At 44.0% G+C, this 108,374-nt stretch overlaps 1 protein-coding gene and 1 long non-coding RNA gene across 3 annotated transcripts; one reads left to right on the top strand and one right to left on the bottom strand.

Annotated features, from left to right (window-relative positions):
* Positions 1 to 8,559: 8,559 nt before the first annotated feature.
* LOC149856674 (uncharacterized) lies at positions 8,560 to 25,471 on the bottom strand. Of its 2 annotated transcripts, none has more exons than XR_016444440.1 (3): positions 25,339 to 25,471; positions 19,527 to 24,715; positions 8,560 to 11,493 (listed from the first exon to the last, which is right to left on the bottom strand). It is a non-coding gene; the product is annotated as an uncharacterized LOC149856674 (long non-coding RNA). The 2 variants fall into 2 exon arrangements; XR_016444439.1 differs by having other exon boundaries at positions 19,527 to 25,028; positions 25,339 to 25,426.
* A 16-nt stretch (positions 25,472 to 25,487) lies between these two features.
* On the top strand, positions 25,488 to 77,969 carry B4GALT5 (beta-1,4-galactosyltransferase 5). The gene is made up of 9 exons (XM_090064668.1): positions 25,488 to 25,746; positions 59,166 to 59,300; positions 65,442 to 65,555; positions 66,909 to 67,033; positions 68,106 to 68,222; positions 69,279 to 69,466; positions 69,759 to 69,881; positions 70,740 to 70,841; positions 74,760 to 77,969. Exons 1-9 carry the CDS (start codon positions 25,620 to 25,622, stop codon positions 74,905 to 74,907), a joined length of 1,179 nt encoding a protein of 392 aa, XP_089920794.1. The 5' UTR covers positions 25,488 to 25,619; the 3' UTR covers positions 74,908 to 77,969.
* The last annotated feature ends 30,405 nt before the right edge of the window (positions 77,970 to 108,374 follow it).

The raw sequence follows: 108,374 nt of genomic DNA, 5'->3' as shown, positions 1-108,374 counted from the left end.
CAGCTCGTTTGGGGGAGCGTGGGGACAGGGAAGGGTGGTTCCCGCCACTGTGTGCACACCTGGGAAAGGATGTGCCCCCCGAATCTCTGCACAGGGCAAGGATGGGCTGCTGCTGCAGGCTCTGCCCCGGGCACCAAACTTCATTGCTACGGCACTGAATGAATATGTTTAAATGATGAGAGAGTGGGTACTCTGATAACAGAGTATAAGTGTATAAGTAAGATCATCACTTAAATACCCTTTTCAGCCCTCAGAGGAATCTGAAGACTTGACACTTTCTGGAAGAAGCTTTTCAAGAAAAAAGCTGAATTAGCAAACAAAGATACTGGGCTTGTAAATTTGGGAGGCCATTTAGAAGGTTTAAATGCAGCCTAGTAATTAAAATCATGTCCTTAATTTTATATTGATTATATAAATGGCAATAATGTGCTAGTTTTGTTTTTACATACTCGTTTTATCTGTGTATGTTGAGTGTTACTCTAATATGCACCAAGATTTAATGAAGATTTGTGTGCAATTAAATCTATGTTAAACTTTGGAAGGAGCTGCCTTTTCTCATAGAAGGGTCATATTTGTAGCATGTGAGACTTTCTCATGCTGCTCGGTTATATGCCCTCAAGACTCCCTGTGCACTCAGCTGTAGTGTGACTATGTAGTGACCTACTTAGATATTTTTACTACTCTTACTACAGGGCACTTGTTTTTCCTTTAGCTAACTTCCTTTTGTCTGCAACATGCTAACTTCCATCTGCTTGATTTCTCTTCCTCTGATTCATTTTTGAAGCACAGCTTCAAGCACAGGACTCTGAGTCAGAAATGAATGTGTGTTGAGCAATTTCAACTCCCAGAGATTTCAGTGGAGGCTGAAGCTGCCTCCTTACAGGGTTGGGAACTGTGGGGTATGGCACACTGAGGACTCCAATAAAAATTGGTGGATGCTACAAGTGCCCAGCACTTCACAGAAGCAGACTCTTATTCTCTTTGTGCTTCACCTTCCATACACTTTAGAACAGGGATTACAAACAGCACCTCATCCACACAGAGACTGCAGGGCTTAATTGACCATTATTTAATAGAGCTCATCAAAAACCAGGTCACTTTTTTTTTTTTGAAAACAGTGTTTGCATTCAGATTTGAAATACTTTGAGTTGTGACACTTACACAGAGCTTGAATAACTTACATTTAATATTGCAAAATATTAAATGTTCTGGTGGAGGCAGGCTGGCTGCTGTGTCGTGGGTAAAGTTAGCTGTTTACTGTAGGTGAATTTTCCATGCTTCCTCCTTCAGCTTCTACAAAGTGAAAGTGTTCTTCCTGGTTGTTTGCATGTGGGAGTTTCTCTGAGACATGCTGCCTTGCACTAGTATAATTTACAAGTGCAAAGCTTCTTGCCCCAAGTGCTTTTTTGTCCCTTGTCTGAGTTCTTGGAGCAGTGGGTATGCCTAGGTAGATGCTGGCATGGTCCTTGGGGTCCTGGGCAGCTGATACAGCACAGAGCAGCTTGGTGTATTATCCTTTGTGCCTTACCAATATATCTTAAAGCTGCCTTTGCCATTATAGAACTGTGCTGTGCCTGGCACAGAGGCCAGCCTCAAAGCCCTAGCCTAGCTAGTCTGTAGCTTTAGCTGTAGTTTCTTTTTTGAGACTGTTTCTTTGTTTAGAGTTATCACATCTCCCACTGGCAGGGTCAGGAGACTTCACATTTGTTTTGCTCTGTTGGCCTTGTGAAAGAGATGAGCCTTTTAATATGGAGGGCGTTAATGTGTATAAAAGGCACCATTGATAACATGAGAGTTTTTAACAGAAACTGATCTTCTTCTGATTCCAGCTGCTGGGCTGAGCTGGGGCAGAATGGGAGAGCACTGATGGGAGGCAGGAGACCACAATGAAGTGTAGTGGGTCATAATTTAAGAAGGGCAGTGAAGACTTCAGAGCGAGCAAGCCAGGAGATTGGCTTGGGCCAGAGATCAGGCAGTGGAGGCACATGTGAACAAGGCACAGAGCCAACCTTCCAGCCTCAGAACAGGTGAGATGTAAAAGCAGCTGAGAAGGGACACAAGCAGGATGACCGGATAATGGTATAGCCTACAAGGGTGAAGAAGTAGCAGCAGGAACCCTAGATGGAGGTGTAGGCAGGCAGCACAGCATGGGATCAAGGGGAAAGGCTCTTGGAAGTGTAGAAGGAACAAGCCTTTGGGTGACTCTGTTTAGGACCTGGGGAGCCATAGCTAGAGATTACTTTTGGGGCAGATCTTCAGCTCTTGCACAATGTCACAGTTTCAATTAAATCAAAGTTCAGACTTCAGATTTTTAGTCTGCTAGCAGATTACTCAGAGTGATTGTAGCAGTAAAACTCAGGCAGCCTAGACTGAAACCATGAGAGTATGAACCACAAAACTGTTCCTCTGTGGCTGTGGAGCAATCTTCATATTCCCTGTCTGACTCATGTGAAGAAAATACAACCTTGCTTGATATTGTGACCTGGTGAAATCACTGAAGGAAAGTGAAGACCAAATTTACTGTCAGTGACTGGGGGAGTTGCTGAACCAAACACCAGGTTGGCACATTGTGCAGACGGTGTCTTCGTGCACTGAGAGCAATGTCACGGCACAAAATGATCAGTGTGGCAAAACACTTTCTGCAGACTTTTCATTTGTGGTTTTCCGATGCACATCTAATGAGCATCTGTTGTTAAACGTCTGTGTTGAATGTTTCTTTTAATAGAACCCAGGAATGTCATAATTGTTAAAAGCTCATCTGAAAACAATGCGTCTGTAGGTAACATTGTACTTAGCCTTCACTCTTGGATGATACTGGGGAGCCTAAATACATACTTATGGGGGATGTTAAGAGTGGACAGGCATGAGTAACTGACCCTATATAACCTTTCTCTTGAAGGTTGGAATCAATCAACCACAGAGAACAGGGTGCCTAGCAGACAAGGAAGCCTTGTCCAGTAGTTAGGAGAGTCATTGATTTGAGACAATTTGGGTTGAAATTACCGCTCTGGCACCAATGTTGTTTGTGACCTTAAGCAAGTCACTTAGCTACTTTTTGCCTCAGTTCCTCCTCTGTGTAGTGGAGATGATAACACCACACTCTCTCACAGGGCATTAAATAGATAAATGCATTAAAGAGTGTGGCCATCAGAGATTATATATGCATCTTATACTTACCACCACGTATCTAACTTGCATTTGATTCTAGATATTAAATACACTTGAGTGCTGTCCCTCACTAGGGTATTCTGGGTTCGCAGTGAGGGGAAAAAAGATACAAATGACAAGTGATTTTTCCTTGAGTGAAGATGTTGTTCAGCATCTCCCAAGCCAGTGTCTGATCTTGAGACAGCTGCTGAGTACCTGCACAATGGGTAGCAAGCCCACTTCACAGGCAGCAATCAACCCAGGCTCTAAAACTACCAGGCAACATTACAAACCAAATAGACTTAATGTGCCCACATCCCTTGCATGTGTATCAGCAAAGGATCCTTTACAACTGACATCCAGTATATGCATGAGGAGGTTAAAACAGCAATGCTCCAGCACCAGTCCTTCTGTAGGCTTGTCCATCAGAAGTGCTCGGCTCCTGTCAGGATCAGGCTCACAGCTGCTCCTTCAAATGCTATCAGGCTATTACCAGAGACTGGGGATGCCTGGGAGCTACAGAGCCCTGAAAACAACTTCTTTTCTAGAAGATCATCTCCTCCCACTCCTTTATTTTTTTTTTCTGTGCTTTAGTGTGAGAATGAGAAAGCAAGGACTCCTTGTCCTGGAAGTAGTGATGAATGACCTTTGTGGGACATGTATTTATTACACAGAGGAAAGTTAAGCATGTTGCTAAGAAGGTAGGGAAAGAGACAGCCATGTAATTTACTTGCTTTATTGCTTTTGGGCAGATGGGGAGGATTCTCTTAGGCTGGCTGATGAAATGCTGAAAATTGTTTTAAACCCATCACTCTATAGGATTGTTTTTATATCTGCTTAATGTGTTTTAGTCTTTAAAAATATATTGGTGGGTTCCAGGCACGAGCTATATCAGCAGAGAACATCTCTTCAGGCCTCTTTAGTATTAGCTGTGTAGAAATTGTTGCATACCCTGGAGTCTGATGGCTTATTTGCTTTTCATTTTGTATGTTGCTTATTTTAAAGTGACACATCCTGAGTTTATCTAGGTGGAGACAGTTGGGGATGTAAATAAATTGCACCTCCACAGCTGTGGGCAGCATGTGGCATGATCCACCACCAGAGTACACCCAGTTGTTATCAGTCATAAAATAATAGGCAATGGTAATGCCAGCACAACAGGAATTCAGAGGAAACGGGGATGAGGCTGCATAGAGAGATGCTGTCATTTTACACCCCTCCTGTAGGTTTCAGCAGAACGGACAAGCACAAGGAGCCCTGGAAGGGGGTCTTGTTCCCTAGTCAGGGTTAAGGCTCTTTAATTAAATGGGAGACAGTGAAGGGTATGATCTATTGGGTGGTGACTTTTGAAATACTTTATAGTCTGTCATCACCAGCTTTTCCCCGTCTTTGGGTGAAAGATCCTATTCACTCTGGAAAGAGTTTCATGGGCTTGTTTCTGCTGTATACTAATGGTGTTTCATAATCATAACAATCCATTTACTTGTTTTGTTTTATTTCCTAGGAGGCCACAATTGCTAACCACTAGGCAGACATGGAACAACAAATAGTCCCTGCCCTATAGAGCTTACAGTCTACATGTGTGGTGTCAAACAAATGACCCACGGACCAGACCCAGCTTGTGGAGCTGTATGATCAGGTCTGTGTGTCACTGGACCGACCCTGCACGCTGGCCCCAGCCCCATGGGGCCAGATAAGTTTGGCACTCAGAGTCTACATGGATGGGATACAGTGAGTGAATTAAATGGACAAATGGGGGAATCAGGAGGGAGAGCCAACAATACGGTGAAAAGCAGCTAGCAGAATTGTACTGTCCTCATGTTTGCCTTCACACTAAGTTGTACAGGCTGAGGCCTTAGTCTGAATATATTTTACTTTTTGCACAGCACTGTACATTGCAGCATTCTCAGTGTGCTCCTTAATAGGAACACCTGGTAGGTGTGTTGCCAGTAGGTGAAGGGAAGTGATTATTCCCCTATATTCAGTACTGGTGAGGCTACATCCAGGGTACTGTGTTCAGTTTTGCCCACTCCCCACTACAGAAAGGATGTGGAAAAATTGGAGAGAGTCCAGCAGAGGGTAACAAAAATGATGATGGGGCTGAGGAACATGACTTATGAGGAAAGACTGAGGGAACTGGGTTTATTTAGTCTAAAGAGTGGACTGAGAGGGGACTTAATAGTAGCCTTCAACTACCTGAAGGATGGTTGCAAAGAATACAGAGTTGGACTGTTCTCAGTGGTGACACATGACAGAACAAGGAGCAACGGTCTCAACTTGCAGCAAGGGAAGCTTAGATTAGATATTAGGAAGAATTTTTTCACTAGGAGGATAGTAAAGCACTGAAACAGGTTACTCAGAGAGGTGGTAGAAGCTCTATCCTGGGAGGTTTTCAAAACCCAGTTAGACAAATCTTTGGCTGGGTGATCTAGTTGGGTATGGTCTTGCTTTGAGCAGGGGGTTGGATTATGCCTTATTTTGAGGCATCTGATTTCTCTCTGGGACTTGGGACATCTGCTGGCATTTTATTGCCTGAATATTCCCCCAGTAGTGAGATCTCTGCACGTTGACTTATATGGAGAGCACTTACAATGCCATCTTCCTTAACCTTGCAGACTCTTTCCTGGATTTTTGACCATGTGAGACAACTAGCTGGATTCAGTATTTGATGTAGATTGGAATCTAGCTATTGCGTTCAATGCCCTAGAGTCAGACTGCAGGCAATGAAGTGAAATCCAGAGAGCAGTCAAAGCCAAGACTATCTGCTTTCATCTTCATCTGCAGAGCTGTTCACTGTATGCTCCTATAATGGGTATCATTACACTAGCTAAATCCTCTCCAACTGAGTGTATTTAAATCATGCATGCTTATTTTCTTTTCCAGTAACTAAGATACTTATATTTATTGACACTAGAACACTCTAGCACATAGCCCAAAGCCATAGGGAAAGTCTGTCAACCTACTTTCCCCGCATGTAGCTAAGACGATCTCCTTTTGTTTTGTTTATTTTAATGTATTTGATGTCAAAGTCCTTTTGCAGCAGAAGTAATGAGGTCTAATGACACCTGGTGACTCGTGATCTGTTATTAGCTGTATTATAGGCATATCGAAAGGCCCCAACTAAGATGGGGCCTGCCTATGCTTGTCACTAGTGGGAGAACATCTGCTCTGAAATGTGTAGAATACAAATAGACCAGATAAAATGTGGGAGGGGAAGCAGAGGCAGAACGATTTGACCAGCATCATACGGTGAGTACATGGACTGCCAGGGAATAGAAGCCAAGTGGCTCCTGGGCCCATGCCCCATTCCTTGCCTCAGTGGCAGCTCTAGGGCGTAAGAAACCCCATGTTCCAGCCCATGCCTCAACTACTCTAGCACATTCTCCTGCACGGCTCCTTTTTCCATAGAGCAATTTTTTAAAAATTGGCATGTCTCTGAAGCTTTCACCAGAAGAATGTCCTGCTCTTTAGGCTATCTCTGTAATTCATCATTAGGACAGCATTTGTTCTGTAGAAAAAACACCACTGCCATTAACATATACTACACAAACCACTTCTAGTACATAAGTAACAGGCCCTGTTTTATGCCTACCAGAGATAGCACTTCCTAAAACCATGTGGCCTTTCTCACCCTAACTAAAGCCCTGGGAAGTGGTTCTTGCTCTCTGGGGCAGATCGGGAAAGAAATGCAGATTTAAGGAGTCACTGACAGCCAGAGTGATAAAGGTTTAATTCTAGTGAGCAGTGATCTAATGAAGTAAATAAATAGGATGAAGAAAAATGGACTAGAGTCTGTATAGATAATCATTGCAAAGATGAGAACTAGCGCAGAGGAGAGAATTTTGTGTAGTGGAAAGAAGATGTATAGCAGCAGTGCAGTAGAGAGCTATTTGCTTCCTAGGCCGAACAAGGTGGATGCCATTGGATTCTCTTTGGAGGGAAGGCTGAGCTCCACTATCCTCATTTGTTTTCATCTCTGTTGCCTAAATAATTATTCTTTCTAGCCGAATTACGTTTTTTGCCTTGTGGGTTCAAATCTTTATTGATACTCATGTTTATGCCTTTCCGGGTCCACTGAGCTTTGCCAACAGCTAATCATGGTAACATTGCTGCTTTCTTATGCTTACAAGGACTGTATCCTCTTAAGATTAGTGCTTTTTCCCTGGAGCTCAGGGAAGGAAGCATTTTACCAGTTGAGAATATCCTGAGACTGCCTCAGCTTTTACTCAATCCTTTCTGTGACTAACTGCTGTTGAAGTCAAGGACAGTCTGCCTCATTAACAACTCAAAGCCTGATTCTTGTAGATGCTTGTGATACTTTCCATAGTGGCGCAGTTCCACTGACATCAATGGAGTTACTTCTGCTTTACACTTAGATGAGGTCAGACTCAGGCCTTTGACTTAATATCCTGAGTGGTACCAACAAGTGCCATGTGATCTTGAATAACCGCAAAGGATAACAATAACTGCTTCCTGGAAGCTGAAGCCAAGCAAATTCAATTGAGAAATCAAGCCTGACTCTTTTTTAACAGCTGAACATTGGCACAAACTAGTAAAGGAAGTGGCAATTTCTGTTGACCTCAATGTTATCAGATTCCTGACACTCAGGAATGTAGGTGTTAGCCCAAATAAATTCTCTCTTGCTCAGGCACAAGTTATGAGGCTCAGCACCGAAGAAATGGGTGATATACGGAAGGCCAGGCTAGATAATTTAACGGTGCCTACTGGCTTTAAATTTTATGATGCTATCAGTAGTCTCTTCCTAACATGCTGCTGCATACTGGTTCAGTAATGATGATTCACAGGGAATAGCACCACCCACTGAATCACCAGCCCAGAGCCTGTAACAGCAAAGTGCATGGAGTTAATAATTCTTATGTAACAATAATTTGTTCTTTCAGCGGTTGAATGTAGCTCAGGAATGCACTAGGAGAGGTGCCCTGTTACTACATCTTGCTTTGCAGTGTGCAGTTTTTTCAGATGAACTAATATTCTCTTACACTACATAATCTGTGCTAACTGTCATTTACAAGAATTTTTGAAGCTTACAAGTATTTTTCCAGCTGTATGTTAGGAAGTTACCACTGATAGAACATTTCAGGCCAGTTGTGGCCGCTAAATCATTTCTTCTGTGCTGAGCCCAGTAACTTGTGCTTGAGTAAGAGAATTTATTTGGGCTAAGGTCTAACTTCCTGAATGTTGGGAATCTGACAACGTTGAGGTCAGGAGAAATTGCCAATTCCTGTAGTAGTTTGTGCCAATGTTCATCTGTTAAAGAAAATCAGGCCTGATTTCTCAACTGAATTTGCCTGGCTTTGGCTTCCAGGCAGCAGTTCTTGTTATCCTTTGTGGTTATTCAAGGTCACATGGCACTTGTTGGTACCAGTCAGGATATTATGCTATGATGTCTTGGCCAAATTTCAACTCAGGTCCTCATTATCTGCTTCCCTAAAATGCCCAGGAACTTTTTATTAGCAAATGATACTCTACGTTTCCTCTCTGTTCTGGTGTTTTGTGCTGGGCATTGTTCTGAGCAGCTGGGTGTTGTCCCAAGAGGTAATCAAATACAATGGTGACAAGAACAATGTAAAAAGGTAGATGAATGCATGGATACACTGATTATCCTCACTACTGACTTCCTTGGAAGTTGAGAGTACTCCATGTTTCACAGGAGGTGTTCAATGCCCAGCCTTGTAAGGTGTAGAAGAGGTAATTCTTTTTCAGTAACAAATCAGTTCTAAAGTGCCCTGACACTGAAAAGTGTTATATCAATGAAAGATCACCATCACCCTGAATTAGGTCATGCAGAAGTTCATATTTTTAAGATTTTTGTCTCTGTCAGTACTTCATGCTTCAAAGAATAAGGTTTCAAGCTTTTGTACAGCTTGCTGAGGATATTTTTTGCATGGGGGAGGGCAAGTGTGGGTGTGTGAATATAAATAGACTGTGCTGCATTAGCTGGTGCTATATAAACACACAGGGTACACAAGGAGACACACTGGCCTAAAAGTTCCATTAAAGGAAAAGGAGTTTCCTTGTGTGGATCAAAGATGATGTTACAGAGCACTGGTCTTGTACTAATAGTAAATATAAGGAGTACATTCAGCAGTAAGCATCAAGAAAGTTAAGAGATTTCTGTAATCAACAGCACTGAGGAAGTTAGGGTCTGTATAGCAGTATATTTAAAATATTTTAATAAACTGGTGTGCGCATGTATATGGATATGGAACTGATTTGCTCTGTGTCGGCTTGCTCCGTGAACTGCTTGTAAGGTTTCTCTTTAACCCAGGTAGTAGAGGCCAAAGGTTTTGGAACAGTACTTTTCTGTTACCATAAAATTCTGAACAGCCATACTATAGAGCAGCATTTCCCAAACTTGTGGGTTTACACTCCACCGCAGGAAAGTCGGTCTCTCTGGTGTCCCCTGTACTGCAGTTGCTGCTGTCATTTCTTTAGCCACTAATTCTCTTGCGCTCCATTAATTCAGCCATGGCCATTTCCTTTGTCGCTGGTTGCTATTGAATGCTGTTGGTGGAGAAAATTGCTGGTAGGGAAATTGGCAGCAATTTCTGGTAAGGGAAGTGGTGGTGCCTGATGTAGGGATGAATGAGCAAATGGGCAGTGAGGGAAGTGGCAGTAGCTGAAGTACAGGGGCATGTAAATGGCTGAAATAGGTGAATGCCAGTTACCATTGTGATTCATGTGTACCCCACCAGCAACCCCCAGGCCCAGAACCCCAGGGGTTTCACCCCACAGGCTGGGAAACACTGGTAGTGAGCACAGTGTATAATCCTAGGGAGTATTGGAGTTGTTACAGTATCACACTGAGTATTCAGAGTATTACTGTTGTATTTGTTTCATATAATCCTACATCCAAACTGACCGGATTTGGGTTTTAGCTCTGTTCCAAGCTGGGGAATTCCTCGGTTTTAATTTTTCAGCTGGATACAGTAAAGCTAACTAATCTAGTGGAACAATCTTAGTCTGCTTGAGCCCAGAGTCTTGGAGGGACACATGCATTTAATGTTCTAGAAAATGAATGCAAATAGCTTTTTGAAAACCATCACCATCCGTGTTAGGAGCAATTAACTTCCCTTGTAGTGACACTTCCTTGCAAAAAAATATTATACAATACATCGCCAAAACCTGAGCATGGCCAAATAAATCATTAGCGGGAACTACTCTGGGCTGTGAACTGTTGTTCTCCAGATGAGGTATAAATCATCTGGACTAGAAGCAGCAGCTGCTGCTGTATTCAGAGCACAGCAAAGACCTTTCTGGGTTGACTTCACCTTTGCTGCTCTCAGTAATGTGTGCTCTTGCAGAAACTGTGGAATCAGGTATTTTTAGAACAAGAAGAATCCCACAGTTAGTCTGAACAATAGGGAGCAAAGGAGAAAATAACTAAGATTCCCTTAGTATTAAATAAATATGGAAGGGAGGTAAAATAATCTCTTTGGAAAAATAAATGCTTATAGTGCAAATGATGGTAAATGCTGGGAACAAGGAGCTGAACATCTATGGGAGAGAACCTGAAATGACCCATAGATTGGCAGTAGTCTGCCCTTCAGGGTTAAACACTTTCTTAAATCCTGATTTCAGGTAACACATGTGCTTATAGCTTACTAAAATCAGTGGGTCTTAAGCATGCGTTTTAAGGCCTTTGTTGAATTGAGGCTTTTAATGAGGGAGCACAGGCTCTTGAGTAAGGTGGTAGTGATTTTAGTGAGAGAATATAAAGGACCCCATTGTCCTCTCTATGCATGTTATCACTGGGTACACTTCCACTGCTTTCAGAGGAGCGGTTGCAGCACATATAAACATATCTAAGCTACTTCACATACCAATATCATGAGCTGTACCAGGCCATCTAGGACTGTGGGTCTGTACTAGGGCACCTACTCTGCTCTGAAGTTGCCTTTTCACAGCTTTTCTGCTATTGGTACCTCAGTGAGCTAGCTTAGAGTTAGCTTGAGTATATGTACCCATTGTGCAAGCACACCTCTGACTGTAGCACACGTGTTTCCACTGTCATGTTCCTCCTGTTGGCCATACCAGAACTGAGCTACCATCCAGAGAGTGAGATGGAAGAGGTTGCCAGACATGGGAGACTTACTGGAAGAGACAGAATGCAAGTAAGCCAAATCCAGATCAAAACTACCACAGCCAAATCTGTAAAGTAAATGGTTTCCTAAGCCTGATTCTCTGCTACATTATGCGTGTCTTCTATTGGTGTATCCCTTTTGATTTCAAAGGACTACCAACACCACATCACCAGATACAAACCAAAACCCATCTGATCTGATCACAGATTGAGTCCATCTCTGTTTTTCTGGACCATGGCATCTGGAAAAAAAAATACAAGGTTCTGCTGATACACAATAAATCTTTCTCTTTGTATTAAAGAGAAGTCCATCCAGACATTCAGAAATAGCTGCCCAATATGCTCTTGAATGTCCTTTTGTTGGGTACTATTAATAAACTATATATGTTTAATTGAAAAGGATGTACAGAAAGCTAACAATGTGGTCCCTCCACAAGATGTATTCAGGGCCAAGCAATGTCACACACAAAATAGGAATGTGTTTGTGTGTCAGATTTGTGCACCCAGATGAACAACTACCTGCACCACTAGGGCTTCAAATTTAGACATGAACATTAATCCATATGATACATGTACAGTTGTATAGGGTACAAATCGGAAAATCCTGACTCTCAGATTTGGATGAACTGCTCACTAGACATAATTAACTTGGTAGATTTAGATCTTTTTTTTCACTTTTTGTTAATTGTCTACAAATCATGAACTTTTGTGTATTTATTTGCTATTAAAGAATTTTAAGAACCGTGTTTGAGATCTTTGGATTTTTGCTAACAATTCATAGTGACTCTTTGGAATTTATTGTTTGACCCAGATGGTCTGCTAAGCCACACGATACTGTTTCTTCTTCCTGACCAGATAAGATGAGCATTTTGGAGATAATACTCTTGTTCAATGCAGCTATTTATATTAACACAATACATACTTCTCCCCAAACTTTTATAAGGGCATTACACAATCCGGCAGAGTTGCAGGCTCTGGCTAGATTTCTGTGAAATCTAGATTTAGTGAGCATATTCCCAAGCACATTTGCCAACTGTTCTTGAGCCCTGGTTTCATGTAACCCATAACCTTCTGTGTTAATATGGTTAATGCTGCAATCAACAGTTCATCAGATACAGTCAAGTTATTTATTTCCTGGATTCTTGTGCCAGGGCCTAGAACTTGTAGTTAATCAGGAACAATTTTCTGCTAAAAATCTGGCATGAAGTTGCAATGGAACTGATACCCGTATATTTGGAAGCATCTAAAGTTTTGATGGCAGACGCATTTAATTTTTTGAATACTCTTACATACCCAAGGTGTTAACTGATAGGATGAATTTGGACTCCCTTTTTTTCTTCTATTTCATTTAAATCCAAACAGAAGCAAGAAAGCACTGCTGTGCTTTAAGATTTGTTACCATTTCTGTAATAGAAACTTCATAATTCAGGGTTTGTTTCTGAACTTTTAAGACTTAAACCAAGATTTAAAATGCAGTCTATGGGGATAAAAATCTGTGTTTTGTTTCCGAGTCATAAGAGAACAAAAAATAATTAGCGTATAACATTTACTGATTTCTGGCACTGTTTTTTGCCCCTATCAAAAACAACCTTGGCAGTCAGATTTGGTGGAATGCAATAGTTTATGGTGTAGGTAAGTCCACTGGGTTTATTTAAGAAAAAAGCAAATTAAGTATAGCTAAATATCTTCTGTGTTCTATGTGTGGATCTCTGGTGGAAGATGGGTGTGCAGGCTGACGACACTGAGGCTTTCAGGATCCACGTTTCAAGAACTAAGAATTTTGCACTGTAGTCTCTTGAAGGCAATAGTGAAGCAGAGATGCAAATAATCAGCTGTGTTTAACTAGCAGACTGAGCACAGGTGTTTGTTTGTGCCTATCCTTGAATTTGACATTTGAATTCTGACATTTGCACCCAGAGTTTATGGACAAACACAGATGCATTTGAAGCAAAACTGAGCCCCTCTTCTTTCCATTGAAGAAAATGCCCATGCTCCAGTTGACTTCAGTAGGTGCAGAGTCAAACCCTCTGTGCCCATGGGTGACTGCATTAACTCACAAATTATGATTTAAAGCAGCCACTAGATGTGTCATTAGTTGAGGGCATTTCTAGGAAGTACCTCTTTTGTGCCTAACACTGGACTGAATGTTCTGTCCCACTGTTTCATTTCCATGTCTTTCTGAAGCTGTTTAGCCTATGCCATCATTATAGTTGGTTCCAGATGTGAATTACACACCAGGTAGTTTATATTTGGAATGAATTTTGTTCAGTTGCTGAATTTGCTCTTCAGTTACGTTACTCCCTTCAGAACCTGCCTTTCTTTTCCCTTTTTGCTTATCCTCTGACATGCTCTTATTCTTACCCCCTGCCACGCTGCTTTTATAAGAACTGGGGACATCTTGGCTTCTACATGTGCTAGTTTTTTCCAGTGACTTGGTACAGTTAGGTAGCTAACAAAGGCCCAAGTTCAGCACTAGCCTTAATTAGCCTTTTATCAGTCCAGTGTAAAGTTTGTTTATATGACTTTATGAGCCCTATATCATGTTAGTCGGTAGTTAGTCAATTCTTGCTCGGTTTTATTGCGTCAATATAATCATAAAAGAGCAAGAAATAACGAAATGAGTTGCAGGAAGAAAGTCTACCCAGGGAACTGCTGACTACACTAGATCATAATGTCAGGACCCAGAACTCTTGGTCAAGGATCACAACATGTAACCCCAGAGGAGGTGAACAGTGGTGGCTTTCTGTTACCTTTGTGCTCTTCCTGACCTGGGACAGCTGTACACACACAGGCTTCTCTAACCTGTTCCAGCTGACAGTAACCCCAGAGGCAGAAGTACCTAAAATTCTTCCAGTTTGCAATTCTACTTACAGAAAAATCATATTGTATACCCCGATACAATGTAGCGCTTTGTGCTCACAGTTAATAGATGTCTGGGACTTTCAGCATTTTGGCTCTTCCCTATCTGCTCCACGGTTACCATACAGTGAATGCATCTATATGTGTGTTTTACTCAGTAGACTAATTAGTTCCATAGTAAAGTTTCACCATAAACATGTGTACCAGTATTAGGGCACAGTAAACTAATTAACTCTGTCATAAGGTAGTACTGTCAGGGACAGTACTATTTTATGGCAGGGTCATTTACTGTGATGAAACGGGTGGGGGCCAGACTCCTGCCTGCTGTCTAGCCACATGGCTCCGCAGGGTCAGCACACTCATGCCCCAGCATAGGTGGAGGGAGAAAATATAATTTGTGGGGGCTGAGCACATGTAGACTTGTGCGTGCATGTGTACATCCCCTCCAGTAAGTAAGTCTGTTGTGGGGAAGGGGCATGAGGGTGCAGATCAAGGCCCCCATGGTGAGGAAGGGAATGGGGCAGAGGCTAAGGTGAATGGGGTCCTGGGATCAGGGAGGGTTGTGGGATGCTCAGAGCCCAGGCAGCTCATCCAAGGGTGTGGGGAGGGCTCCCGCCAACACGCACACCCTGGCACAGGCCCAGGGGGCATATGCCCCCTGGATCTATGTGCGGGGCAGGGGTGGGCTGCTGCTGCAGACTGGGTTCTGTGTCCCATGCACGGGAAGCACATGGCATTGCACCATTCCTGGGACAGTGGCAGTGGGGCACAGAGCCCAGCTGGCAGTGACGGCCCACCTCTGCCCTGTGCACACAGGCCCCAGGGCCCGATTCACCCCAGTCCCTCCCCCACTCCCTCCCTTACCACGGGGGGCCTCAATCTGCCCAGAGTCTGTGCCTGGGCTGCCCTGTGGCCCTACCCACTGCCACCACTGCCCCACATTTGGGGAGACTAAGCTCCATTAGCCCCAGCCTTCTGCTGCCTATGTGCCCCAGCCAGCCCCTCTGCCACCTGACACCACCACCCAGAGCCTGGTGCTGACCCCTGTACACTCTGGAAGCCTAGCTCTGCCCTGCCTTGGCTCGAATTGTTGCTATCCCAGGCATATGTAGATGCTGCGACCAGGAGTAGTTTACTCTGGCTCAGCTTTGGAGTTTATTGCTTCACCTTAAGTTCATGTGTAGATGCACCCAGTGAGAATTAAAATGAGGCAGCTTCTGTCTAAATGAAACAGGGCTTGGTTTTCCTGGATTACCTTTCACAGTTACTGGAGGGAAACTATAGACACAGAGACACTTACTGTGAAGCGGCCAAGTGGGCGCACACAGTGATTGCAGATTGAGAGGCATTAGGGGTCCATGGGTCAGGCAGCTCCACTTGTAATTGCTGTGAGACGTTGAGGTTGTGACCTCTAGTCTGGGGACCTCTGCCTAAAGGCTGATATGGTGGGTGTAGAGGAACAGAGAAGGCTTGCCAGGATGCTTTTTCTGTACACTTCCAACTGGTTCATTCTGTGTCTGTACAGTACTGGGAGGTGGAGTGTGGTCTGTGACTGGAGCTCATAGACACTACCACCTTCTTTCTCCGTGTAGAACGTGCTGTGCAGGCTCTGCACTATTGGGGGATCCACATATGCTGTGGGGATGTCTCTGCTGGCCAAGAGCCACTTTGTGCAAATGCAGTGATGCGAAGTGCCCACCGCTCTGCCAAGGATCTGAAGCAGGGGTGATTTAAAAAATTGTAATAGAAATGTTGTGGCTGTAAAATATCATTGAAAGCTTTTTAGTACAGACATTTCTCTGTTGTTTTTGTTTTGTTCAAGTGCTGTCACACTCAGCTAAGGGCTTGAAAAAAATATGCTGTGAAAGAGCCTAGGTTTAAAAGTGGACGTGTTCAGCATAAGCAAACCAAACTGTCTGAGCTGAGTGAAAGCAGCAGTTAGGGGCCAAGAGAAGGACCTAACGTTATAAATATATTTTAAAATAAACTGTATTTAATGCATTTCCAGTTATTTATTTGATTTTAAAATATTTTAAGGGTCTCAACTGAGGGCTAATAGAGATCACTCTCCTTTGTGGCCTCTTCCTACTCTTGACACTGTATGTTTCCTGCAGTAACTCAAAAGATCAGTTACCTGAATCAAGAATATTAGGACAGTATTAAGGAGACAAAATGAACTCATCTTAATGCAATACATGCTATGGCTTGGTTATAACTGTTATCCCAGAGGTAATAACACTAAGTTTAAGACTGGTTGGATATGGGAAAGTGATGGGCAGCAAATATTTTAAGAGACTGACACAAGCATTTTCCCTATGTATCAGAAGGCTATGACCTCACAGAGGAGACGAGAGAGATATAAGTAGCTTAGTTATTTGTCTTTGTAATTAAACATATTTAAAATAATCATAACCCAGGAAGGAAGAAACAAATTTATTAAATCCCTTGCTGGAAATGGTTATACTTTACTCCTGCCAAGTATGTTGAATGTATTAATAGACTAAATCAGAATTCAACTGTGGAGGTGGAGTGGGTTGAAGGTGAAAGGCTTATTGAAATAAAACAGTTTCTATATCAAATCAGACTAGTGACCTATTTAGTCTAGTCACCAGTCCCTGTTACTAACCAACACCAAATACTTTGAAGGAAAGCATTAGGATCCCTTTCAGGGACTGCTAATTAAATTCGTTTTTCACAGAGCACCCTCTTGGTTTCGTATTATGAGGGAAAATAGGATTACTTAATTTACCATGTCAGTACAATTCATTATTTTGTATGTTCCTATTGTGTCCCCTCTGAATTCATGTTCTATCTAAAATAAACAATGCTATTCTTTCCATCTCTCCATATAGATATCACTCCTATAGTTTCTAGTAATTTGCATTGCCTATCTCTGGATCATTTTTATTTTTGCTCTTTAGATAGGGTGAATAGATTAAGTTGTACTACTAGTTTATATAACTGACATCTTAAGATTTGCATGATTATTTTCCATCCCCTCCTTTATACATCCCAACATTTTGTTTGCTTGTTTAGACTGCCACTGCTCAGTGAGCAGAGGTTTTCATTAAGCTAATCACATTTCCATCCTGGTGTGAAATCCTGAAGCTTTTGAAGTCACAGGAGTTTTGCAGTGACTTCAGTACAGCCAAAACTTCAGCCCAGTCTTTTCTCTATGATATTAGTTTAGAATCCTATCCAACAGTGCCTCTGAATAGTCCAAATTATTTCTTCCTGTATGTGTTCAGATGCCTGAATCGGCACTGAGTTTCATCTACTCCTGTGCCATTCTTCACGTCAGTTAGACCTCTCTGAAGTTTGTCGCAATCTTTTCTGTACTGCACTAACCTAAGTTACTTTCTGTTACCTGTAGATTTTACCACTTTATTGTTCGGCTCCTTTCACAGGTCATTAATATATTAAATAAAAATGGTCCTAGTACAGAACCCCATAATGGACCTTAACATTTTGATGGGTTAAAAATTGACCTTTTATTCCTTATCCTGTTGTCTAACTTTTAGCCAATACACCTGGTAATGCTTTAGCTCCCAGTCCATGACTAGGTTGCTACTTTAGTAGCTTCTAGCAAGGACTTTGTCAAAAGTGTTTTGCGAATCCAGATGCATTATAACCACTGGGCTTCCTTTCTTTACTGTCTAGGAGGAGCTGAAGTTTTCTTCCCTGGGAAGTTTTTGAAAGTACTTGCTGTCTGGTACAATCTAGCGTGTTCCATAAAGAAGAGATTTAGCTCCTCTGAAGCATTTTTATGAGCCCTAGAGTAAGTTGTCTTTGGTAGGAATATGTTAGCAGCATTCAGAGATGGGTTGATTCCAGCAAGAGCAGAGAATTTTCCTTGCTCATTTGAAAAAGGCAATGACACTTAACAATTTGGCCTGTTGTTCTGCCTGGTGCTCTCAAAATTCTCTAAAAGTTCATAACTGTCTAAAACACTTTTGGTCAGTGTTTTCTTTTTGAGAGAAATGGATTAATTCATAAAAACTACCTCTCAGGCACTGCTCTGGACATGCCTGGGCAATTAGGGTCAATGATCAGTCAGTGAGAGCTTCTACTGATGTCAATCTTGACCTTTCCAAGACTTGTGCTTGCTTTTGCACATCTGACTAATCTCATTAACTGCACTGGGACAACATAGTCTTAAAGTGAGGCATGTGTACAAGAGTTGGCAGGATCAGGGCCTTAATAGTCTTATTAGAAAGTTTAGCGGGTAGAGTAAGTTAAGAACTAGTCTGAACCAGTCTTTTCTGGGAACCGTGTCTTTCCATTCTGATACTCTTGCAGATGAATTACTCAGCATTAATAAACACTCTTCTGCTTCCAGATTTTTGTTATCCAGTTCAGTGTGTGTATTTTTAAAACCTGCAAAGTTAGATTTGTATCGGCATTGATTTTTTCAAAGATCCTGCACAGCTCTCTGTGCATGTGTGCTACGTGACATGCTTTGTCCATGTAAGTCATAGGCATTGCTATTATACTCATATCTATATGGTCCCATGCACACATCTAGATGGTCCAGCCTTCCTCCCATGGAAACAAATTATAACACACCCAACACTAAGTGGAATAGTTTGCATTAAACCCATGTATTTAGGAAGACACTAAAACATAATAGCTCTCTGGTCAGGGCTGCTGCCACCATTGGATTGCTTGATACTTCCCTGGCTGCAGGTGAAGGGTACACAGTCGAACAAGGCTATTAAGGAAGGATGCTGTTTATTTTGACAAGGGCAGACATATCTGTTTCTGCAGGCAGTGATCCAGACGAAGATGGCAGTGGGCTCCCTGCAGATACTGAGAGCTTAGCCTACCAGCATAAGCTGTCCCTACCCAGTAGATGTAATACTGCTGAACTGACCTGGAATATAGTCAGGTGTGAAATAAGAGACAAGAACAGCAGCTCAGGATGAGCATAAAAGTAGTGAAACAAAGGGCCCTCCTCTCTGTACCCAGCAGCCCCAGCCTCTCCTTATATATGTTCCAGTGTTCACCTGTTTTATCACAGGCTGAGCTAGCAGATCTTTTCAGCTAGCAGCTGACAGTTCTCCCAGGTCTGCTGAATGGCAAGAAATGTCCTTCGATGCAGAGATCAAGATGGGGGAATCACAGTGCAGAGGAATTATGTGGAAGCAGCAGCAGAGCATAGGGAGAAGCAGCAGGGCCACTAGGAGGATGTCTGGCTCACTGGCCATTAACATTCTGGTCTGCTCTGCCGCATTTCTGTGAAAACCCCTCTTCTCCCTCCCTCCTCCTTGCTCCCTCCACAGCTCTTCCTGGTCCCTCCCCCCTGCACTTGCTCTTCACCTTTCTTTCTCTCATTTTCCTGTCACCTGATTTCTGCCTTCCCCTTTTTATCCCTTAGGAGATGATATAAAGGAAACAGATTTAGGGCACTTTGTACCTGCCAATGTGCTGCTTCCCCTCTCCACAGCATTCTGCCTCCCCCGCCTTCCGCTCCTCAGGGCATTCCCAGCTTGCTGCTACCGGTGGTATTTAACAGGTACCCTCATAGCTGCCTTGCAGCACTGCTTCTTTTGTATGCAGGGCTAACAACAGAGGAATGGAGAGGAAATGAAGGAACAGCAGCACTGCAGGTAGGCCTGTATCTTCCAAAAAGTCCTAGCAGCCCTGAGTCATACATATTGAGTGAGAGCAGAAGGCCCCATAGCAACAATCAATGAACATTTTGCAGTTATATTGTGGCTTTTATTTGAGGATCTCAGAGAGAGGGTGAGGAGCATTGCTGTCAGCTTGCAGATCAGTCTGAGATTCCTGGTGATTATCTTCAGTACGGATATTTCCAGACTAACTAATTATAATAATTACACTTGTTTATTATTGGTATTGTTGTACCCCCTAAGGACCTCCACTGAGATCAGGGGACTTTCATGCTGCATACTGCATAAATATGGAGTAAAGGCTTGTATATACTTAGAAGTTTTGGCATGCTAATGACAGAACAATAATTAAAGCAGCAAGTCCCTCCTTCCCAACCAGCTCAGTCTAGACAAGGGATGTGACTACTCTATACCATCTCCCAGTTCTTTCAGTGAGGGATGCTCCTGGGCACATCCTGCTCGTGTATGTCAAGCCTGGAAATGCAGCAGCAAAGCAGCTACTCTCAAGCTCATTGGGCTCCAGAGATCACAAGAGTAGTCACAGGGAAATGCCCCCAGACTGGCTTCACTGCTCTGTACTTGGATTTGGCTCATGTGAACAGGAGCAGCTGGGTGCAGCATGCTCAAAAGACTCCTTGGGAATCCCAAGGACAAGATGTTGACATACCCTAGGAGTATACTGTCAGTACAGCAAAGTCAGTACAGTGTACTGACAAAACACCAGCCACGCTGTGCTTTCTACTAGAATAGTAGAATCAGCCCCCAGGAGCAAAACAAGCTGTACAACTAAAAGCATGATTTTGCATTCATCTGCATCAAGGGCTGCTGCTAGTACAGCAGTGTTGGTCAGGGGATCACACTGATCCACAGTCCTACCTGACATAGGGAGAAACCTGTAGTATAAGCATAGCACAAGCTATACTAGTAAAGGGTATCTTTATACTGCATCTACACTACGGTGTAGTTCTATAGGGGAAAAAACTGCACAACAAAAATAGTGATGTTGATAGAACTGTTTAAGTTGAGACAAGCTCTAACAGAGAGGTTCTGCCTCAAAATGCTCACCATCTAATCTGACATGGATTGGGGAAGGGATGCAATGCATGAACAGGGTGATCCTTGTGGTTACAAGCATCATGTTAGAGCCATGAGGCCTGTGTGGGAAGAAGTTGGTTTCTTTCCATACTAATTTTCTGGATGGAGTTTTGCTGAGAGATAATAGCTACCTAGGTAGACAAAGGAGGGAAGGGGGCATGGAGAGCAGAGGATAAGCAAAAAGATAGAAGAAGGGGAGTTGCAAGAGCAGGTTGAATGAGATGACTGGAAGGGTGGGACAGGAGGTACCTGGATCAAATAGCTTATAAGCAGCAAGAGTAACAACTCTAATAAGTAGCTCAGCTCTGGTGATATCATCAGGGTCCAAAAGCCCTCATGGCAACTACCTGTTTCTGCTCTTGCTGACTGTTTCTGCCAATTTCTCTCTTAATTAAACACATGCAGAGTCTAAAGTATAGTTTACAATAACGTATCATCTCTGATTATTTCCAGGCTGTTCTAGACCAAATAAAAAGGAAGAAAGCTGTCCCAATTTTGTAACCTGGCAGTGGCACAAGATACACCTGTTTGGCTGAGGGTTGCTCTGTTCTGTTTTAGAAGCTACACAGCAGGATAACTTGGAAATGTTTGACTAACTTAGAGTTTGTACAGTCCTCTCCTCATCTTGGCTGTGGTGAATTAATAAATACCTTGCTGTTGCAACATTAAGGGCTTCTTCTGTAAGTCAGGGTGGGATTTGGGCTTCAGGGTTTAATTTCTTTAAATTAATTTAGCTCTTGATTGATCACCCTGGAGACTTGAAGGGCCCTATTTATCCTCAGAACAAGCATAGCCTGGCAGCCATAGTGCCAGCGTCTTTAAACTGACTCCCTCTGTGTCCTGACCTTGCCTTGAAGACTCCACCAATGTCTTGTCTACATTAGGAAAATTAGTCATATTCTTCTTAATTACAATTTTTCATTGCTTTACTAAGCTCTTCTGTTTTGCGGTGTCCTCACAGGCACCTATCTGTTGTGTCTACCTCTCATACCCTGATGACAACTAGAGAGTTAGCATACTGAGATGGGGACTGCTCCCTTCATCAGTGTACAGTCTCTAGCACAGTGGGATCCTGGTCATGTATAGGGAGGGGTTCACCATACTAGAAATAGAGAACTAAATAAATTACATTTTTATTACACCACCTGCTCAAGATGAGAATGGCCTGAAACCCAGCTCAAAACACAACCTGTGTTACGATTAACGCCCCCACAGCTGCACTGTTGCTCAAAGTACCCTGTGTTAGGTATTTGGACAGCAGCAATCATTGTTATCAGAGGTGCTTCACTAATGCTGGGACAATAGAGGGAGAGGTTAATCAGAAGAGTATAGATACAGCCCTGGAAACACGAGGCTGAAATTGGTTACTTATTCCCAGTTCCTGGTTCCTTGTCAATCTTTACAGAATTAAAGGGTGTTAGCAATGAATTTGATGAGCTGAAGAGTTAGAATTTAAGAAAAAATACATATTTACTAATAAAAATGTTAAATAATACTATGTATTAAGTCCAAAGCCTTGAATAAAGAGCTGAGATTAGGCTGGGATTATGGAGCAGAATCCTTTTCGAGTCACCCCAAAATACACATCACTGCCACTGGAAGGACACTTCTGAATAAATCTGGGCAGGGTGCTGTCTGACCTGAAGCTTGGTTTTGCTTGCCAGCCTGCCCACTGATGCCTCCCACCCTCCCAGCCTGTGTGCTATGTATATAGCACTGAACAAGGAGCTGGGTTTGGGCTGGGATTACAGGTAGAAATCCTTTTTGGGTCACCCCAGACTACATGTCTCTGCCACTGGGGTCTCCTGAAGAAGCCTGGGCCTCTACTTGACCCAAAGCTTGGCTTTTGTGTGCTAACCTGAAAACTGACAACTCTTTAGGCCTTTGCAATAAATAGCTTCATATAAAGAACTGGGTTTGGGCTGGGATTATGGGACAAAATACTTTTTGGGTCACCCCAGACATGTTTCTGTCACTGGGGGACTCTGCTGAAGAAGGCTGGGCAGGCTTGCCTTATCTGAAGCTTGGTTGTCACGTGCCAGCTTGCTAGTTCATGGTCTTAACAGGCCTATGTGCTAAACGCATGGCCATGAATAAGGAGCTGATCTTGGGTTGGGATTATCCGGTAAAATCCTTTGAATCACCCCAAAACACAAATCGCCACTACCTGGAAAATCTCCTGAAGAAGTCTGGGAGGCTGCTGCTTGACCTGAAGCTCGGTTTTTGTGTACTAGCCTCTCAACTGATGGCCCCTCAGATCTACGTCCTATTTACATAGCACCAAATAAAGAGGTTTGGGGCTGGGGTTACAGGTGAAAATCCTTTTTGGGTTCCCCCAAAACATGTCCTTGTCACCAGGGGGCTCTCCTGAAGAAGTCTGGGCAGGGCACTGCCTGGCCCAATACTCAGTTTTTGCATGCCAGCCTGCCAATTGACAGCCCCCCAGAGCTGTGTGCTATGTACATTCCTGCAAATAAGGAACTAACTATGAGCTGAGATTCTGGGACAATATCCTTTTCAGATTCCCCCAAGATACACCTCTCTACCACCTGAAGAATCTCCAGAAGATAGGTTCCTGCTCGACATGATGCTTGGTTTTGAGCGCCAGCCTGCCACTGGACACCCAATCCCTGCATGCTAAGTATATTACACCAAATAAGGAGTTTATTTTGGGCTGGGATTATGAGGCAAAACCCACTTTGGATCACTCCAAACCACATATCTCCCTGACCAGGGGACTCTCCTGAATAAGTCTGGGCAGGATGGTGCCACTCTCCCAAAGAAGCCTTTTTAGGCCCCATTTGATCCTCGGCTTTTTCCACCAGAGATTTCTATACACAATGTTAAGTAAAATGGCAGTGTAAGAGTTATGTTGAAGCCATAATATTAAGTAAACCGAAACAAAACCATATGCATATCTAACTCTATATCAATTTACCAAGCCATCCCTTCTCAAATGCTGGCTTTTCAGAGATGGTAGTACCCTATTCCCTTGGTGTGTTTTGTGGTGATCCAAAAAGGATTTTGCCCTATAATCCCAGTCTAATCTCAGGTCTTTTTTTCAGGGCTGTGTATTTGATACATTATATTATTTACACTGTGATTAGTAAATACACACTTTTGATGAAATCTTAACTTTTTAGCTTGTGTAATTCACTACTAACAACCTTTCATTGTGTAAAGATTGACTTTGAAAAAGGAACCAGGAACTGGGATTAAGGTATCAACTGCAGCCTCATTCCAGATGAGGTTCATCCGGGAAACATGCAGCACCTTCTGCCAGAAGGCTCACATGAGCTGTCTGTGTTACCAATGCCCTGACAGGCCAGTGTCCTCTTAACTGAGCCTTGCAGATAAATGGCTCCATTCAAGCAGTGGCAGCAATAAAGGCATGATCTATCCCTTCCATTTGCTTTGGGAGCTGTGGCTTGCTGCTCCCATAGCACACAACTCATAAATGATTGGGAATCTGGTTGTAAACCAGGCAGTTTCATGGTTAGGTCTGATCTGTGCTGTGACTGGTATCTGAATTGTAATCTGCTCCCCTCACCTGGTCATAGGGGTTGTATAGATGGGACCTTTTGTTTTTTTCGTTTTCCTTTGGCTAGTGGATTTTTTTTCCGGGCAGCTCCTTCTTGAGCATCAGAGTGAGTTGGTGTAATGGGAGGGCGTAGCCTGTCTCTTATTATTGCTCCTTTGCTGTCTCGTTCCATCTCTATGTGGCCTAAGCTCCATCACCCGCTGGTTCTATTTTCAAATAAGCACTTTCGTGTTTTCTCCCATGTTGCTCTTCATGCCTGGAAGAAATAAACATCCACAGAAACACGACACGGTTCTTCTGCCAATCCCTCCTCCAAACTCTCCCTTGTCTTGATGCCTGCAAAGAACATGACGGCAGTTCGGTTGTTGGCATGCGAGTCTCCAGCTTATCAGGCTCACCAACACTGTCCCATTTTCATTTTGTACTCTCCCCGACCCTCGTTTCTAGCCATGTGTTGCCTCAGGTCTTATCATCAGAGCAGTGGCTTGCAATCATTTTAGGCCCGAGGGCCCCGTCCAGAACTTGTGAGAACTGAGCAATACCCACTTCCAAACTGGATTTCTTTGGTGCGGTGCTTGCCTGCCTGATGATGAGGTAAGGGGGGTACAGTGCATACCTCACTGATGAGGTAACGGGGTGTAGTGCGTACCTGATGAGGAAAGAGAGGTATAGTGTGTACCTGATGAGGAAAGGGAGGTATAGTGGGGGGGGGGGGGTCTGGTGTGTACATGATGAGGAAAGGGAGGTATAGTGGGGGGGGGTCTGGTGTGTACCTGATGAGGAAATGAAGGTGGGGTCTGGTGTGTACCTGATGAGGAAAGGGAGGTATAGTAGGGGGGGAGGTATAGTAGGGGGGCGGTCTGGTGTGTACCTGATGAGGAAACCGGGGGACAGCGTGTACCTGCTTGATGGGGGCTCAGGAAGGAGCTGGGGAGAGGAAGGGCCCGCCCCGCACTTACCCCCCGGTGTCCGCAGGCGCCTCCCCGGCGCGGGCCTGGCACAGGCGTCCCGCAGGCGCGGAGCGGAGCTGCCCCAGCCCCGTTGCAGCCGGACCCTGCGGAGGGGACGGGACACGCGGGGGCCCCGCCCCTCCGCCCGGGCCCCGCCCCTCGCCGCGGCCGCCGGCGCCTCATTCATGCGGCGGCGCGGGGAGCGCGGGGAGCGCAGCGCGGAGCCGGCCGCGACCCCGACCCCGACCCCCTCCCCCCGCGCGTGAGCGGCTGGGCCGGGCCGCGGAGCCATGCGGTGGCTGCGGGGCGCGCGGGGGGCCTGGCGGCTGCTGCCGCGGCGCTCGCTGCTGGCCGCGCTCTTCCTCTTCTCGCTCTCGTCCTCCTTCCTCTACTTCGTCTATGTGGCGCCCGGCATCGGTGAGGGGCCGCGGGGGCGGGACCGGGACCATCCGCCGGGCGGGCGCGGAAACTTCCGGAGGGCTGGGGCCGGGCCCGCGGGCGTCTGTGCGCGGCGCCATTCGCCCGGACTCGCCGGTGCGGGGTCGCGGCCCGGCTGTCGCCTCAGGGCCGGGAGGAGGCTTCCCCGGGCAGGTGGCTGCAGGCGGGGCCCGCCCCGCCCTGCCAGACCTCGGGGCTCGCCTCCCCTGACGCCTCCAGCCTGCGAGAGGGCCCCTGGAGAGGAAGCTCCCTTTGCTGGAGCCCCACAGGTGTCTTTTTTTTTTTTTTTCAATTTTCAGGGCCTTCAGTTTGTGATTGCAAGGGGCGCGGTGGGGTGGGGTGGGCTGGGCGGCAAAGTCAGCTCTCCTTAAGGGGGCAGGGGGAGAAATGCCCCCTCTTGCTCCAGCCTTCACGTTTCTTGCCCCTAGCTGAGCCCATGTGCTCATCCTCATGGCATGTCCCGTGCAGGTCCTGCCTTGGCACTGGGTCCGTGCCAGTCACGCCTTGCTCTCTGGTTATTGGAGGGGTTGCTTTGAGCTGTGGACGTCACGGCTGCTGTAGACGGGGTCAGATTGTAGGCGTGCCCGGTCTTCTGCCCGGCCCCAGCCCCGCTGGTCATTTATGTGACCAGAAAGAAGGACTCAGTCAGGACTGTGGGGCTGCTTTCCTGCCCCTTGTCCATTCGCGTCTCCAGGAAGAGAGGCATTTTCCTTAGACTTGTTCAAGGATTAGTGGGCACTGTCTAGTGTGCTCTGCTTAGTCCCCCTGTCACCCCTTGGTACATTCGTTTTTAACCTATGACCTTCACTCCTGTCCCTACTTGCTCATAGATTCATAGTTGTTAGGGGCTGGAAGGGACCTTGCAGATGGTTGGGTCCAGCCCCAGCGAGGTGACTGTCCGGTTTCCTCTTGAAAACCACCAGGGTAGGTGCCTGCACCACCTCTGGAAGAAGTTTGTTCCTCAGTCTGTTCTTTTGTTGTCCCAAGTAGTTGGTTGACACACATTTAATAGGCCCCCCTGTTAACAGGAGGGGGCTGACTGTTGCGCTGTGGGCACACAGGCCTTAAACAGGCCTGTGGCAGGGAGTGGGTGCTGAATGGGAGACTGAAGTAGGGTCTGACCAGGGTGGGGTTTTTCCCCCTACTGTTCCTCTGCATGGCAGCCTCCAGCATTTAAGGCTAGAAAGTTTAATTCAGAGGTGGTACCCTTCACTCATGCTCAATAGCTATTGATACTGCTTTCCTCCCAGAATTTGTCCAGTTCCCCTTTTTCTGAACCTAGCTGAACTGTTATCTTCTATCAGGAATTCATACTTGAATGACATGCTGTGTGAAAAAGAACTTCATTTTGTTAAACTTACTACCTGCTAGTTTTATATTATGATGCCTAGTTCTTGTGACCCCTTGCATTATCTAAGAAGCATTACTGACTTTAACCTCAATTTTTTTTAATGTGTCATGAGCTGCGATTATAAAGTATTTATCTTGGGTCATAACTCCTTTCTTGCTAGTCAGCCATAATATACCACACATGCATGATGGACTGGGCAGACATGCAATGAAATGCCTGTAATTTGTTTATTGCCTGCTCTTATCCCTTGCGAGAGAGATTTTATTGTACTTTGTACTTTAGAAAGTAACAAAGACAGTTATTTCCATGGGATGCTGGAGTTAGACTGTTCTCAGTGGTGGCAGATAACAGAAAAAGGAGCAACGGTCTTATCTAATCTAAATTTTGCTTGCTGCAAGTTATTAGGAAAACTTTTCTCACTAGAAGAGACCTCCCCACCTCACCACTGTTGGTGGGATTGGCCGCATCTGGACCCCCTGCCCTTGAGCAGCAAGATTGGCTGCAGGGGGGGGTTCTCCCTGGTCAGCGGAAATGGTTGTGGGGTTGTGTCCCCCCCAGTTGGCAGCACTGGTCACAGGGGTGGCACGTACCCTCCTCCCCTGACTAAGGTGGCATGGTTGAACTAGATGACTTCCTGAGGTCCCTTCCAGCCCTCATTTTCTATGATTCTGTGACATCATAGCTCAAGGGAAAATTTGGCCTGAAACCTAACTTGTGGTACAGCAAGCTGTTAAAAAAAAAAATAATAAAAAAAAAAATGGTTAAACAATTTGTGGGTGTTTCACGTTAATTACATTTCTCTGGTTTCTGTGAACTCCACGCCTTGTAGCCTTGTCCTGGAGCATGAGAACCCAGCTGAAACCTACCAGTGTGCTTCTAAAGGGAGCTTTTGCTTGTTTCTATTTAGTATGTGTCCTTTCCCTGGTATCCAGCTTTGGAAACCTTCTGGAAAAGTAGTAATTTGTGGGATCTTCATCTCCACACAGATTCAAATGCTGAGTAGAGATGATAAAAAAGCAGTTGGAGACCGTGGCCACACCTTCTGCTTCCTTGCAGGTGAAGAAATGTCTAGGCTTGGAGTTGTTTGAGTGTCATATCCAAAATGTTAGCAAATTTACACTGTTGCATGCCTACTTTTTGTTTGCAATGCTGCCATTGAGCTTCTTGATAATGGTCAAATGAGGTTCCCAGAGACCTGTAGAGAAAAGATGGTTCTGTTAGGCGTGGAAAATGTCAGGAAAATGTCCCTGTTTCTGGAGTTAGGGATGCATTTCTACTTTCTTCTTTCTATAGGGAGCAAATTTTCCCTGACCTCTGGTGTACAGGGCCTTTTCACCTCCAGTCCGTGCATCTGACTTTGGATCAGCTGTTTCCCAGGGCTTGGCTGAATGTGTTGGAGCCAAAATTCCACATGCTTACTGAAATTCATAGCTGTAAATCAAACTCTAAAGTCTATGGTGCTTCTGTTTATGAACTGTTATACAAGGGCTAATGGGCAACTTGACAATCATTTATTCCATCAGCCAATGACCCAGTGTTTCCAACAACTCTGGGAATAAATGTCTCTATGAAACTAGTGCTTCCTGTACATCTGCATGTGGCAGGCAAAGGAGCATGCTAACAGAACACCCCATCTGAAGGCTTCAGAGATGATGCAGGTCTCCTTTCAAACACAGCAGATCTTTCCATTCAAAAAATGCCCCTGTTGACTTCTTGGCAAAAAGTAGCATGTAATGCTGCCCATTCCACCTCAGAGTGAGTAGGGAAGTAGATTTATTAACAGATTATTTATTTTTTGGACAATTATAATCTGAATAATTTTGGTGTAAAATTTATATTTCGTTTCCACAATAACTGGGAAGAAGCCTGGTACTGGCATTGTATGAACCTTTGAGAGAGCTCATTATTTACCACTTCATAAAATGAACATGTTTTTAATTTGACAGGGTGCTGCACATTTTAATATGGGCTTTTTTAACCTTGATTTGTCCTCAAGGACAGAACTGTCCCAGAATCCTCATCCCAAGTTCAACTAAAAGTGGTGTCTAAGCTGTGCCAAAGCCAAAGACCTGGGGCATAGGTTGCAGTGATTGGCTTGCTTGTTGTGGCTTTCATCTAGAAACCTGTGCTGCTACTGAGAGTTCTGCATGCTCTTTTGCCTGCATAACTTGACCTTGCAAATAGATTGGATACTTGTTAGGAGGGGAGTTCTGCAATCCTTAAATAAAACATCCTTTAAAGACAATATAGAAAATCCTGTGCTTGCAGGATACTGACACTTTCCTCTGCCTAGCTCTTCTGAGGAGAGGAGGAAGTTGAGGTGATGAGTGGTGTTGGAGGGAAAGTTAAGATTGCTTACAGCTGCTCTTTAGATGGCTTCCTAGCTCTTAATGTAGCTATTCTGTAGCTCTTAATAGATCTATCATACGGGGTATGAAGTAGCCTTGGTGTACCCAGTTTACATTCTCTAGCTCTAGCAGAGCAGTGTTTGAACTGGCTGACACTTCTTTTAGCAATGGAATAGGGCTGGTCTGTTTTTCTTCTGTAAAGAGCCCTGAGAGGCGACTGTTTTAATGCTAGCCCTTGCTGGGCTCCTCAGCAAGGGAAGATGAAGACAAGTTTTGCAGTCAGTTAGCTGAAGAATAGAGGAAGGTGTGGGACTGATGAGACTCCTTTCATTTTGCATTGTTTCTATACTTTAACCAAAAACAGGGAAGTAACCAGAAGTTCTGACCACAGGCAAAGAGAGGTAAGACAGACCTTTCTAGAGAGAGGTTTGTTTAGTCTTAGAAAGGATTGCTAGAATGAAAGTGAGGCTTTTTTTGTGCACAGATGTCTTTTGTGGTAACTGTTGAAAAAATAAACCATGTAGCTTTCTTGGTGTGACTTCATTTCCTATTTGCCTTTATCCAAGGGAGAGGGCAGCTCTATCCAAAGAGTAATGTTCCTTTGTTCGGTTCACATTTGGTGTGCCCCTCTCTTTCCTCTCCCCTGCTTAAAGTGGAGAATCTTCTGATTTTCAGGTTTTGTTTAATATGTACACACATTCTGGCTGCAACCAAATTGCCCAGTTTTGTGGGGTGTGGAGGAACTTTCGCATAGATCTCTGAAAGCAATGGATGCTTAGCTCTTCACAAAGTGTTTTTGTACTGATCTATTTGTGTTGGGTGTTTAATTACATAGTTAAAACAGTTCAACAATTTGAGTATAAAAGGGGCTACCACTGCGACTGGTTGTTCCTGGTAATTTAAGCACCTCTCCAAGATCTAACTGCATATATCCCACAGGGGTGAGCTGGTCTCATTATACTGGTGTGAATACAATAGAGTGAACACAATACAAATCTGTGTCAATAGCACTAAGGTTCTGATTCTGCAGATTCATTGTTGACTGAAGTAATTGGCTTCAGCAGAGCAAAAAATGCATGAAAGGTTTTGAGTGAGGGAGGCTGTTTTTCTTTCTCAGGGGCTAGGAGAAAGAATGGGTGGCACTCTATCTTAAATATTTATTTTGCCATCCATCACCATAGCGCAAGTATTTGCATCTGAAATTAACAGAAGGGGCAAATTCCCTGCTGGGTTTCTTTTTTGGGCTGAGGGTGGCACTGTTCTCTTCCTCCCCCATGTCTGTTCTCATAAACACCACATGTGTGTTTCAGGAGTTTTCAGGCTTTCTTCTCTGTCTGTCTGGGTAGGAAGACCTTCCTTGGCTGATGCCCCTGTTCTTGCCCCTGTTGGGAGTGGAGTTGGGAAAAGCACCCTCTGTGATATACACAGTGTTCTCTCGCTTCTGGGGAAAAAAGGCTTCCTCTTTACCAGAAATTAGCATAAAAAATGTTCATTGACTAGGGAAAAGCAGGTCTGAGGCTTTCATACCTTATTAAGGCTCTTGTCACTTCTCACAAAGTGCTTTATGCTTTGAATATCAGCTGGAAACAGACAGACCCTAGTCATTTCAAGGCTGCTATGGAAGCTTGAGATTGACAGTTCTCATTCAATTTCAACAAATAAATGGTTAAATGGAGTACAGTCACATTACTTACAAAGTAGACAGTGAAGACAAAGAGTTACTGTGTATCTGAGTTACTTATGTACTTATCCAGTATACATTTAGGTGGGTTACACAGAAGTTTCTTGCTGTTCTAAGATAGGTTGAGCTGCAAACTTCACATACATAACCTCCATCTGAGTTGCTAGGTGGATGAGTGCATTAGGAATACATGAGCATTTATTTATCCTTCTCTACAACTAATTAGTCACCATCTGAGATGCAGGAATTCCTTGGAGAGAAATCTGTCTGGGGTTTGAACCTTTCCTGCCCCTCTGTTTTCAAAGACTGCCTATGAGTGGTATTTAATTTCAGGGGTATTTTCTAGCAGCTTTTCCTTCCCTCTCCTCCTTCCCCTCCAGAGGCACTTCTCTCAAATCCTTGACCCTGTTCTTGTATTGCTTTATCATAACTTCCTTTTGGCCTGCTCTTTAGTTGCCCTGCTCCTGTGGTCCTAGTCACTGCCTATTCTTCCAAACCTGCTCATCCCAGTTGCCACAGAGCCTTAAGACCTGGGGTGCCTGTACACAAGTGTAGAGGCTGTTCCAACATACTGTAACAGCATATCAGAGTAGACTTGATTCATTGAGCCTGCTGGAGTGTGGTAATTGCTGTACTCCAGCAGCCTCCCATGTCTCATGTGTCAGTATCCCCATGCTTAAAAATGGCAGTGGGGTGCTTAAACTAAAGCTTGTGGAACGAGCATGGGGATGCTGATACACAAGATGCTGTGGTGCTTTAATTAGGGCAGCTGTTGGAGCTGCTCTAAAGTACCCCCCTCTCCTCCTCCACGCTTGGAGCGTGTGTAAAAGTGATGTTAGTGTCTATCCCACTCCTGTTTAAATAGGCATTGTCCAACGTCTTGCTAGTAGTTTGAAGAGCCAAATAGTTTTTCACTAAATCCACCTCTGTAAGTGCTTCAGTGTTCATCATTGTATATTAGTACAATACTGTTAAAAATCTGGTCCTTGGGGCCTGATGGCTGTATAAAATTTGTACCAACATACTCCACATAGTCACTTTTTCAGCTGCACCAGCATTAGGCACACTTTATGACTGTCCCTAGATGAGATGCACCACTCAGTTAGATTTTCCGTGATCCAACTTAATTGAGACAACAGAGAAAATGGCTTCTTGAGCTGAAGACTTGTAAAAATTCCCTGGAGTAGATGAGCTTTAAATTGTCATGTTTGAAGTTCCAGTGGACACTTTTCTGTGATGATAGGATAATTCACACTTGGTGTTATTCACTTGTTGATGTTGAAGTACATGTTGACTGACACGCGTGTGGTTCCTTCACAACCAGAAAAGCTAGATAAACTGTCTTCAGCAGGGTCCTTTTATTCTGCTGCTTTGGAGATCTCTGCAGCCTGTGTCAGTGTAGAATGGACTAGCCAGGCTGCAGAGGCCTCCACTGTTATAATCAAGTCTAGCAGTTCTTTTTCTTGCTACTATAGGTTGAGCTGCTGCAATGGGAAATTGTAGAGAGGTCTAGGAGTGAAAGCCCCAGTTCTGTAGGAAGTGGCTAAACTTGCCATGTATTCATGGGAAGCCTGAAGTTCTTGGATGTTTAGGTTTGCAGGTCCCTGTCTGTCGTCTTCTGCACCTGGCAGGCTGGATACAAATCAATAATTATTTTTGTTAAGATGCTTTTAAAAAATAAACCTATGTAAAGATGGTTTTAACTTAACACATGTTAAGGTTCACAGATATCATCATGGAATAGGGATTATAACTTCTAACTGTGTACTATTTGAGACAATATATTCATGTAACCTTTTTAGAAGAGTTTTATAAATAGGTCACAGCAGTATACAATATAGACTAAATGGACTGTGTTAGGGGCCCAATCTCATGGGGTTCCCAGGAGCTCCTGTATAGATTAGTGAAGATTAAAGAAATCCACTCTACCCACTGGGACTTGGTGCTCAGTCTAGAAGATCCCATTAAGCATCTCTGTGATGCTTAGTTTCACCTCTCAGTTTCATTTCTCAAACTGTGGATTTGTGTCTTCAGAGATAACATCCTTGTTAACAGCAATATATGGAGATGGGAGATAACAGACATGATTACCTACCCATCAGCCCTGTTGTCTCTGCAAGTATTTTCAGTTTCTCGTATTTACCTGGCTGAAATCTATTTAATTTTTGTTACAAACACATTTATAACTAAAATAGTTACAAATTCAAAAATACATATGTTTGTTTTGTTAAAATAATTGTACGTGTGTTGTTGAAGAACAATATTCAAAATACATAAGCTTGTTGTTTTAGTTAAGTAAAAACAATTTAAATGTCTGTTGTTTTTGTTGATGGCTGTTGTCCTTCTAATACAGCGTGGCAAAAATATCCCCCAAATATCCATGATTAATCTAGTGAATTGAAGATGGTTCACCTTCCAATGACTTCACAAGTATCTGCTTCCAATGACTTCACAAGTATCTGCTTCAATTAGCTTTGGTAAATAAAATAACCAAATCATAATTCAGTTTTCTAACATAGATGCAAAATTAATCTGAAAAAAGATCAAAATAAATCATTTCTTTAAAACGTATAGCATGTACCTTCTGACAGCGAAAGCTACATCTTTCTCTAAGTTGTGAATAATACATATTAAGGCTATATCAAAGAAGAATGCACTTTTTGTAGAAAACAATTAAGTTGAGGTTTCCTGAGCAGTGATTTAAATCAAATCTACCCTGGCACCTGGGGTAGCCTTTACCACACCACCCCCTGTCCTTAGTTTCATGGGTAAGGATGTTTTTCTTAACATCCTGCAAGCTAGAGCTTGCGCAGTGAGTGAATCAGTGTGAACATGCCCAACCCCTAATTCTCTCTAATACTTGAATAAAATACTCCTCTTTGTGTGCACACTTCAAAATACAAACTACCTTTTCTTCCAAATCCATGTGGAAGCTATTTACTTTCTCATAGCCAGGCTGTGCACACAAGTTGAGTGGGTTTTCCCTCCCTGTTTTCCAGATTTCCGCTACCTTTTGTTTCAGGTTTGGCTGGAGTCGTAATGTAGTGCTATCTCATAGCTGCTTCATATAATATACAATGGCAACTAATTGTTACACTTCCAGGAAAACTGAGCATCAGTAATACGGATTGGTTGTTAAATGCATAGATTGCAAAGACATAAGTGGTTACCTCCTCATGCTGAGCACCTTATAGACAACAGCTCTACTTCTTTGCATGCGAGAACCAAGGAAATGTTTTCTAGGCTTGTTTCCTGCTTTTGCGACTTTCATTCTTCAGTTACAAATTATTCTCATTTTTTTTTCTAAGCATAAGCACAGAAACAAACTTACATAAGTAATTATTATTGTGTATAACTACACTGAAGCTAACACTAAAGCAAAAAGTTGTCCTTGTGCACACAGAAACTGCTCAAAAACATAGCACAGATTTAGGTTTTTGAGCAAAGGTTTTCCTTTAATTTCAACCTTCTTTCCCCTGAATTTTTAATTGTATATATTTAGAAGGATGTCAGCTTCTTGAATGCCTGAGTAGACGCATCTGGAGTTTTGTGCTGTAGTGGTAGTGTAGCTTCCTAAAAACATAGCATTGAGTTTACAAGGATTTGGGGAAACTGGATGTTACTCTGTATTGTTGTTATAAATAGCTATGCTTTTGCAAGTTGTTTGCAAAATGAGTTACTGTTTCATCCTAAGCATTTTCACTTTAAGATTAGGTATCTGCATGGATATGTTCTTAGAAGGTTACTTTTACATAGTTTCTTCACAGTGGAGGTCTTTGACTTCAATACATGAGTTTGTGTAGCACCTTCTGTATGCACTGGGCATCTCTCTCCAGGCGTTGCTTTGGGCAGGAGGCTTGTGGTGTTAATTTTTATTTAAAACTTGTTTTTTTTCAGGGAGAATCTCCTTTGTTAGAACCTGGGATAGGAAAGTGAAGCACATCTAAATCATTCAGTCAAAATTACTTCCTATGTGCAAGCGTTATAGTTCATCTTGATTTTTATTTCCCCCATGTTGTTAGGTGATGACAGGCATACTCCACACCCATCAGGGGTGTTGGTTACTGGCATAAAAACCCTTGTTGGTTAACACTGTCATAACAGAAACTTGGCTTTGGCATGGCAGCAAATTTCTTGAGGGCAATTTTTCTCTTCTCTGTACTATGGACATTTCTCTGAAATGGGTGTGTTGGAATAACACTGAGTCTAAAAAGTGAAAACTTCCAGTAATATTGGGGAGGAGTGTACGTATGTGCCGTTGTCCTATTCTGTAAAATGTCTCATTTACTCTATCAAGTGCAACTTGTACATTTTAATGGCCTGCGTATCACTGACGGATCTAAAACAGGCTTGTCCAACATGCGGGCCTCTAAGCTGTTCTCTGAGCCCCAGGGTGCTGCGATGGGAAATGAAAGTAAACACTGTACTTTCATTTTGTGGGGGGGGGGCTGATGTGATACCACTGCCTGTGAGGTCTTTGAATATGGCTCATCGGCCCATAGGGTGATAAAAAGTTCACGATCTGGCCCCACATTCAAAGAGGTTGGACACCCCTGCCTTAAAACAAAGTATTTAGTGGTGAAAAAGTTGCAATAAGACGAGGTGAAACTAGGTGTAGCCAACAATGAGACCACTGGAAGGTCTATGACGGCGCTAAACTACCCAGTTTGAATTATAACCCTGAGCTCTGTCTTCTATTGAGAGGCAAGAGGATGTCCAAATAATTACATGGAGAGTTTTAGCTGAGCAATGGAGGTATAAGACAAGAGAAAAAGATAGGTTGCTAGGAATGAAATCCAGTGCTAGTGATACTTTCTTTCTTTGACAATACAATCCTCAGGGAGAAGTTTAGAAGGCAAGTAAATAATGAAGGCATAGACGGGTATTGAGACAATTTGCCTGCTGGGCATCTGTCACTGACAGCAAGGTTTTGCCTCAGTTTGTTCTTTTACTGCAGTTTGGTCACAAAGGTAGAACCAGCATACTCTGCTCCCATGAGAGAGTGCTGGTCACTTCTGATCTGCATCCCAGTTGTGCAGTGTCAAGTGTGTGCTGTTGCTGGGCCATGGTTCCACACTTGAAAGGTACACTGGCATTTGATGTCTTCATTATGCCTGGAAGAACTTAATATAATTTTGCCTCATGTTTTTGCTTGAATGGTAACTGGAGTTTCTTTCTGCTACCTGGATGCTGCCATTTCCATGCGAATGAGATAACTGTAAGGTCTGTGACAGCCCTAAACTACCCAGGTTGAATTATAATCCTGAGCTCCATCTTCTGTTGGGAGGCAACAGGATGGCCAGATGGTTCCATGGAGTGTTTCCACTGAGCAGTGGAGGTATAAGACAAGAGGAAAGGACCAGCAACTAGAACCATGAAGTATGCCAAGTGGCTATACAGGAAACTGAGACAGTTCCTGTCTGCAGGTTTTCCAGTCAATACTTTCCAGATCCTCTTTCATGCTTCTTGATATGAAAACTTGTCTCCTAACAATGCTGCTGTCTTCTGTTCACCTTTCAAAATGTAGGAACAAGACCCAAAGTAAAATATTGTTATGTATACCCAGAAGCAGCAATGTTTCTGCATAAAGTTCACTACCATTTTTGTTTTTGTTTTGTTTTGTTTTTTACTTTTGCCAGATAAGACTGTGAATGAGTGTCAGTGCAGCCTTGTTGCACACAATGCTGGAGTGGTTTTAAATGCTTTGTTCACCCAAGGAGGCTGCTCACTGCTAGGATTTCAAATTCATGTGTCTCATATGCTAAGTCTGGCATATGACTGCAAGTAAACATAAGTAATCCCTGTTTCATGACTAATTAGCTTTGAATAAGGAGCTGCTCCTTTTAAAATAAACCTGTAACCAGGGGGACTGACTTTAACCCCATGGTAAAGGGGGGCTTGAGCATTGTCTGTAGTCACGTTTACACAAAGTTATTGCTGGCCAGGGAAATCACGCTAGTGTATCTAGGCCTTGAGTAATAGATGACTTCAGGGCTATAAATTTCGCAACATGTATCAAATGAAATCCTTTCTTTAAGCAAGACTACAGACTAGTTTGGCTTGGATACCTTTATATTGAGATGGTGGATTATTGGGTTTTTAAAGCCTATTATTTGATGCATTGGGCTGTTCTCTGTCCAAGATTGCTACTTTTAGCCATTTTGCTCTATGGTCAGCCTTGTGGTTTTGAGCAATGTACAAGTAAGAAATATCAAAGCCTTAATAGCTATACAGTGCACCAAGCCTTGTATGACAAAAACAGTATCTCTCTTCGGTCACTGTTGCTAATGTAATTTGGTCCATGGCATCTGCAAGACGAATAAGTAACTTATGGAAACATAATCATTCTTTAGGTAAATCTGATATCTTGTATTAAACCAACTCAGACATTTGGGAAAATTATTTAAGCAAACTTTTGGGTACAAATACCCTTCATCAGGCTGAGGAAGTATCTGTTGGTGTGTGCAACTGCAGACACTTCCTCAGCCTGACAAAGGGTATTTGTACCCAAAAGCTTGTGCAAAGAAGAATTTTTCCAACTATTTGAGTGGGTCAAATAAAAGATATCAGATTTACCCAAAGAAGCTTGTCTGCCTACGTCCTTAGACCATCAGGGCTACAAGCTATACCCCTATTTAAATGCACATAGCACTTCATCCCAAATGATACTGGATTTGGACTTTTGTGGATCGAGGCATTGCCTTGATGTTGTGAACACCTGACCACTTATTGTTTAGACTGAGGCATCGCTCCAAGAGCTGAATGGCCTATCTGTCTCTACTGACAGTTGTTCCTAGCTAGAGTCACTTTCTCTGAAGTGATCGTGTTGAAACCATGCTCCTAAGGTGTCAGTGGACCCTGTAGGGAGAAGTCTAGTCTCTGTTACAGAGTGGGAAGAGAAAGTTACAGCTGCAGGGATCACAGCCTGAATATTAAGCTGCCATTTGAGGTCAGGCAACTAGAGCCAATAGCAGGGCTGTGGTCTCAACAGGGCTCAGACAACTCAGGTGGCTATCACTCCTGGTAGATACAAAGGAGTCTGTCAGCTGTTGTTTTGTTCGTTGAGCCTATTGTCTGTCTGTCTCTTTCCAGGTGGACTAATTAATTATATTAACTCGGGCAGCATCTGCACCATGTGAACACTCTGAAAACCCTAGAGACTAATCTGAAAAGAAATGAGATGGGGATCTGTATGTTTGCTGCAACTGTTCTCATTTCATTGCTGTTAATGGAGGTGAATTTTAACTTCTAAGCACAGAATGGGTGTTTAGCAGTTAGCCTGGAATTGTTTTAGAGTGTCTCAGATACAATGCAAAAATGGATGAATAAATAAATTCTTCCCACCTTAAAAATCCTACTAAAGTCTGCATGCTACTACACTATGATCCAGGTCATGATTTGCAGAATTCTTGAACTTCTCCAGCAGTCCTTATGCAAAAGGAGTCTAAAAAATGGGGGAAAATAATCTAATAGTTATACTACTTTTGAAGGGCTTCTTTTGCTAAGGCTTAGTCAAGGTGAATAACGTATCTTTATTATGTAAATGTAGTGGTTAGATCAAGTTTCTTGAAAACAGATCTATTGCCATAGCATCTTTTACTTCTTTTGTATATGTGCAGGTCTGGTTATATTTTTCAGCAGCAAAACATTTTAAGTCTTTGCACTTTAGTGGCTTCTATACACACAATTTAACAAATTATAGCAAAGTCAGCCTCAAGATGTCAGAGACCATTTTTTTTCGTTGTTGTTGTAAGGTAGGTTGTTGGAAGGCAAAAAGATGAAGGGACTTGCCTGGGGGGAAGACTCAAAGGAGTGGAAAAAAAAAATCCAGTAGTCTTGATTTAGGTCAACATGGTGATATCTGTCTTATGACTTCTCTTTAGGACCTATTGAACCTAACCATTAAAAAAAACCCCATTGCTCTTAGAAGTCTTCCTGGAACTACCATTATTTTGAAGGGAGAACTGTACCCAAAATAGTGATGTAACTTCCCGACAGGAATATCTCTAGAGATATGTGTGCATTATAGTTGGTTACTGGAAGAGTCCCAGAAGCAATGAAAGGATTGCACCTGTAACTACACTTCCAGTAGGAATGCCTGGAGTGTGTCCAGCATTCGGCAGGCCATGACAATATAGGAATCTTGGAATTCCCTGTTTTTCTTTGTGTAAATTGTCCCCTGGTGGGAGGTAGCTTAGTGATTTAATCCTCTGTCTAAAAAAAACCTCTGCAGTCCCTATGAAAAACAAATTCAAGTCCTAGCATGAGACACTGTTTCATTTTTCTGAGGTGCACAAACAGAGCTTTAGGCTTAAGTAAAACCACACCCAGGTCTTCTGGGTCAGTGACTGTCAGGATTCTGCAGCGTTTCCTGAAGTTAATCCTTTCTGGTTTTGATTTCTTCTCTTGGTGGTTGAATGCAGTTGTCATCTATGAGACACTACCTCTAGAGCTACTCTGTCATAGTGAACTCAGGTCCATGTTCCTTACAGCGACTGGAGCATTCAGAGGCCTTTTTTAAAACTGCAGATGGTAAGAATGCTTCTGTAAGGGCATGTTACAGGAAAAAACAGGCCAAGATGCTAAACATCGTGCATTGCATTGAACTAACTTCAAGACATTAAACGTTTTTGCTCTTGGAGGTTGATTCCAAGCTAGTGGACAAATACCTCTTCAGAAAACTCCTTTTTTGTGGTACATGCAACATTATTGAAATGTAATTAGTTTTATACCCATGAGCAATATCATGGCAGACTAGTAATCCATGTTGAAAACTTCTCAGCTATCAGCCAAACAACACTATCAAAAGAGCTTCTTGGGGTTGAAATGAAACAGTTGTATCTATCTGCTTGTACACTAAAACTGCAAAGCCTTGTAATATATTCTTGACCCTTTTAGTGAACATTTTGAGTCTGTCAAATTCCTTCTGTTAAGGGTTCACTGTCCCTTATGAAAATTTACAAGATTTGCCTTGCACAGACATCGCTGTCATGACTTTGCACATACCAACCATGAATTGGTTACCTTCATCACTTCCCACCCTGAAGTGTTGTAGAGTTGTTAGACATCTAGTATGCATGGTATCTGGGAAAAACGATAAAAATGCATGTTGGCCCTCACTCCACTAGGTGAAGAAGTAGTGATAGGGTAGTAAAGCAAGACTGTATGAGAAGGGGCTACCTCTCTGTTTCACTGGGATCCCTTTAGCAGGGTGTAATCATGCTATGACATGGATGCTGTACACATGGCTTGATTCACATGTCTTTGCTAATGTTAAGCTACCTACCACTTAGTGTGAAAAATGGAATATCAAGACCCAAAGTAACTTGCAGAAATGCTGATACTTTTTTTTCAAATTAACAAGACAAATTGGCGAGCTACCAGCCTGATGGTATCTTTTTCTAGCACTGTTAAGATGTGACCAATCTGTTCCTTATATTCCACAAACTTTTGTATCTTCCTGTGATAGTCTTCTGTGTGGTACAGAATCCAGGCCTCAGCCTTACGGTCCAGTTGGCTCTTAATGGGAGCCATTGCTGATCCAGTCAGTGTTGCACGCACAGCCTCAAGTGTGATTTTTTTTCTTCTACAGATTTGTCTTTTGCCTCTTCTGTGACACTGGTCTGGATTGGAGACTGAGCTCTCTCCATCATGGCTAAGATCATGTCTCAAGCTAGCAACATAGTGGGCCCCTTAGCCAGGAATTGAAGGGAGAAATAGGGGTCACGAGCAGGAAGGGGATTAGTGGAATAGAAAGCAAGGAAAGGGAAATCAGTAAGTACTTCTAGCCCTAACACTGATGCTTTGGGGAAAATCTGAATTCCAAGCTCTAGGGCAGGGGTGTGAAAGATATGGAGGAACCACATCATCCAGCCCCCAGTACTGGCTCCACATGGGGCCAGTCCAGGACCCTCCCCTTCTCTCCTCCCCCCTTTCCCCCCCCCAACACTGGATCAGTCTGTTATGTGAACTGCATGCAGCACAGGTTCCTGCATGGGCTCTGGATCTGACATGCCAAGGGGGCTCCATGGAGGCTTCACAGATCCCCTGCCTGCTGGCTCACATGCCTGTTCCAGCTGGTCCAGGACTTGTGCTGCACGTGGCATCCACCCTGGACTTACTGGAATATGCACCATGTGCCACTTGCATCCCAGTCTGGGCAGTGTGAGTGCCAAGTGCAATGCAGTCCTGGACCAGCTGGAGCAAGCACTGCAGGCACTGGATCCAGCATGTGAAGCAGGGAGAGGGAATGTCTGTAGGGTCAGCCTCTTGCTGTTCACCCAGCCAGGGGACTAGTCCTGGGCCAGATAAGTTTGACAGCCTTTGCAGTAAGTGTGTGGTCTCCTTCTGATCTGAGGCACAATGTTAAGAAAGTAAAAGCTGGGTGGTATTGGAGTGCATGCAACACTAGCAGCTGGCTGAGATTTTAGACAAGTGTCTGATGTACTCACATTCCAGATGGGAAGTGTAAAAAGAATGGAGTGACCTGTTCCAATGCATGCAGCTCATTCCCTTGTTCTGCAGTCATATTTTTCTTCAGTGTTTTTCCAACTCACGCCTTGCTGCCAGAGTCCACATTAATAATGCATGACTTTTTTTTTTATGGTGCTCCTTTCCCGGCATTCCTTTCAGCTGCTGAGTCAGAGAAGATTGTTACAGCAGCAACCTACAAAGCGGTGAAATCCCCCTGCAATGCTGAAGTGCTGTCATTTATCATGCATACTTACTCTGCAGGAAGCCCTGCCCCTTAGGAACTGTTTCTGTTACAGCAGCTGGTAACTAGAGATCCCTGTGTACTTGATAGCAGATCTCTGTCAAATCTTCCTATACAAAACATGATTTTTAAAAGATACTAGTGTATATAGTGCTTTGTTTTAAAATTACCCTTGGGAAACGCTTGTTTGGCTATAGGCCTGCCCATTTACAAACTTGCTGTTCCTCCCTCTGTTCCTGGGCATTTTGCGGTCACTGAGGTTACAAGTTAAAATGGTTAAATAATTTGAGTCCTTTTGGTAGCTGTCTAAATGTATCTGACTGGAAGCTGTACCTAGCATCAGTGCTGCTCATACAACATGGAAGCTTGGCTTTGTCTCCACTTCCTATCAGCTCTTGTGATCAGAATTGGGGTGGGTTTACAGTAATGAGGGGTGACATGCACCGTCTTCAATGTTTACACTTGGAAACACATTTGAGAATGAGGGAGGAATATGACTCTTGAAAGCAGCAGACTTCAGATTACTCCTTCAAATTCTATATATTTGATTGCCAAGTATCTAGCACACTTGTATTGCTGGCAGATGGCTTATGCAGCATCTTAGCACAAATGCAGATTTTCCGTTTAAAAAAAAAAGTCTGCTAGAGTCTTTAAAAAATGGATTTTTTATTCATTTTAAATGTCTTGTATATAAACTGTTCTTGCTTTGGAGGTAGATATAACTCTGTTTGATTAAATTACGGGGATAGTCTAAAGGTATATAAAAATTGATACCTTTATCAACAGATCTGTTGTATGTATTGATATACATGTCATTGTGTATCTGCTGACTTTAAACAACTAACACAGAATTGGAGTCTTTAAGTACTTGCGAGTTCTGCTGAGCCAGTCTGAGAGTAGTTTCCATTCCTCCTTGGGCATCAGAAGTAGAGTAGTGCACAGTCTGGTTGGTCACACTGCTGATATTAGGCTTACCCAGCTGATGCTGAAGGCAGAATTTCCCCTGTAGTATCTTTACTAGTGGTGCATGAAAATGAAAGAACCCCACATGATTATTTGGAGTCAGACTAAGCGTTGTTGCTGGCATTTGTATCACGTTGCAGTCACTGCTACACAAATCACTCGAGCAAGGAGCCTTCTTCGGAGTTAAAATGCATAGGAAGGCCTGGTGATAGGGAATCACAGGAGTTCCTGAAATCATGTTCCAGGTGACATGCAAGTCAGTTGACTGTTTGTGCTTTTCATTATTTTATTAGATGCTTAAAAGGAGAATTTTTGATGCTGGTTTTTTTTCCAATAGAATCTCTTCTCTGCAGCCTGGAAAGCTTAACTGGAAAACTCCAGAAAGGATGGCTTTACTAGTGCCAAAAAGAACAGAATTTGAGCAACTGCCTTGTGAAGGGGTCTTCAGTCAGACTTCCTGAAACTTTTGATTTTATTATCTATTTACCTAACTGGCAAAGGTTTGGGTCCTCAATATTGACTGCCATGTTATGAAATGCCAAGAGGCTGAGGAAGTAGAAAGGAGTGGGGGAAAGTCTAATGTTTTGCTAGGACAGCACCATCCTTGGTGTCTGTGTGAAACGTGGTAGAAAAGAAACACGTAGGCCTTGTACATCCTAGAAAGTTGTTCTGCTCTAGGTGGACAGCTATCCTAGAAAGTTGTCCTGCTCTGGGTAAGTATATGCATCTCATGTGCCTGCATATGCTTAGGATGAGGGTATCTACACCAGTTACAGGCAGGATAGGAAAAGAAAAGAGCACTTGTATCAAGCTAAGGGTCTCATCCTGGTCCAGTTGTTAAGGGGTTTATTGTTATGACTATTTTGACAACTCCCAACAACATAACTACAGTGCTAAAACTAAAGTATGGAGCAGGTCCCTGGTAGCATGTCTAAAAGTGTATAATCTTTGCTTTTGGTTTTTCCCTCCTCTTAATGAGTTGCTTGCTGGAATTGATTGGCTTTTCCTGGGATAAGGGAAGCATGACAAACATGGTGTGTTTATAAACAGTCCATAATGATGGAATCTTCCTCCTCCTCAACTCCACCCGCCATTCATGCTTTGTCCTAAAAAAAATCAAACCTGTGCCCATGCTAGGGCAGAAAGGGGAACTCCTAGTGCTGAGCTAGTTAGGGCCACTGCACCCAGTTTTCCCCCAGTAAAGAAAAGCAGAGTTTTACCATGGGGAAGCTGCTTGGGTGGCTGCATGTGTATATGTTCGTCTGCTTTAAATGAAACCTAAGCCCTCATACCAAGTGATTCTCAAGCAGGGTGCCATGAAACCCTGGGTTGCCACAAGATCCTGAGGTATGAGGAGATAAGCAGATGAGCTCAGACTCATGCTTGTCCCTGCTTGACTGATTTCCTCCACCCCCACCGCCTGACCTCTCTGTAAGGAAGTAAGCACTGTCATACATAAATTAATTTTTTTAATTGGGTGCTGCTCAATTCACGAAAGTCACGGAGTCATGCCTCAAGTCCATTGGCAACAACCGTGCAACCCCTGACGTTGGCGGTGCACCCCCTGCAAAAGTGGCACTGATGCTGTCGGCGGTGTCTGCAGGTGGTCACTGCCGGCCCTCCCCCCCAACTGCCGGTGGCGTCTGCACATGGTCCATGATTGCTGCTAGCCGCTGCTGACATTAGCAGCCTCCACCCCCTGTCCCTCCCCCTTCCTCTCCTCCCTGCTGCTGACACCAGTGCAGCTGCCTGTGGGAGCTCCCTGCTCATCCCACCACCAACACTGCCACAGCGCCATGAAGACTGCTAGCTCCCTCTGGGAAACCAGCATTTTATTTTTAGTAAATTTTTATTCAGTTTTTTCATGGCTCCCCAGTCGCCGCTGCCTGTGGGCGGTCACTGTGCCCCCCAGCCTCCGGGGGCACACATCATTCATGCTCAAGTCTGAAAGGTTGAGAGCGGCTTCTTTATAGCTTAGTAGTTTCATTAAGGGCTTTCATTGAGGACGAAGTTACTTCAGCTTAACTTCTGTTTGCTGTGTGGTAAAAAATATGCTATGGGGGAGTTACCACAAAGCAACTGATGCACAGTAGAGCACCTGTCCTTTCCCCACAAAACTACCTTGTGGTCAACTGTTCAGACACAGGAGGAAGTGCATGTGGACAGTATCTTTTTTTTCAAGTGGGGGCTGTCTGTTGTAGACTCTTCTAACTCAAAGGTTTATAAATGTACCTTGCAAACTCCAGTAACTTGAATCAGTATCATATGTCCATGATACTGAATTATGTTCTCTTTCAATGAGTATTTCCAAACTACCTGTTTCATCACCAGTATCTACCTCTCTGTTGTAATGTGGAGGTGATTTTTTTTTCTCAGGCATGGCTTCACCCAGAAATAAGTTTCAGTGCTTTCCTGGCAGTGAAATAAAATGCCTCCTGCAACTAGCGAGGATGAGTGACTTACTGCTCAGCTAACAAGATTTAGGTGGATTATGCTATGTATTTAATCAAGGGATAAGCTCATTGCCTTATTTGAAATGGATCAAAACCCCTGAAAATGTCAGCTCTGAGACCTAGCTATCAAGCTAAAATATACAGCTACATTTCAGCTGGGTGCGGGTGCGGGGGAGAGTGCCTTTTATTTATTGAGGAAGTGGAATAGTTTTGCAGACTGTCACCAAAATTCAGAGTGACAACCCCGGTAAGGGAAGCCAGAGGTGGAACCAAACAGAAAAGCTAGACTTTAAAGGAAGAAGTATAAATGTTGCTAATAATGCTGTTGCTGGATATCTTCAGAAAGGCCCATTGTACCTGCAGTATCTTTTGATCTGTAGCAGTATTTCTGGCTATGTAGTAGGAAGTGTCTTGTGGCGCAGTTTTCCATCCCATTCAGCTTCTATTTAATACCACTGTTCAGAGATGAGAATGCCAAAATAGAAGGATAGTGACAGAATACTGCCCTCACCCCTCTCCCAGAAAGCATCTTAATATTGCTTTATATCAGTGATGAGATGTTGCTACTTCTGAAGGAGCTTGGAAGCTGGCACCATCTCTGTTGTCCGTCATATCTTTAACTTTTGTTCTGTGTATTGTTCTGTAGAAAGGAGTCCTGATCTAGCAACAGAGACCCTCTGCTGTGGCTAGTCCTTGGGGTTGGAGTTCCTTTCTTTCAGTGGCTGGGATCCAGCAGGAGGTGGCTCCTGTCCTGGATTTCTTAATATCCAAAGGACCAGAACTCTCCAAGTCTGCGGAAAGTGTGGCCAGCAGAAAGCTGAGTGTTACTGTTGCCTTCTCCCTCCCACGTCTGGAGTGTTTGTTTTTTCCTGTTTTGGCCTTTTTGCTAGGTCTGGGCCTGCACAGGTGGAGGTTGTGTGGAAGAAGAGCCCTTTGTTAGTCACTCCAGATCTTGCAGAGGAAGAAACTCTACCTTAGCACCAGAACTGATTTACCCGTAATACAGATCTTACAAGGCATGGCTGTTCAGGCTTATAATGGAAACATGGTTGCAGTCTTAACTAAGGAGTAATTGCTTTTGTTGCATCATATATGTAGGAACCTACTGAATTTGTGGTTGTATGATTTTTGTGGAAACTGGAAATTTGGGCAAGCTCCATGAAAAATAACAAGCTCCACGGAAAAACAGCGGGCTTGCTCCAAAAAAACCCCAAAACCCCACAACAAAACAAAACCCAGAAACAAAAAAAAGCAACCCAACCCCAAATAAAAACTTACTGAAAATAAAATGCTGGCTCCCCAGAGGGAGTTAGCAGTCTTCATGGCACTGTGGCTCAACTGTGCAGCCTGGTTGGGGGAGAGCTGTTGGCAATGTGGCTGCCGCCTCCCCTGCCCCTTTCTGCTGATTGGCTGAGAGGACTTCCTGTTGTGTGACCACACCCTTCTACACCAACTGGCCATGAGGGGTGGGACCATATGACAGACAGTCCTCACAACCAATCAGCTGTTAGAAGCAAGGCTGCCAGGACCCTTCATCCAGTCAGCGGTGAGGGGGTGTTGCACTCAGCCTGTGAAAATGGTGACTGGATTTGCCTGCAAAATCAGCCAGCTGCCTCTGAGTTAGGTGGACCCCTACATATACATTAACAGTGTTGGTCAGATTTCTCCTGGATTCATAGGCAGTCTCGGTGATAGAGGTTGGTCTCTGCTGAGATCAGTCTTCTGAGACATAAACAATCTCAAAACCGGAGAGCATAACTTGGCCATTCAGACCTCTGACTGTTTTTGCCTTTAGAATAACAGAGCTCCAACCTATATCCCTGACCCAAATCACTTAACATCCAGCACCGTTTTTTCAGTGGGATATCTAATTGCTCAAGCTTACTTTCTCTCTCTCCCTTTGAAAGCCTTTCTTCAGTTGTTCAGTTCAGTTCTCCGTTTCAGATCATACTAGATGGGTCAAGCAAAACATCTAAATATTTGGGAGAATCTTCTAATGAATGATTATATTGCACGGGGAGCAAACTTGAAGAAAAAATAGTAATAGTTGAAAATGGCGTTTTAAATTTTCCATATGATAATCCATTCAGGGATCTCGTAGTTTTATTTTAAAGTGTTTAAGCTAAAACTCACAATACTAGGTGAATACTATTGTTCCTCAGTATACAGATTGGAGGAGTGGAAGCTCCAGGAGTCGCAACTTGCCCAAGGTCACACAGTCAATTGTGGAAGTGTAGGGAAGTCTAATGGCAACAAAAGGTAGTGAGTCACTTTCAAAAGAATGTGTTAAATAAATGGTTGACACTGTGTCAACATCTGTCTGCCCTCTCTTTTAATGTAGAGGTCGTGGCTTTGAAGATAGGGGATTTGTGTGAGTGAGGGTTCTGTGCATCCTGGATACAAGTCTTGCGTAATTCATGGCTTAGTACATGTTGATAAAATACTTGAAACTGTAATTACTGAAACTACTGTTCTCTTTCTCTCATCAGGAAAGATTTACTTTTTAGGAGAGCAAAACTTACTGCCTATTTGTTTTAGGATTTTGATGTGTTGTGTGTGTGGGAGCAGACATTGGAAAGGTTTGGTGTCCCCCCCCCCCCCCGCCATTATGAGTGTTGGCTTTTGGCTGTCTTGAGTCAAGAATTTGGCATCCCTTAGAACCACCACACTTCTCCATTGATCACCATGTAATTAAAGATCTGAGTTATTCAGACTAGACCTTTATTTATCCTATCACTTCACAGGAACAGCCTGTGCCTTTGTATGCGTAAGGTGTGAGATGCTGCGGTTGGTCCCTGATGCTTGTAAGTTCTCTGCTTAGATCATGTAATACAGATAAAAGCTCACAGCTGGCATCAGTTGATGGTCCTCCTTGCTTTCTCAGGGTTGTCCTATTGCTGACCCCCTTCTGATGTGGACTGAATTTTCTTGTCCTGTCCTTTTCCCAATATTCTTTGGATTTTGAGTGTCATACTCCCAAAGGATTTCCAGGAGAGAGGGCTTGAAATTATTTGTAAAATAATATTTCCTAGTTGTAGGTGCACTCTCCAGAGCACTTGCTCCGGGTTGCCTAGTGATGCTAATTAAAACTTCCTCATGTGTTCTTGTTTCACTTGTCCTGTCATGATCTCTGAGAGTGGCCACTTGGGTAGCTGATAGGTAGATTGTAGCCTCTTTGAGACATGATGCATCTGTCTGTGAATAACACATGCTTAGGACTTTCTTTGAACAATTCTATTCTAGAACAGTCCAAAGTATTTAGATCTGGTGGAAGTACGAAAACAGCAGACCCATTCAGCTCCATGCATCTCTAGAAATGAAAGATGGGGATGGACCCACCTGCTCAATTAAAGTGGATTTAAAAGCTTAGCATATATTTAATAATGTTTTCACAGGTGCTCTGTTCTGCACTTCTCCAGTACCTTTCATATAAGGATCACAAACATACTGTGGGGCAGCTAAGAGTCTATTTTGGACATCTGCAACAATGAAATGTGCCTTCCTCTTGATTGGAATGTGGGAACAGTTTAAATTATTGCAGTGCTGTGAAATAGTAGAGGGCAGGAGGCAAGCACCCTATTCAGTTGAAGCTGCAGGTAGATTTTGGAACCGCAAAATATATTTGATCAAGTTCATATTTGTCAGGAATACCAGTTACTATCCAGACTTTCATGTTTAATTTCTTGAAATGCACACAATCTATCCTGGCTCCTTGAAGCACAGCAGAAGTATTTAATATCTTGGATGATGTCAGTGCATTTTGTTTCTACTTTGCTTTTTTCCCCCCTATTCATATAGAAACAGAAAAGCTCTCCGATACTCATGCTAGCTGACTGATTTCTAGTAACTGGGGATTTTGTAGTGCCTTAGCTGTGGAGGATGCTGCCAGCTGTGATGTCTTAATTATCCTCTGGGTGAGGCTTGGTTATTATTCAGTGCTACAGAGGTATCCCTCCCTGGTGTAGCCTTGTTACTCCCTGGAGTAGCCTTGTTAATGGCTAAATTAAATGTTAGGTAGAGTTAATTTTTGTAATTGTATCAGACCAGGCACAATGCCATAAGTATACTGGCAGTGGCAAAGTCCAGTAGAGCTTGGTTTCTTCATGGTTTTGTGCCTCTGACTTGGAGAAGGAGACATTATGCCAGTCTTACAAGGCCATGTTTGGCTTGTCTGGGCTGAAGTATTGATAAACTTGGCTCTCCATGGCCAGAAGGATGGGGAGGGGAATTGAAAAGGGAACCATGATAGTTCTACAAGGCCACCTCTTGTGAATACTGTTTTTTTTTTTTTTTATAATGAACACTGGAAATGCTGGACCCAAACCAGAAATACCACTTTCTCAATACTTGAGTAGTTTAAAATTGACAGTTAAGCAAGAGTTGCTAAACCACCTTGAGAGTCTTGTCCTGGAAGATCCCTAACAAACGGCTTTTGAGTTATGTGCTGTTTCAGGACATAAAATTGCATGTTTGTTAGCCACGAGGTAGAAGGTAATTCAGAACCGCTTGTTTTTTATCCCACTGTTACCCAGCTGCTAGCAGTAATTTGGACCTTGTTAGTATGTAGATTTATCAGCCATGTGTAAGAAAAGTGCATTAAAATGGTAAATATCCAAAGTCTGCATAATTCAAGATAAAGCTTTAATAATTGTCTTATCACATTAGTATTCTTATACAACTGTGTGTTTAGCGACAGCCTTTTTGCAAGAACTTCAAGGTTGGATCTTTTTACTGTCAGCTGCTTTGTTCTAAGCAAATGCACCAGCTGCGGTGGTTTTGTTCAGGCTCCAGTTAATCATTGCTGACAATAAGCCCTCTGAAATCTTGCACAGAAGCTTGGTACTTTGCATTATCTTAATTGTATTAGCGTTCAAATATGTGGGGAGGGGTTTTGCTGTGTGTTTTTTGTTTGTTTGTTTGTTTGAAAGCCAAAATAAATATTTCATTTCTCCACTTCTGCTTCTAGGGAGCTCTCTGCTGTGCAAGCCCCATTCTTGTTTGTTTTGGTCTCTGGCAATGTGGACTCGCCACTTGAACCAATGGATATTCTGTGCAAATGGGAAGAAATTGGTTTCTTTGCTGTCTTGGGGAAAAATAAGTGGTGCTGCAGGAGAAGGCACGAGGCTTTCTTCATTTTATTTGCAGGCCACAACTAGCCGTGTAGTCAAACAAAACAAAATAAAAAGCCCTTTCCCAGCCTGCACTTAAAGCTGGAAGCATTCTGCATTCATCAGTGAAAGTTGAGAAACTTCATGTTATAGGGCTGAGAACATGTAGGAAAAAATATACTAATAAGAAAATGATCACTTATTCACCTTAACTATTAAAGCCTGTAGTAAAACCATGAAGGGAAGATAACTAAATTGGTGCAATTGCTGCTGCATCATTAGTTAAGGCAAACAAAATCAAAGTCCTTTTTCTATAACAGAGCCTTAAACATACAAACAATTTTTCACCGACAGATTGCATGAAACTCTGCAAGTTCAAGTCTTGAGATTCAGGATCTGCCCCTAGCACCACTCATAAGAGATGGCTAGAGTGCATATGACTTTTAGGGAATAAACGTTTCCTCAGTAGGAGGAGCCTTGTAATAGCTTGTGCCATGACGTGACACTTGGATACCAGCAGAGTAAGCACCTTAATGCTTGTCTACACATGGAAGCAAGCGCTCGTGAGGTAGGGATGAATAAACTACTGGTGTGAACAGTATGAGATAAATAATGTCTTACAAATACACTGAGACCTGGGGCACTGTAGTTATTTTAATGGAGCAATGTCAGCAGGGCCCCCTAACGTAGAAGCAGAGTGTGACTACAAAGGGGATTTTCTTCTGGCATAGCAGTGCCTTTCTAGGTGATATCAATTAAGGTTGCAGCTTTTCAGTTGGTGAAACAGCATCCATGCAAGAAAGCTTACCATCATAGTTTCATCAGAAAAGGGTATGATCTTTTCACTTCTTGACTGACAGAGCTCTGTTGGCAAAACCTTATAATCCTAGACCTATTTTAGATCAAAGAGAAACTTAATAAGAATCTGCCCAAGACCTAAAAACCTCATTGAAGCAAGGCATGCCTATTATTTGAGCAGTGACCAGGTGCCTTACTCCTTGGTTTTCAAAAGGGCTGCTTTAGTTGCAACCCTTGTAGCAAGCCTGTAGTAACTTGGATGCATTTATTGAGCAATACTGAATATAAAATGCACAGCTGAAAAAAATAGTGCATTTTCTCCTGGATGAGGAGCATCCAAAATTATTGTCTGCCATAAGCTGTTTCTCCTTTGTAGCTGGGGTGCTAAAACTTTGTGATGAAACTAGGATTGAATTGGATAGCAAATCTTTATTTAATCTAGTTGACTAGATAAACCCTTTAGAACGTTAAAACCTTCCCGGCTAAAAATACTGTGTTATCTCTTTTGGCCATAGATGATCTCTTTCTAATATAAAGGATTTTAACAAGTTAATGATTACAATTGTTTTGCTGCATTTAAAATTTGTATGTAATACAGCCAGGCACTTTAAATTAGAAATGAGTTGCTCTTTTTTCAGTTTTTACTCTGGTCATGCTCTGCGTTTCTGTGGATTCTGGGCCTCAAAGGTCAGTATCTCTTAGAAAGACCAAGTGAAGAAACATAGTGGTTTTAACAAGGAAAAAATAATCCATTTGAGCTCTTTTTCAGTATGTTTGAAGACCTTTTTTTGTATCTGGAATTTTGTTTAAAGGTTAAACTGAAAGAGCTCAGTGTTTTAAAGGTAAACTCTTGGGGTAACGGAGTTTATCATCCATTGCATTATCCCAAACAATCTACATTCTGCTTTGACTAGATCCAGGAATCAGTTTACCTAACTCTTGGTGTTGAAACAACCTGGTATCCATGCAGGAGAGAGTCTTAGGAGCTTAGCCAAACTGCTTCCTGGATCCAGTCAGAGCAAACTGTAGTGCTCACACATGTGCTGTCTTGCATGTACACTTGCTCTCAGTTTGTGTGTCCTTCCCCACATCCCTGCAGTCTTTTTACCACCTTCTGGCCTTAGGAATGTGGATAAAGACCAGTTAGTTGGATTTGTAGCCTGGCATTTTCCTCTTCCACTAATTTAAACTGTGTTCACTGGAATCAACTCAAATCATTCTTCAGAAGAAAGATCACTTTCTGCCTCAGAATGGTGGTGAATCAATACTGTGAATGAAAGGATTTACACAGTAAGAACCAATCTGCTAGAGTGTTTGGGACTGAAACTTCTCTGGAGTTCACATGTCTTAAGACATTTGTGCTGAGTTGTAGATGTTTGCCTGGAACCACAGTCTTGGCAGTATGCTGGTGCCATCACTTTTGGAAAAGATAAGGTGTCAACAACCAATTTGCTGCTCATTGAAATGAGTCTGTAGCATTATAGTTTTAACTGTAATACCCATAAGTCCTCATTGGACACAGTAGCATTACTATCTTTGGCTTAGTGAGAAATCCGATTGGCAGCTATTATGTCCTTTTCTTCTTAAAAGAGAGAGTGTGGTTGGCTGGAGGGAAATAGAAATCACAGTAGAGAATATATCTGCTCTCTCACTTCAGCCCTCAGTATACAGAGCAAGATCTGCATAACTGTATGTTGGGGAGGAAATAACTGTAAAACAGGAAACTACTGTATATTTGCATCTTCTGATCATAATTAAAGTAGGAGAGTCACCCTCCTTTTAGAAAGGTAAGGTTTAATTCAGGTAAATGCCTGTTGCCTGCTCCATGTTATTCCCTTCTTTATATTGTTGTCACACTTGATAAAAAAACATTTGATCATTTCACCAAGAGACTGGGAGTTGGGCTGTCTTTCTGACTGGTTTGGTATAAACTGTAAATAAGTCACTTAAAGCACATTAAAAACACAGTTTATAATGTAATGTTTTAATGTGTTCTGTAATAAATGAATTTATGGTAGATAGGCATTACTCCTTCCTTTTATTAGTGGAGAAAAGCTACATTCTGTACATCTTTGGGATTATTTGCTCAGGGCCACCCATCAAATCCAATTTGAATTTAAATTCTGATTTCCCTAGTCCTGGGCTTAATCACAAATCTGACTACTTCATGGGTATGAGATTGAAATGTATTTGTACTTGAGGTTCTTGGAGGTGGGTGGGGAAGCACATTAAAATGAACATGCAGACTTATGTCCTGCTCCCTCCCGCCTGCCACACTCTCTCTTTCCTAAAGAAATCTGTTCTTCTGAAATTACAAAGTTTCTAAATTAACCATTGGAAATTACTTGGGAAGTATTTCATCCTCGATTTCTTGAATTCTTTATTTCAAGATTGGATGAAGGTATATTTAAAAGGCTCAACCAGTTATGAGCTGGATGTAGGAGTTACTGGAGAAATTTTCTGGCCCTCCTATGGAAACAGACTACATGCTTGTCACAAACAATTTTTCAAAGCAGAAACAATTATCAACCCTTATAACTTAAGCTTGAAAACAAGTTCAGGTTTTTAAACTGTATTCGTTCACCAACACCCAATAATCATTTTTTGGTTAAGCAGTGCTTTATGATTCCTTTTCTTTCTCTGAGCCTATGCAGTTTGATTTACTTGCCAAGTATAGGTAAGAGTTTCTGTATAATTACTTGCTTGTCACCTTTGTCCCGTTGATTTTTAGCCCAGCTTAAGGCTATAAATAGGGCAGCAAAGGATGATAACTTGATTAATAAATGATAAATGGAAGGGTGATAGATGGAGGGGTGACAGCTGTGTCACCACAGTTATGTAAATGTTGGACTCTTATTGTATACAATTAAACTGAACCTGACATCTATAAAAACCAAATGTTTTTGAAGCCTGAAATACACAGGAAGACTTTTACTGTTTCCTATCTAATTTAGGAAGGAAGATTGTCATTCTTGTCTTTGCATATTTTAATCCAGCCTTCTAACATTGCTGCGTTTATGCTGTGCATTTTTTCTATCTAAAATAACTGATTTGTGGTCTTTTTCACCTCTTCCTCTATGCTAAGCTCTGTAAGGAATGGGAAGGAATTTAACATTGGGAGGTGTTAAACTTTTCCAGTGGTGCTCTGTCTTAATGTAGACAGGGTTTTTAATGTTTGTGGGCTTTTGTAAGGCAGCCGAAGTTTCCTGATAAGTTGGCTTTTAATAAAGGACATGCAACGTTGCTTAAAAGCTCTTGTGCCAATCTGTTTTCACAGTATCTGCAGTGGCTACTGTAACTGTTTCTAGCAACAAGAAAATCAATTCAAAGTTACAGGCCCTATCAAAATGTGATAGGCAAGATTATTTCACAGTACCACAGAGAGATGGTGCAGGTGATTTACTGTTTGTCATTTAGGATTTTACTGCAGAGGCAGATGGTCACTGAGGCTGCTGACAGATGTGAATCCCCCCCCCCAAGAAAACAAAAACAAAAAAATCCAACCAACCAACCAAAAAACACAAAACAAAAACCAAACCAAACAAACAGTGCTTTAGCAAAACAGCAAACACATCAGTTCAACCTGGCTCCCTAGCATCTGTGTAGATCCGGCACTTCAGCTGGGCTTTTTGGCACTTTTATCTAAAGCTGATTCAATCGGCTTTGACAAAAGCTCCAAAAAGCCTCACTGAGGGGCCTGATCTATACAGATGATGGGAAGTGCGTTGAGCTAAAGTAAAGTAAAAGTGCCTTTTTAGGTTTTTTGTTTTTTTTCACATCTGTAGGCAGGTGTTTAGTAATAGTTTCAACTGTTACTCTAGTAACTATAGAAACTATTACAGGAAGCATTGGTTATGCAATTAGATTTTACTTCCTTGGTTACAACTATTCTAGTCCTCTTCAGTTTCATAGTAATAACTTGTCTCCAGTCTTCCTACCATGGTCATATCCTCTTTTTATTCATAAGTTGGTGTTCTCCATCTTTCTCTGAGAGCTATGATAGTTGCTTATCATAGAAGTCAAGTCGGAGGGACCTTGTAGCTCTTCAAGTCCAACCCCCTGCCTGGGCAGGAGAAAAAACTGGGCTCAAATGATCCCAGCAAGGTAGGCATCGAGCCTCCTCTTAAAGACCCCCAGGGTAGGAGCCAGCACCACTTCCCTTGGAAGTTGGTTCCAGATCCTAGCCACCCTAACTGTGAAGTAGTTCTTACAGATGTCTAATCTAAACCTACTCTCCAACAATTTGTGGCTGTTATTCCTTGTTATGCCACGGGGCGCTAGGGGAAACGGGGTCTCTCCCAAACCCTTCTGGTCCCCCCTAGTGAGTTTATAGACAGTCACCAGGTCCCCCCTCAGCCTTCACTGCATTTCTGAAGCCCACACCCCCTTGACATTGAGCGCAAACAACCATCTTGGATGCTGTGTACTCATAAGAGAAGGAGGAACCATGCTTTCTTCCTGTCTCCAATTTTCAGCCTGTATTGCTTCTGAAAATGGAACTGCTTAATTCCTTTTACACATCATGCCCTAATAGAATGACTGAGGAGAAAAGCAGCTTGCAAGAAAGTATTATTTTAAAAAGGCTTGAGAGTCAGCAATCCTATTCTGATTCCCTCTGTCTTGCTGTGTGATGTTGTGGAAGTTACTTAATCTTACCTTAGATCAGTTCCTTCATCTCTCCACCCTACTTTCCTGTAAGGGAAGGGGTAGGGGAAGAGAATACAACTTGTCAGAACTTACCAGTTGTATTTCAACGCTTTCTGGGGTGGATGCTGCAGGTGAGCAAAGCATTGCCACAAATACTTCTGTAAAAACAAGCCCCAAGTATTTATTTTAACAAAATCATTCAGGTTAAAATATTAGAATTGTGCAAAACTAACACATTCAGGAAATTCAGTTCTTCTGGTCTTTTCAAATGATTTGGCAACCAAGCTGAGACAGTCTTACTAGAGAAAATTGTCCTTGTTCATTAAGAACAATTCTACAAAAGTAATTGCTGGATGTCCTTCTCATTTTTACTTAGTTTTAGTTTCCTTAGTAGTGCCATTGAATGACTACAAACCCTTTAAAGAAGACTTATTTCCTATGAGAGAGCTTATCAAGGACTCGATAGCATGAATAAAGCCTTAAGGAAGGAACAGTTCAAATTCTACTGAATAGTTGGGATAGCTAAGACATTGAGGGCCCTGGGCTTGAACAAGTGTTTAGAGCAGTGGTTCTCAACATTTCTGGACTCCAGGCACCCCTCCATAACTCTTGTGAATTAAGTGGCACCTGATTTTGATATGTTGCAGTGCTTATCTCTTTGCGGAGTGGCCAGCAGTGAGGATGTGGGACTGGACATGCAGGGACAAATCTGAGACTGCTTTTATCTGCTTATCTACGTGCACCTTGCAGCACCCTTCAAAGGATCTGGTGGAATCCTGGTTTAGAACTAGGATTGAGTGATTGGGGCGGGGGGTTGGTTTTTTTTGTTTCTACTGACTTTTATGAGCAGTTGACAGGCTAATTGGTCTGGAATAGTGTTCAGTTTAGGTGTGGGGGGGGGGGGGCGTTCTGTAGAATTTTAACTGCATTTATCTTTGGCCTAGACTATCTTAACTGACGTTTTCCTTGAACTTCACCCCATGCTGCAGGGATCTCTTTAAAAGGAAAGTATTTGTTCTAAGACTGTTTATTGCTTGTTCTCTGCCTGCACTGTTGGCAAAGAGGCTAATTAGTACCATTTATTATGATGGCCTTGAATAGTAGGTGCCTATCCACTGAACTAAACTAGGGATGAAGGTTCATTTTGGTTAGGCTATTAAACTGTTACCAGTCAGTAACTATTCCTACCCATAGAGACAGCACCCAGAAAATCAAGTTAGCTTATTTAGATTTTAACACAATTGAAAATCTCTTCTTCCATGCTCACACAGGCATAGCTAACACTACTCTGACCCCTGGGGCTGGTTGTAGCCTATGTATATCTTTAGGCTGTTTAGGAAGTGCTGTGGCTATTGTACCTGAAACAATGACCTGTAAGTGAAAGACTCCCAATGTAATTATTAATCCCATGAGATATTCAGGCCTTGGAGGCAGTAATTTGAATAGCTTGTTTTTGAAAGTCTGACTCTTCTTCTGACCATGAATGTTTGAAGACCAGGACAGATTGGCTGGTTTTCATCTTTCCAAGAGCATTCATATATTGTTGATTTAGAATCTAATGCATAAAAAGCTAAAATGTGGATTAAATAAATACCCCACTTGGTCAGAGTAACCTTGCATGGTTCTCTGTTAGTTAGACCTAAACAGTTATCTCACTTCAGAGCAGAGCCTTGCACTCTGATTCCAATACAGTGCCCTTGGGTAACCTACCTAACCTGTGTCCTCAATGACCCAGAAGGCGCATAATGAACAGCGGGCTTTCTGGTTCTAACATGTTAGTCTTTCTCCTGCAACAGGCTCTCCCCTTTGATAGAAGACCAATGCCCGCTGTTTGCGTTCCTAGCAGTACTCTTTCTGTCCAGCGGCTCTTTATTCTGAATTGTTGCTTCCTCTCTGCAAGGATCTTACTTCTACTGAACAAAGCCACCTTGTTTTACTCTCCCTTGGTAAATGTTTTTTTTCTTTCCTTTAACTACTTTTGATTTCCTTTTTAAGTACTCTTGATCATTTACCAGTGCAGGATTGAGCTCTCTGGCTGTGTTTTGTTTTCTTTCCACTTCATTCTAAAGACTGAATTACAAACATTTTAAATTGAACTAGAATTGTGATACGTCCTGGCAGAAGGGGAAAGGAAGCTCTGACACATGGCAAGATGGGACATGAATTTCTTGCAGTTCAGAAGAAATGGATTAAAAGGATGGGGCGTGTAACAAATAGTATTTGCATAATGATTTGTTCTCCCAATGCTGCACGACAGTTTGGCAGAAATGTAAATGGGCTGGCAGTTCCCTGATTCTGAGAAGTAAAATAAAAGAATTTGGAGCAGGAGGAAGACTTGCAGTAGGAAAAAAAATCTTATCACTTTGGCTGTTGGGCAACAAGGAAAAAGGCTCTCTTGATACAGCAGTGCCCACCTAGGGAAGCATTCTTTTAGCTGATTAGAGCAGGAGAGGGAAGATTTCCCTAAAAGCAGAGCTGGCACTGTAAGGTTAAGAGACTTCCTCCAACCTATGTATTCTGACACTACAGAGGTGAGACCTTTACTTGGTGTCAAATAACACTCAGGTTGTTGCACCCTCTTCTCAATGATCGTTCCAGGGATGAGTGGAATGACATAATATAAATATTGACTATGGCAAGGGACAACTATTAATGTGCGAGACAGAAGGTACACATAAGCAAATATTAAGAAAACTTTGCTGAAACAAAAACCCGTAAAGCTTTTTCCCAATGGAAGTGGGAAACTTGTCAGTATCAATGCTTAGATGTAAACTGGCTGCTTGAAAGGCTATAATATAACACTGTTGTAGACACCTTTGAGCTATAACTTTAGTTCACTGACTAATGCGTTGTGTGAGGGTGAGTTTGAAGGCTATATGAAAATGAAATTAATTCTATCTTCATGCAGTGATTTCTTAGTAACCATGTCACAGGAGAGCTTCTATTCAGAAATCCTATTAATTTACCCCCTAGTCCTCACTTAAAGTACTCTTGATATTTCTTGGTTTACTTGAAAACCTCACAGTGATACTGGATGCTAGCAGGAAATGCAACCTCAGAATGTAGTATGGTCCCTGGGTTAACAGGACTAAGAGTATAAATCCTTTTTGTTCTCAGATATATTTCAAAATGTCCCTTGGACGTCATCTTCTCAAATAATGCGTGACGTTTCCCGTCCCTTGCAGGGTAACCTCGGCATGATGTTCTCTAGAGAACGTCTTGGCAAGAGGAAATTGAAGTAAAGCACAACCAAATGGCTCTAAAAAGGCTTGATGATTTGAATTTTGCTTTTGAAAGAAATTGCTGCTAATTTTGATCTTTTTTTTCTATTGCAGTGAACACCTACCTCTTCATGATGCAAGCCCAAGGCATCATGATTCGCGAAAACATGAGAACAATAGGAGCTCAGGTTTATGAGCAGGTGGTCCGTAGTGCCTATGCTAAGAGGAACAGCAGCGTAAATGACTCAGGTACATTTTTTTAGTAATTAAGTAGCTTTGATTAGTGTTTCCATTAGCATTGGAAAATGAGTCAGTTCAGACCATTTTTCTGGAAGGAGTTGAATATATATGGGTCACTACAAAACAGGGGAGGATATTATTTTCCTTTTTCTGTGCAATCTTTTCCTCAGATTCCTCTAGTAATTTGGGGGTATTTACAAAATCCAAAATGACTGTTATCCTTCTGCTTTCCAGGGATGTACAAGTAACATGCGCACCCTGAAAAGTTATTTTGTTTTCTTGTAGGACGAACACAACAACCCATTTTCAAAAATCTCTGTTTTCAGACTTTGACCACATGCATGTCTGGCTTGATTTTTTTTTAAATCTGACTAGGCATGCTCATAAGTGCTTGAATAAGTCACTGTTCCAGGTACACAGAAGAACATGTACTTATAAGCTTCATTGCTTTATGTGTAAGAAGAACATAAATAGGTCGTTGAAGTTCAGCTGGAAGTACAAGAAGAATTTGGAATTGAAATGGGGATTCCAACTATAGCAAGCCCCTATCTTTAATTACTAAATTAATTATAATGGGAGTGCTGGTCTGGCAACTTCGGGCATCTGAACACTAAGCTAATAGTTTTAATACAAAAGGTTACATCAACTTGTACCGTGGCCAGTGAGCCAAATTGAATTAAGTTTTTCCTATTTCCCATGTTTCTGTCATTGCAAGACAAAACTTTAATAGTTGATCCAGGTTCTTAGCAATATGGAGTTGGAGGTACTGACGTCGTTTCTTATGTCAAGTATTGTAATTCCATTATGACATGACCCTCTCTATACATTCACGTTCTTTCTCCTCCACCTCTTTTGCAGCTATTAGTCATGTCTACTCTAGGAAGTTTGTAGTAAAGTTATATCAAGCCTTTGCTAGGGAAGACAGGGCACAGTAAACAGTTACTTATAATGGAGAGATCAAGGCATTTTTTTCCTATAACTGAAACAAGGCAGGGCAAGGTGACACTATACTGTGATTTCCCACTGGAACTGCCCTTCTCACTGTTGACACCTGAATGAGTCATTATTTCCTAAGACTTTAGCTATGTTCTAACATTATGCTGGAGTAAGTGTTAGTGCATTTCAGCCAAGCTTGACAGCTCTGAGGAAGTACATTCTGGGTTTCAGTAGTGAAGACAAATGAGGGAGGAGGTTTTTTTGAGACGGGTTTCCTTATGAGCAAAAACCAAGGTCCTCCCTCAGCTTAATCTCTTGAAATCTCTTGAATTTCTGTGAGGTCTAAGATGTCACAACATTTCTAAGGCTCTGGCCCCCTATGGTTAGATTGACTGCTATAAATAGAGGAGTGAAAGTCCTCAGATGCCCCCAAGTGAATTCCCTTGTCGCATAGGTTGTCTCATCTGCCTAATTTAAAAGTTAACTTTGATTCATCAACTCAATCCATTCACTCCATTTTTAAGTTTCAGAAAAAAGTTCCTTTAATCTATTTTCAAACTTGTGGGAGTTTAAACTGTGGTTAGAAGGGAAAGAAATAAGATTAACTGTCCCCTTTTTCTTGTTCACTTCATGTCATGTTAAAGGCTTACACATTTTCTTATAGACATGTGGGTTATGCCTTTCATTAGCTGCTTATTTGCATCTTTCCAGGATAAGCGCTGAATTTTTTTTGAAACGGGTGTAAATCTTCACAATAATTCCTCTCCTTTGTAGCTATTTTATTATTCTTAGAAGGCAAGAATATTGACATTGGTGTCATTGGCATTTGAGTTAATATCCACTAAAGTGAATGAGGCTGTTCAAAGCTCAGACCTGTTGCCTAGGGAGATCTGTCTGCCTTCCCAAACAGAGACAGGGCCATCACTTTTTATTCTAAGACACACTTCTTTGACTTTGACCCTGCTAATATAGCTATACAGCACACTGTATGTAAATAACATTGATTTTAAAAAAACCCGATATCTTCATACAAACTTCCCTTGGGAAGAGGAAGAAAGAAAAAAAGTGTACATGACAGATGCTGTTCGTATCAATATACTTCTGGAAGGCATTTGATAGCATTGTGATAAGGGCCCAAATATATAAACTTGAATTAGGGTCGCCTTAGTCCTATAGAATTCTGATAGACTTCAGATGTACATTTCAGATTACACCACACCACATTAACTGTCAGTCTCCCTAACTTTATGCTTGGGATAGCATAATTTTAAACAGAGGTTGTTTCATAATAAAGGATGCAATGCAGCTTAGTGCTGAAGTGGGAAACCTGGAAGGCCAGGCATACTGTGATCTTCACAGAGCTGTATGTGCCTGCACTAAATTTCTTGCCTCCAACATGCTTCCTTTGTTTCAACAACTCTTGCTTATTTACAAAGCACTCCCTCCTCACTGTCCAGAGCAAGCTGTTGTTCTTCAGTAATGGGTACTAAATTTTAAGTCCCTTTTTAAATGAACTACAGCTTCTGCAAGCACAGAATGCAATACTTATCAATGTGAGGCCACAAGTGCAGAGAGGACATCATACAGCAGCACAATATATCTGTAGAGAGCCAAGCTGGGTGTTGTAAGACAGAGCACGTAGTACATGCACTATTTTAATGGTAATTTGTTTATTTAAATTTGATCAGCATAATACCACACACCCAAGATAGGCACTAAAATGCTGGTCTTTTTGTGTTCATTTGCAAGTCCATTGTGGGCTCTCTTGCTCTCTTGTTTTGAATAAGATGGGGTAATACTTACACCATCTAACGGATGAACTGAACTAATGACACTGGATGCCACATATTAACCTAAGGAAGGAAACTGAAATACTGGAAGGGGAATGGTGGGTTAGTGCAAAGTGGCTTGGTTTGGTTTCTAACCATTTTAAGTCCACACACAGAGAACCTGCTTCAAATGATTGATTTTTCTTTCCCCCCCCCCTTTAAATAACTTGTCACATTTGCTTCTTTTCCTGAAGAGTCATTCTCATTTGTTAAAACTTAAACATGCTTGGTTGCAACCAAATATAACCTTTTGTATTTTACCTAACAAGGAGAATATATCACACCTACCTATGCTTATTTGAATAATTATCATCTTAAAATACGTTGATTCAGATTTACCCGTTACACTTTTATTAGAAAATAAATGTTTTTTTATTTATTGGATTTTTGTTAGTCTGGCATGGGAACTAGAATTTGTTTTTGTTGGACAAAATACTTTGAATGTGCTGGATACATAGGGAAAGTAAATGCAAAACTTGGCTTGATATGCTGAAAACTGATTTACTAAACATACCTAGAGAATTGACAATTTGAAAATCTGGTCCACAGTGATCAAAAACAAAGATATTCACATTCTTATAGATGGAGATAGGTGACCTACTGGGATTTCAGATGTTCTTAAGCAGGCTGGATACCTCAAGTCCATTTGCTTTTTGTAGGAGCTGTTTTACCCTTTAGAAATTCCACTAAGCTGCCTTTCTCCTTCTGTAAGTGTATATACATCCTTTTCAAGATCTGTCCCCACAACTTCCAAGTTCATGGGCTGTCTTGCTTTCTTGCAGTCTCTCAATAAAAACCAGGTGGAAATGGGGGGGGAAAAAATCTTTCTTGCCTTTTCAACTCCCAGTTTGAACTAGTGTAAACAAAGAAAATATTTTTCTCTGCAACTAAAACCCAAAATAATTAAAGGGAAAGTTTTCCTGCATAAGAAAAACTGAAGTGTTTAGTTTGAAAGAATGTAAACACTAGCTTTATTGTAAAGACTGAAAATAATAGAAATATTTAAAGAAGTACATATCACTGAAGGCCCTGGCACATGCAATTAAAATTTTATTGCTCCTTAAATAGTAACCCAGCCACATACTGAAGCGAATTTATAGTGTGATGATAATACAGCAAACACGCCACAAAGATATTATACTTATAATGTGTAAAGTCTTTGTGGCTTGTCTGTATCATGCCTTAAATTGAACATATGGCATGTCAGGACTAACCTGTAACAGATCCTGATGTTCCTCTGAGCATCGAGATCTGGCATGGGGCAACCAAGGTGCAGCTGTGTGGTTGGGCTAGGGACAGCATGGGCTCCTGGTCTCAGCAGTCCCACCCAATCCCCAGAGGCAGATTGGGGGAGGGGGAGGTGCTGTGGGCTTGACATCAGGGAGTGTATCCTCAGGCTCAATGCACCCTGGACCTTTTAAAAAGCAGGTGTGCAGGTGGGATCCTCAACTGCATGCCTACTTTTTAAGTTCCAGGAGCACCTGTGGAAGAGACAGCTGGGGAGCCGGGAGTTCTCAGCTCCCCATGCCTTGCATTATGGGTCCTGGTACATGAGGAGTTTTAACGAGTGTACCCACAGCCAAGTTGCAGGCATGCCTTTTAAAACTTCCTTGGTGCTCAGACCTAAACCATGGGGAGAGGTAACCTGGTCTGTGGCACCCAGACAGCTTTAAGGAATGCACCAAGGCAGCTTCACCACCAGGGACTTTCAGACTCCATGTCTAGTAGCTGTAGCTAGACTGTTGTGCCATGGGGGATCAGAGGCTCCTGGTGAGGTCTGAAATCCCCACCAGAGGAAGCCCTTCAGACTGGACCTGGGGCTGTCCCAGCCAGGGCTAACAGTCAACTGATTTGTCAGCTCACTGCACTGGTGACTCAAACTGGCCTGGGGCTGGGAGCAACAACAAGTTGACTGTCAGCTTCAGCCCTAGATTACACCTGAGTCTGTTAGAGTCCCTGGTGCAGTCCCAGGGGCCAGAGCTGACAGTCAGCTAATTGTCAGCTGTGGCTGGACCTGTGGGCACTCATTTCAACTTGCCAGTGTCAGGAGTGAGGGTTGCAAAGTCCCTGCCTCTCCCCACTTCAGTTCAGTCTCACAGGCTTTAAATGCTGCATGTGCTGCATTTAAAGCCTGTGAGACTGAACTGAAGTGGCCCTAGCTGTCCCTGGCCCCACTTCTCTGTACCCCTGGCTTTAAGTCTCCCCATGTGCAACCCATATGGGCTTCACTGATTTAAAACCCGGAGGCTGCCTACTCCCAACCTGCCCCCTTGCCAGGAAGGGGAGAAGGCAGGCTGTCAAGTAATGGGCTTCTCTAAGGGTAGGGGTGGGCCAAGGAGCAGCCCTGTATTCCCCTTGGTTGGAGAGCTCTCCAGTCCAGGGGCCAGAATGCACATGTGCTTCAGCTCCTGGGATATTTTTCTACTGTTAAGAATTCTCTGAAATTGTTACCAGTAGAAAGAAATGCAACTGTGGCCCAGATCTGGTAATTTGTTAGCTCATAGAGTAAGCTGATGTCTAAATAGATTTGGATTGCTTTTGTTTCTGCTTGTAGCAGTTTAATCTCTTTTGGTCTCCTCTGATGCAAGAAAATGATTTTGGAAGCAAATGCATAAACCTGTCCGTCAAAACGAGATATTTATGAAGGCACATAACCTTTTTAGAAGTAAAGGGAACCCATCACTGCTATGACCTGCTAGAACTGGTAAAAGGTTGTAGCCAAACTAAGGCACTTGTAGAGCAGTTAGTTCTTTGAAATGTTACTTCAGGATAGGTAAATGCTTCTTCAGGAAAAAAAAGAGTCCCAAATCTGCAGGCTGGGCCAGAAAACTGAGTTTCCTGTATGTGCCCTTGTTAGGAAAGGAGTGCTCCAGGGACAGGTTTTTGTTTTTTTTTTTTTTTTTTCCTTTCAGCCTCCCTTCTGCAGTCATTGGAAGTCTACAAAGTATTAGCAGAAGCTTACCTGTCTCGGCTAACCTGCATCAGCCCAGTTTGTCTATTAAAGACTTCAGTAGAAAATCATTTAATAAATTGGAAGCCACAAGGGGCCCTTGTGATGGTTTAGTCTGAGTTCCTACATATCATCGCCCAGGTGCCTGCTCAACAGGTTTTAGCCACAGCTATTCTGCTATGAAGAAATGTTTGGGATTGTCCCTGCAATTCTACCCCCTACAGTGCTCACCTGTTGGGCTGGCCAGGTCAAGGAGATTGTGATACTTCAAGGAACACATTTTTTGTGAGACTGCCTGCACTTCGTGATGCGGTTTCCCATCGATGCCTTGTCCATGTGCAGTAACCAGCTGAATGGGTTTGTTAGCAATTGAATATTGGAGATAGCTGTAAGATTAAAAGCTCAAGCAGCTTTTTGTTTTTCCCCCCCCCCCAGATTATCCTCTTGATTTGAATCACAATGAAACCTTCCTGCAAACCACAACTTTTCTTCCTGAAGATTTTACCTACTTTCCAAACCATACCTGTCCCGAGAGACTCCCTTCTATGAGTGAGTAGTGCTGTGACTTGTCTTCCCTTCCTTCCCTGCAACCCATGCTTCCCTTCCTTCTGGTTGCAGCCCATCAAATACCTGTTTCCTTTGAGCGGGAGGTAGGAGGGGAATAGGGGGAAGATACCTTCTTGTTACAGACTTTGTGGTATAAACTGTAGTCTTTGGGAGTTTGGCAGCCATGTTGATTATATTATTCCTGGCTCCCAGACACCACACACTTTACTTGCATGCTCTAGAGCCTGGTTGGTCTGTTCCTGCAGATTCTTGTATTGTGCATTCTAGTACCACTCTTTACCTACAGATTTATTATATATTGTACTTCTTATATTTAACAGTCAGGAAGGGTGGGAATGAGGAATGAATAGGTATGCTGTTCTGCAAGTGCAAATGTCTCTCCTTGGAAATGTGTTGTTTACCAGATCCCAGAAATCAAGCTCTATGTCTGAGACACTTTTCCCTTTAAACCAATAGCCCATCAGTTGACAAACTGAAACAAGAGAGTGATTGTGCAACATGAATCAGTGAAAAGATTCAATACCTCACTGCTCCATTAACAGCAGCTGTAAGATGACAGAAGTGTTTGCTCCCTTACTTCTTTCTGCTGTGGCTACTGCTGTGCTTTCCAGCTTGGATTAGTCCCAGAAACAGTGGAATACAATGAATTGGGCCACTGAGCTATCCTCTAATTAAACTGACTTTGAATTTCACTGAGCAACTCTCTTCCTTGGCCTGTGGCTAAAAATTAGTGGCTAAGCTGAAGAAACACAGGGGGTGGAAAGTCACACAGGGTAAAGCAGTGATAAGTAGGGCTCATCAAAAATTCTCCACTAAAACTGGTTTTGAACAAAAGTTTGGGGGGGGGGGTTGAAGAAGCAGCAGCCAAAGCTTTCTTTTTTGAGAGAAGCATCTGTTTTTCCTAAAGACTTTTTTCTTTTTTGCTCTGATTTGGAATCCTACTGCAGTTCCTCGTGTTCCCATTTGGTATAGGACAAGCCCCCTATTCAGGCATCTCTCATGATAAACTGTGACCAGAGACCTTCTGTGATGTAGTACCTCCCCTAAGGATGAAGACCTTGGAGATGATGTCTGAGTAGGAGACAGAGACCTCAGAGATGAATGGAAGCATGAGACCCTCTTGCAGGATTTCCTCATCAAATTTTTGTTAATGTTTGGCAGGGAAATAGTTGCTTTGCAAGCAGCTTTACTAACAAGCAAAGGAAAAGGAAGTAGACAGAACACACGGATGGGGTAGAAGCCAAGAGATCAAATTAGTCAAGAAGCCAGAGGTGCATGTTTCTGTCCAAATGAGAGCATTTGTCTTTCTTACACTTCTTTCCGTTGTGTGCACAGAGGGTCCAGTTGATGTAAATATGAGTGAAATTACAATGGAAGATATCCATCAAGTATTCTCAAAAGACCCTTCTATCAAGCGAGGCGGCCATTGGAAACCTAATGACTGCCTGCCTCGTTGGAAGGTAAACTATACTTGGAGCAGCCATGTGGCACTGTGAATGTGTCACCATTTCTCAGTACAAGAGAGTGCAAAATGAAAGTTTTTGATATCATGTCAATCCAGTGGATATCTTTCTAGCAGTTTCAAAGAACTTACCAAGAACTGTTCTTAGTTTTACATTTGGCCTTTTCCTTGGGTTATATTAATAAGGAGTACAAGGATGCCAGTAACAGGCCTGAAATATGCTGATGAAAACAGCCAGAGGCTTCCTTAGTGGCTGACTGGTTCAGTATTTAGTTTTTTGTAGGAACTTCTGAGGCTACCAGTGGCTTATGGAATCTGTCTACTCCACTAATTCAAAGTGTATCACAACTGATAGTTGCTGAAAGGTGTTGCCTGTTGATGACAATTAATGGTTCATGTGCAGTGAATTACTTGGTCTCATTCCTAGCTGACAGGTGTCTAGATTTCATAGACATTAGGGCTGGAAGGGACCTTGGGAGATCATCGAGTCCAGCCCCCTGCCCAAAGGGCAGGAAGTCAGCTGGGGTCATAGGATCACTAAGACCACCTCTGCTTTGGGGCATTAATTGTTCCAGGAAGACGGTATGACCTGGGACTTGTACATTACTGCTAGATGGGCCCCCTGATGTACAGGGTTGGCAGTGTGCTAGAGATGACTTCTCTCGTGGCTCATGCTCTACTTCCCTAGTGGGAGACTATTTCACTCTCCAGTGCTGTCCGTGTCAGTTATCACCAGCAGTTGGAAAGGTGTGTAATCCTCCAGCTAGTAAGGGCTTTTTAGAGCCAAAGCCCTGAAATCCACAAAGCAAAGGAGATGTGTGCCGGGAGGTGGGGGGGAATGGGGAGTGCCCCAGCATGCTGCACAGTGCATTAAAGGAACTGTCTCGGCATCTTGAGAAAAGAGTTAGATGATAGCCCTTTTGTAACACCACTGTCTATGTTGGGTGGATGTAGGTAACAATACTTATGGCATCAGACACAGACAATGCCTTGGGCTGGTGGTATGTAGGCCACTAAAGGACAGCTGCTTTCCAGTGATAGTATTAATTATCTTCTTGTCTTTTCTTTAGGTGGCAATCCTGATCCCATTCCGCAATCGTTATGAGCATCTTCCGGTTCTCTTTAGGCACCTTATTCCAATGCTTCAGAGCCAACGTTTACAGTTTGCGTTCTATATCATCGAGCAAGTAAGTGATCCACTTCCTGTAGATACCCACGTTTTTCCAGGCTAGTATTTTGCCAATGGAAATAACCATTAGAACAAGAAGCTTGTTTTTGTATCTTTTTCCCTGGGCTCTAGTATGCAGCAACAAGTTGACTCCTTTTTCATTGTCGGCATTGTGTAATAATGGTAAATGCCCAAGTTGTGTCCCGAGTGTGCCAACATTTATCACTTGCAGATCTTATGCCACAGGCTCTCAAAGGTTTCTGGCTAATATTGCTTGGTATGTGTAACCAGGCCTTTCTTAACACAATGCCATGGGACTGGCATATTGGTCTGGAACACCTGAATGGGTTTGGCTCCATGTAGTACAAGAAAGATTTAATTAATGAAGATCGAAATTGAATTAATTGTGATGGGGAAATGATTTCCAAATCACAAGCTACTCAGACTACCTACTTTTTGTTAATCCTTACCACATGTTTCAAAACCCACCTGATCAGAACTTTTTTGTAACTCAGCTGTAGAAAGCTGTTTGTAGCATGGCTTTGGTAGACCTGTACTTTTCTTTGTTATAGTAGCCACCACTCTTGAGAGAGGGGGCTAGAGAAATTAAAACCATCTTTTTAGCCTTTCCACACACACTTGAATAAAGACCTGTTTTCTACATGTAACATTGAGAATTTATACAGTAAAACCTGGATCATTTGCATCCTCCTTGCCTTACATGCCAAATTAATTTCAGCCTTCTCAGCTGTTTGCTGCAGCTCTGACTTTAGTGAACACTGTTTCTCTAATCAGCTGGAGTTTAGAGTGATCCTATACAGCTGATCAGCACCCTGTGGAGGTAAAAGGGTTTTAATATCTATTTGCTGTGGCTCTGCACAGCCCCAGAATATTGAAAACCCTCTTTGGGTATTTGATTTGGTATTTGATTTGTAGGCCACATTCCTCCTAAAAGGCTCAGGGAGGCTTATGATGAGCCCATGAAGGGCTTGGGTTTACTGTACCACACTTTGTATATGTATTGAAAAATGCATTATATTTTGGTACTCCTCTGATAAATAACTCTGTTTCCTAGGCTGGTAACCAACCTTTTAACCGTGCCATGCTCTTTAATGTCGGCTTCCGGGAAGCAATGAAGGACTTGGACTGGGATTGTCTCATCTTCCACGATGTGGACCACATACCAGAAAATGACCGTAACTATTATGGATGTGGACAGATGCCAAGACACTTTGCAGCCAAGCTGGATAAATATATGTATCTGTAAGTACCAGTGTTCCTCTTTGGTACAGTTCCGCCCTTGGTACAGTGCCCCCTTGGCAGTGCTGCCTTTTAAAAGGGAAGAGGGTCAAATTCAAGTTGGCTTAGAGTTTTTGCACAAGGCACACAAGCCATTCCCACTAAGGCAGAGGGAAACAAGCGTACCCATGGCTTGGTTTAGTTAATCTCTGTCCAGATAACCCGATAGGATGGGAATAGGCAATGGTCTCAGTCCTGAACTGTGACAAATTATGTTCCCAATAAGCTTGACTAACACTCTCTCTCTCTTATTTAGGCTGCCTTACAATGAGTTCTTTGGAGGAGTGAGTGGCTTAACAGTGGAACAGTTCCAGAAAATTAATGGCTTCCCCAATGCATTTTGGGGCTGGGGTGGAGAAGATGATGACCTTTGGAACAGGTACTGTTGTGCATCTTGGCTTCAGTCCACTTTCTGAGGAATAGGGGGGTGGGCGGGCAGGGTGTTGTACAGATACAATATTGTATAATACTCTAGGTATTTGTGGGGCAAATTGTGTGCTACAGCCTGTTGTTGTCTGGCCTAACACTGGAATATACTGCCGCATGGGTTCAGGACATAGCTATTGGGTGTACAGTACATGCTTCCAGCTTCTTGACAGTCAGACTTCTTGGGGCTGTTCCTACCTCTGCTCTAAAGTAAGCCAAAGACGAGCAGTTGATTTTTGCCTATTGTTTTGGACTGCCTGCTTGCTTAAACTGTCAGCCTTAAGCAATTTCAGAAGCCTCCAGCCTCTGTCCTCTGCTAGAGAGGAGGGACATATAATTTTGTGAAGGAAAGTATCCCTTCCTTCTCTTTTCTCCAGGCAATGCTGATTGTGCACTTGAGATTTCATATCTCTTTCAGCTGGAATGGGTGATTGTACCACTTTAAGATGCCTAAATAAATGTGTAGCTTGCTTTAGTGAATTCAGCCTGCTAACGCAAAACCGATCTGAGGCTAATAAAGTGAGGGAGCGTTGGTTATTGTTGTAGGGAACCTGTGAAATTGTTGGCTTTCAGCTTTGCCATAGAAATTAAGTTGTTGCTCAGCTGAACTTCTCAACTAAAACTTGGTATATGGAAAATAGCACAAGTTGCCTGAAGCTTAAACTGGTTCCAATATTCCCATTTCATTTTGCTAGTGAATGGATGTGCACACTCACTACAGACAATAAGTTTATTGTGGCTCATGATTTATTCTGTGTTGGTAATGACGTTGGAGCAAATGCAACAGTCAGCTTTATCTTTTGTAATGCAGAGTGCAGTATGCAGGCTACACAGTGACTCGACCAGAAGGAGACACAGGGAAATACAAGTCAATTCCACACCACCATCGAGGTGAAGTGCAGTTCTTAGGAAGGCAAGTGAAATTGTATTATGGGGCATTGTGTATATCTGATCCTGTGGGATTCCAAAGCACTTTACAAATTGTCATTTGTACAGGGGGTGATAACCGTTTTAGGACTGAACAAGGCACAAAGATGCTACAAAACGGTCTCAGCCCAGGAAGGGAAATTGTAAGCTTCAGTGCCGTTCCTACAGGGGATGAGTGCAAGGTATCACTTTCCAAACTAGAATCCAGCTGGGGCATTTAATACCCTGGACTCAATGGATACAAAATCCTGACTTTTGTGACTGCTTTTCCAAACTCTCAAGCAAAAAATTTGCATTTCCAGCCAACTCACCTGTTGTCTGTGTTTATAACTGACAAGCTATGTTCTGGGAGGAGAGATGGTTTTACATTCTGGGGAAAGAATGCTAATTACTAACAAGGTGGTAATTAATATCATATACTGAAGCAACCCTTGTTCTTCCTTGAAAGTTTCTCATCCAGACATTGAACAAGGCCAGCCCTGCTTAGCTTGCAGCCAAGATTATGAAAGGATTAATTGATTTTAGTGTTATGCTTATTGCAGCAACCTCCGTTTCCATTTTACCCCTAGACTGCCTGGATTTTTCAGTCTTCTGAATTTGCATTGTGAGCACAACTTCAGCTGCAAAGCAACATCTTCTGTAACATGCATTCTGTTTAAAGTCACTGTCCATATGTATTTCATTGTTGGCACGTACGTCCTACATGCGTGTTTGAGTAGCTGTGTCCAAGAGAGTTGTGCCTGTACTCTGTAGCCCTCTGCAGATCCTTCTTCACCTGGAACTCTAAGTTGGAAACCTGTAGTTCCCACCTTTTTGTAGCAGGTTTGCAAAGACCCAGCAAGGTACAGATCTCCTGGATTCACCACCTGCCCTTCTTTTGAGGCAGTTGTTCCTATCAGTGATAGATGCTCCAAGTACCCCTCTTATGTAGGAAAAGTGCATACACCACAGAAGTTCTCTTGTGTGTTGGACCCCAAAATCCAGGAAGTCTCATCCGACTCCCCTAGAGAATACCATGAGGGCTTTGTCAGCTCCTAAAGGCTGTAACCATACTGCCCCTTGGAGCACTGTGGTAGGCCAGCAGTGTCTCTAGGCTGCTAAGTCTGTTTGGTGTCAACAGGATCTCACTCCTTGTTTGGAGAAGAGTAGTCATAAAGAGCAGTGTGACCAGATTCAGATCTGTCTCTCCCCTAAGCATCCTGTGGGCCCAGTATAGTAGACTGTTCCAAGCTTGGGATGGGTTCACTGACAGCTTTTTGCTCTGGATGGTTATTAGTTGTTAAGATCCTTATCCACGCTTCAGGTACCAGTGGCAATCCTGTACTGTAGATTGAAATACCTCGTACTTGCACAGATGGTACAGGGGCTCCAGTATGTTCCAGAGCTAGACACTTCCCAGTGCCTCTTCAGTTCTTAGTGTCAGGGTATCTACTAGTACTTGACCACTTGAATTTCCTTTATTACTTTCTGTAAAGAAGCTGGTGGCTTTGGCACCTGATAGCTCCAGGGACCACTGAAAGTGATGCCCATTAATAGGGATCCTAAAAGCCTTTAATAGGTTAGTTTACAATATGTATCTGCAGCCAAGCAGAGCCTTACAGAAGCTCACATGCAGAAAATCCTTGGAGGCAACTGCAAAAAGCTGCATGGCTTAGCAGCTAGGAATAGTCTTCCTGAATCTCAATTGTATTGCTGCCTCCTGCTGGCGTCAGGGAAGCTGCTAAATGGGAATTGTGCAAAATCTTCCCCGGCAAACACTGCATGAGCTAAGTGCAAATTCAGATGAGAAACAAACTTGCGATGCATGGCATTCTGGGCTGCTCTCCAATCTTAAGTTTCCTTTCTTAAGAGCTCCCATTCAGTAATCCTCCTCTTCCTTGTATTTAGCTTCCATTTTGCTTTCAAACAGCTGCTATGTGTCTCCTTTGCTGCGTTTTTCCACGTCAGTTTTCTGTGGCTAAAGCAAGGAAGTCTAGTTCTGAGGGAAATGTCACAGGTGCTCAGTTTCCCTGAAGTATCAAAGGCTCCAGGCAGCAGAAATGTGAGCTTTAGGTTTGCCTTGTCTCCTAAGATCTGAAGTTTGAGGCAGACACTGCTCCAGTCCAAAACTAGTGTCACATTGGGTGATGTGTTTGAAGTGTATTGCTATCTGATGTGTGTTAGAGGGTTCAGAAGAAAACTGATTTTTGATTTGGCTTGTTGTAAAACATCTTGCTAATAGTAGCCCATTGCTGCCTGGTACCTGTAGGGAGATGCCCTGATTACTTAAAAAGCCTTTGAACTTAGTCCTTTAGACTTAGACTAGTCATGTTTAGTTAGGGGATTTGCTGCAGTTAGTCATCAGTATGGAGGGCAAACTCATATGTAGTTGAGCAAAGCAGTAATTTAGCTTTGCTTAACACTGCGGCTAGCAGCACAAGTGCAAGCAAGTTTGCTGCTTGCTGTCAGCATAGCTGTGTGGGGCATACAGCTCTATTGTAGCAAGGCAGCAGGGTGGCAAAGCTGGACTCTTTACAAGGCTGGATGGCTTACTATGTCCTCCATGTGCCTTTCAAATCTGCTGTCTCTGACCTAGTGTTTTCCAAAGGAGCTCTCTAGAGTGGGTGTCCCAAATTGACTTCCTTTGATTTTCCTCCTACCTGGTTGACTGTTCTTAATTGTCCCTGCAATTTAAGTTTTGATCAGATAAACCTCAGGTCTTCCTGCTCCAGGAAGTGAGAGCCTGTCCTTACTTCAGCTCTTCCTGGGATATCCCAGCATTTCTCATACCGATTCATGTTAAGTAGAACTCTTCTCAGTCCATTCTTCTTTTTGGCAAACCTGCAGCTCCGCTCTCCCTGCTCAATCCTTGAGGTTATCAACATTGCTGCTTTTCCCTCTCTCCAACTCTTTCCTTCCTTGCTGCTTAAGCTGTATTTAATATTAGTAGTTTATTCTGCTTGAACTATTGTAACTTCATTCCGGCCTCACTCCTTCCTCCTGACTCAATATGTCCAAGGTGCTGCAGCTAAAACCATCTTTCCTGCTGCTTCTATTGCACAGTAGTCTATTCACTCCTCATTCCTTCCATCTTTCTCAACATGAAGTTCAAAATCTTACTCATTTCACTTATTGCCTTCCAGATGCATTAAAGATTGAGAGGTACTTGGATACAATAATACAAACAAAGAAGATTAAAGTCCCTTCCCTGCCTGAATGTTTTTTCCACCCTTCCTTTTTCCTCACTCCTATGTCTTGTCCTTGTATCTTTTGGGTTGTTCTTTCCTGCCACAAAACTTGCATCGAGTCCTCTCTTACTTGAGTTCTCCCCCTTCCAAAACTCGGTTCTAACTCTTAATCCCCCAACCTCCAGTCCAGTATTAGCTGTTTCTGCTTCTTTGTGGGATTTAGTTTTCTAAAAAATTGATAACCTGTGTCATCCTCCCATCATTTGCTATGGGTGTCACTGAGATGGTGAGCTCTCCCAGGTGGTGAGTGCCATGCTACCCCAAGATAGATTCATGTCACTCAGCTGTCACAAGTAAGTTTGCTTTGCATGCATTCTGAAGGGGGTTATTGGATCATACCGAGACTAAAAAAAAAAAAATAAAAAAATGCTGAGGAAGTTTCTTGCATGTCCAACATAAAATTACGTTGAGGAGATTGTGTTCTGTATTACATATCCCCCCAGCTATGGGCTGTAACTTTTTTTGTTTTGGAGAAGCATTTGGAATATTTACACACCTGAAGTTTGCAGAGAAGACCATGCCAGCCTAGCCATGAAGCATTCATGCTTGGAACACTTGTCATGGATTTGCTTGTCCTGTTGGCCCTAGATTTCCAAGTGGCTCTTAGCCTAGGCTTCCACAGTTGCAAATAACTTTTGGCAGTGAAAACATCCATCTTTTTCTTTCTCTTTAAACAGGTATGCACTGCTGAGGAAATCAAAAGAGAGGCAAGCCCTGGATGGTCTCAATAACTTGAACTATTTTCCAAACATTACATATGACGCCTTGTATAAAAACATAACTGTTAACCTGACGCCGGAGCTGGCTCTGGTGAATGAATATTAAGAGGAGATAAAACATTTGCTTTGCCCTTTGCCAAGAAAGCAACACATTAGACATTCTTTTTGAGCATCGTCAAGGACAACAAATGCATTGTCTAATGAAGGATCACAGTATAGAATAAGATTTGAAGAATGAGATTGAAAGCGCACGCACAAATCGTCTTAGCTGTACTGACCCAATCCAGTTGTTTGTGCAGCAAGCCTAGTGACCTGATTCGCTTTCTGGTGTTAAGAACAACGGTGTGACCTGCTGCTCTCGTCTCTGCATTCCGTCTCCTCCAACAATCTCGAATACTGTAACTGTTCTCTGACACGCTTTTCTCTCATGGAACCAGTTTGGCTGAATGACTCTTTGGCTGCTTGACTTTGGATGCCAGAAGCAATCCAGTAGGCAATGGCCCTAACGGGAGAACAAACAAAACTTATACCATTCTTCTACATTTGTGTGGTTTTTTAAATGACCTGCTTGAAGTATATACAATGGAATCGCTTCTTAAAGAAGCGTAAGTGTAAATAAGCTATGTAAATTGCCTTTTTTATTTTCTTTTACAATTCAAGACCCAAGCTAAAGGTTTACGTATTCAAGTTGCTCACATAGGCCCTGATCCTGTAAACGCTTGCACGTGTACTTAAAGAAATGACTTGCATGAATACAATTAAGTGAATGGGACTACTCATGTGAGTAAAGCCATTTTTTTATGTTCATGCATATGTGTTTACAGGACCAGAGGCCTTAACTGGTAAGATGCAGGAGTTTAGAAATCTGAAACCACATCTGATGACAAACCATGGTGAGAGAAGGGTATTGAAACCTACGTTAAAAGGAAAAGCATCCAACTTGCATCATTTTGCAGCAGATCCTGTGAAAAATCATTACATCTTTCTATTCTATTCCTGATGGCTTTCTTTGCCTATAAACCCCTGTATCCTATACCTGCTGGCAAGTGCAAGCTTGGATTGTAGACTTATAAGTCTTTTACACCCCCCATCCCCACCATGCTCCTTTCCACCCCAAGAGCCAGATTCAGCTGAAGACCTATCTGGTCTCCTTGAACACGTCTCCAAGCTCATATCTTCTCTCCTCTATCATGGTCTGTAGGTTTGGGCAGTTGGCTGCAGTTTATTAAATCTGCCCCCAACTTAACAGCATTCTGCAGTGGTTCCTCTAATATAATACATTTTTGTTTTATGCAATAGTATTTTGCTATATTTATTGTATAAATGAAGCAGTACACTGAACTAATGTGTATTATAACCATAGGTAGTACACTTGGTTATGGTCTTTAACCAGAGAAAGCATTGCGCAAGTACAAATGGTGGGACAGATTTAGCCACAGACTTAAAATCACAATGTGAAAAATGAAGGACATTAAATTTAGTTCAGGAAAACTTAAGTATCAAGAACTGAAGAGCTTGGTCCATATACCCATCCGGTTTTGTAGGTTTTTTGTTCTTCCCTAGACATGATCTTTTTTGGTTGTGCCTATTTAATTTTTTTTCTTTTGGTTTAAAACCAATCCATCAATATACAGCACGTACAAATGCACTTTTACTGGGCCTTCTGGCTAGTAAAAGCTTTTTTGGGGGGTTGCTTTAACAGAACATGTATATTTAATATATATAGTGACTGTGAGTGCTTATGCCTCAGAAGTTCTTTAACTTTCTTTTATCTCATTGTTTGCCTTCTGTTTTTCTAAACTCTAATGGTTTACATTGGTTTTCTTGGTTGCATGGACATATGATCCCCATACACATCTGTTGTGGGTGTGACTGACCAGGCCTCTCTTCTGTCTCTTGAGAATAACTTAGTTTAGAAAACATGGAGTTCTTGTTGTGTAGATCTTATCAATCAGCCTGCATGAGAGGACAGAGTCTGCCCTTGAGAGTGCTGATAAATTTGTAATTTAGGTGTAAAGTCTTTGAATACATGTGCTTTAAAATTGCTTCCTGAGGGAATCCTACATGGTTACTTACAGACAGAGGTAAGGATTTTCTTTTATGGCGCATATATAGCAATAAAGACTTGCTTCTTACTCCTGTTCTAACTATTGTGGACCCTTTTCAAGTGCAGACCCTTTACTTCCCCTGTCATACCTTTTTTAATCTTGATGTTGCTAGAAATCTTTATTTAGTGGTGCTTCAAACAAGGAATGTATTTCAGATGGTCTAAATTCACCACCACCAGAATCGTGCATGTGTGTGTGAGTAGATGTTAAAAGCTGTACTTGAGTTTGAATCCTCAGCTTTCAATGTGTATTTACCATCTGTTGCACCTTCTGTTTTAAAAAGACATTACCTCTACTCAGAAATGCACTCATTTAAGGTAGGCATAAAAGGGTCCATTTCACCTAATCAACATCACTCTAATTTTTCTCAATCATATTGGGTTGTTTTTTTCCCCTCTTTAAAATGTGGAATATCTTAAAAATGTGCACTGTTAAACTTATCAGCTAAGTCCAATACTGTATAGTAAATGTAATTGTTTAAAAAAAATTCTGTTGAGCGCATGTGCTGTTATGGTGTAAAAAGTCTCATACTAGAGAACTGTACATATTCTGGCAGCTGAAATTCACCAAGGCCACTCGTTTATCCCTTGTACATCAACATTGTGTACCAACCCTGCTGGGGGGCAGGACATGATCAATGCTGATTTCTTTCTTTTTTTTTTTTTTAATAAGCCACGTGGGTTTTTATTTGCTTAAAATATTTATTTGAAATTTATTTTTAAAGCTCCTCTTTACAGAAGTTACCAACTGAGCAAGAGCCGTGTGCTTTTTTTTTTTTTTTTTTTTTTTTTTTTTAATCATTCATGATCAGAGGTGGCATTAACTCTAGCTATATCCTTTCATCATAGGATGTGAGCTTCTTAAGTTTTTAAGAGGTGCCAGGGGTACATTTTTGCACTGAAATCTAGTGTTTTAAAACACACACACTTTTCAGCAAAGCAATCCTTTGTGTCATTACATTTCTTTACTTATGTGTTTGTACATTTTTGTATTTGTTAATTTATGGATGATTTTTCAGTAAAAAAATACATATTCAAGACCAAGGAGATTGCAGTGGTGTCTTTCGTTTAAGGGTACTATGTGCTCTTTGAAGGGAGTATTTTATGTACCTTTGATGCATTCAGCACAAGTGTTTTCACTTGTTAAAAGAATGGAGACCTCCAGTGTGAAGTTCAGTGTTGGCTTATACAGAAACACCTGGAGCTGCTGCACTGAAGTAAAGATCCCATTGTGCCAGTACTGTATGACCTAATTAAGATGGTCCCTATTCTGGAGAACGTAATGTCTTTTCAGTGCTACCATCTCATCTTTAATGATTAGTAGTGGTTCAGTACACCAGCTTTTTCACCATTGCCCCAGGTATCTCGCTTTGTTTCTTAAGCTGCCATTCCTGTTTCATGAGCACATGGGCAAAGCTGAAGTGAACGTGGTGGAACCGAGGATTATCCTGATGTGCTGTTACAGGCTGATCAATCCGAAAGTATAAGAATATTAAAAAGGCAAGAGAACTCCCATTAATCCAGTTCAGTCTTGTATGTCAGGTGGAAGCTTACTAGTCTGGACAGTTTATGGCTGTAGTGTGAAGTTTGTTGATCCCATCCTTAACAGACAGACATCTGCACCATATCCCACCACCAACTGGATCTGGCATGAGCACAAGGCAACTGACTGAACTCCCTGTCTCCATTTTTTCCTATTAGCTAGGAGACTGAAGAAACTCCTGGCATTTCCTTTGACAAAGCTCTCATGAGCAGTCAGTTCATGTTAAAGGGAAGGCTCCTCAGCCATGTCTTCCTCACTTAGGAGTTGAATGCAGAATGATCTTTATCCAATGATGTAAAATGTTCAGACTACCTATCAGACAACTTGTGTGTACCCACTGCCGTGGTGGTCAGCCTCCTCGCATTGTATGTCCCTAGTCTTTGGGAAAGGGCCCACTATGTGTTAGATGTCACTGGTCTAGTGTAGCTTCCTGACAGAGGTCTTGGTAAACGCTAGTTGTCTGTCTCTCTCACCCTTCTAGGTTGCCAGGTATCTGTCTTGTGTATGAGGAAGAGGAAACTTTGAAATATCTTGGCAAAGGCTACAGAGAGAGCTGGAATCACATTTACACTTCCTAGTTTTCGGTCCTGTGCCCTAGCTGTGATTGAACGGTAGGAAGAGTATGATTTGTAATACCTAAGGAGCTTACCTAATCCAATCACCTGTGGAAATGGGCATCATTGTAAAGGAAGCCTTGTGCAGCCTGTGAACTATGTAGTTTGATCACCTGTTTCACTTCACCTTCAGTTCCACTTGGAGGGGCGTGATCCTCAAATAAGCAGAGCTCAATGCTGTTAAACTCCGGCCATGCAACAGTTCCTTAAGGCTCAAAGCCCCTTGTATTCTGGCAGAACTTGAGCCTTCACTGCTTTGGCTAGGAATAGCTATACTTGTATGGGATCCAGCTGGTGGAATAGGTACTGTCTGGGGTTGAGATTAGAATAAGTGGGTGTGGCGTTTGTGGGGGTTAAGCATACCAGGGTTTCCCCCTGCCTTAAATTGCTTTCTGCTTTTCAGAGGGACTGGAGAGGATGGGTTTCAGTCGCAAGCTTGAACAGTCAGAGTTGCCTCCTGCAGTTCAACTCCTCTTTCAAGCCTTTAAGTGCCTCAAAAGAAATGCTGATGTGCTGCTTTTAACCGAGATTGTGCCTTTCCTCATCTCTCCCTTCTCCTAGGAGCTGTTTCCTCCCACTTGCTGTGTCGTTCTCATGGCTACTAGATGACGCGCTCTTTCAAGGTCACATTAATTCTTATGCTGCCACCTGAAAAGTGACTAACCATTTGTTTTCAGGTTACTGAGCTGGGTTTGAAGCATGTCTGGTCATTCACCTCCCTCATGTTGCTATGAGCCTGCTGCCTGCACACATCTCCCAGCGCTTTGTTTAGAGTTTAATTATACTATGTAAGGGGAAGTTTTGAAACCACTTTCTCTGCCCTTCACTGAGTTTGGTGATAACCCCAGGAACTGACTTGGTAACAAATATTTTCTTTCCCTGCTCTGATCTCTCAGTATGTGGAGATGGCAACCTAGTTGAAACATACTCACCCATTGTTCCTAGGCACTAATGGTTGCGGTGAGAGCTTTTTACTGACATGAGCAAAGCAAAGTTGATTAGAGGATTGCTTCTTTGGTGTCATCTTTTGCTGCTTAGGCTATATTTCAAACAGGTAATAAGTGAATTGGGTGATGAGAAACCACTGCTGTCTGGCTGGATCAGATCTGACATGAGTTTGTGGGTTCTCAGTCCACTACTTGGGTATGTGTTCCTAAAAATACAACTGTGGCTCGTTAGCTGCCCGGCTGGGGATCTTGGAGAAAAGTGCAGGGAAGACAGGACTTCTGTGTAACCCCAAAAGCTGGTCTCTCCATGGCTAGATTGAAACGGAGCAGATGACGGTTGCAATTGCTGCCGGCTGCAATTGCTGTTGCCTGGGATGTACTTGTTCTGCAGTTGCAGAGACTTCAGAGCTGCCTATCCTCTACCTCACATGCACTAACAACTGTATAATGCTGAGAAAAAAGGAGGTTGGAGGAGCCATACAGAGCCCTTCCTGCTTCTGTTGACTAGCCTGTTGATTTAGTGCGCACAGCCAATCGTGTCCCATGAAATAAAACTTCTGCCTATGCAGAAACTTAGTTTTATTGTCCCTGACCATCCCCCTTCCCCCCACTCGCCCCCCAAAACCCCCAACAAACAAAAAAAAAACCCTCCAGCATAGCTGGCCTCCAGCTGGTGAGCCTGAGGCATCTCCATTTTGGCACAGGCATAATATGAAAGGTGGTGCCATTTCCTGGTAGCCGCAACTGGTGCCCTCTCACTTATGTAATTGAAACCAGGTGTGTGGCAGTATCTTAGCAAGGGCTCCTTGTTATCAGTTAGGAGGAAATCCGGGAAGGCATGGGACTTCTTGAAAGGCGAGTCAGTGCCTGCCTGCCTTAGGTGGAAAGTCTCACAGGAGGAAAGGACTTTTCTTCTGTCTATTCATATTTTTCACACGCATCACATGGGGAGTCATGAGGCTCTGCTGGCTGCTTGCACTTTTCTCTCTGGCTGTTGCAAGGTCAGGGAACCGTTCCATTTTCACACTGGTTGCAGATCAGCCACATGGACAATAAATGCCTTTTTGTCAGATGCAGGGTTATTGCTTTGGCCTGTCTGCATGTGATTCTGCTGTTTGTGTCTTCAAAGGGTGTTGTACTGAAGGGGGTGAAATGCACCCTTGTGCTGATGTGCCCCTCGGGGCACCCTTGTGCTGATGTGCACATCACATGGCCTGTGAGCCAAAGCTGGTCCGGGGAGCCGTGTCATCTAGTCTTCAGGGCTTGGGTCTGGGAATTTTGGAATGGGGTAGAAGGGGTGAGGCCACGATGGGGGGGGAAGTCAGTGGTGACAGCTGCATTAACTCCCATTGGTCCTTAATGCCACTTGCTCTGACTTTGGAAGTGAGTGTGTGAGGATCCCTGTGGTCTGGACCCAGCTCAGAGCACCAAGCCAGTTTGACACCCCTGCCTTAGAGCTTTATAAAAGGATAATCTGCTCTTCTGGAGAGAGGACTCAAAGACGAGGGTTTCCATCCTTGTTCCCGTAGCACTTGGGAGTGCAGGGAGTGAAGTTTCAGAATAGCTCTGGACACCTTTCTAACTCTAAAGAAGCAATGCGGCATCACTGAAGCTAGGGCTTTTCTGGTAGTGTAAGCCGTCTTTCCATTCCATAGTTTCATAGTTTCATAGTAGCTAGAGTCGGAAGGGACCTAGGTAGATCATCTAGTCCGACCCCCTGCCTTAGCAGGAAAGAGCACCGGGGTCAGATGACCCCGGCAAGGTGCTCATCTAACTTCCTTTTAAAAATCCCCAGGCTAGGAGCCTGCACCACTTCCCCTGGAAGCTGGTTCCAGGCCCTAGCCACCCTGACTGTGAAGTAGCGCCTCCTAATATCTAATCTAAACTTACCCTCCGCCAGTTTGTGACCGTTATTCCTGGTCACTCCTGGCAGCGCACGGGGGAACAGGGACTCCCCCAATACCTGCTGATCCCCCCTGACCAGTTTGTAGCAGGCCACAAGGTCCCCCCTTAGCCTTCTCTTGTGGAGGCTAAACAGGTTCAGGTCCCGTAGCCTATCCTCATAAGGCCTGCCCTGCTGACCCCTGATCATACGAGTGGCCCTCCTCTGAACTCTTTCCATATCGTCCACGTCCCTCTTGAAGTGTGGCGCCCAGAACTGGACGCAGTACTCCAGCTGCGGCCTGACCAGTGCCGCATAGAGGGGGAGGATCACCTCCCTGGACCTGCTCGAGATGCATCTGTGGATGCATGACAGGGTACGATTGGCCTTCTTGACTGCCTCCCCACACTGCTGGCCCATGTTCATCGTGGAGTCAATGACGACTCCAAGATCCTTTTCCGTCTCCGTGCTGGCAAGAGGAGAGTTCCCCAACCTGTAAGTGTGGTGCCGGTTCTTCCTCCCCATGTGCAACACCTTGCACTTATCAGTGTTAAACCCCATCCTATTCTCATCCGCCCACCGTTGCAACCTGTCAAGGTCAGCTTGTAGCCTATTGCACCCTTCTAGTGCACCCACATCCCCCCACATCTTAGTGTCATCAGCAAACTTGAACAGGGTGCTTTCTACCCCCTCATCCAAGTCACTGATGAAGATGTTGAACAGTGCAGGCCCGAGGACCGAGCCCTGCGGAACCCCACTGCCCACATCCTTCCAGGTCGAGAAGAACCCATCCACTACCACCCTCTGGGTGCGGCCCTCCAACCAGTTGGCGACCCATTTGACCGTGTGGGCATCGACACCACAGTCTCCCAGCTTTTTGATGAGGACAGGGTGAGAGACAGTGTCGAAAGCCTTCCGGAAGTCCAAAAAGACTACATCCACAGCAACCCCTACGTCTAATGATTTGGTGACCTGATCGTAAAAGGCCACCAGGTTGGTCTGACAAGACCTGCCACTGATAAACCCATGTTGGTTGCCCCTGAGCATGCACCTTCCATAAGTAACGTGACCAACTTGTCAGGGACTGGAATCTGGGCTGCTGTGATCTATTAGCAGCCCCAAAACTACCAGTGGGCAGTCGGTTCTAGAGCCCGTGCAACCGCATGGCCGTGGATCATGACTTCAGGTCTTGATCAGGATGCTGCCTGGTACCGAACATTTTTAGTACTGAACCAGGACTAAGCAGGCCTACGGTCCCCATTGCAGAGGCCTTGAGAACACCAAGACCCAGCCCCAAACCTGATTCACACCAAGACCCAGAGGTTTCAGACAGGAAACCACGGTGTCAAAAACATTCTGCCCTGTTGTAGTCTTTCTGAGTTCTTTGTAGCAGAAAAGTTGTTCTATGATTTTGCTCAGGCAAGGGCAAGGAGTGAAAACTAGGGGCCAGTGAGTTCAAAATTATAGATGGAAGAGGAGGAGAAAATTATAACTCACGGGATGAGTGAAAACCAGGGGTCAGCATTTTCCTAGGGCTGCCTTGAGCCTAAAAGAGTTAAGAACCACTGTTCGAAGGGATGGATGCAAGCTAGACTGGCCCTGGCCTGGAGACTGACTGCCTCTAAGATCAGGGAACAGCCCCCTTCTCTCCAGGTCCTCCTCAGCTAGGCCTTCCAGGTCCAGCAGTGACACAATGGCAATGGGGTTTAGAGCTGTGCTGTTTAAAAAGGAACAGGCGGGCTCATAAAAGCTGTACACGTCAATGTTTCCAAGCTCTCAGACAACCTTGGCAGGTACGCATGCATGCTTAATTGCTTAGGGATTAAAACAAACAAAAGAGCAGAATCACTCGCACGGTCTTGCTCTGGTGAGGTAAGTGAATGCTCCCTGGGCCCTTCTGGAGAAAAGAGCCAGTCATCTCCCTCTGCTGGCATCAGAAGTGCCTTTGCCTCAAGTCTGTATCATTAATGCACATGTTTCTTGCACCTAGAATTTAAGAAAACTGCGCTTCCTTGAAGAGTGGGTGGATTTTTGTGTAAAGATAGTTATGGCAAATGGGTATATCCAGTCTACCTTGGATTGCTGAAGGATGCATTGAAAAGTGGCTGAGAAACTCTTCAAAAGCCTTCCCAGGTTGTTTAAAATAGTGGGTACAGAGCCAACAGGGGTGAATAGTAAAAGACCAGACACAAGCTGTGGACCTGTGCAGTGAGCTGTTTCTTAATGCAGAGAACAGAAAGCTTAACTGCTCCTTGGTGTTTGGCAATGCAAATCAATGGGGTACCTGCATGGCTTTGCAAACCAGGTATACAAGTGGCTACTCAGCTGCTGTGGGAAAAAGGAGAAATTTGAGACCCTTAGAGGGTTGTGGTGATATATGTGTTGTCCCTGTAAGTTTGAGCCATAGTGCAAAGGCCAGATCCTAGCTCCCAGGGGAGTGCAAGCTGGAATACTGGCCTGAGTTACTGGTTGAGAGAGGCCTGGAACAGCCCCAAGGATGGGGAGTACGGTTAAGGCAGGACCTTGCTGCGCTCTGGCACCTCTCTGCTGATGTAACAGCCCCTTGGGACAGTTATCAGTCAGTATGAAGCAGGGTGGCTCTGAAGCCAGTTTCTATTAACATAGGGGCATAGTATAATGAAGCCCTGGTCTGTGCATGTGTCAGCATGGCCAGGCACTGGGCGCTCAAGCTGGACACGTTAGCTGTGAATGAAATGTGCTGATTGGATAGATCCACCCCCGTTCAGTCATGGTCCCACTTCCGGCAACAGTGGTGCCCAGTAGCCAAAGGCCAGTTCAAGTGGCCAGCTTCCTCTGTACTGCATGGAAGACAGCTATTGAGTATCCTGGACTTTAGTATCCCCCTTAGTTTGATCCAGCATCTCACTCTGATTGGATTCAATAGCTAAAGTCTTTACTGGGGTGATCACGGTTGGCTCTGGATTTAGGACCCAGATGCCTAGTTCCAGGGAGGGGGCCCATCCTCAGACCAATCACAAAGTTTCCAGTTGATAATAGGCAAATATATTGCTACACAGTGATAACAGAAAAGAAGTAATTCAAGCAATCAAGCAGTTCTATATATCTCCCAAATCCTGGGGCGGTCAGAGTCAAAGAACATCTTACCAGGATGCAGGTTTCATTCTGAGGCTTTCTCTTAGGTGTTGCATCTCAGCACGGCAGCAGCCTGCAGGTGGGCTGCTGGGGCCCACACCCCACCTTCAGTGGGGTGGATGAGATGAGCTGGTGGTGTGCCTTCTGTCCATGGTGGCCTCGGGGACCCTTCCAGGGGGACATGGACCCCTGTCAGGGAGGAGGAATGGGAAGGAACCCTTTGCTGCTCCAAAGTCCTTCTTTTATATTCTCCTTCCTGCCTGATGACTCCTGATCTGTGGCTGCCGCTGGTTAGTCTGTCTGTGTTGTCATACATCCACATAGCTCATCACATAGTGCATAATTTGGTTTTTCCAGGCCTCCTCCTAATTTGGTCTGTTCCTCCAAAACCGGGGCTTAGGCTCCCCTGCTCTGGGGCCTTGTTGGCTGGTGCTACCCTTATCTAGTGTGGTACATGCCCCCTCTTTCCCAGGCTGTGTTTGACAGCCTGTCTGCTTCCAGGGCTGTGTGAAACTGTGTATGTGTGACCAAGGCTTTTTAGAAATCAATTAACCCTTGCTGTCCATCCTGAACCAGTCTAATACATACACGTATATACATCCTAGTGAATTGCCTGTGGGGGGAGGGGGCACGGGTGGGCACGGAGCATCACCACCCTGTGTCACCACCACATCCCAGGAGCGGGTGGGGGGGGAAGCTTGCACACAGCAGCCACTGCTGCCACCCACTGTCCTGCATCACTGCCACTCCGCATCTGGCCATGTGCCCCGCCCCGTTCTTCATCTGGCCCTATGCCACTCCTCCCGCTCCATGTTCAACCCTGTGCCACCCCGCGTCCACCTGGCTCACTCTGCTGGAGCTACACCTCACCCGTCATTCTCGACACACTAGCTGGCGCCAAGCCCTGCTGGGAGCCATGCCCCCCAAGACCATTACGGACAGACAGATCTATTCTAATATCATATCACATATTTTAATATATAAAGGGCTTTGTCTGTCTGTCTGTCCATAACACTCTTGGAGCACTCTGACTGGTTACTCAAACAACCAATCAGAGTGCTCCAAGAGCATTATGGACAGGAGGTGGTGGCATGGCGGAGCACTGCCATGATGGGTGGGGGGCCAAGGCCGGTGCCAGTGGCTTTGCCCTTCCCTCCCCGGCCCTTCTTGGATGCAGCAGCGTGGGGTGCTGGCAGAGTGGGATGGAGGGGACAGGGGGGCAAGCCCCCCCCCACACTCCTGGGAGGTGGGGGGGTGGGTGTTAGGGCTAGCAAGCTTCCCCTCTGTCCCTGCCCACCCCCATCATTCTTGATGAGCAGTTCTCTAGTACACACACATATCCAATTATATATGTAATTGGATATATATATATACACACACACACTATATATATGTATGTGTGTATATATATCCAATTCCCCCAAAACAAACCTTTAAATACCATTTCTAAGCCAACAGTCACCATGGGACCCATCCCACTGATTTGCTCATAGGTGGGCTTTGTTGTCAATAGCAGGATTTCCCCCACGCTGGGCCCTAGCTCTCTGTTACTAGCAGGCATTCCTTGCGTTCTCCTCCTCTTCCATCTGTAATTTTGAACTCGTTAGTTGATGGCAGCTTTCAAAGGTCCATGATTGAACTGTCTAAAAATGCATAACACCAAAGCAATCAAGTCAGTGAAGCGGAAGGGGGAAGAGAAGGGAGGGGGGAAGTCCAGATTCATTTGCAGAGAAATTAGCTGGAGATTGAGGGGTTTTCATTAGATTTAAGAAAAGGGTCAAGCCAGCCAGGGATTCAAGTCACTAATACCTTAAGACCTGAAAAATCAGTAACTCCCCTATCAGCTACAATCAGATTTCAGGAGCTGGTGTTTCTCCTGCTGAAATCTGGGTTTCACGTATGTAGAAACTCGGTACAAATCATCTTAGCTTTTGCAACCCACCTGCGAAAACCCTGCTTTCCTTCAGTGCCTGGGCATATAATTTGCAGTGAAGTCAATAGAAAAATCTTTCAGTAGATGTGGGATCTTGAGTCATGAAGAGATCAGGCAGTCCTGTTTACAGGAGCAGGACTAATGCACAGCATGAGAGATGGAAACACCAAAAGCAGTTCTTGCCAGGCCACTTACCACAAACATGCTGGGGAAACTCGTGGACCTCTACAGAGCCCCAAGCGCTCTGTGCAAATCAGCTGTAGCACGCTGCTCTTTTAAAGAAGCACGTCTAAGTCGGGCTAAGTGCAGGCAGGGCTGGAAAGTATGCTGGGGGACTCTGATTTAACCTGAACCAGGAAGGGGTCTGGGACTAAAGTTTCAAAAACTGGTTTGACCTAGATTAGTTAAGTCTGATGCTACTTTCAACCAGGTTGATCTTAAACTAGTTTCAGCCATTTTGAAACTGGTTTATGTGCACTGAACTTCTATTCTGTTACAGGTTTAAACCAGTTTCTGCTCACTTAAACTGGTTTATGTGTAACTTCTGTCCCTAGCCCTGAAGATCTCTCAGCAATTCAGAAGGGAGGTCAGTCTATTCTTTCCATTGCACAGATGGGTAAACTGAGGCCCTGGCAAATCAGAACCCAGCTGTCTACATTCACTAGCCCATGTTCCCTGCGGTGACATTTGAAATCAAATACATTGCCCAGGGCTTCTCTTGGGCTCACCCTGGCACTCTGAATAGTGCTGCTGCTTTGAAGACAGATGCAGGAGCGGCCATTGGTGCCATCCGTTGGGGGAATCGTTGCAGAGATGCAGCTTCCCACAGCATAAACCTTCTCAGGCTGTAATGGTTTCCTTTCCTCCCTGTCACAGCCCAGCAGCTGTCTCACTCCTAGAGAGCTTCTTACTTGGCCTTTCTTGTCAGGGAGTTTTAGTTAAATAGGTTTCTAATAAAGCCAGAATGGTAACACAAACAGAGGGAAAAGCCTGTTGGGGTTTAAACAAAGCCAGTCCCCTGACCTGCTTTCTCGTTAACGTCTGCTCACCTGTCGCTGTGCTCCGCTCCTGCCCTGTGCCACAGCAATACTCTAGCCCTGTGGTTCTCAACATTTTTAGACCCAAAGCACCCTTCGTTAGCCTCCCAGCCCCCCTTGGGAAATGTCAGCTCTTAGCTTGCAATTGTTTTTTGATGACAAAAGCGTAACTAAGCACTTCTTCTCTTGCAGAGAACTCAGATGGCAGCGGGTCAGAATGGTTCTGACACTGGCTTTCTATTTGAAACCTCTGAGTTTATCTTGTGAATCATGTGTAAGTGGTTGCATACCTAATAGTGCTAATAGTGCACAGCCCCCTGTGCGAATCGCTGCTCCAGCCCCTTCACCTCTTGGTGTGCAAAGTGGAGACTATTCCTTGATTGCTGGGGCCTGTGCAAAGGTGCCGAATTCTCCAGATCACTAAAGCAGAGCCTCAGGTGCTATAAATCACTGCTGACTTCTCTGCCGTTAGGTTAGTTTGATCAGCTGAGGTCTTGGTTGTGGGGCACAGGGCCTGTGAGGAACAACTAACTGTTGTGCGTGTTTCAACATCTAAGGCCTTTGACAAATGCTTTCTAGACCTTCATCCCTCCAGACCACTTGATAGAGGAAATCCACGAAGTGAAAGGCTCTGACCCTATGAAATAAGGTAAGTGAGATACCCTGGCAGGTTTTGATCCGTCTGTACTTGCCACTGTAGTTTCTCACTTACTCAGTTGTGCACCTTACTAACACCTATGTACATGCCTGTCCTGTCCAGAAACGTGCTATCCCTCTCTGGCTACAATTAGAAATGAAAGACAGAAATTGGGCTCTGAGGAGTGTTTGCTACAATCAGGATTTTCCAGGATGAGGGTTCAGCAGAGCCGTTTGCCTTCCTCCCATGAAAGATAATGGTAACCAGGAAAATTAAGGTATTAAATATACTAGTTCCATTCAGTTCAGAGGAAGTACTTGCTAGTATTTGAGCAGGAAGCTGGCAGGCAAGACCTCTGGGTGATTTTCCTGCCTCCAATGCAGACTCTATCTGACCTTGCTCTTGACACCCTTTTCCTTGCCTGCAATAGGGGTAAATAACAATTCCCTTCCTCCTTGGGACACTGGAAGGTACAATTAACTGTTTTTTGCTGGCAAAGCCTTTTAAAGCCTTTTAAATCCCCAAGCAGAAGTAGGAGAAGAGTTATTGGGCATGTTTACATGAGATGCTTTACTACACAGTAGACTAATCTACTCCGCAGTAAAGTGTCAGTTGTAGGTTCACTCCAGCTTCCACTGGCACCAATGTTTGGTGTTGGCACTGATATTAGTAGGAGCAAAAGGGGAGAGAGAGAAAGAGTGAGTGTGTGTGTGTGTGTGTGTGTGTGTGAGAGAGAGAGAGAGAGAGAGAGAGAGATGGCAAACTAGTTAGCATGTTGCTTTTGTCCAGTGAGAAGGGTAGACACGTACATAACACTTCATTCCCTTCAAAGCTACCCACTGCCAAAGTGACTCAAAAGTTGGCATGAATAGAGGTCCTATATGGGAAGACAGTAGCAGAGAATGGATGCCAGAGAGGAGAAGAAAATGGCCTGCACTGAGCTGGCAGTGAGGCTTAGTATGATCCGGCCTTGTTTGAAGTTTTAATCCAGGGGGCTTCAAGGCCCATAAGGAAGGAGTGGTCCTGATGTTTTGGGTATAAACCCCCTGAATGCTTGGAGTTGGGCCTGGAATGCACTGTCAGAAAGCGGGGGTGTGCAGCCGCATGCACCTCGTGCTCCTTCTCCTAGCTGTACCATTAATTTGCCAATGTCTGTCATTTCTAGTGGCACTATACATGCAACACGGCAGAGCCACAGGACGGTTGCATCACCTGGACTAGGAGCAATTTCCTTGGAATAATGGGATAACAAAACCAACCCATGGCCATCTGCAACACCACACCCTGCTCTTTGCAGAGACGCATGGAATTCGTATCCGGGTTAATAATTATTCAGAGGAGGGAGATATGAGATATCAAAATGCTGTACATACATGCTGTACCCTTCTGTCCACATAGACCAGCACCTTCATATTGATGGAATAACATGGTTTTCCTTAAGGGGAACAACAAGGAATGACATCCATGAACCTGCTGGGGAGAGGCAAGGTGTGCACGGGGATGTGTGTCTCCATGCTCTGCCTCTCCAAATAGTAGCTGTCTCAGCAGAGTGCAAAGTCTGCAAAGGTGTGGTGCTGGGGGTGAGGACCTGCAGAGAGGCTCAGAAAGGACTGGTGCTACAGAGAAGATGGCTGGAGTCAGAAGACAACAACTGCCCAGATGGCAACCCAATGCCAAGCAGGACATGGGGCAGAGGAGATGATGTTCTTGGGTAGCAGAATGGCCCTCCTTGAACATCAGAATAAAGGTGGTTTTTGACCTGGATCCCTAAGTGAATGAGGAGGGAGAGGACCTCTTTGTTGCTGAGGAAGCTGGGCCCACATTCTGGAGTCCAGGTGACATTTGTCTAACCCAGCTCTTCATCCAGTCAGGAGAGTGAAGGCAGAGACCACCCTTTCACTACGGGACAGGAGCAGTAATTGTCCCTCGAGTGCATAGAGGTCAGGTTCTCCATGCTGCTTTAGCTCTGCCAGTGCAGGAGTGGGTGAGGTGGAGAAGGAAGGTGCCTTGGTCATTTCTGATCCTCTTCATCTCTATGTTGTTGGGGGGTTATTTGCCAGCTGCTTTGGTCTGGCAAGTGCATCTGAGTTGCTCTTGGTTTTGACACCTTTTTAGGAGAATTCCTGTTGGCCAAGGCTAGCTGGAGGGCAGCATGGCTTGTGGGTGCTCGGGATACCTGAGCAATGGGGGTAGGGATGGAGCCATTCTCACAGCTCTGCCTTTCCTGGGAAACCTTCCTGCAGCAGGAGGTGTCTGCAGAGGTCTGCCAGGGAGTGGAGAAACTGGCCTGGAGGCCTCTGCTCCTCATGTAGAGGCCTGAGGAGGTGCAAATGACACCTGACAGTATGAGCACAATCTTTTGCCCCACTCTGCACCACAGAGAAATGGAAACAACCAGCAAAGAGCTTGGCACGGTGAAGGAAAGAGCTGTAAGTTTTCTGCAATAATGTGACTTGAACAGATGCTTAAAAATAGTCGAGCTGACTGACTCACTTCAGTCCATGATGAGGAAGCAGATACTTTTCTTGCAGTTTCCTAGGAATTACATGGGTAAGCAAAAAACAGCAGGGCCCAATCTGTGAATTCCTATTGGCTTCTCGGCTGACGCAGAGGCTTCAGCAGGGTTATGCCACTGGTGGTGTTATAATATCCTGATGAGGCTGTTAACCTCGGGAAGATGGAGGTTCTTCTCCCTAGCAGTTCTCTTTCAGCACATATATTATAACTGAACACCAGCATCGCCCCACGTCTCCCTGGGTTTGAGTCCAGGGAGTTGGAAGCTCTGCACACTTGTCCTGCTTCTGTGAAACAACAGGCAATGATGGGTTGTCAGAGGATGGATAAGGCAGAATTGGCAGACAACAAGGAGCAGTAAATGTCTTCTCAAGCATCTTGCATAACTGGAAGTAGCCAGAACTCACCTGTGATGGTTAAAGTTAAATGAACATCCTAAAGTGAGAGTGCCCAATTCCTCTTTCTTACGTGGGGAATGGTCTCCAGGAGATGGATAAAGCATGCAGGGAAATGTATCCTGGAAGTTGTGGTCTGAACCTAGCTGGGCAAGAACTGGAATTTCCACTGGATGTGCCTGCCTGGAGCACCCACCCATACAAGCAAACCGGAGCAAATGCTCCCTGTAGCAGGAGAAGCCCGTCACAAAGGCAGCACTTCCTTAGGTTTAGCTGAACAGCTGCGTGGACCCGAACTGTGTTGGTAGTGAAGTGAACAGAAGTTCACAGATCTAAGGAGTAACAGCTGTGAACAGGGACAATAAGGTTCTCAAAGCCGGAATCCGGTTCTCCGCCGTGCAGAACAGACTTCATAAAAACAGTCCAAAGTTGCCACCTGCTGGCAAAGCTGAGCTAGGAAGGCCTAATGCAAACTGTTGGGGAGAAGGAACAAAGTGACGCCTTGTACGAAGTGCAGAGGCACAGATCTTTGGCCTGTGCTCTGACAAGTGGTGAGTGGTGGTCTGGAGACTCCCCCAGCTCGTGGAAGTCCCTGGGGAGTGCAGAACCAGCAGGCATCCAGTCTTACTGGCTTCCTGTGTGCGGGATGTTGCTAGGGCGCTCTACCCCCCGTTCCTCCATGCAGTCACCTTCTGGCCGCTCTTGGCTGTTTTCCAGGCCACTGTAAAATCAGTGAGCCGCCCCTTACTTTCCTGTGGCCCCTCTGCTCTGCCCGGTGTATGCTGAGTGCAGCTGAGAGACTCTGGGAAAAGAACTTGTCCATTTGACCAAGGGCACAACCTTTATTGCCAGCATTAATGATGGTATTGCAAGAATCACATTAGTTGGAGTGAAATCTCTGAATCACTGAAGTGGCTTATAGGCCTAGCTCTCCCAGAAAGCACCGGGGTTCCTAAATCACTTGGGTACTTGTATTTTTTTTTTTTTTTTTTTTTGCCCCAGGGTGTCTTTTCATTTCCTTCAGGTCTCATCTCCTACACTGTATGAAACTATGGGCAGAAGGTCCAGTACCTCATTACAGTGAAACTCCCCTAACTGACATGAGAAATTGTATTGAGATTTCAAAAATGCATATGTAAAGTGTATCTCGGGGGTGTCCTACTCCTCCCAGGCTCTAGGTGAGATCTGAACCAGGGGGACTCCTCCCAGGCGGGATCCATGGGCCTGCAGCGCGGCTGTGTTCAGGTGACAGTGTAGGTTTGGGGACCAGGCAGCGGCACGGGGCTGTGTTCAGGCTAGGGGAGATCCAGAGGCCTGCCACGGATGCCCATGTCCACTGGGGTCCCGGGACCCCACATTCTGTGGCAGGATACACTCCCGCTGCCCCCTAGTAGCTTGCTGGACTACCAATAGCCAGATAGAAGAGCAGTTTGGCGGGCTGTATGGTTGACACCCTTGGCATATATGAAATAGCAGCCATTCTCAGTGTAGCCATGGCAACTATATAACTATGGGTAATTGGGCATGATTCTTTCAGAAAATGGAGGCTGTCTGCCTCACATTATGAGGTCTAGATTTCAGAAACAAAAGTGTGTGCGCTAACTTTGTATATGCAGAGAGAGAGCTGGTAATTTGCACACTTTACTGTGACTGTCTGAAGATCTTTAAATATCTGGCTAGTAGTTCTCCTACGTCTAATCTGCAATGCCTGAATTTGCAGAAAAGATCACGCCCAGGGTTAAGTGAACTACATGTCTACATCATACAACTACAGGCAAATGTGAATAGTCAGTTGTACGGACAATTACTGAGTTTTGCGTGTAATCATTGAATTGCTAGGTGAGCAATTGCATGTGCATTAGGTTATAATGGAAAATATAACCATCTGTCAGCCAAACAAAAGATCCCAGACGTATCTTAAGGCTTAATAACCTGGAAGCAATCAAAGCTGCAACTGGATCTTTGATTCCTTTCCTGAACAAATAGACTGTTGTGTCCGAGGGTTAGAAAATACCCTTGGAAAGTTTTATAAGCTGCTGTTGCACAAACCCAGCAGAAGATGGAGACACCAGATGGCCCCAGAGCTGTGAGAAATAATTATCTCCTGTATGTGAATGCTAGTGCTTTGTTATATTCTCCAACCAGCATCACTGACCGAATCCTTGCACTTCTTGGAGAGGGGGAAGAATGGGAAGTTAAACTAGACTTCCTCGCACATTCTTGATAACTGTCTGGACGCAGACAGATCACAAGGGCCAGTTGTGTTGCCCACAACTGACTTGTAACACACAGGAAGTTAGCCAGACTGCCTGTGTCATTACCAGGATTTAAGATTTTTGTGTTTGATCATCACAAATATCCCAGCATAGAGTCCTGCCTTTGCTAACATCACTGGGGCTGGACTTTCACCCCGTGAATATGACTGTTTCACGAAGTGAAACTAAAGGGTCCTTTGCAGAATCTCGCCAAAGTAACAACTGAATTTCTAATCACTAAAGTTCACTCTGGAAACTCAATTCTGGGAGTTGTGCTCTTCCAGGTAAAGGATAGAGTCGAGCCATGGGAACTTCGTCTCCCGTGCTCTGTCTCCACCAGTCATTACAGGCAAAAACTTGAAAGCTGCTTGCAGAGGAGTGACAGGCCACACATACATTGGTGAGCACATGGGGCATATTTTAAAAAACACCGCTTCAATTTAGGGCGAAGTAAACCCCTGTGTTGTGTACACCCGTATTGGAGCCTGATCCTTACCTGCCTCTTACACAATGGGGAGGGCAGAGCAAGTTGCTGGCAGGCAGAGCGGTCCCCGAGCTGCAGAGGGGGGAGAGGGGGCTGGTGCTTTCCTCTGCAGCGGCAGCGGTCCCCCCACCTGCAGGCACCCAGCTCGGGAAGCACCGAGCCCCTGCACAGCTCAGGCAGGCAGGCAGCCTCCCAGGAGCAGGGATCGGACTCACTGTTTTGTTGTGGTTGTTTTTTTGGTTTTTGTTTTTATTTGTTTCTGTGGAGCCTGCCTTCCTGGGCTGCCTGCACAGCCCCTGAGCTGCACAGAGCCTGGTGCCTCCCCCTGCGGCTGTAGGGTAGGAAACCAAAACTCCTTGGAGGTGTTTTACTTTGCAGTGCCCTGAAGTCATTTAAGGCTCATTACGCTGCTGAATGTGCTACAGCAGCTGGAATTAACGTGCAATATGTCACCGACTAGGCAGACAACAATGCCATGAAAGCAGTGAAAGACCTTTAACCTGCTTTAAAGTGTCATCTACAAGCTCTCATAACTCTGAATTACAAATCCTGAGAGTGCCACCGTCGGCTCTGAATCATTTGCACGTACAAAGTGACGTGAACTTCCTTGGAGATGTGACTTGTTCAGGGTGGTTTGCTGAGTTCTCAGATGATCTCTGCAGGGAAAGGAGTTCATCAAACGTATATGCGCACACAGAAGACACTGGATTGGGACTTGAGGGACCGAGGTCCAAGTCTCAGCTTTGAGGCAGCCATACTGTCTCAAGCTTTTGGCATGTTTCTCTGCACCTCAGTTTTCCTTACTGTGGCAAGAAGATGATATTTCCTTCCCCGCCTTACTCTTTGCCTGTCTGCTCTGCTTAAACTCAGAGTTCTTGGGGAGGGGGTCCTGGTTGCTAGGTGGGTGGTATCTGTTCAGCACTGACACAAGGGAACCCTGATCTCAACTGGGGTGTCCAAGTGTTGTTGCAATATGAACAAGCAAAAATGATCACATAAGACTTGACATCACTTGCATGGCTTTGTTCAAACATTTAGGGGATTGGACTACGTAACAGGGTACCCTAGCCCTGTTACCAGAAAGCAGGCTGGCCCCATTAAGGCCAGAACTTTGTCAGCAGGATGTGCCCAAAGAGTAAGGGCTAGAAGCTGAGCCTTGCTGGCTAGTTGGGTGTCCAAAGTGGGCAGGCCAGAACTATAAAAGCCCTGGGCTGAGCTGGCTAAAGGGAGTCGTGGCTGCAGAGGGGGTGGGCTTCTGATGACTGCCGGAGAAACTGCTGCAGCCCCACAAGAAGGAGCACAGCAGCACCAAGCCATGGAAAACATGAGCTGGCAGACTGCCGCCTTTAACTTTATTTTGGTTATAGCCCATGGGCTTACTGTTTGTGTTTGATTTGTAAACCGGTGGTTTGTGGTTGAGGCTGTAGAGGAGGAGGCAGCCTCATTAGTACCTTGGCGCAGTCGTAAAAGGCCAAAGGGCCCAGCGCACTAATGGGTGCAGCTGTACAGGGCCAGGGGCCCAGAGCTGGCTGCAGGAAAATAGGACTTTGAAGCTGGGTCCTAGTGGGTGGATCTAGGCTAGTAGCCTGAGCTATAAGAAAGGGGCCAAGCCTCAGGAGTCAGAAGACCCAACAACTCGGCACCCAGGGGTGCAGTATGAAGGGGGGCCAGAAAGCCTGGTGCTGTAGTGAGCACAAAAGGAGGGACATGGGCCCAGAGAGTATTAAAGGGCTGGAGCCTCAGAGTCAAACCCTACCTGGTGGGCCTAGATGGGGGTGAGAGCCCCAGCATAGAAGTACAAACAACATCTGTGAGGTGTGGGGCATATACGGGGGTGGTCGGCGCGTGCAAGGACAGCCCGAGTCATCGGGCGTACGATAGGTAGTCTCCCGCTTGTAAGAACAACTAAACAATATTTACATCAAGATGTGGCAGGCAAGTAAAAGTGGGATACAGGACAAAACACAGGAATGAAGCATTAAAGGACTTCAAGGGTGCCCTTCACAGGCCACTAGAAAGCTGCTAGGGATGGCAATGTGTTACAGACTAGATGCAAGAATGTTTTACCCACAGAGAGAAAAACCTGGGCATGCTTCATGCTGGGAAGCAGAGTTCCTCCTTGCATGTTGGCAAACTTTGGCCCCAGAATTTGCATCTGCTTGCCTTGGCCTGCTGCTAGCCCTGTTTATTCCTTATCTTTTACTTGTCTAAACTTATCATATTTGGATTGACATGTTGTACACCAACATGTAGGAAGGCGCAATGGAATGTGTCTGGGTGGCTTACAGCACTACAACTGTTGTGCCATGTCTTGCACGTGCTGTGTTCCTGGGTTTCAGACTGTGTCCTCAAGCAGAATGTGTGTCCTACCTGCTTTACACCTCCGCATCTTGATGGTGGGTCCTTATTCCTGTGAGTTGTCCCAGTTTGTTGTTGAGACTGAATGGTGTCTCCAGTATTGATGAACTGCTGTGTGGGGCTCCCCTTCCAGGTTCATATCTGTGCTACTCCCTGCCTGAATGCAGAGTGGAATAAACAGGGTTGCTGAAGAAACTAGACGGCAAAGACAACATAATAGCCCAGATAAAACACATCCTCTCAAGCACAGTAGCCATGAAAAATCTCTGCTCATAAAAGGAAGTTCTTGCAGTGGTCCTGTTGACATGGTCCAGGACCAAGTGGTCCCTAAGTGGTGTCCCACAGAACCATAACTCTGGCCTGAGTCTGAACAGGGGTGAATTGGGGAACATGCCACGAAAGGAAAAAGCCTAGGGCCTGAGTCCCATTGGGTGGTGATTTAAGACCCAGTAAGCTAAGTAACCATGATGCAGTCACTTCAGGTGGTTTCTGAAGCTAGGACCTGGACCCTCTTTATGTGCTAATGTCAGATACAGAGCTGCCCCTCCTTTCCTTAATTTTCTATCTCCAGCTTGGATGAGCTCTGCGAGCTCTGCAATGAGTCCAAGTATCATCTGGGTCCAGATACCCACAAAGAGGATGCCTTAAAAATGAAAACTCAAGTTTGCCTTTTCAGTACCTTAAAGGCAAAAGGGACCCAGACTGAGCCTCAGCTTTACACTTGAATATTTGTAGGCAAATACTGAAGAATGTTAGGCACGGGTCTGACTTGTGCTCATACTTTGGCACATAAGGCCTGCTTTCCAGATGAGATGAGACCTGCATCATGCAGGTATCAAATTTATACCTAATTTGTTACTGCGTGGCAATGCATGTGTAGGTGCCTTACTGGGCAGTACTGCTGTGAGAGTTAACTGGTTTGGGACTAACTTTAGTCCTAAGTCAGTCCACATACAGCATTAATGTGCTTTAACACATGTAGACGCCAGCCTATTCCTGCTTGCTATGGAGTAACTTGCTGCGTAATAAACTTAAGTCAGTATAAATGCATGTGTAGACATGCCCTGTGTGTACTTCTTTGATGCCTACATGACTGAAAACATCTGCTTAATATTACCCATTACATTTAATACTTTAAATTTTAAGTATTATATACCCTTTTTATTATACAATCTTTGGCATATTGGAGCAGAGACCATATGACTGGCCATCTTTTAAAAATTCAGGGCTATATTCCCAGTTAGGATCTGACCCTGTCATTTTTTTCTTATGATTCAGAGAATAGTTTGTTTAAAAAACTCCCTGCCTGCTATTAAGCTGCATAGTGAAGCCTCCCCTTTCTGTAGTGGATCTGTCACTTCTGCAGAAGTTTTGTAAACAAGTTAAATCCTAACTTCTCCAAAAAAGTAGTTTCAGAACTTGGAAGAAAAATTGGGGCTTTAAGAACTTGAGCCGTAAAAATTTCAACAGGCTTAATGTGGTATTTTATGGCTTAATGCTGTAGTCCAGTTGTTTAAACAATGAGTAACCCCCTTCAACTACTTAGTGCATGTTACTTTGCTGTGTGAGCACTGCATTGCCAGTACATTTACAATTTAACAATATAGACTGGTTCTGGTGTCTGGTGGTGGAAATAATTTCTGTTGCTCTTTTGCAGGACAAAAACTGACCATCTTTTGACTCAAACAGGTGCAGAAAATGCCTTTTGTTCAGACAAGATCTTAATTCAAACTTGAGCAAGAAACGGGAACATATGGTGCCCAGCTAAGGCATTCAGACCTTAATCACAATTACATATCCTCTTTTCATACTGCCCTGCTTCTGCACCTGTTGAAGACCCTGGCAACAACTTTAATACCAATGGAAACAACATTACAGCTTTAGGAAGAAACATTGGTCACTTCCTTTGTGCCAGGACTGAGGCCAAATGGCCCTAAAATATATGTGGCATCATTATTTGTAAAGCTATGAGTATGAAGCAGAACTTCTCCTTTAAATGTCATTATTCCAGTGCTATACATGTTTATGCAAGAATGATGCATTTTCCCTGGATTCCCTCCTATTTCCTCCTGATATTTAAACACTCAAAACCTACCAAAAAGTTCAAGTTTTACTTCTCTCTTAGATGTAGGGCCAAGCCCCTCCATGGTAGATAACTCCAGAGAAGCCTGCTTTCTTGCTTTGAGCCAAAATTCAGTCCCAGTATAACAGACAAACTATCACTGAGCAGATGGGACGCGGGCCAGGAGCAACAATGCCTTGTCTTTTCACTGCTAGGGCAAACTTTCCACTGCAGCAGCAGAACCCTCCGCTTCTGACTTAATATTGTCTGCTGACTGCAGGTACAGAGGGAATAAAATGGCCCTCAAGAGATCAGAAAGGATCCCCAGCTTCCCTCACAACCGGACGGTGAAAGTAGCTTTTGAATTCCAGCCCTGAGCATATAGTGTGAGCCAACGTTTTCTTTTTCCAGCACTGTTATTCCAGTAAGTCATGTAAAGCCAACAGGCTGCTGCTGTTTTGGTGTTTTATGAGGCCTTCCTTCTGCGCAAGGTTGGTCCTGACCCCTTGAAATCATCTACTGAAGTCTGCGGGACCTCCAGTAAAGCAGGGTTGGGTCTTTCATTTGGATTGGTCAGATAAACCCCATGAAACTGCCAGTGCTGTGATATTTCCCTGGAATGTCATGGGGACTTTAATGAACCAAATAAACAGCTTAAGGTTTTAAGAGCCTGTAGATGAGATAAAACGGCTGTCAAATAACAGTGCTATCAAGCAAGGTATCCAGCCAAGGACGATGGGGGGGAGAGGAAAGGAAAATGGAGTTATAATAGGGATATGATGGACATGAATTTCATGCCAGACCCTGTAGGTCCTTCTGGAGACACCTTGCGCTCACTGAAGCATCCCTCCTAATGTTGTAGGCCATGTGTGGCCAAACAAGGCAAGATCCTGCCCTATTTACCTGTACTGGCTTTATCTTGCCCTGCAAACAATTCCATTGACTTCAATAAGCTGCTTTATGCAGTGAAGTGCTCCTAAAAATAAGAGGTTCAGGATCTGGCACAAAGCATTTAGGTGCAACCACAGGCCTGATTTATACTTAAATTACTGCAGTTATGCTCACAAATGAGGTACGGAAATATGAAATCTTAGCTAGTTGCTTGTGTTATTTTCCAGTCTGTATGTCCACTCTAAAAATCTAGACTGCAATTCTTACTGGGGTATGGAAGAAATATCTAACCTCTTCTCTGAGACCATTGCAAGCAAAGGCCAGATCCAAGACAGTCAGTTCAGTGGTAATGAGTCATAGGATCCGTTTTCAGTTACTAAGAACTCATGCAAGACCGTAGTTCTGGATCAGCAAAATAAGAGAATAGTAATAAGGTTTCAGCACTATATGTATCTAGTTCACTTTTGAAAAGGACTCTTTAGGAGCCTAAATCATTCTGGAGGTCACTTAGTCCTTCCAGAAAGGCCACCCAAAAGGAAATAAATGAGGCAACATCTTTTATTTAATCTGTGATAAAACCAGGTGGAAAAAAAAAAAAATCTCTAGCTACATCCTCAGACCAGCCTGGCCCCTGATCATTAGGGGTAAGGATTTGCTACCCCTTACACACTCTGAGTTATACATTATCCCATGACAGCTCCATCAGATCAGAGGGCTGGCTCGTGCAGTCAGAAACTACTAATCACCATGGCAGTTCTGTGTTGTATGGGGCTTATATGGTCCTATTATTACCGTATCAAAGAACCTCACAGTCTGTTTATGTTCCTGAGACCTCCAGTGGAGCAGGGCAGGGCTATTACCCCCATTTTCCAGCTGGGGAGCTGAGACTCCGGGAGCTTTTAGGTTTCAGAGGAAGTCTGTGGCACTGCAAAAATGGGAGCTAGATTTCCTGAGATATGGGATTACAAAAAGAAAAAAGCAACACCTAGCAACAGGCTATAGAAACCATTTTTGTTTTAAATGCTCCCAAGAGGGGTTGTTTGGAAAGCCTTTGGAGAGTGACACAGACCAGGAATGAGGTTTTGTTTCCTCTAAAGGAAAAGCAGAGGTGAAAATAAGCCCTTTGAAGTGGATGAAGGCTGCAGTCTTTGCAAGACCACCTGGAGCCTAGCCCCGTCACAATCACTAGCCCCCCAGTGAAGTGATGTACTCAGCCTTCAGACAAGGCTTGACGTCAGAGAGGATAATTTTCCATTGCAGCTCCCTCGTTTCAGCTCCATGGCTCTGGGAAGAAGCAGGCCCCAAGTATCTGTGGGGAGTTCTGCGTTATTTCAGAGAGCATATTTTTGGCAGCGCCTCTTCCTGTTTCTTACATATCAGCGCTTTCCTTCATAAACATATTTCTTATGACCATGGGTAAGTGGACAGTTTGCCAAAGCTTTCCTGAAAGGGAACCAAGCTATGGGTCTATTATTTGGAGACAACTGGAAGATCCCTCCAGGCACTGCCAAGAGCCCCAGAGATGGCATCACCTGCCCAGTTCCAAGGCACTATTTTCACAGAGCTCCTCATAACATAAGAGTCACATGTACTCCCTTCAAACCAGGTCCTGTGAAGCAGACATATAGCAGAACTCCAGCAGTGACAGTAGTTGCAATGGTGTGGGATATCAGGTAGGTTATCATACAGTCGCTGTTAGGAGCCAGATCTTGAGAGATGTTTGGCTCTGTTATTCCCACTGACTTCAGAAGGAGCCTAACTGGAGTGAAAGGATTTCTGAACAGCTTAGGCACCAACTTACAGCTCAGAAAAATCTAGCTCTCATTTCTGCTGTGCCATGGACTTCCTCTGAAACCTAAAAGCTCCCTGAGTCTCAGCTCCCCAGCTGGAAAATGGGGGTAATAGCCCTGCCCTGCTCCACTGGAGGTCTCAGGTGCATAGCTGGATTGTGAGGTTCTTTGATACGGTGATAATAGGACCATATAAGCCCCATGCATCACAGAAATGCCACAGTGATGGTAGTTTCTGACTGCACGAGCCAACCCTCTGATCTGATGGAGCTGTCATGGGATAATGTATAACTCAGAGTGTGTAAGAGGTAGCAAATCCTTACCCCTAATGATCAGGGGCCAGGCTGGTTGAGGATGTAGCTAGAGGTTGTTTTTTTTCCACCTGGTTTTGTCAGCGATTAAATGCAATACAATTTATACAACTCCACCATTTGTATAGAACTGGAATTTGCTGCAGCGCAGGTGCTGGAGACTGGGCTTTCTGCAATGCCTTTCTTTGCCTTGCTCAATCAAATCTGGCTGAAGCCAACAGTCCTACAAAACCTTTCCGTTGCAGCGAAACAGCAGTTGTTTTTTGTTGTTGGTTTTTTCTTGGGACACTGTTCCATGGAAGCACTTTTTGATGAGCTTGTTACCTTGTTCCCTGGAGTGGGGGCCCTGGTTTTGGGTAAGCATTTGTCCCTGGGCAAACTGGCATCAGACATAAGCTGATGTGCTGGCAACAGGATCATCCCAGCCTCTGGTTACTAAGAGGTGGCTGTTTTGGATCTGGTGAGTCGCTCCTTAGTAGTGAAGGAGCTTTGTTTTTTGTTCTTTCTGTCCCTTGTAGAGACAACAAGGTGATTTTCCAATCAAAATGTTCTTCTTCCTCTCACGAATCATGCAGGATCTCTTCCTGCCAAGACAGAAGTGCCTGCAGTGGCATTTAAGAACCATGGCATGGTTTCTAGAAGCCGGGTTGGGGGCAGTGTTACAACTTGTGTAGTTTATTTTCTTTGCCTGCTAGTTTTGTTTCTGGGCACTTGGCTTCTCTGAAAAAAGCTAGTGGATACTAGTTCTCAATCCTTTTCTAGTAGACATCTGACTGGTTGCTTGTAGTGTGGCTGCATGCACAGCTCTAGTTACTGTGCAAGCCAATTAAGTGGGCAGGTATGTGTCTCCTCATACTTATATATGCTAAAAAGCCCACGCTCAGAGCATTCTCTGATGCTATTTTCTCGCTTGTAAACAGGGTGATGTAATACATAGCTATTTCCAGGGCTTCTATGATGCGTTGATGAAGCAATATAAAATGCTTTAAGATCACTAGGTTGAAGGTACTTTGCAAGGACAAAGCCTTATCTTCCTTATGCAGTGAAATACACTGCTTTCTAGAGAGTGAAAGAGAATCTACACTCTTCAAGTTGCCATTTAGCTCTGATGAGCCACTGCCATATAATGCTCCATATAGAAGTGTTATCCTTATGTATTGCCTGGAAGCCACGTAACGTTACTGGTTGGTGGTTGTTTTCCCCGCCTCGTCTTTCCCCTTGAGACTTCTGCTTTTTGGCATCCAGTTTATTAGTAGTTGCTTTACTTTATGCTTGCCAGGACTGCACCTATTTTCCCTGGTTTATCTATGATTCATGGAACATTGCTGTTCCACCCCCTAAAGATAATGAGATCTCTGTTCTTACTTAGCGGACATTTGCTGAGTTTAAAAAATGTGGCTGAACACTTCTGCCAATAGGTATTAGAAAGAGGGTGAGCAAGGGCTAGTAGCATAAAGTGCTGCCTTTACTAGCAAGGGCTAGTAGTGCATATCCTGTGGCTTAGAAAAGATAAAACATAAGGTGTAACTAGACAAAATGGTGACCTAGGGAATAATTATAGCAGCGGAGGGACATTCCCCTGAAAATCCAGAGCATTTAATGAGCCCCGTGAGCTTATGCAGCTAACTCATTAATTCAACAATCCCATTTACCAAGGATTCTTTCTGCTTTGACTAGATGAATGATGTGATGAATGCATTCCCTCTCTCCTGCCTGCTGCTGCCAGGTGCTGTCCTGGGAGGGAGACAAGCTCCTGCCCACTCCAGCTAAGTGGCACGGGGGCTGCATTCACTGGGCACTGAGGCAGCAGTGGTAGTGACAGGGGTCATGTTCTTGGGGTGGCAGGGAATACCCAGGGGGAGCAGGTAGGGAGAGGGTATGCACCGGCCTACTGACACCACTGTTGCAATTTTGGGCTGAGTGCAGCCCCATGAACCCAACTGGAGCAGGTGGGAGCCCCTCCTCACCCCCCTCAGCCCAGCAGTAGCACCTTTGAGGGCAGAGGGGAAGAGAGGAAATGCATATTGAGACTTAAATCCCTGGCTGCATGGTCAGAAAGTGGGGGGCAGCCTTGCCACTGCACCCCTTCTGGATCTCCCCCATGTCCTCACCCTTTTATCTCTGGTTCTGTGACATGCTTTGTTCTGTGACTCTGACAAGTCAAAATCTTAACAAAACAAGTGTCTCTTTGAGGGCACAAGTGGGGCACGCTGAGTCAGACCTGCCCTATAACTGTCCTCTTCTTTCGTTTGCCACCTGCCAATGGGAGATGTCAACACCGAGCTGTCTAAAAGCAGTCTTGTGAAAAGATTAGTAGCAAAACTCTTTGTTTTTCTGTGGCTCCTTTCTTTGGAGAATGTCCTCCTTTGCTCTTGTGAGAGGAAGGGAAGGGAGACTATTTGGGAGAATCAATTATAGTATCATTTAGCAAACCCTGGTAGTTTCCACTGCAGATCATAGACTGCAAGGCATGCCTACCTATTTTTCTCCTTTCTCAGCCCTCCCTGCCCTGATAGGGAACCGTGAAGGCAGGTTACTGAAGTTGTAACACTAAAAACTGATTAGCTATCTTGGCTTTTTGACCATGTCCGAGAAACTCTTGGGTGGCTAACTCTAGAATGTCACAAACTGACACCTTACATCTAGCCCATTGTCATCGTTAAGCTAAACAAGGCTGACCAGCTTCTAAACAGCTGGGGGCTACGCATTGTGCAGGCTGCAATAGCAGGTTTCATGTGCCACTTGGCCTGGACCAGCGCAAGCCCTGGGCCTCAGGTTCCTCCGGCTGTGCTGCCCCATCCCACCCTTTGGGGCTGGTGCAGGAAGCAGAAGTTGGAGGGGAGAGGGAAAAACTCAAGACTATGACTGCTGCTGCTGCAGTTGGGCAATGGGGGGACCAGTGGCTGGGTGGGATCATGGAGGCCACAAACTAACCCCTAGAAGGCTATACCTGGGCCACAAGCCACTAGTGAGTTGGACAGCTCTGAACTAAACAGCTCAGTACCAGGCATTGTCCCGTTTGATTTCTTTTTGCCCCTTTTTGTCATGGCCAAGTGCTGCTTGTTTTTTGTTGTGATGAGGCAGTGCCACTCTGGGCCATTTTTCCTTTTGTTTTATTGGAGTGTAGGGTCAGAGCTAATTTTACCCCTGAAAAATACCCTATAGTGCTATAGTGCAACTCAGTCACAAGCAATTGGTAGTGCCCGCTAAGAAAACCATTGGCTCATGGTGAAGTCAGGCTTACATGATATTAAGAGGCCCAACAGATCAAATCCAATTTTTTTGAGACAGTTGTAAAACTTAACATGAATAGAAATGGTTCCAGGAATGTGTCTTCACTCCATTTCAAGCTGCCAGTGGCTGCAGCTACAAAAGACACTGACAGCACAGTACCTAGGGTGACCACCTTTTCAAAAGGTACCCATCCATGTCTCCTTCCCCCTGGACGAACCCGCCCACGGCTCCATCCTTATCCATGCTCTGACTTCAGGCATCACCCTGACTGGGCAGTACGCAAAGCCCCTGCCCCACTCCCTCCCTCATTGTGGGGACCTCAATCTGCCCCTCTCCTGTCACCTCTATGCCCCCTCTTACCCATTGACTTACCTGAAGGGAGCTGCTCTCCAGGCTGCCTGGTTGTATTCCTGGCCATGTGCATGTGTGCCGGTGCACACATGCATGTGGCACCCTCTGCATCTTGCTTCTGGCAGCCCCTTGCAGGCTGGAACACTGCTAGCCTGCGAGGGGAAACCTGCCATTTCCTGATCCCTGCATGATGCTGTGAATCCCGGACAAATGGTGTCCCAGAGTCATGCAGCCTGGGACTGGGACTTGAGACCCCCATTCTGGGACTGTCTCACCCAGTTAGGGCTGGGTGGTCACACTAGCACTAGTGTGGAGTTACTACTACACAGTAGTGTCACGTGGCATGAAGTGTGATGTGAATCTACTGCACAGTAGTAACAAGCTACTGTGCAGTCAGCATCACCTAAAAGCTGTTCAGCAATGCTACTGAGCAGTATCTCCAGTTACTGAGCACTTATTTAGTACTTGTATATACAAATACTAAATGACTGTGCAGTGTCTCATGTAGATGCAGCCAGTATGTACCTACTGCATGGATTTAAGCTTCTATGCGCAATTTTATAACTCAGATATGGCAGCACTGGGCTTGTGCGGGCTTGTGCCTGAGCAGCAGAAAGTGAAGCCAACCAGTCTTTTCATTGTGAGCCAATACAGTGCGCTCACAGAATGCTTTATCGTTTGTATGAACATGCTGAATAGCAAAACTTACATTCTTGTTGATGTCTGACAAGTAAAAACTCCATCCCAGGATTCAGTTAATGCAGAAATCAGTCCTGTCTGGTAATATCCAGATTGTTATTTATAAAGAAGATAGGAAATGGGTGTGTAATGTGCAGCCATACTGTGGAATGTTTTACCTTATCTGCTATAAAGAGACGTAGTTAGCCCCGTTAGTCTGAAGTCAGGCAGAAGGCAGAATGGATGCCATTATAAGCTATTTAAATAAGATATTCAGATAGCATTTATTTAGTTAGTCTATAAGGTAATATCTACCCTGCTTTTTATGTGCTGTCAACAATGGAAAAATAAATAAAAGCATGAGTGAGCTCCTAATTTGGAACTCAATGGGCACATCTACACAAAAGCTTTACTACAAAGCTGACTAATTAGCTCTGCAGTAAAATGTCACCATCTTCGCATGTGGTGCTATTAGAATGGAATAAACTAATTAACTCTGTCATAGGATAGTACTGCCATACACAAGTACTCTGCTATGGCAGAATTACTTACTCTGCCACAACACACACGTAGATGCTGATGGCGCTGGGTGGGGCACAAGGGCGCTACAGTACATGGGCTGCGCACTAGGCCTGTGCGAAGCAGCTAATATTCACTTTGGATTTGGATTCATCCAATTTGGGGGACTGTGATTTGATTCAGTGATTCAAATCACTGCCCTGAATTGATTTGGCTGAATCTGATTTCGATATTTGGCTGCTACTGAATCTCTGAATCACACAGGCCCATTCGCTGCCCGCTCTCCCAGTTCCCCCATGGCTGCCCCATCTGCCCCAGCTCCAGCCCTTTAAGAAAAAACCTCCCAGCCTCACTGGTTCCTGCCTGGTGGGGAGCAATCCCCATTGCCCCCCCTGCCCTGCGACTCACAGTTGCTGCCTGGAGGAGGGGTGATCCCTGCTGCTTCCCCACTGCCCTGTGCTGCCTGGGGGGCTCTGCACAAGCCCCCCAAAACCCTGAGGCCACTGTAGGAGCTGGTGAGTACAGGTTTTTTTTGATTTTTTCCTTAAAGTGCTGGAGCTCAGGGGGCAGGGCAGCCATGGAGTGGGGGGTTAGGGGAGCAGGGAGGGTTGGGGGGCTCATGGTAGAGCCTCCCATGCAGCATGGGGCAGTGTGGGGCAGTGGGGATCAACTGTCTGCCAGGCAGCAGCTGGTGAGTCGGGGTTTTTTTTAAAGGGCTGGGAGCTGGGGTGGACGGGTCAGCCATGGGGGGGCTGGGGGAGTGGGAGGGGGTCAAGGGGTGCTCAGGGGGCCTGGGGGAGCAGGCAGGGGATGGGGCTTGGCAGGAGTTTCTTACTTATCAGCTCTGAATCTGGCTCCAGCTCCCTGCTGCAGCAGGCAGGGACTGCCCAAATCGTCAAAGCTCTCTGAATCTCTTCTGAATCAATTCGGAGAGCTTTGAATCAATTCGGACCTTTATATTGGACCCCTAATTCGATTCCAATTTGGAGATTCAGCCACCAAATTGGGCTGAATCTCCTCCCAATCAAATCAGCACTTGAAGTTTCACACAGCCCTACTGCCTACTGGCTAGCCCCATACTGAAGTACCTTTGTGTCTCAGCCAGCCCCTCTGCAGCACATTAAGCCAGGTCAGAGCAGCCCTGGGCTAGCAGGCTGACCCCTGGGGCTCCCTGCCAGCTGGGGCAGCTCTGCCTCTGTTGGATGTGCTGTGGTGCGAGGCATATGTGCAAATGGCATCCCCAGGAGCAATAAACTCTCGAGCAAACTGTGCTGGAGTTTATTCAGTCATGCTAATTCACGTGTAGATGTGCCTACTGAAGATGCAATTGCTGCAAGACCAGTCTCCTGATCAACAGAAAAGTATAAACATTTCTTTTGATGATGACTAATAAATAACTGAGACTAGTTATCTAAGGTTTGGAAATCTATCACTATCAAATCCTGATTGTTTCCTTTGGAAAGGGCTGAAAACTCAATCAAGCAGTAAAAAATCAACTGGAGAGTTGGACTGCAGCATTTACAATTTGTGCTGTGCTGCATCAGAGGTAAAGGGATTTTGCATTTCATAAAATACGGGGTAGGATCCTTACCACCTGCTGAAATCTCTTAGGATTCCTCTACACTGAGGTGTCAGCAGGCCACAGCAACAGTCCTGAGCGATATCATTGCCTGCTCTCAGTTGCATGAGCCAAGCCTGGAAGCAGTGATTTTCTATCCTTCACATTTGAGAAGAAAGCTTGAAAAAGGAGGGAACCCTGGTTTCACAGATGAAAAAAGCCAGAAAATGTATACAGTGGTAAAATCTCATGATTTTTAAGACAATCTCATGACTTTTAGGGCCTGAGTCCTGCTTTTATTTTGTATTTTGTTGAGGTGCAGTGATGAGTGACCCAGCTGGTACCTAACCAGAGGGAGA

This window comes from Crocodylus siamensis, chromosome 10 (assembly GCF_052110815.1).
Source record: "Crocodylus siamensis isolate JL-2025a chromosome 10, ASM5211081v1, whole genome shotgun sequence".
Taxonomy (NCBI): domain Eukaryota; kingdom Metazoa; phylum Chordata; order Crocodylia; family Crocodylidae; genus Crocodylus; species Crocodylus siamensis.
The sequence above is the reverse complement of the archived record's forward strand: the minus strand, read 5'-3'. Positions and strand labels throughout refer to the sequence as shown.

Excerpts from the sequence above, each read along its gene's own strand:
- B4GALT5 (XM_090064668.1), top strand. The coding sequence starts at position 25,620 with ATGCGGTGGCTGCGGGGCGCGCGGGGGGCCTGGCGGCTGCTGCCGCGG. Across the intron at positions 59,301-65,441 it reads CAGCAGCGTAAATGACTCAG|ATTATCCTCTTGATTTGAAT; the intron begins GTACATTTTTTT and ends CCCCCCCCCCAG. Across the intron at positions 69,882-70,739 it reads GATGATGACCTTTGGAACAG|AGTGCAGTATGCAGGCTACA; the intron begins GTACTGTTGTGC and ends TTTGTAATGCAG.